The sequence below is a fragment of the Pleurodeles waltl genome, chromosome 4_2 (genome assembly GCF_031143425.1).
Source record: "Pleurodeles waltl isolate 20211129_DDA chromosome 4_2, aPleWal1.hap1.20221129, whole genome shotgun sequence".
Taxonomy (NCBI): domain Eukaryota; kingdom Metazoa; phylum Chordata; class Amphibia; order Caudata; family Salamandridae; genus Pleurodeles; species Pleurodeles waltl.
Window position 1 is genome coordinate 610,600,858 of NC_090443.1, and position 102,715 is coordinate 610,703,572.

General features: G+C 42.3%; 1 protein-coding gene across 4 annotated transcripts; it reads right to left on the bottom strand.

Moving 5' to 3' along the window:
* Positions 1-17,677: 17,677 nt before the first annotated feature.
* On the bottom strand, positions 17,678-80,197 carry EXTL2 (exostosin like glycosyltransferase 2). Of its 4 annotated transcripts, none has more exons than XM_069232177.1 (5): positions 80,085-80,197; positions 40,833-40,933; positions 38,480-38,910; positions 36,353-36,423; positions 17,678-18,270 (listed from the first exon to the last, which is right to left on the bottom strand). In XM_069232177.1, exons 2-5 carry the CDS (start codon positions 40,835-40,837, stop codon positions 17,779-17,781), a joined length of 999 nt encoding a protein of 332 aa, XP_069088278.1. In that variant the 5' UTR covers positions 40,838-40,933; positions 80,085-80,197; the 3' UTR covers positions 17,678-17,778. The 4 variants fall into 4 exon arrangements, with proteins under 4 accessions (XP_069088278.1, XP_069088281.1, XP_069088279.1 ...); XM_069232180.1 differs by having other exon boundaries at positions 40,820-40,933; XM_069232178.1 differs by having other exon boundaries at positions 80,101-80,195.
* Positions 80,198-102,715: the final 22,518 nt, after the last annotated feature.

Below are 102,715 nucleotides of genomic sequence, written 5' to 3' on the forward strand. Positions count from 1 at the left end.
GCGGCACCAGCATAATCGGGTTGTGACATCTTGGCCAGAATGGAATTGTATTTGTGTCATAGAACCTGATTTTTTTACAAGACTGGAGTCTAGTATTATGCCTTCTTTTCTTGCATTTATTTAAAGAGTAACCTAGGTAAACAACTACAATGTCCATGAAACCTAGAGAGGAGACCTGCTATATGAAGTCACAATGGCAATAACAAATCAGCTACCAGGGACCCTATAAACCTCTTGACTGGGAGCAACAATTTATATTTTCTTGCTGTGGCAGTCAAGGGAAGTTTTTCATAATGTTATCCATCTCAAATATAGTTTGTTATCTTATTTGAGTTTATTGGGTACTTTTGTTACGGTGTGGATCGTTCTTTTAGTAGCGCTTGCCTTCCCCGTTCTTTCCCTCTGAATGCCGGTCCTGCTGTTTCTAAGGCCAGGCATTTTAGCAATCTCACTTTTGGCAGTTCAAGAATTCTATCTGCAACTCATTGTTTCTACCAGAAATTACACTACATTAACAATATTGTGCAAATATTACCTTATAAATTTCAAAGTAATAATTTCAATAAATGTATTTAATTAATTTATATTTCATAAGTCTGCCCTCAAGTCTACCTCTCATTAACAGAGCTCTATTTTCATAATGGAGAGAGAAAATGTCTACCACACAGTAAAGAGGAAGAAGCTCATACTGTCAGAGAAAATGTAAGTTCTTTTACTAAGGATTCTGTTTAGCAGGCTGCCTCTGACTCAATGACTAACATTTCTAAGACAATTGAAGCCCTTTTTTCCAAGTTTGGACTTTCTGCCATGGATCGCTTTGCTTCCTGATTAAATACTCATCTTCCCTCGTATTAAAGTTGGAGACTGGATCCATAGGCTCTGGCAACACATGCTTTTCTTCAGGATTTTTTTTCAGCTAAATTATGCCTTTTCTCCGTGCCATGATAGCATTGGTCTTGGCTCAGTGTCGTTGCTAGAAGGTTTCCTTACTGTTGATAGCTCCACTATGCCAGGGTCCTAGTTCCCTATTCTCCTGGAGTTGTCAATAGATTTCCTCATCCAGATTCCTTCCTTTTCCCAGTTTGCTGCTCAATACTAAACATCAACATCATTAAATGATTCTCAACCACTCCTTCACATTAATAGCATGGATGATTTTTGGTCAGCCTGGGAACCAGTCTTGCCCCGGAACAACTAAACTGTACAAATCCACCTGAATGGTTTGTAATAACTGGTGCCTGGACAAGGGTGCAGATTCCTTTTCAACAGCTACCCCTCTAGTTGTTAATTTTTTGGCATCATTAGTATCACTAAGTAAAGTGCACTGCACTATAAATAAGTAAAGGTCAGCAGTTTCAGCAGAACCTGGAGTGGATGGTAGACCAACAGGAGACTATCCCCTGATTTGTCGAGTGACAAAGGGAGTAAGATTTACTAAACCTTCACTACCCAAATATACCAAATGTGGGGTGTAAATATAATTTTGAACCTGTTCCTGTATTGGTCTAAAATGCCTCTTCGTCTCTTAAATTTCTATCTGCGAAGTTAACTGTGCTACTCTGCTTGGTATCTTTGAAACGACTTTCAGATGTTAACGCTTTGGATATCACTTCAGTCCAATACTATCCTTCTGGTGTTTGTTTCTATGCTTGAAGAACAAAAATAAACGTAATGTTAATCTTGTGTTCTCTTTCTCTTCTTCAGCCTAAACTCTGTGTGGGAAATTGTTAAAAAGAATATATTCTGAAAATGAAAGACTTGAAAAAGTTCTGCTTAACCCAATTATAAGTTTAATTTAGCACTCCTCACAAACCACTCTCTTCTCCTACTTTGGCTCACTGGGTTAAATGGGTCATGAATTATTCAGGCTTTGACACTTCTGCCTTTGGTGCTCACTCCACAAGGGGTGCTATGTCCTGAAAAGCTTTTTGGGCTGGAGCATGATTGGAGGACATTCTCATATCAGCTGGCTGGTCGAACGTTTCTACTTTTGGGACCTTTTATTGCAAACTCATTCCTAATGTTGCTACTTCTGCTGTTGCTACACTTTAAACTAATGTAATATGAGCCTCTGGTATTGTAATAAAATGAGGTTTTCTTACTTTAGTGAAATAAAGTCTTGATTTTATTAAAGACAAAGAGGTGAGTATCAACCCACCACATTTGCTGATTGAACTTTCCATTCTCTTTTTATAGTACCTACTGTAGCCACAAACCAGACCTCGAAAAATGGATTATCTGGGGAAAATGTCCTCAAGACCAATGATCATTTGGTGCTGAATCGTTCTCCTCTGCAACACAGACATTTTATTATGGTTCTTGCTAAAGACCTTTTTACGTTTCTAATGGTATTTCTAATTATTATAATTTGTGTTCCTATGTTGCAAAACTCTTGATGTGCTCCCAAAACAAAAGAGGACTTGTTGCTCCCACTGAAGGAGTTGATAGGGTACCTGGTAGCAGATTGGTCGTTGCCATTGCAAATGACACATAGTATTTATTTTCTCTAGGTTTCATGGGTTCATCTTGGCTGCTATTTAAATTAATGCAAAAAAGAAGGCATAATACTCGCCTACATTTCTTTAATGCAATCAAGATTTTCTTTCACTATATCTTAGAAAATCTTCATTATGTCATATAAGGAAGAAGAGGGAAAGGGCAGTTAAGGGTGAAGCTAGATGATGTGGCTGAGACACTTTAATTAATACATCTTACCTTCACTGAATAGTGACTGACTCAGAGGAGTCATTTCCAAACGTACTATGAGTGGATGGTGCTAGGGTCTCAATCTTTAGAAAGATGACCGTGACTGAACTTGTTATTGTGTTCTGTTCTATGAAGATAAGAAGAAAATCTCAGTCGGCTCTGAGCAATGTTAAAAAGTCACAAAATTGCCACAATTCAAAATGTGAATAATAACAGGTTTAAAAGGTGGGTGGAAGGGCATATATCTGTAGAGAAGATACAAGACATTTGCTTGAACCTCCACCGAAATGGTTCCCAGTAGCAATGGGAAATGCTGCTAAGTGGATGAATAAGGACAGTGTATGGCAAAAAGGACTAATTCAACAACATCCGGAGAATAAAACATCAAGACTATGCAAACACAACTATGTATATTGAATCCATCTCACTTAGATGGTAACATTTTGAGACAACTATAAAGAAACATACTGAACAGAGCAGTAACAAACAGGTTTTATTTTGTAGGTAACACATAAAGGTAATTAAATAGGTGTCATCTTGAGCATCAGGGATCTGGATCAGGTACTGGAATATTGGTTTCAGGTTGGGAATTATCTTTCCATTTATAAGTATAGCTTTAGTTTTTTATCTACAGAATAACTCGTTTTCATTATTAGAACAGCACTCTGCTTTGGAGAGATTCTGACTATCATCTAAGGTAGGTCAAAATGCAAAATGTCACTGCTCCCTTTTTCTGACATCTCCTGAGGGAACCACACATTAAATGGGTGCACTGTAAGAAGGTAAGTCCACTAGTCCCACAGAAAGGAAGAACCTCCTCATTAATGCATTATTAAGGGGCTGAGGCCTCAGTTTTTTTTTAAATGCACTGGATTTAACCACGGAGTAAGCAAGAGGTCTGAATGAAATTAGAACATTGGAATGCTGGAAGGTCCATCGAAAATAATGGAGTGCCCCAGGCTTCTACTGGCCGGTAGAAGCCAGGACCACCAACATTCCAATTCTGGTCACAGCTGCAGCTGTGAACAAAGGTGCCATTGGGCCCCTGGGCTATGTGAGGTCTTGTGTAGTCCAGCTTGCTGCTTATAAGGGCTTGGGTGACTGTTCTTTTGGTTTCGGTGGGTATCCATTTGTAGATCTTTCAGAGCATGCGCAGGGTGTTGAAGCAGGAGGATGAGATGGCATTGACTTGCTGGGTCATGGCTAGTGAGGGGTCCAGGATGAATCCTAGGTTGCGTGAGTGGTCGGTAGGAGTCGGAGTGGTTCTGAGAGTGGCAGGCCACCAGGAGTCATCCCATGAGGAGGGGCTGAAGCTGAAGATGAGGACTTCGTCTTGTCGGAATTGAGTTTGAGGCCGCTGCTCTTCATCCATTCGGTGATGGCCTTCATTTCTTCGTGGAGGTAGGTCTTGGCGGAGTCCTTGGTGAGGGAGAGGATCAGCTGGGTGTCGTCGGAGTATGAGATGATGTTGAGGTTGTGGGATCAGGCGATGTTACCGATGTAGCCATTGAAGAGGGTCGGGCTGAGGGACGAACCCTGTGGTACGCCGCAGATGATTTCAGTGGCCTCCCAGCGGAATGGGTGGAGGCGGACTCTCTGGGTTCTGCCGGTGAGAAGGGAGGTGACCCAGCCCAGGGCTCTGTTGCGGATTCCAGCATTGCTGAGGCATGAGCATAGGGTGTGGTGGCAGACGGTGTTGAACGCTGCCGAGACGTCCAGGAGGATGAGGGCCGCGGTTTTGCCACTGTCCAGTATGGTTCCGATGTTGTCAGTGGCGGAGATGAAGGCGGTTTTGGTGCTGTGTTTGCTGCGGAATCCGGATTGGGAAGGGCCCAGGGTGGGGTTCTCCTCTAGGAAGCGGGTTAGTTGTCTGTTGACTGTTGACAGCCTTTTCAATGACTTTTGCCGGGAAGGGGAGCAGAGAGATAGGCCAGAAGTTCTTGAGGTCCTTTGGGTCCGCCTTGGGTTTTTTGAGGAGGGTGTTGATCTCATTGTTTTTTCCAGCTCTCCAGGAAGGTGGCGGACTCAAAGGAGCTGATCTTCCGTAGTTGGGGTGCGATGACGGAGCTTGCTTTGTTGAGGATGTAGTGTGGGCAGGGGTCAGAAGGGGCATTTCACAATATGCTACAGGATCATGGGACATGACAGAGTAGTAAGAAAAGATTGTAGAGATTGGGAGCAAGAAAAATGCTCATCCTAAAGTTGGAGTAATTGTGGAAGGTAAAGGGAAAGAAATACTATTAGAGTCATGCTCTATTCTCACTATTATAAACTGGTAAACAGATGAATAAGGATTTTCCTTTTTTTTCCAATGAAGAGGAATTCTCAGATTTTATTAAAGGCAATGTAGCATGTTGTGAAAAACTGGGTTGTTGGTTCACTAGGGTGTGACCCCTGGTCAAGCAACAGCCACAATCCCAGCGAGGGCCAACCAAATAAAGTCACTGAATGAACCTGTGCTTAACCCTGGGAAGCGTGGCACAAAAAGCTTTCAGGCTTAACTTAGGGGCAATGCGTAAAGTATTCATGTAGCACACAAACTGTAATAAAGTGAAAACATAACACAAGGAAAATCCCAAACCAATTAAGTAAAACAGAGTACATTTTACTACATTATTTGACAGCAAAACAACAAAACTCCAATCAGTAGAACTAGAGCTATGAATCTGTAAAGTGTAAGGTTCAATAAAAGATAAAAGTGCCATCTTAGGACAACTGGTCACATTAGCACCACAACCAAGGTTGCAGGAGTGGATAAGGACCTCTTGGGGGTTCAGGATTCACTCAGACTAAGTCCAGGTGTGCGTTCAAGATGGTGGGAGCCTGTTATGTTCCTGTGGCTCTGAACAGGAAACAGCAAAATAGACCTTGGAGTCACTTCTGGTAGTCCTGGGTGCAGGAGCAGAAGCAGGGCCCAACAGTGGGGCTGGTCTATGAGGGTTCAAGGCAGGCTCCAGGCAGCAAAGCAGTCCTTCGAGGTGCAGAAGCAGTCTGGCAGAGTACACAGGAGGTAACAGAAGCAGGCAGTCCTCTGAGATTCCTTTGTGCAGGTCCAGTAGTGAATTGAAGTGTGGGTCTGAGAGTCCTATTTTTAAACCCTGCTGTCCTTCAACTAGAAGGTGGGAGAAGTTCCTGGAAAGGTTCTTTGCAGTTCTAGGAGTTTCATGCCTCCCCTGTCCTGGCCCCACGCTGGCTGCACTGACAACACAGGGTCGTTAAGACTATTGTGAGTAGACAGGGAACAGCCTATTCAGATGCAAATGGGTCTGTGAATCCCGAATGTTATCTATGGGAGGGGTAGGCATCACAGTAATGAAAAATGAGTTAGAAGTACATGACTAACCTTTTATTTACACTGTACCCAGCCCTAGGGGCTTTTCAGAGCCTATCTTAGGAGAGATGTATATGTAATAAAAGGGGAGTTTAAGTCTTGGCACAAGGGTTTAAATGCCAAGTCGACATGGCAGTGGAACACTGCATTAAGGCTGCGATGGGAGACCTGGGAAATGTTTGGAAGGACAATTTGAGTTTGTGGCACAATAAGTGCTGCAGCCCCACTTGTAGCATTTAATTCACGGGCCCTAGATATATGGTATACCACTCTCAACAGACTTACAAATAAATTAAATATGCCAAGTGGTATAAACCAATTTCCCAAAGGGAGTCTTCACTTTAAGTTTAATTAAAGGCAGTCCCCATGTTAACCTATGAGAGAGATAGGCCTTGCAACAGTGAAAAGTGAATTTGGCAGTACTTCACTGTTAGGACATGTAAAACACATCAGTACATGTCTCACCTTTAACATACACTGCACCATGCCCAAGGGGCTACCAAGGGCCAAACTTAGGGGTGCCTTACATGTACTAAAGGGGAAGGTTTGGGCCTAGCAAGTGGGGTACACTTGCCAGGTCGAATTGGCAGTTTAAAAACTTCACACACAGACACTGCAGTGGCAGGTCTGAGCCATGTTTATAGGGCTACTCATGTGGGCGTACAGTCAGTGTTGCAGGCCTACTAGTAGCATTTGATTTACAGGCCCTGAGCACCTCTAGAGCACTATACTAGGGACTTACTAGTAAAACAAAGATGCCAATCATGGATAAACCAATCACCAATACATTTTGAACAGAGAGCATATGCACTTTAGCACTGGTTAGCAGGGGTAAAGTGCCCACAGTCCTAAAGCCAACAAAAACAGGTCAGAAAAAATAGGAGGAAAGAGGCAAAAAGATTGGGGATGACCCTGCAAAAAGGGCCATGTCCAACAAGTACACTTCTAGACCTGTGGGTAGTATGCCAGGAAGAAGAACTGCTGTGCTGCTGAAAGGACTGCGACTGCTGGACTGCTGCTCTGAAGGTCTGCTGCCCTGCTACCTGTTGCACTCCTGCCTGGGTGAGAAGGACTGAACCTGCATCTGTTGAACCCAGGACCATCAGAGTGACTCCAAGGGCTAATTGGCTGTCCTCCTGACTTGATCCTCAACCACCTTAAAACCAGCACCTGGGCTCTGCCATCTGTGAGTCCACCCTGCCAAGTGATGGCACCCCAGTCCTGACTCTTGGAAGTGGGCCTAAGGTGCTCTGCCAGCCTCTATGGGTCCAGGAGAACTAATGCATCTCTCTGCTGTGCAGACCAACCCCAAGCAGAAGTGACCCATCGACACTGCTGCATTGATTTTTCCCATCACAAAGACCCACATCGCATCGCAGACATCTGCCTCATAGGAACTGCTGCTGTGCAATGAAACCTCAGCACAGACCCTTGCATACCTCAACGGCAGCCTTGATGATGTCACCGAACTCTGCATCACAGTCTCGCAGCTCCTTGGAACCAAAGCATCACCCTGGCTGTTATATGCATCCTCGATGCTGGACTTAGCATCGCAAACCACTGTCGACAGCATCCTAGATGATGATGCAGGCCCTCACTTTGCAGCCTCGCCACATCTCGGAACCAATGCATCACTTCAGCTGCATGATGAATCTTCAATGCAGACCCTCGCAACACTGTCAACCCTGCCTGCAGCATGTTAACAAAAGGAACCATTACCCCCCCCCCCTCCTGTACAGCCAGGAGAGCACTGTACTGACACATCGGCTCCCAACGTACCACACTGCAGCGGGCAAATCCCCATGCCCCTCACCAATAATTGAGATGCTGCGGACGAGTATTCCTCTCCCCCCTCCTCACCTTCTTACCCCTACCCCCTTCTCCCTTGCCGGACCACACACACCAGCACACCTCCATAGGACTATATCCGACCAAAGAAGAACTCCTGTCTAGACGACCCTCACAGTATATCGCATAGCTCTATCACCCCTTCACTCTATTTTCCCCCCACATTCCTTATATTTTTTCTCACTTTGGATTTGTATATTGCAAAAACTCATGTAACTAATGCTGCTCATGTTAAAGTATACATCTCAATGTTCTACCACACTAATAAAAAGATTTAAAAAAACGACAAAAAAATACCCACTGTGCAACCCAGAATTTAAGGTACTTTGTTCAGCAGGCCTAGCTGGGTCCTTGTAGCCGGTCTGTGCTCCATCGCAGACAGCCTGAACTTGTAACTTTGTCCTGGTCAACCAGAAATCTACAGTTGGCACTTTGTCCTTTTTGGTGCTAGATTTACTGACATTGTTAAACCGGTATATATCTGGTCCTACAGATTGGACTCTTGTCATTTTGGTCTGGTTTTATTTATTAAAAATAGCTCTAGTTTTCTGACCAGGTGTGGGATTGTTTTTTGTGTGGTGTTTTCACTTTATTACTGTTTGAAGTGTTGCACAAATGCTTTACACATTGCCTCTGAATTAAACCTGACTCCTCTGTGCCAAGCTACCAGAAGGTAGAGCACAGGTTAAGTTAGGGTTAGTGTGGGTGCCTCACAACCTGACAAGGATTGTAGAAGCTGCTTGACTAGGAACTTACGGTCATCTAGGCCAAATCCCTCCTGGTTCTTCCTAAAGGAGACAGAGATATGGTAGATGGTAATTAGTATGGCTGATCCACAGGCTCTGCATTCCAAATTCCTGGATATACACATAGCTGTGGAACTTTGCTTGACCTGGAGTTTGAACCCAAGACCCTTGATTCTTAAGACTACAGACTTTACCAGGTGGCTCAAACTTCCACTCAATGCCTTGGGCAGAGTAGCTCTTTTTAAAATGATGGTACAGCCATGACTGCTCTAGGTCCTCCAGAACTTTCTCCTGCTCATCCCCCAGACTTGGTTCAAAGAATTGTTGGTCAAAATCTGCCCCTTCCTTCAGCAGAACCAGCCTTCACTGCTGGCTTTTGGAAAATGTGCACAGTCTCCATATGATGAAGGCATGGCGGATGTCTCCCTACACTGCTGGGCTGTGCAGGTCTCAATGTTAAATGATTGGCTGAGCGGGCAGAGTTAGATCCTACCTTCCGTCTGGAGGTGCACTGCTGGATCAAGAGGTGATGGCACAGCTGCTCTATGGGAACCACAGTCCACATGCCCTTCCAGAGATCACCAAGGTGGTCCTGCTTACCTGGCAATCTGCTCTGAGGTAGACTGGGTGGGATAGGAAAGTAACACTCAGGACTCCCCTGTGGGTGTGGCAACTGGTTGAGATACGCAACAACCCTCAAGGGCCTTGAGAGCTGGGATATGATCGGCATATCACAATGGGGTGACCGCTGAGACAGAACACAGACAAAACCATACTCAGACCTTGTTGGACCAGACATCCTTGACGTGGTTTTCCCCCATCCTGTTTTTGCTGACTTCATTTTTGCAGGCCTGAGGACTCTGCACCCTTTATCACTGTTAACTAGTGTTAAAGCGCTTTTGCTTTCTCCCTAAAACATGGGAACACTGGCTTCCACCAAACTGGCACATTTAATGTACTTGTAAGTAAGTCCCTAGTAAAGTGGTACTACATGTACCCAGGGCCTGTAAATTAAATGACACAAGTGGGCCTCTAGCACCTATTGTATCACCCACTTAAGTATCCTTTTAAAAAGTTCTCATGCTGGCCACTGCAGCTTTTGTGTGGAGTTTGAAACTATCATTTTGGCCTGGCAAAATAAACCTTTTGTCAGTCAAAATCCCCCCTTTTAATGCAAATGTCACCCCCAGAGAAGGCCCAAACAGCCCATTGGGCAGGATGCAGTGCAATTAAAAAGTAGGACATGTACGTTTGAGTTTTACGTGCCCTAGTAGTGAAAAACTCTTAAATGTGTTTTTCACTACTGCAAGGCCTGCTTCTTCCATAAGATAATTTTCGATTACCTTACTACTTTTAGTCAGTGATACCGTTCAATTGGGAGCAGGTAGGAAAGTCACGTTTGGTCTCCAAAAAATTGAAATTTTGGACCCTCTTTAATGGTAAAGTTGGATTTTAAGTCACAATTTTGAAAATTCCACTTTTAGAAAGCTGGCATTTTCTGGTCCTAACCATTTGGTGCCTGTATCCTGAGTCACATGACTAGCTGCAGCTGGCTGGTGGTCTTTGTGTATTGCTACCAGGCAGTGAGACAAAGAGGGAAGAGGTGAAATAGGCGTTGGTAGGATGGGCCATCTCTGATTTGATAGAGGGGGCAGAACTGTGTCCCATCACACTTGCACATCATAAAGATCCTGCCTCAGCACAATCACATACAGTTTCAAACTAGCCTTTTGTGCCCCCATACAAGCCTGGGTTAGGGCAGGGATGTAGGAAATTCCTGACAACTGTATGGGGAAGGCTCTAGAAGCTTCTCCCACTTTAAAGCTGGTACCAACTATAAACATTGGACCCGCAGTCTCACATGTGTGGACTCACAGAAGACTCAGGAGAAAAATTCTGTGCTTCTCTGCTGCAAGAAGGATTTCTACTTTGCTGCCCTGCTACTCTACTGCCTGAGTGAGGACTGGACCTGCATCTTGAATCCAGGACCACCAGAGTGACTCCAAGGGATAGTTTGCTGGCCTCCTGACCAGAGTCTCATTGGCAGAAAAAGCTCAAACCACCATGACGTCTGTACCTGGACTCTGCCAGATGGGAGTCCTGCCCCCCAAGTGGCACCACTCCAGTCCTGGACCCTTGAAAGTGGGCCTGAAGGTGCTCTTCCAGCCCAGATGTGGCCTTAGCAGAACTGACACAGTGTGACACAACCACCAGTGCACAACACTTCCTCGATGCAGGACCTTGCTTTGTAGCCTGCAGCTCCTCTGAACTGCTGTTGCACCACGATCTCAATGCAGGACCGCACATCGCAGCTCCATGGAACCACTGCTGCTTGATGCATCCTCAACCCAGTTCAGTGGGCCTACCTTGGTCCCTGTATCCAGCCTGCACTACATTGTGGTCAACCTGAACTTCTGACTTGTCCCGGTCCAGCGCAACCAGACAACCAAAGTTGATACTTTATACTTTTTTAAACATTTAAAATAGCATATCTCATGTTCTACTAGTTGGATTTTTTGTTTTTTGGTCTCAATGTCTTACATTTTACTCTGTTTCTAAATTGGTGTGGAATTTTACATGTGTTGTGTTTTCACTTTATAACTGTTGGTGTGCTGTATAAATTCTTTATACATTGCCTCAAAGTTAAGCCTTACTGCTTTAGTGCAAAGTTACCAGAGGGTTAGCACAGGTTTATTTGGGGTTTGCTTGAGTTTCACCCTGAAAAGAAATGTGGTAGCTGCTTGAGTGGGGCTTCACCCCCCTCAACCAGTAGCAAATTTCCTACAGACCTTCAACACAACTTTGACCTACATGTCGCAATTATTTTGCTACCTACAAGTACATCATGCACTCTTGTCCCACCATGACTAGCATGAACATTACACAAATACAGTGCACTTGAGTCTAAAATTCTATTGGGCCCTCTGGGGTAAAGGAAGGTGTCACAAATTTATAAATATCTTGTGATTCATTTGTTGGAACTCTTCCAGTCCCTGGGAAGAAGATGGGAGGTTTGGTTGGGAATCACTGGATGCCTGACAGCAACCGGAGAGACGCTAGTTTGTTTCTGAGACAGTCATCTGCTCACAGCTTTGCCTTATCCAAACTGAAATATTTACATGTTATATATAATGCCCTTATGTCTATGGCATAGAAATAAACTTCCCACACCCACTTGTTTCTGTTGCCCAGAAGCACAAGGCAATTTTTTCACATTGGCAGAAGATTTTAGTTGTCTTTCCAAAGTCCTCTGTTGGGTCAGGAAACCCTCATTCCAGGTGGCGGTATCGGGCATTCTGGAGGACAAAGGGGACACGGAGCCGTACTTTGATGGGGATCAGAACCATGCCTGCAAAAACTGGACCTCGCCAGACATTAGACCTCACTGAGTTCCCCAAAGATGAGCCCATGGTGAGCAGCGATGGACTGGTGTGCCCAACTGGAGGAATCAATATACGCAGCCACAAGCTACCCACAAAAAAAAGAAAAAATAAATTGGTGTAAGTGGTGGGCTTACTACGAGTTGACCTAAAGGATATTTGGGCCTTGTCTTGAAATGCACACAATGACTAATGCTCTACACTGCAGCAGTGCATATACTATTATATTTATTTGTTGTTAATTAAACAACATATAAAATCTCGTTTTAAAAAAATATATATATCAACAATATTAAAAAAACAATAGCTTCTTTCAAAACATAAGGAAAGTGAATGTTAACCTTCGAGAGAGGCAGAAGCTACCCTCACCCTCTTCCCCCTCCCCCCCAAGAAGGCTGAAATGATATTATACATGCCTCATTGTCTTTAAGTCTTTAATAAAGTCTTAGCTTTCCTCTTCACTTGCACTAAGAAAATCTCCATGTTATCAGAAGAGAATGAGGGGGTACAACATGAAAGTCAAAGCATGAAGCAGAATCGTTCGGACACTGGTTCAACTGGCTTAAGTAGGTTCTAAAGATCACTGCCCAATCAAACGTTACATGGTAGCAAAATATACTGCTCTGTGAGGACCCCTAGAAGAGCAGAAGGAGGTTAAATGAGCGAAGAGTTGATGTTTTTGAGTGCACTCCAGAAGATAGGAGACAACACAAAGAGAAGGAAAGTATGACTACATTCAGAGTGTAGCAATCTGACTTTATTTGTAACATTCACTGGGGCATTCAGATTCTTATGAATCACTTTTGAACTCGTCTTTGGCTTTCGTGTTCCAAAATGCTCTGAGCAACATAGTGGATGCATGCCAGGAGTACAGTTTATCCAAGATGTGTTGATTTATGGTAACGCCTGAATGGAACAAGATAAAATGCAAAAAAGGGTTTAAATACATGATAAGAATATGTTCTACTGTTAAAAAAGAGGTACAATGCAACATTGCATACTGTAAAATTGAATATTTAGGCATTTAAAATTGGAGGAAGTTGTTTATATTTAACCAAACTTGATGAACGCCACATCAAGCATGACTGTTCTACAACATAAGGAAGAACTGATGATATTTTTAGGTAGATTTGTAATCTACATTTATAAAGAATTTTACAAGAAAAAAAGTAACAATGAGAAATGTCTGTGGAGTAAGGAACGTGAAGCAGACTTCATGTTCGATAAAAGATTTGAACCAACCAACCGGTCTACAAATATGTGCACCGCATTATCCAAGAAACATTACAACAGATGCTGGTTATACGGGATTAGAGGCAATGTTGATATAAAAGATAATGGGGCAATAAACTACTTTGGCCTTAGCTTCTATATCACTGAAATCTGCAGAAGAATTACTCCATAATTGAAAAAGAAGAATTAGCAGTAGTCTAGTTAATTAGTACATTTAAAAACTGTACAGGGGGCATTCCTCGACTGCTGGTGTACACTCCACCCACAATCACAGGAGTATATAAGTCATTCCTTAACACATGCCACATCAGCTAGACCAACTCAAAATGCTTTTTTATCATCTTTTCCATGACATTTGATAGGTAGGGTAGCAGGGAGATAGGATGGTAATTGCCAAGCGTCTTTGAGTCTGCTGATGGTTTCTTGAGGAGTGGGAGTACTGTGCCGTGTTTCCAGGTATCCGGGTAGACAATTGTGATGATTTAATTGTTCAGGATTGGGCTGAGGGCTGCACTGATGGGGTCCAGACATTTGATGACGACATGGAGATGGCAGGGTTCTGAAGGTGCACTGTAGTTTATGGACTGCATGGGTTTTGTGGTTTGAGTGGCGATTGTGGGCCAGGTGGTAACGGTTGTCCCCTAGCTATCAGCAAAAATGAGCAGAAGGGCAGCAAGGGTGGAAGGTTCTGGTTAGGGCCTAAAGATTTCTTAGATGCTGCAACCTTGTTGCTGAAGAATTGGGATAGCAGGGTGCAGAGGTCCTGAGGGGGGAGCATTTGCATGGTGGAGCTTGCTGACGGAGAGGTGAAGTCTTTTATTGTGGCAAATATTTCCTTGGCGCTGTTGTCCTGCTTCTGATGAAAGTCTGTGAGCACGGAGCGTTTGATGGCTATGATGGTAACATCAGAGGTTGGATTTGTGGATGATCTTGTCTTCATCTCAGTTCAATTTGTTCGCAGTGGTGGGTGGTGAGCCAGAGCGCTTCTGTGTACACGCTTGCGATCTGGTACTTGTGGTTTTGTGAGGAGCCAGGGTATCTACACAGGTGGTGATCAAGGAGTTGAAGTTGTTGATGGATTCAGGGATGCTGTTGTGTCTAGGCCTGTGGTGTAGGAGTTTGGAAGACCAAGATACTTCAGAAATCTTGTTCCAGTCCCGTCGCTAAAATCTGGTGATGGTGTTTCTATCAAGTGAAAACAGTTTTAGCAAGAAACCAGTGATGTCACTTCCTGTGCAGATGTATGATGGGAAATTGTTTCTTTCTCCTGTGTGCTTCTTCCCCATTCTTAAATCCCCACCTCCCTCTCTGCTACTTCCTGTTCACTGTCCCCTCTGTTGCTACCACAGGCCTTTGTGGTACAACAAAAGCTTTCATTTTCATTTTGTTTTTGGAGGGGCTGACGACTGCCATGTAATACTGTGGTGCTCCACAGTCCAAAAAGAGCTTATCTGTGCCTGTGTTGCTCCCTTGCACCATCCAACTTCCTGCTGCATTCATCCACCTGTCCTCTACCATTGCAGTTTCTCAAATAAATGTATTTATGTTAGGAAAGCCCAGCAACAGTAATTTACTGGCAGGCTGCTCTGTGTTCCAAAAAGCACCTTTGAGCTAAAAAGAAATCATTCTTTTGATTTACGAATCCAAGTGGCATCTGCCATCTTAGATCAGTAAATAAAACATACAATAATATGGTTGCCTGCATCATTCTGCATGTGTGCGCTTCCGTGTTGATGTGGCTGGCAGCAGTGGCCGGGTCGTTGTGCATATTTTTGCTGATTCTGCACAGAATGAGCAAAAAGTGCTTTGCTTTTTGATTGGCAAAGCCAACAGGGTAACATGGCAAAGCCAATAGGTCAACATGGTTGACGTTGTTTTTTACTTCTATCATTACAGTGACTGCCCTTCAAGCACATGGTAGAAGTCACTGTGATGAGTATTAAGGTGCTGGCATGCACCCTTCTCCTGCAAATACACGAGTTGGCTGGTTGTAGAATGACTCACACCCCTAGCACAATTCCTCAACATGTGTTATTCCCCTTCGTGAAAAGGCTACTGCAACTTTATCAGCTTTGGACAGATACATGCTCGAAGGTCCATTTGTGAAATGGTCTCAATGTTTGTTCCAGGCCTAAGTGTCATTCCAATTAAGTATTTTGGTTGTACAAAAAATTGCAAAGAAGGCACTGACACTGATTTCGTTGACAGTAAATAGGTTTAGTGACCTGAGTTTCCAGTCAGGTAATATTAGCAAGTTAAGAGAGTACAGGATGAGCAGCTTCACAAGGAGTTACATGCTCCTTTATATGGAGCTGGGGGCGAGTTATGATGGATTTAGGGCTAACTCTGAAATAAGTGAGCTTGGAGTGAATGAAGTGGGACTTACAATTAAGCAACATGGGAGGGAGCAAGAACTAGGAGTTGAAAGAAAACTCTAAAATGGGCGAGTCTACCAATGGAAAGTCTGCCCAAAAGGGGACATTATTCACTTTCACGAAGCACAGAGCACTATGATGTCCTCTGTCTAGCCACAGACTTATTGCCATGCCTGCCTCCTCTCTGCCACAGTGCTGTGCCCGCCTTCTAACTTTACACATCCATCCATCAAAGGTATGTGTGGTAAACATCTACACAACGAGGACTATCAACAAGCATGCTCAAATTCAGATCAAAGCTATTTATGAACTCAGAACATGCATTACAGGATATACAGATATATAATTTCTTCTTGCAACATTGAACAGGAAGGAATTTCTATAAATAGTCAGTGAAGCATTTCAGCAGACAGGAGTTTCTCTTAAGCTATTATCCCTGGAGCTTTCACAAGGCAAACATTTCAATATGGTCATCTACATAGGCCAGTTAATATAAAAGGTTACTTGGGGCTGACTGTCTTAATTATCTGCCACCTTACTCTCATAGCGGCAACGGGCATTGCACATGTTCAACTGTAGCTACTGCTGCCTCGTATGTGTAAGTCCAAATTACTGGAGCTACTTGTCTGAGAACCACATTTATTGTGATCACTGTTGCCCTAACTGATACCCATCTTTGTCTAGAAACTTAGCTTGGGTGTTGTGGAAGCCTTGGTATACAACATTAAACCTTTATTATCTCTTCCACTCTTATTTGACCATGGCCTTTAGAAGGTATTTATAAAGAGCTGGATTGATTGCTTTGGTGAGTTTCACATTCATGAAGATAAGCTTAAACGTACATACTATGTAGGTCGCTAGCCAAGAAAGTAGTACGGATATGCTGGATAAAAGCCCTACTATTTCCCAGGAGACAAGCAATGGTTGTGGGAGTTAGTAAGAAATATAAAGAAAAGTCTACTGCATCAAAAGGTACAGGATCTATGTAAATAAGCTATTGGCTTTGTCAATATCTTTTAGCCATATTTTACAGCAGCATGGCTAAAAGTTAAAAAAAAAAGTGCTATGACACGGCCAGTGCTGGTCGTGTCACTGTGCTTTTTTTTTTGCTGGCTGGGTGAGAGAGGGAGTGGGTGGGGATACGTGGAGTGAGAAGGTGAGCAAGAGTGCAAATAACGTAGTGGGACTGGAGGGTAGGTGAGGGGCAAGCAACAACATGGAACCGATGGGAGGGTGGGTGGTGATCAAGCAACAACATGGGGTGGGGAGGCAAGGCGTTTGGTGGCTAGCAACAACGCGGAGTGCGATGTGGGTGCAAGCAACACGAAACACAATGCTGGGTAGGTAGGGCAAGCAATAATATGGAATGGGACTGAGCAAACAACAACACAGAGCGGGATGGGGGAGCAAGCAACAACATGGACCACAATGGAGGGTGGGTGGGGGTACAAGCAACAACACCGAGCACACCAGACAGGGAGGGTTCAAGCAGCAACACGGAGCATAAAAGAGGATGGGTAGGTGTAAGCAACTACACATCACAAAAGGAGGGCAGTGGAGGTAAGCAACATAAGAGGGCACAAAGGAGGGGAATAAGCAACAACATGGAGCACAATGGAGGGCGGGTGGGGCAAGCAACAACACAGACAGTGGGTGAGGGTAAGCAGCAACACAGAGAGAAGGAGGAGGCAAACTATTTCAAAGAGGGGGACAAAAGCACACAGGTAAGAAAGAGCAACAAAGAGCGTGGGTGGAGAATTACATGATTGAGATGGCATGCAAACAAATGCACTCAACAAAAAGAAAAAAGTAGCTCTAAAAGTGCAAGCGGTAAAATGATGTAAGTATTTGAGCCATGTTTCAGGGGAGACACAAACAAATGAAGAGGAAGTGAAGCCGGCACACACTGACCAAAGAGAAGCAAACAAATGAGCTACAATGAAGCCAACCAATGGTAAGCAAGGAGCAAGATCTAAGCCAACTGTAAACTTACACAATGAGTCGCTAGCCTAAAAAAGCCCCTTCTCACTGGCATGATTAAATATGATTAAGAGAAAGTTTATTATCTGATTTTTTATTTTACGTAAAAAGTTAGAAAAATAAAAATAATTCAATGATAAAACATTCAACATTTTTGGTTGTAAATTTTCACACATTAGCTACATTTTTGTCTTGTGATTGGCATAACTAGGAAAGCCAAATTGAGAAATCATAATATTGGAATACTTTAAAGGCATGCCTTTGAATATTTTAGCCAGTTTATTTAGGCAGTATGATCTTTGCAGCAAATGTTCAGGACGATGCCACATGCCAATATACCCACTGCTTGCATCTTTCTCTAAATTTCTCAAGTCCACTGGCTTGACAAAGACTCCTGATGGTTTGCCAGTGTGTTTTGCCACAATAAAATTCATAGCAATGTCATCACAGTTTTGTGTCTCATCTATTAGAGCATGTACTGCTGTGGGTTGTCTCTGGAAGCTCTCAAGGTAAGACCGATGGAAGAAAGCTGCTCCAATCAAGACCATGGAGTAAAGGTCTCCATTCCCAAGTTCAGGAGCCTGCAGTTCAAAACCTCCATAACTGTATATGCCTGAGGAAGTTAGGATATGCTTTCTGGGCACAAAGCCAACAATTTGGTCAGGAAATTGCTGTAAAGCAAACAAAACACAATTGTTTAAAACGCTAACATGCATTGAGCATTATAAGAAGTTGCAAATCACACTACACACAGTGATCTAACTTAAAAAACTCAATACAAAGAAATACGAGTCCACCACGCACAGTCTGTATCCAAACTATTGCTGCTTTTCTCCACACTAGCCACACAAGCTTAAATTTGTTTAGAACTGCATTTCTTTTGCTGAGGCTTCTTTTGGTTTAGAAGGGAAAAGGCAAACAGGGATTACTTACAATATAATCAAGGGCTGCACATGTTCGCTAGCTCCAACAAAGTTACAATCGTACAAAGAAGCTGCAAACCACCCAAAATCTGCCAGAGTGTGTACAATATGCTGTCTTTTCCTTTAGCAGTACAATCTCCTTATTTTGAGATACAGTAGTTGACTTGCCACTGATATGAGTTAGGAGGCCTTTTAGAATAGAAATTATCACCCCTTTTGTTGGATGTAGAATGCGGTTAGCTTCAGGGAAAGTTCCATAACTCCCACAATTTTGCTGGTATAGGGCAAATTAAAGATGTTGTCATAACTGTCATGGAATTATGATAATCTTGAGGTTCAGCAAGCAGATTTAATCACACATTTAAACTTATCAAGCATCATGACTGTGCTTAGAATTAAACATCTCCCTAAGAAATGGGACACCAAAGATCTGGAGAGTTTCCCACAGCTGCTGGTCATGGCAAAGGTAAATATTTATCTAATGCACTGGGGAAACAAATGTAGCCCAGGGAACGGTCAAAAAACTATATATAAAACATATATAAAGGAATATAGTCACAATATCCTGTTAGACTACAACACTACTGTACCCCATATTAAATTACATATATTCAAAGAGGGGGATCAGAGTGCTTTAGTCGACATTTCGATCCACATAAAATATAAGGATCATAATCAGGATGATTGGATGTATGCCTGGCACCATAAACCTAGACCAGAGAAAGTTAGCTATATGGCTACCCGTGTGAGAAAATAAAGAGAAAAAAAGAAAAGGGAAAAAAGAAGAAAGAAAAACATCAGAGAAGGAAGTGAGAAAAATACATATACAGAAAATATCTATACCACAGGAGGTCTGCTGTACACATGGTGCCATTCAACAAGGCCTTCATGCTGGGATCATGTGACATGATAATGTGGCACAAAACGTGGTCGATGTGAAGGTAGGGAAGGTGGCTAAGAAGGAAGTGTCAACCAACGTGAAGGATCTCAAATATCAATGGAGGGTAATATGCAGCACACAATTAATTGATAGAACCAAAAGAATAAATACCAACCAATGGGATTGCAATGGAAAACAGCATTCAGGTGAACAAGACCACTACTAGGGCCATAATCCACAGCAAAGTATCAACTCACTAAGTAACTAACTAAAAGGAAGCCAAAACAAATTAACTGCCCTGTCAACTGTGCCCATTAAATTATGCCTCAGAATTGCTCACGCGTTTAACCTACCTATGGAGCAAGAGATAATCCAAGACCGCGTCCAGGAAAGGTACCACTAGCCCGGAAGGGCACATGGTCTGTCTTCAATCTCTAAAAACAACTGGGAACCAGAGTGAAATTAACAGAATGTTTTGTGTTGTAAGCCAAAGGAGCTGTGTGAGCCAAATCTTACCCCTAATAAGAAACGTCACAGTATCTGATGCAGTAACACTCCTCTGGATAGTCACATGGTCTGTCCACATACTCTGAAAACAACCATGAACAAGAGTGAGACTAATAGACTATTTCTGTGTTGTTCCACCAAAAACACGACATGAGACAATGCTTTCCGTGAATACTGTTAAATAATCAGGACATGGCGAATACCAATATGCTGTAAAAGAAATAAAGGGGGGCTAAATACAGCACACACATACTCTGACAGAGTCTCTAAAGGGAAGCATGCAAGGTGATCTTACCGCAAAGCATGTGAAAATAGTCAACAGGCACCACCCGCAGCTCGGGTACGATAGGCTCCATGAGCACTACACCCAAATAACACCATAAAAAATCCAGGAAGGCCAAAACCACAAATGCCAGGATGCACTGGCAGCCATTTCTAAGTGGTGCATGTAGCACAAGGTCAAATGCTCAATGTGAGGCTAATACAGTGTGAAATTCCAGTAGAATACAAAGAAATGAAATAATGGAAGAAGGAGAGCCAAAGTGGGACAGGGACAATTATTCTGGGGGTAATAAATACCCATTGTCATATTGTAATTATTGCATAAACCTTAAACTGCAAATAAAATTGAATTGCGACATCTTAGTAGAATCAATAAACCAACATCCATATTAAAAAACTATGCAATATACACGATCTCAGAGGGTATGGTATCTTAATTGAATTGATAAACCCAGGGCCATATTAACAAACTGCACAATATATCGCACAATATACATGATCTCAGAGGTTCAGTTGTCAACCATAGGCTGCAGTGTAACAAACAATATAAATAGAAATAAGGACGGACGTCCAGACTTCCACCTGATTGTCAACAATTGACAATGATCCATACTAAAATTCAACAACTCATTGGCATGTCCAAGCAGACAGGAGTTTTAAGGAAAAGAAAAACAAATATAAACGCAGAAGCTTCTATGTTAGCATATTCGTATCCTAATCTTCCGTGTAGTCTGACCAATATACACAAGGCCACACAAGCACATTACAGAATAAATAACATTTGCTGTATTACAGTTAGTAAAGTTACTCAATGAAGGCTTAACATTTCTGTATCCAAAATCTTTTGTCTCAATTGTATATTCACATACACTACAAATTCCACATTTCTCATGTCCAGCCACAGTGGTCAAACCACAAAGATCATTCAGTGTACAATTGCCTCTGCAGGCTGGGAGACAAGCTCTTACTAAATGATCTGTTTTGTTCTTGCGAAATGCAAACATTGGGGTGATCTAGTGAAGGCTCTCCCGCATTTAAGACCTGTCCGCGGCATAAAATTATTTTTTTGACTTAGTCAGAAACTGGTGAGAATGTGGTGCTGCATACCTCTTTTTCAGTATCATCCCATCCTTTAGGGGCAAGGCGGACCTCTCATGGGCAATCCCATTGCATTTTTATTGGTCTTGTGACCAGCTTGCAGGGGTAACCCATTGCAAGAAGCTTGACTTTTAATGTTTCTGCTTCTTTAAAGTAATCTTTTTTTCCTGAAGCAGTTACGTTTGATCCTTAGGAATTAATAGGGAAGAGAATTGCGTAGTGCTCAGGGAGGATGGCTTGGATATGGTGGCAGTATGTTTATTTCAGTTGGTTTGCGATATGAGGATGTATAAAGTTTGCTCTCTTGGGATTTTGTCATGAGGTGAAAAAAAGTGAATTTAGGTTTGTTACAGTTGGCGTTTAACCATGTGACAAATGCAGTTTGGGGGACCTCTATACACCAAAAAAAAGTCATCAATGTATCTTTTTTATACTGTGATGTAGTTAGGAAGGGATTTTAGTCAGACAAAATAGTATATTTCTCCAGGTTATCCATGAAAATAATGGCATAATTCAGGCACAGATTGCTCCCATGGATGTCCCCAAATCTGTTGAAATAAATATTTCTCAAACAGGGAAAAGTTCCTTGGGCATGTCAAGTGCAATAATTCTTGAATGAAATCCGTAGGGACTGGATGTAGGCGTACCCTACTCTCCAAGGTCTGTCTAATCACCTCAATGCTCCCTGCTTGCAGAATACTTGTGTACAAATATCAAGAGTATACAAAAGGCTTTCATTGTGGTCAAATGGCATATGTTCAATTTGGTTTATAAGGTCCATACTATCTCTTACATAGCATTTAGTGTGGGGCACAAAGACTTCAATGAAGAAATCAATCTAACATCCGAGTGGATTCAAATACTGAGCCGCATCCTGATATTATTGGTCTGCCTGAAGGGGATCCTTGGTCTTTATCAATTTTAGGTAACGTGTAGATTACCAGAGTTCTAGGATTTTTTGTGTTAAAAAATGTGAATTCATTCTTACTGATGAAGCCTGCGTCCAAACCCTTTCTAGTAAAAGCAGCAATAATGGCCAGGAATTCCTTTGTAGGATCATTGCTAAGTCTCACAAAACATGCCTCATTGGAAATTTTCCTTGTGATTTCATCCTTGTACTGACCAATGTCTTGTAAAACATTCCATCCACCTTTATCTGCTGGCTTGATAACTAGAGAGTTGTAAAATTTGAGTTCATTTAAGGCCTGTTTGTCTGTTAGAGATAAGTTGTAAGGGGAAAAATGTATTCTGATGTTCAAGATTACAAATATCCCACAGAACTAGTTTCTCAAAGGTCTGAATCTCTGGGAGAATGGAGGATTTGGGTGGCAAGAAGGTGGATGGTAGTAGAAAATTGGAATGTGACCCAGTGCCCGGACATGAATTTTCTAAGAAAAAGGTTTTAAGTCTGATTTTCCGGAAAAAGAAATGAAAAATGTCAGTTTGTACAAAAGAAAGGCCCCTGTTCAACTACGATGTCTCTGTGTCTCAAAGAATATTTCTTGAAAGATTAAAGATGGGGATTGTCTGCATCAAATGAGTAGTGTCAAGAGAGGTGCAGGAGTGAACGTTAGTGGGGTTATTCAGAATCACTGGTTCCCCCACTGGTAATACTTCTGTTGTGTTTGCCTCTTCCCTGTTGTGATGACCCATCCTGTTCCTCAGCCTCTCAGTTGAAGTCTTGACTGACCTCTCCCTAAAAAGTCCAGTGTGTGCTAGATGTAGAGGAACTCGTACCTTCGCCTGAGTCATAATTATGAGACGAGTATTCCAAGGAATCACTAAATGTCACAAGATGTTTTTGTTTATTAAATCGCCCCAGGGTTTCTCAAAATTGGGGTTCCCAAAGTTCCGATTTATATAGAAGTTTTCATTAAGGTATGGGTATGTACTCTCTATTGTATAGTACTTATAGTCTTTTTAACTTTGTTCAACTTCTCCTATTCTATTCTTGTAAATTCAGCAATACTTTTATATTGACTTTCTCCAGTAAGGTTTTAGCATCAGACATCAAGCCTGATTCATTCATTTTTTTTCTCTAATTCGGAGAGTTCATCTAATAGATTTGAATGTTCAATGGACATACCTATGCCAAGCACCATCCAGTGCTGTGAACAGGTACTACCAATGTGGCTAAAGCCCTGATAATAATTCTTATCCTCTGTAAATACACCAGGAATAATCCTTCACTTGTAAGTCACATGGAATTGTGTTTGCTTTCAAATATTCTAAAAAGCATACAAATCATAAGCTGTAACATTGCATTCTAGTTGTTCTGTTAGGCTGGAACTGGGAGAATGCACCATCTCAATAGTATTGGAGATAAGCGAGGGGCCCTACAGTATCTTTTTAGTATATTTGTCAGTATACCGAGGCGTGTGATCAGACATGCTGTTAACTAGAGGCTTGCTGCTAGAAGGTTTGTCAGAAGGGAAGTGGGAGGGAGAAGGGGAGCAGAAAAAAAGGAAAACAAGAAAAAGAAAGAGAAAGAGAAGGACAAGGATAAGGAACAGGAGAGGGAGAGAAGGCCAGTAATCTTAATAGCAGGGAGAACCGAAAGAAATTCCTTGCAATTGTTTGACTGCGCAAACATTGTTTTGAAAGAACAAGGGAAACCCAAGGATAGTCAGAGACTATTGTCTTTGGCTTCCTTTCAGTGCCTGGGCTTACTCTTATGTCAATTGATACTTTGCGGGGGATTATGGCCCTAGAAGTGATTTTGTTTCCCTGAATGTTGTATTCTATTGCAATCCCATTGGTTAGTATTTATTCTTTTGCTTCCATTAATTAATTGTGTGTTCCATGCGACTCTACAATGATATTTGAGGTCCTTCATGCTGATTGACATCTCCTTAGCCACCATTACTACCTTCACATTGACCGCGTTTTGTGCCAAATTATCACCTCACAATAACCAAAGCATGGACGTCTTGTTGCATGATACCATGTACACAGCAGACTCTCTGTGGTATATATATATTTTCTCTCTCTTCCTTCTCTGATGTCTTTTTCTTCTTTTTGCCCTTTTCTTTTTTACTCTTTATTTTCTCACACAGGTACTCATATAGCTAATTGTCTCTGGTCTAGGTTTACGGTGCCAGGCATACATCATATCGTCCTGATTATCCTCACATTTTATGGAGATCGAAACGTCGACTAAAGCACTCTGACCCCCCTCTTTGAATATATATAATTTAATATGGGGTGCAGTAGTGTGGTACTCTAACAGGATATTCTGACTATATTGCTTTATGGTTTTGTCACATGTTTTTTGCCTGTATATGTGTTGCATCTGTGCTAATGTGCCCCTGTAAGGGTATTACCCTTACGTTTAAACTCCTGTATTAATAAACTGATCTTTTATTTACAGCTGATTGAGCGTTCCCTGGGGAATATTTGTTTCCCTAGTGCATTAGATAATTATTTACCTATGCTTAGTGACCCTTGTTCCTCATAGCATAGTATTACCTTTGGTCCCTGACTATACTTGGGTTTCCCTTGTTCTTCCAAAACAAGGTCATGGACCACGGGGCACATGAGATGGTCAGCTTTTCTTACATGTTCCACAGATGACTTACATTACCTTTCTTGTCCGTGGAATAGTGGATGATACCAGCACACAATGGTTGATATCAGTAACTGTCACTTGCATTGCAGGGGTTGGGGGAGGTTGAAATTAATTCAGAATTTTAGCAATTGTTTAGGGGGCTACAGCATTTTTCAGTACATTATTAGTAAAATATGTATTCACCTTGTAACTTCATTTTTTATGATGTTTTTACAAAGTACAAGACAAGCAATTTGGCATTGATGTCATGCTGGCATACCCAAAGGCATTTACCTTATGGTGTATTTTTTCTATTGATGGCTTGTGTGTGGTGATAAGCAGCTCACCCTCAACATTCAGTTCTAATAAGTTCAGGCCTCAGACAGAGTTATCTATAGCGTTATTCAAACTACCATGATGTCAATATGTACTCTGCCTATGTAAAGCACATGTTGTCATGCTAGTTTTCACATTAGCACCAACATGTAAAATGCCACTGTCACACTATCAATCCAGAGTACTCCATCTACAAAACTTGCACACCATCATTACCTTGCCAGTATTCCATATTGTTCCAGGCCTCGCATTAACATATCAGTGCCTGCAATAGGCAAACAGCATGTAAAGCACCATAGCTATGCCAGTATCTACAGTGCATGTATCAGACAGATCAGCTGACTCTGGAATTGAGGAACCAGGCTCAGGCCAAGCCCTGGATCAACATCCTGTGATCCTGGGCAAATCACAATCTTACTGAGCTTACAAATGTGAAACTTAATCTGGTTCTTATTTAGCATGCTTATGGTTGTGAACTATGTTTGCACCATATAAAACTGCAAATTAACTTGTGGGTTAAAAAAAAGACTCATTGTGTTCTGCACATGGTTACAGGTAATCTACCCATAATCATACTTTAATACTATGACATATCTATGTATTGCTATACAAAGGAGCATAAACACATACATCCACGCATATACATACATATTATCTACAAACTATGACATACATATATGTAATACATACGGACAAATTACTTACCTTCGGAAATGTTCCTTCTGGTAGAGACTATCTAGCCACCGATTCCTCGCCTTTTGACTATTCCCCAGGCATCAGATTGGATCTGAAAACTTTTTAGTAGCACCTCTGCGCATAGGTAAGTGGCACAGTGTCGCTGTGTACAGATGCAGTTCTATTCTGGAAATGATATGAAGAGCCAATATAGATGCCACTCCTGTGTGCTGACACCCGTTACTTTAGAGTGTGTCAGCACCCCCGGAAGTACAGCCCCCCAAAAGCCAATTGGTGTGGCCAGTGTACAGATTCCTAGACCTGGTATCCTATTAATCGATGGAGGCCAGTCACAAAAATGGGAAAGAGAAGGGTCAGTGAGGATTCTGTGGCTAGAGCCTCTACCAATAAAAAAGTTACTGAAGGTAAAGAACTATTTCTTTTGACAAAGGGAGAGGGAGGAAACACATGTTGTAACCCTTTTAAGAAATATATAACAACTGGAGTCTTAAACAGTAAAAGGATGATCCGCCCAAAGCCAAAACAGCAAAAAAGTACCCCTTTGACTGTGCCCAGAGGACAGCGTTGCCGGGCGAGATGAATAATAGAACAGCAGATAACTTGGCCTGGAGTGGTCAATCTGGCATGTGCTGCACCAAACCACAACTTTGTCCAAACAACAGGCGTATACAGTTGTAGAGAGATACCTGGCTGCCAAGATGACATCAACCATCTACAGAGGAAGGTCGAAAGTAGACAGCTGTCACCTCTCAATTTCCATGCATAAAGGTAGAGATTGCAAAGTCCCGGGTGCAGAACCCTACCCTGCCACTGTGACAGCAGATCCTCCAGGAGGGGCGGCCTGATTGGGAGACAGAAGCACAAGCCCGGTCGTTCTGGATACCATTCTCTCTGTGCCCAACCCCGAGCGATTAGGTTAACTGGGCTCCGTCGGTCCTTATCTTTTGTGAGAACCCTGGGCAGGAATGGTATCAGCATAGAGTAGTCTCACCTTGCAGATTCTTTGAATGCCAAAAGGTATTGTCAAACAGCATGATGGAAACAGACCCATGTACCGGCATGAAATGAATTGAATGCCAGCGAACGATTAGGTTTCCATCATGCAACCCAACAACCTCAATTGGGAGCTCCTGAAGTGTTTCAGTGGCATTCCATGTGGCCCATTGACTTTGATTAGTGGAGGTGTACTCGTTATATCTCCTTGATTCATAGATAACAGGATATACTAGATGTCTGATCAGCATTGAGATTAGGGTTTTAGCCTCTAGTCCTGATGAACTGCCATTGACTCCTTGGTGGGAAAATTTGAACAAGAAACATGTCAACCTATTTGTGAATCTAGGATTCACTAACAGCACTCTAGATTCCAGCTATGTTTGTAATCTTGGCATGAGTTCTCAGCACAAATAATATAAGTATTTACACTGATGATCCACAGCGGATTTTAACCTCACTTTTTCCCAATTTACTACTTTTCCTTTCATGCCTCCTCCTAACAAAGCTTGGGGCATTACCCAATTGCCATATGAAGACAATCTCAGGGTAAAGGAAAGATCTGCAGCAAACAGCCCCCTTGTTAGGGTCAGCAGGGCATTGCAGCACCCGCCCAGCGAGGAGCACAGCTGAATGATGAAGCATTGCACTTTGGTGGGAGAGCACTTGTGTATCCAATAAGAAATGCTTTCCTGATTTCAACCCATAATCAGTCAGAACACAAGACTAGGATTAACCTTTCTCTGGAGTGGCACACCCTTTTTGTATGTTCATTTAAAGATTGGGGGACATGTGCTGGACCGTATAATCCCCTCAAGCCCCTCTTTTTGGTTTTCAGTACCCTCACTAAAGCCTCTTTGGCTAAAAGGGTTTAAACTTTGTGCCACAAAATAGAGAGATGGTCTTCCATCAGACACTGTGGGGAAGGTGTGGGGGACACAAGAGGAAAGGTAAAGCATATCCCCTACAAACGATCTGCTGGACCCACCTGTCTGAATTTACAGCTTGCCAACTCTGGAAGAATCACTGGATCCTGCCTACCACCGGGTGGCTATGCTTTCCGAAGCGCATGATAAAGGAGTTTTGCAGGTGAGGCTGCAGCGGGGCAGTTGAGTGGCAGCCCAATGACCCTGACCGCAGGGATGGTGGGCTCCATGGCCTTGACTGCAAAACTGCTGGGTTTCTTGCTGAGGCTAAAGAGACTAGCGGTATGGGACAGCTGTACCAAAGTCACAAAAGAAACATTGAGGGTGGTGCAGCTGGCGTGGTGGAGCAGAGAGGCCCAGAGACCATGCAGTGGCCCTGCTCTCTTTGAATCGCTCTAAAGAGGAAGCAGCCTTGTTCCCAAACAGGAGAGTCCAGTTAAAAGGCATGTCCCTAAGGGAGGAATGGATATTACTTGAGACCTAGCTGATCTTAGTGAGGAATGGCAACACTGGTGCCAGTGGTTCACCTGGTGGAACTGGTGGTGTCCAAGCCACAATGAACTGTGAACTGTCACCTGACATCACTGGTTTCAGCACTAGCATTGATGTTCCAGGATCGGGCATGCACTTACGTGCCTGAGACAGGGTGGGAACTGGTGCAGCAGGCACTGTGACTGTCTTGGAGGATCCAACAGGCACCAAGGGCAAACCTGATGGCAATATCCCAGACTAGAGGCCTCTCAGCTCCTGGGGGCCGAAGGTGCACCAGAGGTTCTTAGCAAGGTTCCCAAGAGCCGGAGCATGGTCTTGTGGAACTCTTCCATCTGTTTTGTAGTAGTGGACAGTCCTGAAAACTCAGATTGTGCCACAACAAGTTACAGGATCGGCTCTGAAGTGGACCAACTGCGGAAGTGAGATCAAGAGCTATGGTGCTGCTTCCGCCCCTTCTTTGGTGAATCTGAGTGGCAAGAGGGGACCGAGTTGTGATTTGTTATGTTTTTTCTTCAATTTACCTGAAGTTTAGAACTTGAAGAAGACCGAGTTCTAGAATGGTGCTTTCGACTGCTGGGTCAGGAACGGGAATTAACTTTTGACTTGGGCCAGTCTAGTCGCAGAGTCTTCTTGTGTTTGACGAAGTAGAGTTTCGCCTTATGGCTGCGGAAGGCCTGAGGGATTTACATCTTCATAGGCAATGCATGTCATTTGCAGACAGGCGTCAGTGCGGATCTGCACGGTGCTACCAACCCGCGAGCAGAGGTACTACTGAGAAGTTTCCAGATCCAGTCTAACAGTTTGGGAATATTCAAAAGGTGACAAATATACATGTGGTGTCATAATAAACATATATATATATATATATAAATATATATATGATCCTTATACAATGCATAAACTCGTGGAAACAGACACAGAACCATATTTACATACCTAGACATGCATTTCTATATAATGCAGAAACATGTATGCAAAGTCCTATACATTAGGTGTTTTTTAAAATAAATATATATATATATATATATATATATATATATATATATATGTATGTATTTACACAAACATATGTATAGACACATATGCATATTCAGATGTACATATATGTACAAAATATACAGGTACAGTCCTATACAGAGCCTAAAACCACTATTGATGCACACCACAGTTACATATCAAGGTGCACATGTTCATGTAGTTGATAAATATACACACATTTCCATATGCAATAGATTATTTTATTAAAAATAGACATAGGTACATAAACACACACACATATATGGGCAATCGTAAATATATGCTCACATATACACATATAACAGTGCATTCCTACGCAAAGTAAACCTATATATATATATATATATATATATATATATACACACACACACACACACCCTGCCCCCCCTTTATATATAGGTCTCCGTCCGCATCAGTCCTCCTGACTGATATCCACAGTTCCAATAGACTCTTTAGACACGCCTGGAGCCAGAACGACTGGACAGAATTACACCAAATTTGGCAAAGGTGGAGCTTTTGATCCACAGATCACCTTTTGTTAATTTGGTGTAAATCAGTTCAGTAGTATTTAAGACATTAAAGGTAAAATAAATTTGTATATCTAGGGCTGCAGATCAAGGGAGAACCCCTGCTGAGGTCTAACTGTCTGCAAACACTTCACACAAGCAATGCTGGCAACCATTTTGGAACTTGACTTCAGCGGAGTCCCAAAAAAAAGGAAAAAAAAAGCCTGTGCACAACGGTGGTTCGATTAACGTAATTTACGTTAAAAAAAAAAAAAAAAGAAATACACTGAAAAAAAAAAATTCTGATTTTACAGGGACATAATTAGGAAATAGAATTTAAAAAAATAGAAATTCACTTAAAAAAAAAAAAAAAAAATGATTACAGGCACATTATACTTAGGTTTTGAATTTACTCGCACAAAACCATAGAAATTCAGCAATTATAGCTATTTTTATCTCACAGAACTATAACTTGCGGCCTAGTCATGCACTGCTAATTACCCCGCATATTACAGCACTCATGACTTCTTTAATAACATCACTGATAAGATCAATGTAATGATTGCAGTAAAATTATTGAGAAGAAAACTGTGCATGGCGGGGGCGTGAGTTATAGTTACCTTAGGGCACGAGTTATAGTTACTTGAGCTAACCATAACTATAACTGCTGAATTTCTATGGTTCTGTGCGAGTAAATTCAAAACCTAACTATAACATCCCTGTAACCTTTCGGTTTTAAGTGAATTTCGACGGGTTTTTTAAAATTCTATTTCCTACCTATAACGTCCCTGTAGCCTCTGTTTTTTTCAGTGAATATATATATTTTCATATATATATATACACACACCTGTATATACACATTATAATGTGAATATAAATAGACATATATAAAAGTGTAAGGTATAAATATACACAAATTATTATCTACACAGCAGAGGTCAATTGTTTTCATACTATTGCTGTAGATTGTTGTGCTGTCAGTATTCTGATCATGTAGGAAAGAGCCCACCTTTGACTAGTCTTCCGAAGTGGAGATGGGACTTGGTAGACCTCATTTTTGCCACTAATGAATTTCATAGTTTAGCCACTTGCTCATAGAAAGATGTGTCTTCTGTGTTTCTTAAATCTTTTTTGCATGCTAGGATTTAGAGATGGGGTGCCAGTATGGAGCATAGGCTGTGTTGGATGTATTTGTGCATTGCCAATTATTGCCTAGTAGGTGATACAAAGCATGTTGAAATAGGGGCTTCTGGCAATGAGTAACCAGTAGAGGGCCTTCAAAGCAGGGGAGATATGAGATTGTGGCTTTACGTATAGGAGTAGTCTGGCAGCAAAGTTCTGAACTATTTGTATTCTTCTCATAGTTGATAAAGCTACTGTGATATAGACCACTGGAGTAATCTAGTTTTGATAGGACAAGCGAGGTTATTGCTGGGCCTTGTGAGTGAATCTTATATGTAGAAATACCAATTGCATCGTTTATATGGTATGAAATGGTAATCTGGATAGTTTATCCACTTGGGACAGCTTAGAGTCCGTGGTAATTCCAAGGTTTCTTACCTCCTTGGATACTTTTGGTGGTGTTCGTAGAAAGTCAGGTGAGGCACAGATACGGTCATAAGATTTCCAGTCATCAAAGAGGAGTATTTCAGTTTTGGTGGTGTTTAAACATTCACTCTAAGGTGCCTCAATATCATCCACTGGTCAGTGGCTGGAGGCAACTGAAGATTTGTAAGTTTCCAATATCCTTGGGTCTTTCCAATTTAAGAAGTATCTGTGTATTGTCTGTGTACTTATAGCAGGTGAACTCAAATACATTGATTAGCACTAGTAAGGATTTTACATAGATGTTGAAAAGGAGGGGTGAGATGACAGACCCGTTAGGGAAGCCTACTTTTATGCTGTATGTTTTTGATGAGAGAGAAGGAGTATGGATCACATTTGTCCCATTGAGGAGGTAAAATGTGATCCAAGTGAGAGGGGTGAACTCTATACCGCCTTCCACGAGTCTTTGGATTAATGTGTCAGGGTCAACTGTGTCGAAGTCATCACAAAAGGTCCAACTAAATTAGTGCAGCAACCCTATTCTGGTCTACTGGTGATTTTAAAGGCCATCTTAGACCAGGATTAGAGTTGCTACAGTGTCTCTTGCTGGACAAATTTGGAATTTGGAAAATAAGGATTTATCCTCAATAACTTTTGCCATCTGCGTGAAGGTTGTTGTTTCCAAACGTTTGCCTATGAATGGTCATTTTGCTATTGGTCTATAATTGTTGGGGTCTTGAGGGTGCAGGACTGTTTTCTTTATTAATAGGCATATGTATGCCTTTACACCTCCTGGAAAAACCCCTGTTGTTAATCAGTTGTTGATCTGAGTTCTGACTGAGATGGTCACTAAAGTTGTTAAGAGAACATTTTTGAAGATTTGCGGGTGACAAGAGTCAGAATGGCACCCAGCTGGCTTGCACGTTTTGACAAGATCCTGAAATTCAATTGGTGATAGTTCTTTGAAAGAGAGCAGAGGCTGTTAAGCTTCCCCTATAAGGGTCTGTCGGAAGTGTGCCTGAGCCATTTGTTTTTTTGTGTGTTAAGCATGAAACCAACATTTCAGCACTGTTTGAACCATATGTATACACTGTGTTCGCTTTTGCTGTTTAATTCGATCTATTAGTGTGGTTAGGCCTTCTAATCAAAATCAAACTAAATGAATTAGTCTGAACCTAGATTTTACTAGTGTTATTTACATGCGTCTTATACAGAACCAAAGTCATTGTCTACAGAAGCACAACCCATGGCATCATAATTCTCCAATACTGAGCTGACTCTTCTGGTTGCTTGTCCTCTTATGTGTAGGATAAACATTGCTGATCCCTTCTCACAAGTGTAGCTAAGAAAAGAGTAAACTTCCCCTTCAACTGAACTATTTGTAGCTGTAATTCTCTATTCCTTCTATCAAAATTGTTGATAGATGCCTCAAATTAACTTACAAAAGTCAAATCTCCTTCATGCCAGTTGCAATAGCAAGCCACAGACATGTACACTCTCCAACAGACACAATAAAATTGCATGTGAATGTAAAATAAGGCCCACATTGGTAGTGGTGACATGATCAAATATAGAAGTGTCCAAAATCATGACCAGTGGAGTGATGGAGTGATAGATTGCTTAAGAGATTCAGAAAAGGAGGAGGGAAACGATAAGCATTGCATTACTATTGTCCAGCTTTTAGGAAAACAAACCTTGAATGGCAAATCTAAAGTTTGACAATCACAAATAAATGAAACATGCAAGCTTTAATCAATGTTTTGATATGAGATCACAAATGTGAAGCAATAGTCATTAGCAAGTCCATGCACATCTAAGAAGCAAAATATTAAGAGGAAAATCTGAGCTACACTGGGAGCAACCATTTTTCACATTTTATGTTCTACACAATTTTGAGAAGCCACAGTGAACAGTTATATGTGAAAAAGTACCGCCTGCCCATACATTATAGGGATATTATATGACATCAAGGAGTTCTGCCATCTTACAGATGAACAAGGCTAAAAGCAGAGTTATTATATAAGATCTTGGAGCTCTGCCTTGCAATATTCTTTCAACCTACACAAAAGGTATTTTATTCCCTATAATACATGTTCACAACATCATCCTTCCCACAAACTGCTTAAATCTTTGGTATTTTTGTTTTATCACAAGAAGGAGATAGTATGATTGCAGACATGAAGAATTAGAGCTGGGTGAGGCCACTGTGGCTCAGCTCAGGGTCCTCGTGGCCCTCAAGCTCAACATGATTAGAACCCGACCTCTCCCTCTTAAATGCGACCTGTGGCTGTGAAAACCATCATTGATTTGCTGTTTTATGTAGCACAAACTCGACCTGAAGGTCATGAAGTGTTTTAAATGAGCACAGATTACATTATACAGGGTCACATTTATTTTTTATTTTAGGCCCAGGTTGATTCAATTATTTCCCCAGAACCACAGGATGTTGAGCCAACACTGAGACTCTAATCTGGTTCACCACTTCCAAAGTCGGCAGCTCTGGCCGTAACCCCTACAACCTTTCCCAAACATTATGAAACATATCATTAAGAAACACAGAAGAATTGTTTATTGGTGTCTTTGGACCAACAGGTAATGTGTCTAAAAACTAATGTGACCTTGTGTAATGTAACTGGTGCACATGTAAAGTGCTCCTATACCTTTGGGTTAAGGTTGTGCTATATAAAATTGCAAAAAAACAAAACAAAAAAAAAGAGGGCGAATAAAGGATGGAGCAGAATAGCACGCAGGATATAATTGATTTATGGCAGATATGAATTATAACCTGCCAACCACTATCCTGTCAGAATGATTTATGACACTACAACAAATGATTTATGTTTGTGTCATCGTGATTTATGACTTGCCACTCTGATTTATGATTGCAATGACATAAAATATGAATCTTACATGTTAATAAAACTGTAGCAAACATTTCCTACAAAAGAAAAAACACAACCACACGCCTATTGTCAAATATTAATGCATGAGGTTATAAGCGGAATGTGTACTAGTTGGAGTGAACCAAGTGCTGGGGGTTAAGACTTTATATGAAGTTCTCTTTAAGTATACCACCAGGCATTTGCAGGCTCTTAATAAATGGGCAGATGGGCTGTTTTTTGGGTTTTTTTTTAAATGTAGAAACCTGGGAAACTAGTGTCAATGCGAAGGCCCTTTGAATTTTCAATTAACCACCCTATCCCCAGCTTCTCATGTCTGGGCAGTGTAAAACCTTTCACTAATGGGCCTCATCAGGGCTAATAGTTTTTTCCTAAAAGAACTTGCGTACAAAAGAAATGCTGGCTTTTGCAGAGAAGGAATGTAAAATGCCAGCCCCTTCCTGGTTCCCCTACCATCACCAGTACATTCACAGCTTCTGGAATTATGCATTTGACAACCCTCCGAATGGCGTACCTGAAATGGGAGGAAGGAGATGGTGGTTGGGGTGTGGGGGTTAGAAGGACTAGGTTAAAGGTGCACTGCACTCTGCAGCACTGTCCATTCATCAATAGAAGGTAGGGGAGCAGTGCAGTGTCACAGACCAGGCAGATAAGTGGACCCTGCCGTCCTCCATCTTTCTCCTAATTGCTCTCCATTTTGTGTGATGCTGTGGCTGATTCTGCTATATTTTTGAACGCTCATCTCATACTTTGGCTCCTAGAGGCAAGCCGGAACACTGGCTCACTTCTGGCTCGTCTCATGAATTGTCTGGCTTGTCTATCTCTATGAAGGTAAACATGGAATCCATATTGTGAAATTAAACAAACCTAAAAGCAGTTAGTAATGGTTTTCAAAAATATACCAGAATCAGCTTAATATAAGTTAGAAAAAAAAATGCTGTAGGACACACTGTTTAGAAACATGCAGAGTGACTCTGACTTTCTTGTAAAGACCTACATCATGCAAAAAATAAACACTGTCATAATATCTCCTTTCTGTTGGTGACTGTTTACTGTGGAAAAGCAGATCAGAGGAATGAAAAGCCAGTTCTCATTTTCACTGTTTAAACTGCAGGTGTAATGGTGTTTTCTGACCTGACATACACTGTAACTGCTTACTCTTGAAGCACCCATTATGAGCTCACAATTCAATTGTTATAACTTATTACAAGTGACTAGATATGTCACAATTCGACTGCCATAAGAAGTTACAAATGAGCTTTCATATAAGGATTGCAGGCTCCCATGTGCCATATATAGAATTATAGATGGGTAACAGTGAATTATCGGGATGCTTTTCATCAAGAAGTTCGGAATTACATCAAACAGACAACGAGAGCACAGCTCGGGTTGTCTAAGATGTCACTCAGAACCCCGAGGTGAAAAACATCCTCATAATTTTTTTACCCATCTATAATTTTTTGTTATGTATGTCCCCCAAAATCATCTGCCCCTGTTTTCAACTGCTACGCGGGGGCTGAGGTGTAATGGGGGAACCATACGTAACTGTCCCAAAGGTAAAGAAATACAAAAATCTTATCTGCCATGTTTGACCAACCGGCCTTCCTTCCCCACCTGCAGCTGTTCAGACAAGCAGCGATGCCCTGACAGGCTCTCAGAGAGCCCTGACAGCCTGGTCTGGAAACCCTTTATGGCATAGCAACAGCGGGTAACAAGTTTTTGTTGCTGACAAGTTTTTGTTGCTAAGCCATAGCAGTGAGTTAGTAGTTTCAGAAACTAAAATAAACGATTTAAGCTTTCTACGAGAGCCACGCATATTGTTGTCTCTGATTTATTTACATTGGAAATAAAACATAAATCCAGTTTAATAGCATTCCCTATTTTTCACACTAAGAATATAAACGTTTTACAAACAAATCAATGTAATGTAGCAACTGTTGATCAAACAAAAAAATTGGATGTGTGGCTCTCTTTTCAATTTTCCACCCATGCTCTAGCTGCAAAACAAGACCCAACAAGTGTACACAAAACAAGACAATCCTAAGGCATTTTTATAAGAACGATGTAATATGGTCAACAAAATTAGCTGCAGTGAAAAAAATTACCTTCCAAACGGAAAAAGCAAATGTGACATCATGTGCACTAACCAATGTGTCATCGTCCATCATTAAAATAGCTGGAATAATAAAAAAGGTATTAAGTATCACATTTCAGACACATGGAACAACTAATACGGTTCTGATCTTACAGGCATATCCTCCATATACAGAATGTATAAATCCTGTTTGAGAAGCAGGTTGTTAAAAGTTTCAGCATCAGCTGTACAGAATTGGAATTCCAGATCAAACTTTAAAACAAAATTTAGTTACGCTGTGACCTGGAAGATGTTTTCAAAATTACTCCATCTGTAACAAAAGGATCGGAAGTTCTCCAATAATTTCACAAAAAACGTACAGGATTTGATGTGGTGTCTAAAATACGCCCCCGTGGTCAGATTCATGCCAGATTTTATGACTAACCACTGACTATGTAATGAATTTCATGGAGATTAACTTATGTAATGGTATTTTATGCTGTTAAAGACTATCTACATTTTTCTATATAAATTCATCGTATGTAATTGTTTTCTTTGCACATATTCTGCAAACATGCCCTGGATCTGGTCCTCCTGTATACGAGGTGGGAACCTCTTTTATAAGCACACTAAGTGCTACGAACCCTTTTCCACTTATGGCCTTGGATGCCTATCTGCCCCCAGGCCAAACTAAGATGAAAAACAAAACCTGCATTATTTGTTTGAAACTGCATTACAATGTACAGAACATAATTTGGACTAAAAGTAAACAAACCCTGCGATTAAAATGATTTACTCCATCTCATTAATTCAATGTGCCAAATGTTTTGAACAGTGCTGCACAAGGCTGATCTTGGCAATCCAGATGCCTCCTCCTCTCTTCTTGACAAAGTTTTTTTTTTTTTTAACTCTTTAGTGAACAGATATATTTGGACAGGGAAGTCGAGTCTCCGGTCCACCTTCTGCCAACTGGGAACATGGAGGACAGACACAACTCTATTTCAAACACTATATCCTGGTGGCGGTTATACAACATTATATGGTATACGAGATTGCTTACATTTTCAGATAGCTATCCTGATTTGCTCGGCTATCTGTGAGATCTGACAGTTGATATGGAAAAATATGCAGTTTTGCTCTCCCACCATCTGCAATAACCTAAAATAGATTATGGCTTAACAAGAAATATTGTAATAAAAGATGGGACCAGCTGTATGATTCTAATTTTTCTTTTTGGGTTTTTAGAAAAAAATATCTGTAAATCATCTTGATAAGTATTTTTAAATTGAAAACACAATTGGAACTTATTAATTGATGGAAATACCTGACCTTGCCTCAATAAAAAATAAAAAAAAAACAATGTTGCCTGGCAATACAGGCTTAAGATAAAGGGCTAGTATTATATGATGGCGATGACATAGCAAGGATAATGTTGAAAGTTCACCCTTGATTAAGAGCATTTCTCTTTTTTCTTCTGTTACCTTCTTACATGGAAAAAGTATTTGAAATGTTAACAAAACAAGTGGTAATCAATTTCCTTTGAAGAAAGAGAGATTCCTAATACACTGCTATAACTATAATTGCATCTGTTCACATGAATACCTAATAAAATGAACAAAAACATTTTCTGAATTTTACATTCAACATAAAAGACAGGCTTCATTATACTGCAAACCAGAAGCTCCCTGTAGAATGACCGCTCCCAGCCTCTAAATGCTAAGGTTTCAAACATCTCCATCCATAAGATATGATAAAATCATATATCCTCACTCATCATCATCATCAACATCATCAGTATACATAGAGGTATTTTACAGATGCTGGCTCATGCACACTGATTTGAGACATATATCAATCAGAGGGTTCTAAAGCTCCTGCGACCGATTGGAATGCTTTTTAAGGTTTAGAACTTGTACAAGGCAAGGACGGTGCCCAGATTTCCGTTCTTGACCGTCTTCAATTGTCAGTTCAGTGATGTTGACTGGAGACTAACTATATATCATTGATGGATTCAGAAGACTATTTATCATTTATGGGTACTGAAAAGATGAATATCTATGCTAAAGGAGGCAGAACTCATTTTTACATTAAAAATTTCAGATGCACTCCTACTGTTGTTCATATAGCGACAGGTTATAATTTTCAGAAGATGACTTACCATCAGTTTCCAGTGCAGAAAAAGGCTGCAGTCTATTTCTCATTCGATTCACAGTCTGCTCCTCAAAGACAACAGGTACTGGGTGAGGTCCGAGCGAGACCCACAGCTCCTCTGGGGTCTTCTCCCCAATGTTATTCCACACTACAATCACTTTATGTATATTTGGAACTGCCTGGTAGTGATTCAAAAGTTTCAATAACACATCCGTTCGGTTAAATGTCTGCATGATCAGAGTGAACGAATCGCGAGTTACAAGGGTCCTGGAGTTCTCCTTCCTTTTGAGAGCTTTTATCCCATCATCTTTGTTATTCGGAAGAAAAGCAGCCAAACTTCCTATGACAAGTAGCAAAAGGACGCAGACAAGAAAGGACACATGGAGCATCCTTGCTCTGATCACTCTTCCAGGTAACTTACAAATATGGTGAATGCACCTTTGAAATAATTGGGAAATCAAAGACTGGTTGTTAGTCTATTAAACACTGATGAAACTGTAATGAAAGCCCATCTTGGACATTGTTCCCATGCAATTCAGGTAATAAATATAACAACACATTAAACTTTAAGCCTATCAGGAAATGCCTATGAGACAAAAATTATAATTTCGTATCTACCAAAGGCCCATTTCATCTCTGAGATAACAGTATATCAATTTTCAAGCAAGGCCGTTACTAGGTCACAGCCCACACTGTGAACTATGACTGTATATGGGTTTATGTGTGCTTCTGCATCTAAGGTGGCACAGTTATCTCTTTATGACCCAGGACTCTCAGACCTTTTACATTGTGAAAACTGCCAAGGTCCTCAGAGTGGATCCGCCGGGACATGGCATCCTAACCTCCGACAGCCTATGAGGTGTGCCCAGTTCATAAGAAACTGCGATGAGTCTTGCTCAAGCTACAGTAATAAAAAGCACTATAGAAAGGATAACCTCTTTAACAAATGATGTGCTCTCTAAGCCCAGTTTAAGCACTTAACGCTTTCACCTCACACCTGCTCATGTTACAGTTAATTTAGTGTGACTGAGAGGAGACACTAGAAGCCATGAGAGGGAGACCACCATTTTAAGCTGGTTTACAGGCCTATCATTAGGTAAACAATTAATATATTTTGCCCCCCAGTACTGGAATGGGATTGAGTATTACATCTCTAGTACAAATTCAGGTTCATTTACACTCTCAGCAATATCCATGCTTATGCGCAGCAACACTTAGCTCACTGTGCAACGAACCATACCATCAAACCTCACATATCAACAATGTGTCCCATATAGACCAAACTACCACCACCACCACCCTTTCAACAATGCACACCAAATGAAGAGAAGGAAACTGATGCCAATTAGAGTGCTTCACGACCTTGCCAGGTGTATGAAGTGCTACATGATGTAACAAGACTACCAAGGAGAGCATTTCAGGCTTTGCAAAAGATATGGAAAGACTATATATTTATATACTAATACGATGCACGCAATGTTTTAATCTCTGGTGAAGCAGATTACTCATCGGAGGATCTAGGCCTCCATATGTGAACTGCTCTTCAGAATAGATCAATTTTAGTAGGAACATTTAAGCATATTTCTTCAGGAATGCATGACTATAGAGGGTGGGTAGATGCAGTAACCATTCAAGACGTTTTTAAAAGCAGCTTTTGCTAACAGTGTATTTCAAGGAAATAAAAACAGATATTATATGGTACAGATTAAATCATAAATGATAGTGAATGTCAACTTAACCACAAACGTAAAACTGATATTCAGAAACAAGCGATACTTAAGGCTACAGGGAACCATTTTGGATGAGAGAGACGGTGAACAGGTGTAGTGTCTCCGTCCATCTCCCGCGCCCCACTCCTTAAACATGCCTCTCACGTACAGAAGAAAACTGTGACTAGGAAGACCATGACTTCGAAATACAAGAGAGAAGAACTTAAGTATGTATGAGGCACTTCACAGAAGATATTAATCATTACATGTGTAGAGAAGACAGTGATAATAGCAATAGTGCACGGCCACACAAGTGTACAATCAGAATGAGCTAGTACGTATGGTTATGCAGTCTTAAATGAGAATCGTGCTGTAAGAAATAATCCCTGCATATAAAGGCGGTAAAGCAAATTATTAATAATTTCTAATAAATAAGACACAAGAACAGTAAAAAAGTGAACTGCAAGTTAAAGTATATGGCAGGGCAATAACAGAATTTCCGTGCAGACTTAGGTCACAGAAAGAAGGGGGAGTATCTGCCCTTTCAAGCTCTTTTCATGCATGACACTTATTTAGATACACAGCAGGAAAGAAAGGGAATGGGTATTCGTATTAATTTTAGACAGCTTTCTGTTCACCTGGTTACTATACCTCATGTCACAAAAGGGCGGTAGGGATTTTCTTCCAGAAATATTGATTATGTGAGATCTGTACGAGAAGTTTGAATCAGGCTGTGATCATGACTGTGAAATCTGAAAAGACAAGGCACACGTTTTACTCACGCAATCTTATCGACTCCTTACCACTTTAGGCACCTATAGAAGAGAGAATGTAGTTTGTTGCCATCTGTTACGCTCCCTTCCCTTCACGTTTTATGTACCTTATATCAAGGATGCATACCCTTTTTTCGTGCAGGAACACATATTGACTTTTGTACTGCTTGACTCACGAACACATCCCCTCCCCCTTTCCCCCCACCTCACACACACACACACACACAATATCTCTCTCTCTTTCAATCTCTCACTATCTCGAAAGGATTTTGCGGGCGGATGGAGACGTGTCAGCAGGTGTATTCCCTGATGCCCAATGTGCTCTTAGGTCTATCACATTCGTGATGTCGCTCTTCCTACCTCTGAAATCTTGGTCTGATCGCTCAATGGAACGTTGCTCCCTGCTCTCCCTTTATTCCCCTTTTGTTTCTGGTCTCTCTGGATCTGAGAGCTCCATCTCTGTTCTTTCTCACCCACCTGCCTTTGTTTCAAACGTCTCTCTCACCTCTGACTATCCGGAACTACCGCTCTGCTGCAGAAGGGAGGGGAGAGGAAGTTGGGAAGACGAGTTCTATGTTTGTGCAGCTTTGTGCCTATCTCTCTCTAACACATCTGTTTCTAGGGTATCCGCTGCTCACCAGTATGAATGTACTATGCTCAACCTTTTTTATGTCTAAGAACCCTTAGTGACAACTTCCCCTACAGGCTCTCTCGCTCGCCTGCAAGTTATTTCTTTCATATTTGTGTCTGTCGGTTCTTTCTATTACCTTACTCTCTCTCGCCGGTTTCTGAGTGTCTCTCTCTTACCTCTGCTGCTTTAGGACCTCTCTCTCACACCTGTTCTTGGTCGGTGGGTGTCCTTGCTCTCTCTTTCCAAGGAGGCCTGGATAGAGTTCAAAGGCGAAGGCCATCCTCCATACTCTCACGAGAGGGCTCACAGTTCTCTTTTAGCCTGTCTCCCACACATCCTGCAAAGATGTGCCTTCAAACTTCAACATCTCCAACAAAACACCGAAGCAGCAAACACCTGAGCAGCTATACATTTACTTAAGATTATGGGCAGTTTTAGACTGGCCTGTCGGTCACTCCAGCATGGCCGGGATAGGCTAGCTTGAAACGGAGTTTGTGGGACTGTATTTTTTTTTTTTGGTCCCGTGGGTCGCGAAAGGGCCAAAAACAAAAAAAACACCAATACAATGTCCCTTTCAATTTGGGCCAATTGGCAGTACAAGGGTGCCCGACAGCTACGCCAAACACTGATTTAGGTATATGGAAGGGTGTCAGATCTGGCAGGAAAAAAAAATCAACACCTTTTAACTGCATGCCTCTTGACAACGGAGATGTACGTACAGTTCTCTTCTGGGCAAATTCAGAAAAAAATGGAACCAGGCATCTCTGTCCTCACTAAATATTACAAATGCACAAATATGACATATTAGTATTTATTTGGTGATATTCCTAGAAGCATCTTAAGGGCAGAAAAGGCTTGCACTTAGTTGCTAATTGTGCCATCCCTGGCAATACACCAGTAGTTCAACCCTTCAGCCAACATACCTCAGGGACTCACTTAAATGATAAAACCCAATGTTATGTGTGTGCCACTATCTCAGACTATGTACATACAGTAGGGGCTACCTAGGACATAAATGGCTGGCATGTCTCTGAAGTCTGAATCAAAGTCCTTTATATCATTTAATTTAAAAATTCAGACACATACTTGGCCAACACGTTTCACGATTAGAAATCGCTTCTTCGGGCCCACAAATCTTTAATGTACAAAGCTTCTCTGTGTCATTTAAAAAGCATGGTGCTGTTCTTCCTTTCTAAGGGTCAACCAAATACTTCAGAATATATTCTTGCTACTTAAATAGGCATAGTGGCACTACTTCCTTGCCCAAAACTATATATGCAAAATCCTCTTCAGTGACAAAGAAAAGCTTTGTACATACAGATTTGTGGCCATGAAGAAGATATTGCTAAATGTGAAAAACACGTGTTAGCCAAGTATGTATGAATTTTGTAAGTAGAATGCTATAAAGGACCTTGAGGCATACTTCTGAGACCTGCCCCTCACTTATATGCTTGCAGCCCTGAGTAAAGTGAGAAGGGGTTCCCAGTATAAGTTACGATGGTCTGTGTGATGGTATGTGAGTTCTGCTAGTCCTTTATTGGTTTGATATTGACTAGGGGCTAACTAAGGTTTTGCTCAGTAGCCTGAACATGATTTTAAGGCTCATTTGCAGTTGCTGGAATGGAACAGTTCAGTAAAGTGAGCTGATTTTGGGTGGATGGAACAACTGAATCGGTGTGTGAGGCCAAGGAGGTAAATCTAACATTTTGAATACTGTCTTTTCTAAACCAGCTGACTAATAAAGCAATCTATGATACCAGATACAGCTTTTATTAAACCTTACTCTAGAATTGCAAAGAAGTTAACTGAGGGGCAGGCTAAGTACGTAGTTCACGTGATTCCCATCACCCACAAGAGTTCATATTCTCCCCCAACCAACTATGATTTTCCTCCGATAGAGACAACTGGCAGGGTATAGGATGGCAATGTGGGGAAGTCAAACATTGATATCTAATTATGCTACATTAGCTCCCCAAAAGAGCACAGAATGTTTCCAGACTTTTACAGAAGTTAGTTCTGACTTTCCAGTATTATAGGACATGTGACACTTACTGGGATTATTTATAATGAACAGACGAAGCTCAGGGGGGGATGGGCGGTGTAGGAGTGGCTATAGTGTGCAGGAAGGCAGGGGGCTAGAGTCAGATACTAAATGTTACAGAGTGGACAGCTGTACTATTAAATAGCATCTGGTTGCATTAATATTGATATGTTCTGGGGTGGTGATCTGCCACTAGACTCCAACTTCCACTTACGTTTACTGATGACAGCCTCTCTGAAAAGAAGCTCATTTGCCTTCTGGACACTTCCTAAAGGGGGGCTATGATCTAGCAAGCGCTGTCCCTAGTCCAGGTAGGTCAGCGATCCCTACGCTTGCTGGGATGGGATGAGGAACAACTATTGATTACGTCTTCGCCTCACGGAACCTGCAACCATTGATTTTGGGAATGGAGTGATTCCTTCAATCTACAGTGATCATAATCCTCTAGCTTGACAATTTGTAGTTCCCCCGCAGAGTCAGTTGATTGTGGCTGGACCTTGTCTGGTATTAAACACTAAGGACAATCAGCAGAGGGTGGTCTGGCATTCTGGGGACTTTACCCTAATTATGACTAAGGTACATCACAATTGCATGGATCTGGTAACATCAAGCCTTTCGGACCGAAATTATCCTATCAACTCATTACACAGCTTTACGGAACTCATGTCTTGTATTAAAATTATGTTGAGTAGACCCATTAGAAAAATCCCTGTAGCCAATAAATCATGGTTCTATAAATATTGTAGAAAAGTGAACATTACTTTAAAGAAACTTTAAAGAAAACTCTCAGGGATAGGGCTGCAATTTCAGCCTGTAGGAAGGCATATGCCTCAACTTTGAAAAAGAGAAAGTCGGATATAAAAGACAAGCAATGTGAGGCTATTGTGGTTGCATGCCGAAGTAAGGACTCACAGGCATTTTAGCGGACGGTCCAGGCTGGTCTATCCAAGGGTCGATCTCCTGACACATTCACTGTACATATTACTCCTGATGCCTGGATTGACTATTTTTCTGCTACTTATAGCCCCAATACTGTAATTCTTGAAGATGCACAGGTTGATTGGCCGCTAAACGTGAGCCTCTTTTTCTCAGAAGAAGTAGTACTTAAAGCTATTCATAACAGTCTTCCAAATAAAGCGGCAGGTCTTCTTGATTTATTTATAGAAGACCCTTGGTTTCAGTCACCAATTCTTACCAATGTTTTTAATTCTGTTTGCCGGGTCAGGCCACTGTCCTTTTGGCACATCTCAATAGTGGTGCAAATCTTTAACAAGCATTTGCAATGCAATAGGTCCCCCATTTGCTTGAGTTAGAGCTATCTGCGCTGTAAAAGCATAACTGAACTTTTCTTGCCACAAAAATTGGTCAACTCCATCACATAATTTAGTCCTCTCTGCACATAATTCCAGTGGCTCTGCATACAACTAAAGCACTTCCATTTGCTGAAGAGAGTCTTGCCCTGATGACCTTGAACATTTCTTAGATTGTTTTTAGTACTGTTTTCTTGTAACATATTTTTAATGTGGGTGATGTGTGAGGGACTGTTTCTGACATTTTCAGAGAAATGTGTTTGTCTGATGAAGCATCCATTAAAAAAACTTTCTTTACGACCAAAACAGGACCTCACATATGAGAAATTGGATGGTGTCACAGAGATTATTTGAAGTAATATTAGCAAGTTGCTGCTGTGTCAAAGGTACTGCAAACACACATTACTATCCCTGAATATTAGAAATAAAGACATTAAAAATTTAGACCGGTGTGCCTGTGCATTGTCAGTGACCTGGCCACAGAGGGCAAGGAAGAGCTGGAACTGGATCATAAATTCAAATTTGTTACGAACAGGGGACCCCAAAATACATTTGGTCCAGGGCCCCAAAAATCCTGAAGATGCCCCAGGGGAGTACCAGGGCAAACGTAAGATAAATGTGGTTGCACAAGTAGGGAAGTGGATTAGGCTGCAGTTGTCAGTAGCTGGGAGAGTATATCTTATGAAGATGGCTCTTCTCCTGAAAAGCATTCACTAAAGAGTTCACAGCAGATGTGGAGCTTTACATGGGGCAAAATTGAGTCATGATAGCTGACATCTCCTCGCTGCTGTTACTAAGAAGAAGTTGGAACTGGAGGGGCGGCTTTTAATTAATGTGACAAGCGCTAATCTGTGTAAACACACTTTTTTCATCCCACGATTTCAGTGGCTGAAACATACTATTATATGGTGAGTAGGGCACAGGAGAGGGGCTTAAGGGGCAGCAGAAAGAGAGATGAATATGGATTTGTAGGTGTAGTAAGCGGGATAAAGCACATTACTTTGTGAAATGCCCAACATTTTTTACGTCTTTCCAAACAGAGAGAGGGAGAGAGTGTGGATGTGTTTTTGCCTATGTGTAAAAATTCCGGGGGAAAGCTGACAGAGACTGCAGCATACCCAACTGAAAGCACCTTTCCATGCCACAAAGGACGACAGGGTATGCATTTTAAAGAGACTTCAAGCTCGGCATCTATGTGAATTCTTGGTGCTGGACAACTTATGGCTTAAAATCTTCTTCAAAATCACTGCGGTTATTATGCAGTTTTATATAGTGGCAGTTTTAAATAGTGCGAACTCAACCAGCAGGCATTGAAGAGCTTTACAGGGGCACCAATTACGTTACACTAGTGCAGATTAATTTTCTTTTGGGGGGGGCACAGGGAGATTAAGTGAACTGCCCAGAATCAGGGGATGGTGAACCGACACTGATACTCGAACCTTGTTCCCCAGTTACAAAGAGAGCAGCTTAGGCACTACGCCATATATGAAGACACCTGTTGATGGAGAGCATTCATTACAGATAGCATGGACCAAAAAAAATAAATTAAATAAGCATGTAAAATGAACTCAGGAAGAATATGGTTACGTCTAAGCTTTTACACTTATAATGTGCTGGCTGAAAAAAACCTGCAACATTTATCGTTTTAATGTGCACGAAGCTAGGAAATGGTGCAGTAGCATAGGCTGTCTCTAGGTGTGCCTTGGGAGCTCTTTTGGCCACATAAGGAACTGTACCCTGCAATCTTGAATTTCATACATGCCCAATGACTTACAGGCGCAGTGCGGGAAAATGAAGCGTGGCGCCTGTTTTGAGAAAAGCTTTACTCTGTGCATTCAGGTTATAAGAGGTGGGAAACCAGAATAATATGGTTGCTGGAAAAAAAATAAGTAGCAACATCCTCGAAAAAGCAAACACTCGTAGAGAATGCTAGATTGAGTAAAGCATGTGAAATGTAAGCAGGAACAACATGGTTACGTTAGCTGAGAGTAAGAATGCTCTGCAAATGAAAAGGGAAGCTTCGGTGAACACGAGCAGGAAACCAATAAAAAAAAAGGCCCTCAAATAACATATAAACACGACAAAGCTTAATTAAACAGTAGTTAGTCCCTGCTCCCCAAGAGAAAAAGTAGGGACAAAGAGGCATGAGTGACCACTAACAAGCAAGTATTTTTAAATCACCCTGAAACAAACAAATGAATTGGCTTTAAGCCCACAGAAGTATAATAAAAGTATACAAGAGGACGTAAAATTACGCTCGACCTAAACAGGGAAATGCTCTGGAACCCATGTGCTACCGCTCGATTTCATTGTTTGACTCCACCTTCAAAATAATTGGAATAGTTTTGGAGCGGGTATCCCCTGGATGCATAGTAACAATGTTTTTCCCCAGGTTCAATATGGTTTCAGGAAGGGTTTAGGTACAATCAAACAGTGCGTTAATGAACATTTACTTATAGCTAAATCTAAATATGTGAAGGGCACTTCTATCCATCTAGCAATTGTGGACTTAAGTGCGTTCGATGGTGTCAATAGATCAAAGCTGTGGGAAATTCTCTTGACTATGGGTCTTGATGTGGGCCTGGTTACATATTTATGATTTCTCCATCAAGATCTCACAACCACAATTAGATATGGGCCTATTAGTGAGCACACTTCCCCATTTAGAGTTAACCGTGGTGTGCAAAAAGGGTGCGTCCTTGCCCCAATTTTATTTCTGCTTAACAAATTGAAAAGTACTCTGGCTTCCGCGGGAGCTGATGTAGTTAAAACAGTTGGTTACCTGTTTCGTCTATTTTATGAAGGGACTGGAGTTAGAGACAAACTACACAGACATTTACAATGGTATGTGGCCCCAAACCTAATAAAACCTGGATGGGAGAGCAGGCACAGGGTAGAGTACGCTCTTTTCAGTACTTTGGTTTGGATTTCGATGGCATCTGCTCTAGGCTCCTCAGTCCTAAAAGCAGAGTGTCTCGCTTTTTGCGTGCTGTGGGAACCACTTTGTCCCTTGCCTCCAGCATTGGGAAAAAACCTGTTGCACCCATTCTTGAAATTTATAAAAGGAAATGTTTACCACTGTGACTTATGGAATGGGGACATGGGGGTAAAGAGATGTTAGTTCCATTCAGGTGGAACAGAATCGTTTTTGTCACTGGTTGCTGGGCATTCCGCCATCAACACCTCATTTTTCCTCACATATGGAAATAGGCTTAGACTATGTACAAGGTACTATTAACGTAGGCCTGTTGGCAGCACCAGCTGCTGAAAATCTCAAGGGGAGAGGTGGGCGGGGGCACGGGAAATAATTTTTTTTTTTTTTTAAACGTACTTGTGCTGCTGCCGCCACCGGCCGCCTCGCTCCTCTTTTCTCCTGTTGGTGTCCCACCAGTCCCTGGTACACCAGCACAGGCTCCCCATGCAATCCTGGCGCTGCTCTTACGCTATACCTAGCATGAGAACAGCGCCAGGATTGACCTGAGCAGCTTAGTCTGCTGCTCAGACAGTGCACTGGAGTCTGTGCTGTTTCTCCAACCTGGCTGTGCAGCACAGCTGGGTTGAAGAAACCTAAGTGCGCATCTCAGTTTGGCAGGCCCAAGACGGATGGCCAAACTGACATGCTCCACTCACTACACACCTCCTCCTCCCATGGCCCAGCCCCGCCCCTGCCTTGCACATGCTGGCTGAGCCAGCTTCTGAAAAATAAAAGAATAGTAAAATATATATTTTTTCCAGTTGCTGGCTCTTAGCCAGTGTGGCGACGCTCCTTCGCCATTGTGGATAAGCCATCCCTGCCTGTTGGTGCTCTGGTGCTCAATATGGATCAACAAAGGTGCGGAACTCAATCAAGCAATTATTAAGGATTGTCTTTCTAGTGATTTTGGGCAAACTATCCCATAGCTGAAATACATTAGGGATACTATGATACCATTGGGCTGCCATCAGTTGTTTGATAGTCCCTACTTAATCTAAAAAAAGGACATAGCCTGGGTTCAGGATTGTTTTGTTAAACACAGACAGGCTGCTCAGGCGGCTGATGAGTTAATGAAGCCAACTGTAAGAGAGAACTATAACGATACAGATGTCAATGGGTACCACGTCATATCTGCTGTATGTACAGAATGCACATGAGCAAATGTTATTGACCCGGTTTAGGTTGGGGTCTATGTGCTGGCTGCTGTGTTTCCCTCAAGGGCAGTTCTCAGCTGTTGATATTTGCCTCTGCCCGTGCGATGACCAATCCGCTCAGTAATTATGGCACTTGGTTTTTTTCTGTTAATTTTATAAGTCGCATACAAGGCGTGCCTTGCTACCCTTAATGCGAAAGAACAAGTTCACCAAATGTATGGTTGCATTGCTTTTCCTTCAAAAGTTGAATGACTATGAAATTTGTTTTGCTGTTGTTTTTTTTTAAAAGGCATCTTAGCTCTGAGAAGGAGGATGTTGTTTTAGCTATTTTTCATGGAGAGTTGATGAAATGTCATGATAAATCCTGATTTGGTCTGAGATTTTTAAGGATTGTATCTGTATATATGCTTTATTTATCTTATATATTAATGAATGTCATCATTTATGATTTATTTTTATAAGATCGAGTAAAAGTTCTCAATCAATATCTTCTATATTTCCACATATTTGTTATAACACACCATACACCCTTCTCATGTAAACACATACCTAGCCTTAATTAATTAAATTTTTTACAAAGTGCTCCTATACTAATATGGGCCTGGTTCACACTACAGAAAACTGTAAATTAATATGAAAATAGGACAGGGTGGGAATAATTATTGTTTATTTTATTTCAAAATGTAACCATAAACTGAATTAAAAAATATCAAAACGCATTCAATGATATAAAATATTTCAGTTAATTCAACACAACCAAATATTTCTTAAATAGTAAATAAAAATGTCAGTGAGCGCGGAATTTTAAAAATATATATCATAAATGATTTATATATTCAATTAATATATTTAAAATACTTATTACAAATTTAATTTGATTAGTTAACCTCTTGTGACATTAAATGTAATTAGTTTTATGCTAATAAATACTTTAAATTCATTTATGTTATACATTAGAATATGTTTAATAATTTGTTTGATGAATAATAAACTTTTATAATTTCCTCCACACTTTTGAATAGGGAGATGTCCACCTCAGTGGCAGAGATCTCTACCTACATGAACAAAGTTATTAGTAGTAAAGCATGGTGTAGGAGACTATAGCCTCCGATTTGAGGGGAATGGAGAAAGGCAAGTCTGAACCTAGGTGTAAATCTACACTCAGAAATTGTAAATATTAAAAAAGTGTAGTAGTGAATATACTTGCAACTAAATACACATGTATGTATATTTCCTTTTGTAAATAGGCTCCCTACTAGTGATGTAGCAATCTCATCCTTCGCAGGAATCAATGCTTGTCGAGGTTGATGAATCTTTGAACCCAGTAAATAGTGTGGAAGGACTATTAACACATTTTCAATATCAATCCAATTAATGTAAACACCACGACCAATGAGGCCACAGAAGGAAAAGCTCCAGTCGGAAATAAAGTTAAGGAATCTATTACAAGCAGAAGCTCCATATCATGTAGACTATTCGCAATACCCAAATTAAAAAGATAAATAATCACCAAGATTCACCCAAGGCGACAAAATAAGTTTAGGCGAACTAACATTACAAAAATAAACATTAAAAAAAAATAATGAATAACAATAAAAGAAATATCTGAGATACCTAAATCCAATGTTGCTCAGGGTTCGTAACCATCAGAAAATTCAATTTAGCAGCATAGTCACCATTTTAGGTTGGGCACTGAAAGCCATACAACTAACAACATCAGGGAAATACATGTGTGGGGCTAAACACATGTAGGCAAAATACAAAAAACACAAGATGGGCAAAAACAATTTAGAAAAAGATAATCTTGGACTGTAAACTATTAAGGTAGGTAAAAGATAGATAAAAAAGGGAAAGCGTTAGCATCTCAGAAGCTCGATCAATAGTCTTCTGAAGGGGATTGAAAACAATTTCAAAATCTCAAAGAGACATCTCAAAGGGAAAAAGCAGAGAGAAAGAAACCTCTCCAAGGGGCTCAGCATTCCGGGACTTTTCATCAGCAAAGCTTGTGGGGTCAGAAAGGCATCTGCAAGCATCAGGGAACTGGCCAAAGTCCAAGTGGACACTGACATATCGAAAGCCATAAAGCATTCTGATTCGCCAAAGATATCAGTCCATGTCATGATGAAGGGGTATCATCCAATAATAATCGATCACACGACTCCAAGCTGAAACATACTCTTTCTCTCCCAAGCTTTCCATGAGAACATCTTCCATCCATGGGGACTCCACACACGTTTGACACAATTGTATCTGATGACAGTCCATGTTTCACAATGTACTGCCTTCAAAGGTACTAAGCTACATTCTCTCTATGCCTAAACAATAAGGTCTATTACCAACTTCTAGTCTTTTCATGGGAAAACAGTCTGAAAGAAAGCTCATGTTATGAAATGAAATCAGCATTTCCTGCAAAGTCATGAAATACAAGCTTCAACAGACTTCACTCACACTAACACAAGAAAATTACAATAATACATTTAATATGTTTACATAAAACACATGTAATATGCAAACTCATGAGTTCGATATTAGTAATACTTTTTTTTTTACATGTTTGCACTCAATCATATATATAAATATATATATATATATATTTATATATATATACTGTTAGTCTGTTAGTCTAAATCACAATACGACATTCATTTTGTCCCTCTAACGTGTAGTTGAATACAAATGCCCCCTAAATCGAACTCTGCAATACTAACAAATGCACATTTCAATTGCGTGTCAGTACATCGTCTACGTTTAACTGTTAATACTTTGATTAGCACAAAACACAAACCGTCACATTCTGATGACTTTTGTAACATGAGGAACTCTACAAAAATTTAAACTACATCACTAGCTATAATAATAGTCATATAAGTAACTACACAGTCCAAAATTATTAAAACATGAGTTGAAGAGAATTATTTGAAGAAAAAAAATGTGATCTTTGATACGTCTAAATTGTCAATGTGGTTAAATGCTAGTTATGTGGAGACAAAAAGCACACTGCAACATATTACTGGCATCATCTAGTGGTGAGTACAAATAATAAAGCATGCTTAAGTAGAGTCTTTATACAGAAGTCAGGGCAGGCAGGATGTTTATGCCAAAAATAATCAAAACCCTCTGCACTGGATGCTAAGACATGCCGATGAATAATGCAGTCTATTTACCAATTAAAATCCAGAAGCATGCCGACATCTTTGAAATATTTCACCAAAACCACAAAAACAAACCACGGATCAGCTACACAACAAACACACAAATTCCCATTTACACCTGATGAGGTTATGAGGCCATCTGGATTCTAAATTCAGCAACAACACAAATGTTTGTGGGCAGTGTATGCGGCATAATGCACAGTGTTGCTGGTGGCTTGTCTAAAGTCTGCTTCATCTCTATCCCATTGCATGACATTTCAAGTATCCAGGTCGTTACACTGTCTTTCATACCTCTGCATCATTGACACATAGGTTTTGAGGAGCAACCTTTTTGCCTCTTTTTGCCTCTCTTTAATGTTACAAATCCATTGATCTTTCTCTGCATTCCTTAGTAGAGTTTTCTTTTTGCAGTATTGTGATTGTTCGACCCAGCCCGCTCTGCAGGGTCACCACCAAACATTTTGTGTTCATTCCTCCTGCTTTCTGGTTCTTGTTGGCCTTAGGGCTCTGAGCCTTTATCACTGCTAAGCAGTGCTAATGTTCTTGTTCTCACTCCTTAAAACGTGGTCATAATGCCTTACACCTGACTGGTGCATTTAATTTACTCATAAGTCTCTAGTAAAGTAACACTACATGTACCCATAACCTGTAAAATAAATGCTGCTAGTGGGCCTGCAAGCACTTATCGTGCCACCCACTTAAGTAGCCTTTTTAAGCATGTCCGAGGTCTGCCATTCCTGTTGGCAGTTGTAAACTGTCAATTCGGCATGGGAAAATAAAAACCTTGCCAGGCCTAAAACTCCCTTTTTAATGCATACAAGTCACTCCTAAGGTGGGCTCACAATAGCCCCCAGGCAGGGAGCACTGCAGTTAAAATGTTGTACATGTACTTTTAAGTTTTAAATGTCCTGGTAGAGAAAAACACTCAAATTTGTTTTTCAGTATTGCAAGGCCTACCCCTCCATAGGATAACATTGGGTTATCTTATTATCTTTAATAAGTGATCACTTTTGATTGGGAGCAGGCGGAAAAGTCATATTTGGTGTCTGAGGAGTTGCAATTTAAAATCCTCTTTAATGATAAGGTCAAATTGTTTCACAATCTTGGAAATGCCACTTTTAGAAAGTTGGCATTTTCTTCTCCTAACCATTTGGTGCCTGCACCCTATTCCTGGGTCACAGGACTAGGTGTAGCCGGCAGCTGGTCTTAGTCAGACAGCATCACAATAGAGGGTCTGGACGATGGCAGGATAAGCCATTCGGGCTTACTGTGTGTGTGTGTTGGGGGGGGGTGGGAGGTGGAGGGGTAGAGCAGTCACCTATCACAGTCACACGTCAATGGCACTGGTCCAGAAGGCTTCTCCCACTTCAAAGTGGGCACGAGGTATAAAAAGGGGCTCTCGGATCCACTCTTCAGTACACTCCTGAACCTGTGGATACTAAAGAAGGAGGACACCCTGCTGCTTGAAGCCTACTTGCTAAGAAGGAAGACTGGACCTGCTCCCTTCGTCCCAGGCTAAGTGACTGCAAGGGTCAGCTGACTGACATACTGTTTTGAGCTACAGGAACACAATAAGCCCCTGCAACTGTACAGCTGACCTGCTGCACTCAAACTGCCTTAACCTGACCTGCCTGAGCCCTGATAGCATATGCTGGAGCGCATTCCTAATCCACAAGTGGTGCCTCCTAAGGTCCTGGGCCCTTGGCTGGCATCACAGAGAGCTCCTCCTGGCCCAGACTGCAGGTTCTACCAAATATGGCGTGAAGCAACGCAAAGCTGTGCCAAACATATGCAAGTTTCATCGGAACTGACGCAAAGCGATGCAAAGCCTCATAGCTGCAAGCTTCATTGGAACTCATGGGAAGCAACGCCAAGCTCTGCAAAGCCTGGCCACACAGCTGCCAGCATCATCAGAATCGATGCCCAGCGAAGCACAGCTCTGCAAAACCTCACCACACAGCTGCCAGCATCATCCCAACTGAGGCCGAATGATGCGAAGTCCACAAAGCTTTGCCGCACAGCTCATCAGAACTGATGCAGGGCAACATGAAGCCTCGCACAGCAACGCCGCACAAGCCACACACCCAGGACCTAAGGTACAATCCTCAGTGGGCTAAACTTTGTCCTGTGCCTGGTCTCTGCTCCACTTCAGTTGGCCTCAATTTGTCCAAGTCCACCATGACCAAATACCCTCAGTTGGAGCTTTTTTCTTTTTGACGCTAATTTTATTTAAAATCCTTAAAATGGAAAATCTCCAGTTCTATTGATTGGATTTTTTTCATTTTGATGTCATTCTATTTATTTAGTTTTGCTTTATTTTTATAAATTGGTGTGGGATTTGTCTGGCGTTGTGTTTTCACGTAGTTACTGTTTGTGTGCTGCATAAATACCTTACACATTGCCTCTAAGTTAAGCCTGACTGCTTTTGTACCACGCTACCAGAAGTTTAAGCACAGGTTAATTTAGTGGCTTGTGTGGTTCACCCTGACAAGGATTGTGGCTGGTGCTTGCGAAGGCCTTAGACCCCACTCAACCAACAACCAAATTTCTCACAGTGATGATGTACACCATTCATTTGTGGGGGCTGCTATTTTCCTTGTCAGTGTTGTACACATTGTTGACATCCGTTACACTCACAAGGCAAAGGTAGCACAGTTATTTGTCTCCCATTCATTTGAAACTATCCACTGTACCCTGTAAAACTAATGAAAAATAGTTTGAAAAAAACATAAAATGTGTTTAATGATGCTTTAAGTTAAAAATGATGGAATATCTAAAAGTGAAAATACAAGAAAAAAATCGTCACAGATGTATGCTTTCTTTTTCAGTAGCTGAATTCTTTTTTTTCTATAATGAAGAAAACAGCACAGAAGGAGGGGACACAAATGTGAAAGAGCATACAATCAAAGGAGACGCAAGAAGAATTGGTTGGAGACAAACAGGGTGTATTTTGAGAAACTCACCAGGATCTCCATCAAATGTGGGAAGCAAAAGGATATTTCAATTTCCATTAGGGATATATTGGTTGAACCAGGCCACTGGTAGCTTCAGTTTCAGAAAAGAAATGGTTCTGCTAAGGTTAATGTTTAGCATGACCTATCTGGCCATATAATCAGGAGAATCAGACAAATCCCACACATAAAATAGCCAAAAATGTGCATCTTTAAAAAAGCCAAACTGAGCAAGCCGATGATTCAATAGAACCCCCATCAAAGATTGGAAAGCAAGGCTCCCATCAAAGAAGTGAGCAAAATCCTCAGCTCTCGTAAGGTCAAATCCATGAGATAACTGAAAGTTGACTCCGAACCAATCAACAGACTCTATGATCTCATTGCAACCAGTTTTTGGAATGTATATATGGTTACTTTATTTCTATTCCGCTAAACTAGCCAAAAGGCAGTGCAGCGCTGTACATGGTCAAAGACAAGACAATTATGAAAATACAATCAGGATGCACCCAAATAAGTATCAATCAACAGAAAGATACCATCAAATTGTAAGTATAGGGTTGGCCACCATAGTGAATGTGATTAAATATTCTTTATTGAATTCCCAATTTTTTAAAGTGACACCACCAAAGTCAATTTGTTTACCGGTAATTCTGTCAAACGTCCGCACGGTATTAATAGTATGCCAAAAACTTATATCACAAATAGTCACAAAGGGCAAGCACTTGCCTAACATCTTCCTCTCCATCAAAATTCTCAGGATTAATATGTGTAAGCACTGTAAGTGACGTAGGTTTGGGTTATGGCGTTTTCATCTGCTTTGTATACGATGCAAAGGAGATTGGGAGTTACCTGAAGTATGGAAGAAACCAGTATAGACACCCGAATGTGAATTGTGGTCAATGCTCTAAATTTAGGATTCTGGGATTGTCTGGATGCAGAAATGTGCAAATGTGTTATCCTAAACAAAATGTCTTCTGAGCTTACTAGTCATGAAACTCAGCAAGCATAACTGAGGTTAAACGACTCTTCAAGATCAATACAAATACGTATTTGATTATAAAATAAATTGGTACACACAGTGTGTACAGATGTATTGAATCTGCTAACCTCAAATGTCTGTTTTCAAGCAGCGTTTTTAAATATAGCATTAGCACAGTGCCAGCCATGCCAAACTGAAAAGTGACAAAGCCTTGTCATTTTTACAGCTAAGCCCTTAAGCATAGGATTAGCAAATATCCACTTGGAGCTCAAAAATGACAAAACCCTTTTACACTACAGGCACCGAATTACAGTTTTAGATTGGAGACTTGCATGGTATTTATCAATCCAAAGCAAACTCAAATAACTTTGAAGTACATAAGAATATATGATTATGTTTTCACACTATGCAGTTCTTCTTAATCACCTGGAGACTAAAAATGAATTTCTGGGTCAGCCATTTAAATCAAATTACTGCCATCTATGTAACAGTTCTAAGGTTATTATCTACTTGAGTAATGTCATTGTACTCCAGCAGTTGCAAATGTGGAACGTACTGAATAGAGTATAAAAGATCAGTTTTGATATCAGAAATTCAATTCACGACATATTAAGTGCAGTGCACAAAATGTCTGGGCTAGAGGTTTACCTGAGAGCAAATAGAGTTTAACAAACTAGGCCTTACAATTAAAATAATAATGTATAATCTGCACTTGTCAGTTAACTTCTACATTTGGGTGCACACTTGCACATAAAAAAAAATCTCAAGGGTTTCCAAGTCTATTCTAGGAACAATTAACAATTACGAGGAACACTTCTGGAAGTGTTTTGTAAATTCTAAGTTACATCATTGTACACTACACCCACTGTCATAGCAATGATGCTGTGTACCCTAATGCAAGCAAGGAAACACACCTTAAGCCTCCTAGTTGGGTAGCACAAAACATCAATATAGATTTCAGAAGGCCCCTCCCTGACAGCCCTGGGGCCAGGTGCTTCTGCACACTGATAGCGGTGCCCCTGCATATAGCTCCACCAGTTTTGGGGTGCTTCCTTCTCATTCATTCACTGGAAAAGGGATTTACTTCTGCCTATTATGACAACAGTAAATCTCAGACTATGCCCAGGGTTGGAACAGGTTGTGAAGACATTTGCGAATACATGCAAACTTGTGTATTTATGGGTATAGACCATAAATGAATGCCCATGGCCCACCCCTTTGCTCAATACATAATATAACCCCCATTCTGGAGTAATATTAGAGTATATACCTTTCTTTGAAAAACAAATTCACGTTTGTATGACTTTCAAAAGTGAACTGCATGCCATTGCAGGTGTAAATTGAAATAACAGCCATAGATGAGTTTGTGAACCAGGCTTTGTCTATTTTGAAAGTGCGCAACTGATGCAGTCTTTCAGTGTCTTTCTAATTTGGCAGAGTGTCCTGCAATTGTACATGCCACTCACTGTGGGGATTGGTGAAAAAAACTAGGTATTAGGTAAAATCTCACCAGCATGAGGTTTGGTGTGTTACAATAGACTGAAAGTTTTTTAATTGTTTTATTTATTCCAGAAATTAACTGAATGTCAAATGGGATATGTTCCAATGCGCCTAGCAGAACATTATGATCTTATTTATTTTAGTTTTACCCGCATTATTTATTGCTATGCACTCATTACTTTTATTTAAATGTTTCACTATAGGGAGGGTCTATTATTTGTCTTCAGGATGTTCCTTAAGGTGTCTTGAGGTTTTCATACAGAGGTATGTGGCGTTCACACTGAACTAACTAAAATGAAATGGACAAGCATTGTCAAAGCCAATAGGTCTCACCCATGAGAGCTACTGGCTTTGCCAATTTTTTGTTGCCATGCTGTTCAGCAGAACGGACACTTTCCAGTGCGGCTTACAGTAATTTTAAAAAGTGCTGTAAACTGCCAGGGCAAATGTGTGTTTTGTTTTTAGTTTTTTTTAAAAGAGGCGCATTAGTGTTGGATGCGTCAAAGTCCTTTTTATTATTATTTTTTGGCATGATGCACAGCAGCCAGTCTGATACAGCATGGCTACAAATCATTGTCAAAGTCTGCTATGCCCATGATGTATAGCATAAACAAAAGACAACAGAAGAGCTAACTATCTCAAACAAGAGATCTATTGGTTTTACCAATGTTTGTTAGGCCTCAGCGCAACACTGATTATTAGCAAATCAGTTGATCTCCCCATGCCCGTAAAATTTAAAAATAATGACATTTGAGAGAAAATCCCGTCACATAAAGAATGGAATTGCACCCATTTTAATGACTTAGTGAAAATACATTTGGAAGCAGATAAAAAATTAGAATAAAAATAGTACCTCGATCAAAGTGCCATCAGTGGAAGGACTGCAATCAAGCTGAAGCCACGAGTACATGGTCCATGCTCCAGCCGAAAAAAGACACAGTGAAGGCAGTATATAAGAGTGACTATGAAGTTAACGAATGTTAAGCAATGGCTGGGCGGCAATATCTCTTGCAAGCGGGAGCACATGCAGCGCCTGTGCTCTCGTATCCAAGACTTAAAAAGTACTATAAAAATATAAACTGCTGCTAATGTCTTACACTCTGTCTAATTGTTTCTTCACCACACTGACACTCTAAATGTCATGCATTACCCCTGATATTCATCACCTATGTTTACAAAAATGAAAAAAGACCAAATCAATAATCTTTTAATGTTGCAGAGAAGGTTATCTACGAAGTCCACTGCTCTGTGTCCTGGCTTGTGCTGACAGTCTGCTACAAATGTACGTTTTTAGAACTATTAACATGTATTTATATCGCTGTCTGTAGCTATAAAACTATTCGAACCCTAGGATGTGATAACCCAGGAAATACTTCTGTTTTTTTTTTACTGTAGTCAGGTGGGAGAGTTCACCTTATACCTCTACTATTTATGTTTCATGTATCTTAAGATGTACTTTAGCAATAGCCTTTTATTGTGGCAGTGTGGTTTATACACACACACCCACTGTCACGTGCACACTCACACACATTTATGCCACTCCAGTAAAAATAAATGTGGCCCAATAACACAATATTTATAATAAGTTCTCCACTTAACACAGATACACATTTCTATTACTGCAGTCCATTGGTCAAATTCCATGTTGGTACCACAGTACAACTTAATTGATACTGTTTAAAGCATCACAGATTGCACTCTAGAATCACTTTACACAAGAAAACTGAGATAATTCTCGCAAAGACACTTTATTGTGATTTTAGCACACTGTGTGTATTAAATAATTCTGTTTATTTTGACTGCACAAGCAGAGACAGCATGACATTAAGCATACATTCATATTTGTTGAGTGTCATATGCTATGTATTACCATTGTTGGGGATCAGAGGGGCATGATGAACCATAACAACATTCATAATACATATCATACTACACTCTACCCTACTGCATAGATACTATTTATGCAATGCCAGGTTTAATACAGGTGTTATTTGGAGCAACAGACAAAGAACCTGACACTCATTACTTCAGCACAAAGGTATAATCCCATGTTCTTGCCGCCATTAAAAACACTTACTGCGTCACAGATTCCATTCCAGAACTGCTTCACAGCAGAAATCAACCAGGACCGTACTCAAGGTCTAATTATTTAAGTATTACTGTCCTCGCCTGTGGGCAATAATGGCGGCTAATTTCTCTCCCTGGACTAATGGAACCAAGGGCGCAAAGACGGTTTGAACAATGTTTCCATTCTCCGGTGCTCTCTCTGCCCCTTCATAAGCACAGCTGTTTCGTCTCCTCCCGTTTGGTTATGTTTTCCAGTTTCCATTTTTTTGGGACTGACTGGGCTTGACTATTAGCAAAACCAAAGAGAAGAGCCAGACAGCCATGGGTGAACAGACTGCTTCTTAGGACCCGGAGAGGGAGCTGCAGAAGAATAGAACCATGTTCTCCCAGTCTCTGCGGTTAAAGGAACTCTCCGACCCCCATGGCCAATGGCACATTAAGGGACATCAGGAGATTGCAGAAGGCTCCCATTGCTGGCCTGTAATAACAGTTATAGCCCACAACGAAGCATTCTGATTGGATGGCTGGGGCCCAGCATTCCACCTATGGTGCTAATGTGATTTTAACTCTCGGCACAGATTTAACCACTTATGCTCTGGGTATGGTTTAAAACACTTGATTACAAGTACTGCACATAAAATGACAGCATGGCATAAACCATATACAGCGTCAAGGAGCGTAATTTGATATTACCAATGCCGAGGGATATTTATCATAACAATGGTTATATGTCACTCAATAGTTCTGCATTATGGGTCAGATGTACTAAATGACAACTCACAAAAAGGGGTCATATATTGTGCCAGTTTTTAATGTTATGATGTGGCGTATGCATTATAGGTTGCATCTCAAAAAACAGTGTCATAAAGAGTCATAGCACAACCTGCCAAATATTTAAGCAGGTCGCTTTTGTGACACCCCTTCCCCACCAAACTGTGATTAGCTACAAACCCAGAGATTATGGCCTTCAAGGGGCAACATCCCTGAATTTGCATCCCAAACTGAAAACCTTTTATTTTTTTTATTTTTGTTTTGTTTTACACAGCCTGCTTTCTTAAAAGAAATTGCGCTACTTTTTAAAAAATAAATGTTTTCCTGGTTGTTATACCATTTGGGAAAGCGGGCAGGAGACCCTTGGACCAGTGTCTATTTCTTGGGGCGGTGCAGCGCATGGTTTGGGAGAAAGATGACAAAAAATATATATATAATAATAATTTTTTTTTTATACCTTTTCACCGCTCAATCCTCAGTCCCCCACCTCAGACACAGGCTCCCAGCTTGCCCTGTGTCCAATCCTCACGCTGCTTTCATGCTGCTGGCAGCATGAAGTAGCGTGAGGATCGGACAGAGTGCCCAGCCAGGGTACTCTGAGGCAGAGTGAGAGTCTCTGCCTGCTGTGTTGCCGGGTTGGAGAGAGCCTAGTTCGCATGTGTTTTTGGCTGGCCCGAGATGGCCGGCCAAACACACATGTGCACTGAGGTTCAGTTCTCTGCACGCCCACTCCGTCCCCGTCATCACCCGTGGCCCGCCCCTTTTACAAGAAAATGATAATTATTATCATTTTCATGTAAAGGTTTTGCAGCTGCAGTTGCTGGTGGTGGTGGGGGTGGTGGTGGTGGTGGTGGTGGGGGGGGAGAAGGGGGGGTAGCAACACTCCTCCACCATAGCAGAGGAGCTGCCCTGCTGTCGACATCATTCACAAAGGGGAAGGTGCCATAAGGAAATACTTTAATCTTTGCGAATGAGTTATCACCTCCTTTGAAGTGTCCATAACGAATCAACTGATAGCGGCCACAATCCCAGTAGTGCAGCAATAATACATACCAGACCAAATAGCAATTAGGACTGAATTCCCCTCTCAAACCTCTTCCTAACTGAGACTCAGTGTGGCTCGGTATACTCATTTTCCACATCCAAAATGCTTTTCTGACTTCCAACACTTGGTGGGGCACTGTCAGTGTGCTCCATGCAGATTCTTTACCTCTGTGCTTGCATCAGTGATATGGCGCTAGAGAAACAGCAACGTGTTGCTTAATTTGCATGGGACCATGCAGTGTCTGTAGACCATTCTGACACCTGAAAGTGCAATGAGAGGTTAGGGTGGGGGAGGGTGCGGGGGCGAGTAAACAGAAAGCAGAAGCACAAGCCTGTTACACCCCGGGGCACTTTTAATAATATTCGTCAGGTATCCTATGGGCTCTACATAGGAAGACTGCTTAGCCTATCTATTGCTATTTGCAATAGTTTTTCTGCCAGCTAAAATCACATGAGTTGATATGTCAGAACTGAGGTGTGGTGGCAGAATTCTAGTTTGTAAAACGTACACTAGAAACGCAGGGGGGGGGGGGCAGGATTACATCACAAAAAGCTTTAAACTGTCTCCAACACAAGCAACCTGAAAACTTTGAGATGCTGAAACATGGAATTTGTGTTAGGGGACCAGAAGTCCAGAAAGGGGACCAGGTCTGCAAGTATGAGCTAAAGGAGGCAAGGTGAGCATATGAAGGAAATATAAGAAAACTCAACGTGCAGTGCAAGTGTGAGCTGCTTACTAAAGAGAAAATGTGCAAGTAGCAAAGGCGAGCCCAGCTGCAATTCATCTGGATATAACCCAGTGCTCATCACCAGTCTTTGCTTAAAGGGCAACCAAGTTCAATGTTAAAGTAATCCTTGAACTACTGGGGGGTAAATAAAGGGAAGGGTGCCAATGCAAGCAGCATGTTTTCAGTGTCTGGAAAAAAGAGGAAGAGTGGTCATTTTTAAGCTGGTGCACAGCCTCGGTAGAGGCCGCACAGCACAAGGGGCTAGAAGACCATTATTAAAAGGCAGTAAGGGTTTCAATGTGAAAGTGCTAGGCTGAAGAACTTCTGACATTTAATCTTTACATCTGTAAACGGCACATGTATTTCAAGGACCTCAGTTGCCTTGCACAGGCCCATCGTAAAAGAAAGACATCTAAGGGGACTGGTGCAGTACAATGATGGTCAAACTTAGCAGAAAACTTTACTTTTATGAACCCAAGTATTGAACTCCTTCAGAGACCGGATAAAAGAGAAGAATGGCAACATTACTACGATCCTTCTAAGATGAAAGGCTTCATTTGAAGTCTGTACACATTCAGCAGAAATGTCAAGGCTAGTCTCCCCATGAGTGCCACCTTGGCCAAACATCCCTACTCCTAGATAACTCCAAAAGTGTATGCGAAACAAGAACCACAGAAAAAAATCAGTATCAGCATCAATGACCAAACAATTGGTAGTAGAAAAATAAGGAATAATGAGGTTGACATGCCATCAGAAGCACCAACAGGGTCAACTAATGCTGGGGTAGAGGAAGCCTATAGAGGCTGAAACATGGCCAGCAAAGCCTATGTGAAAGCTGCCACTTAAGAAGGGATATCAACCAAGAGCTGGAAAAGCCGGGAGTTGGTCTGGCAACAGAGCCAGAATGGAGCTAGGCACCAGCACATGTCCTCCAGGTCAGTAAGCAGATGCGAATATTATAGCGAGATCATGGACAGGGAAAGGGTCTGTCAACCAGCTGACCTATCCTGTGACCAGAAGTGGTAACGTTGACAAAAAGAGCTCACTCCTTTGTAGTTTCTTAACTTGTTGAGGGTGGTCTTCTCTGTGGACAAAGCCTTTCTTCTGTCCTTGTCTCAAGAACGGGAAGTGGAGATGTCTTAGTTGCTCCCCGCAATCCAATGCATGGAGCCATGACCCATAGCAGAGCTGCGTGCAAGCTAATGCTCCAAAGGCAGACAGCAAGGGATCTAAAATGGATCCCAGAATGAAAAGGAATGATCCTGGCCTTTTCCGAGGATACATTTTCCTAATTGTACTACAGACTGATTTTTAGAAGTGAAATTCTAGCTGAGAGCAGCAACAGATCTGTGCCAAAGGGTGCAGAAAAAAACACGAATGTTAGCTTGCAAGGGAGGCACCATATACAGCTCCATGATGTCACATCTACAAAAGCCTCTGAGTAGAACTGTTGCCATGGCACCACCTGCCAGCGCAAGAGGGATATATCAATTTTCCAAATTCAGTCTGGCACTTAGAGAGATTCTTGCAGTGAAGAATCTGCAGGTAGAAGTACACATCATAATGTCACAGTTACAATGCCATCAGGATAAATAATTACTTTCTATTGTTGCCTGAGTGACTAAACAGTGTAACTGGAAGTGAAGCCTTAATCTGAGCCAGAAGCGCTTCTATGTAGAAGGCAAAAAGCATTGGTGACAGTAAGCATGCTTGTCGAGTGCAATGAGGAACTGAAAAAGACATAGATTTGACCCCATTAATACATAATGCTGAAACTTGGCCAGATTATCGGTGTGACAAAGCATTAAGGGAGACTATAGAAATTATGCAATTTCAGAAGAGATCACAAAAAGTCCGTCAATCGTACTGAATGTTTTCTCTGTGTCTAGAAAAATAGGATCCAGATGGGCCTCATCAGTATGGGTGATGTCAATGAAAGTAGTGATCTAGTTGGTATGATCAGTAGTAAAGTAACAGGCTATAATCCATGCTGCTCCATTGCGACTATCTCGGCTAAGAGAGTTCACCCAGTGGGAGAATATCTTGTCAAATATTTTCCGATTTGAATTTTGCAGTAATATTGGCTATCGAGGTGAATTCTGAGAGGCTGAAGGGTTGCATTAACTTCCCCTGGACCTCAGATGGTAGAGTGGGAACATTGCAAAAGAGAACAACAGCTTCATGTACTATGTCTTTTCAGTTGTGGTCCGCTGCTCTTCTTCATGATGAAATGCTGAGAAAAAGCATGAGGATATAGTATGGATGACTCTACCTCTATAAATGGCTTAATTTCCTACAATACATATACACTCACTGTTCAAACTATGCACAACCTTGATGATTTCCACAAAGAACGCTATAAGTCCTACATGCTTTATAAAAAGTTGATTTTACATAGCTTCACTAATATAGGACTCAGATGAATATTGATGTACAAAGATTTAACATCTAAAATGGCAATTATATTGATCATTACCATGATGTAAAAAACGAAACGTTCAAGTCAGGAGAATATAAAAGGAGAAAAAGGAAGACATAAATCTAAAGGAATACTCCCACTCAGAGTTTTGTCATTCTTACAGGGGGCACTCCAACCTTATGGCCCCACCTTATATGTAACCATGCGTTCACAAGAACTCAAAATACATACTCAATGAGACTAGAAAATTGTGATCTACTACATTAATTTTCTAGGGAGACAAATAAACCAATACTTCCTGCAAGGTTCTGGTAAAATGGCTATATCTCATCACTACAATAAGATGTCACCAGCTGTTAATAGCATTGTACCTTGGGCTGAGGGCCAATAGTTACCCATGCAAAAAACAAAACAAAAAGAAAACAAAAAAAGAGTACCACTTTGGGTGTTCTTCAAAGCCCAACAGAGTGTAGCACATTAAACTATATTGAGAAGAAGAGTTTCCTCCTTTATAATTCCCTAAATTAGAAGGGGTGGACTTCTTTATGGACAAAGCTTAGGCGGTGGACTTCTCTGTGGACAAAGCCTTCCTTTTGTACTTGTCACTGGTTATTGGGATTAGTCTTGTGTACTCAGCAAATCATTCAATGCTTTCATTCCAGTTTCTTTGTGATAGGTTACCTTAATAGTAGTTTGGTGCGATCAATAGTGGGGGCTTAGCTGAGTTTGCAGGGATTTACTACTGTTATGTTGCATGGATAGAACTTCAAAAGGAAAGTTTGTGATATTTGATACGAGTTGTGGGTAGTTTAAAAATACAATAATAAAGATTAAGTCAAACATGCATGTGACTTGAGAAGGTTGTTCTCGGAGAGGGAGGGAGGATGCATGCAGATTTTAAAAGGGAAGGATAGGATAATTTGAAAGAAAAACAAAAGAGGCAACAATCAGAAGTTAGGTCACTTTTCATGCCAGGTCTAGAAATACAGAGGTTGCTTTTTGGGATAGCATGCAATTTGAGGATGTAAGACTGTAGAACGGAACAGTATAATTTGTATGTTATGACAGTGATATGTTAGGTGGTTTGCTAGGCACTGGAATCAGGTGAACAATCTGTCTACTACAAGGCTAACTCTAGACCACCACTGGAGCAATGTTAGCTGATCAGCGCAGGGTTCAGAAGCATAAAGTAATGGCTGGGCATATATACTGGGAAATAGCAAGAGCTTTAGGCTTTGCTCTAAGGTAACAGTAACCTCATGATCATAGGAATGTAAGAGAATGTATGGGTAATTGATTCTAACACTGATAAAGAGATTCTGCGAATGGTGGAGTGGATGAAATGAAAAGCTTATTAGAAAGGGGAAGATAATTACACTTACTCAAGTACTGCCCTTTGGAGAATGGTGGGGGCAGGTTGGGACTGCAGACTCTGTTGTACAATGTAAAAGGTGTCCATTTAGTTGAGGCCCAGCCTTCTATCTTTCTTGATCACAGGCAAATGCAGAGACCTCACACTCCTTTGTGCACGCTCTAGGCAGGAGACTACACTGCTGTGAGGGGCACCATTACACAAAGGCTATGTCTGGAGAACAGCCAGGAAAATTCATTTACATTCTGGTACTAACAACTAAAATTTTCTGGGAGGTATTCCGTCCTCTCAAACTATCATTAAGCTTTTCTGTAACAATATCTAAAATGCTAATTACTCCAGTGCATGAGTAATGCAGGTTTCTGAATGTAATTTACCATGTTGTCCTGTCACAGATTGTACTTGTGATGTTTTCATTAACTGTTTACATTATAACAGTTTTCAAACAGCCCCTGCTGTTAACATCTCATTGGCCCTTGGTGCTGTATAGAACAGGATCAATCATTACTCAGTTCTGTGGCAGTTTGTATAGCTTTATGGACAGAAGAGGGAGAAAATAACAGTATTGCCCAGATAAAGTCTTCAATCAAAGCTGTGTACTCCATTCCAGATGGAGGCAGCACATAAGGAGCAATCTGCATTTTATGCCTTTCTAGAATGGGTGTAAAACTTCAAATAACTCTTAGACACCTTCTACTTCAATCTGAAGCTTATTTCTGCGCATCTGGGGCTATGTGTTCAGGGTGCTAAATTGTACTCTTTAAAGTTATTAGCCATTCCCACGTACTTTTTCTGCATAGCTTTGAGGTGGTGAGTAACAATTGAAGGGGCAGTGGATACTTAAGCAAGGGTTGATTATATGTATTTTATCATCAATTTAATTCCTAGAATTACCTTTCAACGTTAGTTAAGATTGGTACCACTCTTAGAGGAAGGAATCTTTCTTCTTAAAGAATTGCCCCTCAATTCTAAAATGTAAATGAGTTAACTTAATGTAATTAAATATTTACCATTTGTTCGGGTAAGGTGATGCATATGCACTAAAGGTAGTGTTATCTAGTCTAGAAAAGATCGTGTCTTTCCAGACGCACATCACTGCCCTAATGCAACTTTGCTCGTTTCAAGTAGGGCACTCAAGAATCCCTTCAGATACCTCACCATCCCCCACCGAGTCATTGGAAGGATGGCAGTGGCAGGTGCACAACACCCATCGGGCTGAGAGGGCTTTAGTCCCTCCCCCTCAGCACCCTTACCCCACTCCCACCCCATGCTCTGTGGACCTGGCTGAGCCTGCCAGTCAGGACGCCAAAAGCCATCTCACCTAAGGGGGTGCCCTGGCCTATATTCTAGGGGCTGTTTACAGCTCCTCCACCCTTTGTCTCCTGTTCCCCCTGCGCCCCTGAACTTTCTGCCTAATCAAGATATCTGCATAAAACTACACCAAACCAAGCGAAATGCTGTGTGTGAAATCAGCAGGTCACACCACAACAAAGAATGCAAGTTTAAAGCAGTAAATAGGTGTCTTGCCTTCTCAATTAAATTTAACAAACTGTCTATGACATTTTAATGTAATTCTATAGTTCTTAGACATTTTTTTTTTTTATCAGTATTGTGAGACCATCCATATCATGGAACTCTTTTAAAAAAAAAAAAAAAAAAAATGTTGCGTTCTGCCTCAGTTATTTAAGATTGTTCTATCAGCCTTTCTATTGATGCATGTGTGAATGCAGACTAGAGCTGGGGGAGCCAACAAATTAACAAGGACAGCAAAGTCAGATCCGAGCCAAGAGCCTGGCACAGATCTTAGCGCCCGTAGATGAGCAGAGCCCTGAACATACGTGTTATGTACTTTGTACAACAAATCCCATAAGATATGAGGAAGTCTCTTCAAAGTTCAAAAATGTGTATTTCTTTAAAATGAGAAAGCTTTGAAATTATTAAGGCATATTATAGCACTGCAGTGAGAAATATATATTAAAAGTAATAGTTTTGTACAACTGGTAGTATGAAATCACATATTTGAAAGTGCTTTCCTAAGCGATGATGAAGAAAAAAAAAGAGATTTTGTGTGAAATAAAATATTTGCCTAATATAACACTGTTTAAGCACTGAAGCGTGATTTATTCAAGTTTTCTGGCTTCATCCAGTCCTAATCAGCCAGTAAATGGGTATCTATTTGCTATTCCTCATGTTAAGGCTTTGTTTTTACCTCTTTGTGCATTCTGCCTCAGTTTTTAGAATATAGCGTAAACTTGACCCAAGGATATTGGTTACAGTTACATTACACAAGGTCACATGCATTGTTTGTAGGCATGGGGAGATTAAGTGGTTTTCCGAGAATCACATGATGATGATGAGCCAACACCGAGCGTCGAACCTGGTTCTTCAGTTCCACAGTAAGCAGCTCTGCCTGTAACACCATATCTTTGACAGAAGGAGGGAAGAAGAAGCCACATGAAAGCTTGGCTCATTATGGGCTCGAGGTTCAAATAGGACCTGTAACTGCGCCAGAGCCAGACTTCTGACTCAAACTTTCAGAAGCTTGTCCACCTATAACGCATATGTGCATGTTTGTGTGTATGGTATGGGTATAATGACCAGTAATGTGCCTTACAAATCCCTTAAGGGACATCCCAGTCTTTCATCCTTCTAAGATTAATAAAATAGGTTGCACTAATTTGATGGCAGTCGAAATGAAAATTACAGTGCTGTAAAATAACAAAATCTACTGTAGGATGTGCTAGAATCTCTGCTAACGGGTTATACCCCATTCCAATTCCATAGATCACAAAACCACCTCTCTCTAAAACCCAATAATACCTAGTTCCTTCTAGCTACTCTGTTCATCTCTTCGATCACTTGAATGATGCCACAAAGCCCTTACAAACATTATTACTATTCCATTTGCTTTATAACAAAAAATCACAAATAAATGCATGGAACTGTTTCTCTGAATGCAGAAGCTTAAACCTAATAACTTATATTTCACTTGCCTAGCTGTAAACCTTGGTTTCCAGGAGTATGTGCTATTCACTGTAAAGCAATTTAACATATCATCGGGGTGGTAAGCACTATAAAAATGCAAATAGAATACAAACCCATTGGTCATATGTACAAACATTTTTTGAGGTCGCAAATGGCCCAATTCTGAGAATCAGGCCATTTGAGATTGTAACGAAAGCATTTTGCAATGTATAAATGCCTAATTGCAATTTGGTAACTTGTTTCCGAATCACAGTTTGGTTGTGCAATTCAGTATTTGGAAGGGGTGTGTTTAGGGCATCCGTTTCCAAATACTGAATTGCAGGGGTATGTATTGTTTTTTTATGAACATATTCCAATAGAAAAACAATGATAGTTTACACCTCCTTGAAGGTGGTAACCAATTCACCAACAAAAAGGGTTACCCAAGACACCCCTTCTCCTTTGAAAATGTAAACAAAAATATTTTATTAGAGCGGGCAGTGGACCATTGCCTGCTCTTAAAAAATAAACGTTTTTTTTTTTAAACATCCAATGTTCTCTTAAAGAAAATGGGCTACATTTAGAAGAAAAACATTGCTTTCTTAAAAAGCAATCACAGACATTGTGGTCTGCTGATCTCAGCAGGCCACCATCCCTATGATGGTTATCATTCCTCCTGGGTCGCAAACTGCGACTGACCTCATTAATATCCATGAGTTAGGTCGATTTATGACCCACTAGGAATCGCTATTTAAAAGTTCAAAGTTTTCATGCATGAAGAATTGTGATTTCCTAATTGTAATTTGGTAGGAATTATAATTTGGAAAATGCAATTCTTAATCTTTGTACATCTGGCCCCTAATACTTCTTTCATTTAATTATTTCATCAAAAGCAATGTGTTCATGAAAGTTAGTGTTATAGTGGGCACAGCCTACGATATGAAAAAAAGAAAACTTTAAAAATATTGAAGCAAACCAGCTGAAGTGATTTTCCAATACAAAGAACAGTTATGCAAGCTATACCTTTCCCTAAATAATGCATGAAATCATGTCATACGTTTTTAGTACTAATGAATAGTTTTCTATGGACCTCTAATGAGTTTATTCATAAGCTTCATCAGTGATGTACTACTGCCTTATTGCACCACCAGGAGCAGACAAAGAGTGCCATTTCACTGTGGTGAGCTGCAAGTAAGGTTTTTAAGGAGTGCACAGCCAAAACAAGGTTGCTGTTGGAGCAAATTATCATTGCACCATTCCTGTCTCTTATCAGAATGTTTTGCTGAAATTAGGGGGGGTGAAGAAGTTCAATGGTTACCCTCAGGCAAGACTTAATTGACCATGCTATGTTAATATGTGGCACGGCTAAAAGAACCAGCAATGTAAGAACCATAGAGAATGAACTTGATGATGCCATACCACATCACGCTAAGATTTGAGAATAGATTTTTAGTTTTTAATGTTTTTGTTGGAAATGCGCACTAGTTGTGAATGATTTCAGTTTACCAAGGTTCAAGCTAGGATGCCAATCACAGTAGAGAAATAAAAGTGAGAATGGTGTTGCTCTATTCAATATTCTACAGCTACCAGTGTACATGAGTATGTTAAAAGTTTTGGTATTGTTTCTGTATAGAGCTGGCACTTTAGGTAATCCCACTTCATGCTCAGTTTCTGTCTTTCATGAGTGTCTGTATAATCAACATTTTCCAAACTTCCAAACGTGGTGTTCATTTTTCAACATTCTGTTTGTTACTGAGGTCGGATATGAGGCATTACCCCTACTTAATGCAACACAGTTGATTCATGTATTAACTCTGTTCTGCCAATTTTATGTCAAGAACGGAGGCTCCTATTATGCTTCTCTAACTTGCTTTATTTTAAATAGCAGCAGTCAAGAAAACTACAATTCCCATGGGGCTTAACAACAGAAAAAGCCAATGGGAGAACAACAGAAGGAACAGCTGCACCAATCACCATACACGGTCCTACGTAACCACTAAGCTTGACTGCGACCAGCCCTCTTTCTTGCTGCTCGCAGTCAAGATAAGTGGTGTTTTTATTCCTCTCTCATGTTGTTTCATTGTTTATTATTATACGTGTATTTATTTGTACATACATTATCGTTTACTTGTTTTTTTGCTTAACGCATAATTATTTTCATGTTCTTTGTCTTTGCGCTCGTCGCAGCGTTCCTTCCAGCCCTTAGGCTTTGGAAGCTGCGCTCGCGCGCGTCCTGAGGCATTCTGCCTCCGTTTCTGAACGTTCTAAACGAACGCTCCTTACCGCTGTGTGCTGTTTTTTCTCTCCACACGCTTTTCCGGAGTTGTGGCGCCTCTCCTGCTCTTCCCTTCAGTCGCTTTGCCCACGCAAGTACTGCTTCAACCTTTCCCGGTCTGGACACGCCTTAGGGGCGTGTATTTATTTTTTCTTTCCAATACTTCCTGGTTGACTTAACCCTTTCTGCAAGGGCTTTTTTCTCCATGATACAATTGTATCTGTTTCTTCCTGTACCATACCTTTTATTATTATTATGGATCCTCAGGAGTCTTCATCAACCAATATGAATGATTTTGGAACCCTCATTAATGAGGCTGTGGCTAAAGCTGTTTCAGCTTCCATGTCAAAAATGTCAAAAAAAATTGAGACCACTGTTCAAAACATGGTCCACAAATCCTTCCTGGCCCATTCTGCGGGGGATAGCAGAAAAAGAAAATCAAAGGATTTGTACATTCAAAAACCATCCGCTGGCGCTGTTTTGACTGGTGAAGCTTCTTCACCCATGGATGAGGACGAGTTTCCTCCCAGGCCTCCTTCTCAGGAGGGGAATAGTAATGTTTTCAGTAAATGCAAATCTAAGTCTAAGCATTGTGTTATAGCGCCAAAACAAATTGTTATCTCGCACATTTCAGATACCGATGACGATGTCGGTGATGCGGATGAGGCAGATGACGCCTCAGATATATGGGGTTCACAGTCTCAGGCTTCCCCTGCTAAAAAGCCTAAACTAAATGTTTCGGACCCGTTCTTTGCCAAAACCGTTTTAGACGCGGATGGTAACCCCATGTTCGATCCATCACTCCTTCACCACCCTAACTCCACAGAGTGGTCTCCGTCATCTCACGTGGGTAAATACATTGCTTCCAGGTTGAGAGTTCCCCTTGATAAGCAGACAAGGTCTAAATTGAGATCTGAGTGACCCAGACCATCACTTTTTTCCCATATTACAGAGACCCCTTCAATTGACGAATCTATCCTTACCTTTTTCTCCAAATTCGGAAAGGACCCCCGTAAGGGGGTAGACAAAGCCTGGTCAAATTGTCAGGCCAAACTGCTGGATGTAGTGGGTCCCCTAGCTCGTATTTTAGACCTCGCTGAATCAGCAAAAATGGACGAAGCGGACATTGATCCGGCTGAGCTATCCTTATGGACCCATAGACCCTTTTGTCTTCTTGGCAACGCTAACGCCTCCATGAGTCACGAGAGAAGGAAAGGTTTACTCCTCAAACTGGACCCCAAGTTGTCAAACCTGGCCAACATGGATCTCGGCATTAAAGCTGATGGTCATCTTTTTGGCGAAACCTTCATTAAAGACTTGGGAAAATTCGTTTCCACTTTTTCCTCAATTGACAAGGCTCAACAAAACATCAAGGTGTTCAATCAATGTGTTTTTGCCAGGGCCGGTACAGGCAGGAGCCGCTCTACCGGCCGGTCCTTCCAGGGATACAGAGGCTCCTCTTACGCCTCTCATTCCACCTACGCATCTCAAGCCTACAAGCCCCAGTTCTACCCACAACGTGGCAGAGGCTACAGGGGTCGTGGGCAACGTCGATTCCGATCCAACAATAACCAAGGTAAGCCCTGCTTCTGGCCTTCCTCCAATAGGGGGCCGACTTCATTATTTCACCCAAAAATGGCGCACACGGACTTCAGACCCTTGGGTTCTCAATACCATTCTAGGTTACCAAATAGAGTTCTACGCCACTCCCTTCCAAAGGTACTTTCCCCCTCCCCCTCATTTTTCCACAGAGATGTCCACCCTTATTTCAGAAGAAATAGTTTTGTTACTATCAAAGCGAGCCATCCAAGAAGCTCCTCTAGATCCCTCCAGTTTCCTCAGTTCTCTCTTTCTGGTGCAAAAGAAGAACAAGTTCAGGCCCGTGATAAATCTCAGAGATTTCAATCAGTTTGTCGTTTATCGACATTTCAAAATGGAGACCATTAGACATCTCAGGGACATTCTCCTTCCCTTCGATTTCATGGTACGTCTAGACCTTCAGGATGCCTATCTTTCAGTTCCCATTCATCCAAGTCACAGGAAATATCTTCTGTTTCAATTGCTAGGTCAGTCGTATCACTTTTCCTCCCTTCCATTCGGCCTTTCTTCCGCACCTTGGTGCTTCACCAAGCTAATGAAGCCGGTCACGGCTCACCTCAGATCGTTAGGCATCAGACTTCTAATTTATCTCGACGATATCCTCCTACTACATCAAGATCGTTCTACTCTCTTATCTCAGTTGCAAATAACTTGCTCCCTTCTCTCCCAACTCGGTTTTCTTCTCAACGAAGCAAAGTCCAATACTCTCCCATCTCAAAGAATAGACTTCTTAGGGTTCGAGATAGACTCCTCTTCCTCGACTCTCCATCTCCCGTCACAAAAAGTACATACCATAAAGACGGAAATTCGGAAAACACTCAGTGGATCGCAAATTTCTCTCAGAACTCTGGCCAGGATTGTGGGTCTTCTGTCTGCTTCCATTCAGGCCATTTTTCCGGGCCCTTACATTACCGTGCTCTTCAGAGGCTCAAAATCCGTCACCTCAGAAGAGGTCTTGCCTATTCAGAGATGATAGCTCTCGATCACGAGTGTAGTTTAGAACTCCAATGGTGGACAGACCATTTAGACGCCTGGAATGGCAGGGCTATATTTCCATCAGCCCCCGATCTTGTGTTAGAATCCGACGCAAGCCTGACTGGTTGGGGCGCCCGCTGTGGCTCATTCTCGACTGGAGGTACATGGTCACTCGAGGAGTCCAGATTGCACATCAATTATTTAGAGATGCTTGCGGGCTCCTTTGCAATCAAAAGCCTAGCAAAGGACAGAGTGCAGTGTACCATCCTCCTCCGCATAGACAATGTTTCGGCTGTCCGTTACATAAACCATCTCGGAGGAACCAGATCGAAGCCCCTAGAAGACCTCGCAAAAAGTCTTTGGGAGTATTGCCTCCTCAACGAGATTTCCCTCTCAGCAGAATATCTCCGAGGCTCCCTCAACCAAACGGCGTACTGGCACTCACGCTTCCTCAAAGACTACAGTGATTGGAAACTTCATCCCTCAGTTTTCCGTTCTATACTTCACAAATGGGGCCCTTTTGCCATAGACCTTTTCGCTTCCCGTCTCAACTCTCAGTTACCCCTCTTTTTCAGTTGGCGCCCAGACCCTGCCGCTTTGGCCTCCAACGTTTTTCTACAAGACTGGTCCCAATCGATCAATTATGCGTTTCCTCCTTTCTTAATGATCACCAGGGTATTGGACCAGATCAGGCGCCAGAAGGCCACATCAGTGCTTGTAGTCCCTTTCTGGCAGTCGCAAATGTGGTTTCCCCCTCTCTTGGAATTGGCAATCGACTCCCCCCTTCTTCTCCCTTCGTTCCCTTCTCTTCTTCTGGACCCACGAGGAATTCCTCATCCCCTTGTCGTCAACAACACTCTTCAACTCTCAGCATGGAAGGTGTCGGGACTTCCCGACCTTCCATCCCAATTTCGGATGAAGCCACGGACCTCATCAGCAAAGCCTGGGCCCCAGGTAACTGGAAGGCATATAGCTCTGCCTGGTCGCTTTGGCCTAGCTGGTGTGTGGGAAGGGACCTCGATCCAGTTTCAGCAGATATAAAGTATGTAATTAATTTTTTGGCTGCGCAAGCTGGCTTAGGTAAATCGTACAGGACGATTAATCTATACCGATCAGCGATTTCCATGCACCATGATCAAATCAATGGAAAACCTGCAGGGGAACATCCCCTTCTTTGTCGCTTGTTAAAGGGAGTAACATTTTCTTTTCCTCCGCAACCTAAATACTCAAAGTTGTGGGATATGAATGTAGTACTGAATTTGTTTTTATCTTGGCAAGATAATTATGAGTTGTCTTTAAAAATGCTTTCTGCCAAACTCACCATGTTACTCTGTCTAGTTTCCATCAAACGTTTATCTGATGTTTGAGCTCTAGATGTTTCTTCTCGGCAATTTGCCCCTTCAGGTGTATTATTTTCTGTTCACAAACGCACAAAATCTAATTTGCATACAGTTTTTTACCCATATTTTCCCAATCAACCTAAGTTATGCGATGGACAATGTCTTAAATGTTACGAAGAACGCACGGCTGATCTCAGAACGTCTTCCTCTTCCCAGTTGCTCATTTCCTTTCGCAAACCCCACAAACCTGTTTCTTCGGCTACGCTTGCCAGATGGGTTCGCTGGGTTATGTCTCTGGCAGGTATAGATACCTCTGTTTTTCGGGCTCATTCCACTAGAGGTGCGATGGCCTCCAAGGCCTTTTGGGTTGGTTCTAGCTTGGAAGACATTCTGAGATCAGCCGATTGGTCTAATGATAATGTTTTCAGAACATTTTATTGTAAACCTGTACATACTGCAACTTCTGTAGTGATTAATATGCTTTAAAAAAGCATAATAGGAGCCTCCGTTCTTGACATAAAATGTAGATTTTCCTAGTAATTTATGACGGAAAGTCTTAATTTTATTAAAGACACGGAGGCGAGTATTATCCCGCCTCAAGTAGGACAATTTTTTCCTAATTTTGTCTTCTTTTCCCTCTCTCACAGCAACATCCTCAACATCTCAACCAGCTACCTGATCGGACCCTGGTTATACCGAGCTCGTACGCTCCTTCTGAAGCCCAGACTTCGTTCCAGCGGAATCTCCTGAACGTCTCCCGACTTTCTCCTTGTCTCTTCTTTTGCCTGAACTTTCTTCAGGAACTTTGTTCTTTGATCCTGGCAGTTGCAATCATTTTGACTATTTTTCCGTTGTTTTCACACATGGACTAACCTCTCGCATCAAGAAAGAGGGCTGGTCGCAGTCAAGCTTAGTGGTTACGTAGGACCGTGTATGGTGATTGGTGCAGCTGTTCCTTCTGTTGTTCTCCCATTGGCTTTTTCTGTTGTTAAGCCCCATGGGAATTGTAGTTTTCTTGACTGCTGCTATTTAAAATAAAGCAAGTTAGAGAAGCATAATACTCGCCTCTGTGTCTTTAATAAAATTAAGACTTTCCTTCATAAATTACTAGGAAAATCTACATTATGCATCGGTATTGTATGCTAGTAAATACAGTATAAACAGAACAATAACTACAAAATTGTGCATAACCAGTGCCATTTTTGCAAAGCTTAATTTGGTATTGGGCACCCAAATATTTTCTAAGCACTGCTTTTAAGCCTGATTAGGTTGAGACTAATGGAAATGGAAGAGTGCGTTACAGAATGCACCATAAGATGCTGTTTGTCCCAGAAACTAGAACCTGAAATTCTGCATCCTACCAAGTCTAATGGCTTGATACGTACTAAAGGAAAGAAACATTTGTTATTAATCCTTCTAGATTTTCTTGAGGGAGAACCCTAAACCCATAGTAAGAGTTGTTACGCTAAGTCCAAAGTTGCTGCCCAGTGCGCTGAAATCGCCTTACTAGCCATGTATCATTGAGACCTGCCACCCTATATCATGTATTATACCAGAAGAGTGAATGGGGTCCCAACACGTGATTTTGATTCAGTTCTGAAGATGGCTTCGCTGCCAAAGGTCTAAGTGTTAGTCATCCCCCTTCACCCAAAAGTTTGGGTCAAGTTGCGCCCCTGGTCAGTGGTGACATTTTCCTTGGACTGTGTCACAGATCGATATTTTGAAAGAGCAATATTGTACACTCGCACATCATGGCTTAAAAGCTGAAATAAGAGGTCAAAAATTCGGTTGCAGCTACTTGGCCAAGCATGGATCTCATACAACCAGTGCACTGGTGATCCCATCATAGACTGGCCTGGATACTGTCCACTAGGTTGTTTATAGCCTTGATACCTCTCTTCAAGCGCACAGGAATACTATCTTGAGACCTTCTGGGAATGCTTCTCTCAAAAAATAAGACACATACTCTTGTCTGTTTTAGGCAGCAGTAACTGTTTCAACAATAAATAAAATATAAGTGTTCATGTTTAGTAAACAGATGACCTGTCCCTCAGCGGGATTAGCATTTCAAGCACATGGTGCCTAGAGACAATTACTGGTGAATGTAGCTATCTTTAAACATTCTAGTCTATAAGATAGTGTATAATAACCTCTAAAAGTACAAAATATATATAATTTATTCTATATGTTACATTGATTTAATAGTGACACCGGCTTTGGCTATACCTACACTCTGAAACTCATCCGAGACATTCCGCCTCCACCTTCCCACCCCAGTCCCCAAATGCAATTATTTCTCTGCATTAATTTTTTTAAGAAAAGTGAAACTGAAAGGAACCACCCGACATTAGATTGGGAAAAACAACACAAAACAAACATTTGCCTCACCTACGTGAGCGATATTGGCTTTGCCAGTGTCTTTTAGCCAAGCTGTAAAGCAGTGTGGTGGCTGTTCAGCATGGCCAAACATTAGTAGCATGGTGAGGAGGAGAGTGGTGTAGAGGAGACTGGAGTAGAGTGGCATGAGTGGTTTGGAATGGCATAGCATAGATTGGAGCGACGTAGAGTGGACCAGCATAGGGTGGAGTGGCATAGAGTGGGGTGGCACAGAGTAGACTGGAGTGGCGTACAGTGCCTCAAAGTGGCAATGTGAGGAGTGGAGTGGCAAAAAGTGGAGTGGTTGTATAGACTAGAGTGTAGTGATGTGGTGTAGAGTGGCATACAGTGGAGTGAAGAAGTGGGGTGGAGTGGCGTGGAGTGGCATAGAGTGCTGTGGCATAGAGTGGTGGAGAGTAGAGTGGCATACAGTAGAGTAGCATAGAAAATGGAATGGAGAGGCGTAGAGTAGTGCAGTGGCTGTAAATAACTAGAGCTCCATAGAGAGGGCAGATTGAATGAAAGTGACATAAATAATATGCAGTATGGTTGTGTTAAAAGTAGGAAAACACATTGCACTTCCAGGAATAATACTGAAATGCTTCAGAAAGAGAAGGAAGGACAAAGATAAGTAAGAACACATGTTCTTGGTCCATTCTCCATGGAGGAGCTATCTAACGCAAGTAAGGAAGGGAAGCCTAAAGAAGCTAAGCAATGGAAAGTCTCCAAATGAGAGTGACCATGAAAACAACTAATGATATGCTGTAGGAGGGCTGTACGCCCACTGAATCGTAAACAATATGTCTCACAGCATAGCGCATGCGCTGTGTAGGAGAGATCTAACAAGGCTGTAGCGGGTGGAAAGTGCAGTTGTTACGTCAGAGAGAAATTGCATTTACCAGTATAAACATTGTTACAATGACTACAATGATTAACTGTTCCAGGCCCCTCCTACTATCCCTCCCACTGAACATCAGAGTGTTAGACTCCCTATTGTTCTGTCTTCTAAAAACTGGAGCGGTGAAGTTTTAATCAAAATCACTTCTATGCGCTATAGCTGGAGAACAACCGACCAGCGAGTAGAGGTGGACAAACCACTGAAAACTCAAGTCAGGCTCTGACTCCGCTCGAGGTCCTATAGGAGGCTTGAGCTCATAACGAGCCGACCTTTCATGCGACCCGTGCCTGCTTCCTTCCCTTCCTCTATCAAGGAGGTTGCCTCAAGGCCACAGCTGCAAACTTGGGACCTGGAAAACCATTCCCCAAGTCTCAGTCAGTCACATCATGCTGTGATTCTGGGCAAATCGCTTTAATCGCCCCATGCCTATAAACAATAAATTAACCCTTATGTAAAGTAACTGGTGCTCATGAAAAGCGCTTTGCGCTTGCATTATACAAAAACAGCGGGAAAAATGCACAGAAGTGAAAACAAAGAATTAACATAAGGAAAAACAAATAGATACCCAGTTACTGGTTGATTTGCTCAAAGTGAAAACCTGGGTATAATGCTGCTTTCCCAAATAAATTGCGTGACATAAGGCAAATATTTTATTTCACAAAAATGTTTTTCTTCACTATCGCATTTGAAAGCACTCTCCAATATGTGAGTAAAGAACATCAGTTGTACCAAAGCCTACTGTGTTTGATTTAATAGACTTTAATGTTGCTCTATAGAAATCTGAGCCATGATAATTGTCTTGCCTCTCAGTTCACTAATGGTTCATATTTAAAAACTATTACTTTTAACCAGTACTTCTCAGCGCAGTATTATAATGTGACGTGTTAATGTCAAAACTTCTACATGCTAAAGAAATATCATTTTTTTAATGTTGAAGAGACTATATTTTACGTTTTTGTTTTTTTTAATTTACCCAGCAAACATTGTGAGCGCTCGGCCTGTGCACAGACTCGAAGATCTGAGGCAGACCCTGGGCTCACCGTCAGTTTGTCAGGCCGCCCACCTCTACCGGCTAGCATAAACGGGCAGCTGCGTTGTAAACACAGCTTACAACCCAGAGCTTGGCCAGGACAGAACGCGCGTCGCTTCAAACTGTGTACTCGTGTGGTCACGTCTGACCGAAAAAGCCATGTAGCACCGCGTTGAAATCACGAGGGGTTGAAAGGTGGCGGGGGCAGTTAACAAATAACGGAGCATTTTACTTTGTGAATCTATTTAGTCACATTTCCGTTTCAAGTTTCTAATATAAGTAGAGAGAACAAAACACTAGCAGAACACATCCAGCATTTGGAATCAATTTAAATAAGAACAGAGTCAAAGTCATTTAAATAGCATCCACAGATATTACGGCACGTGCATGAGCCTCTTTACGATACGAACATTCATTAAAAGGAATATTCTCGTGTATCGTGCTTATAAAGTTCTTACCGTCAGATGCAAAAATTGGAATGCCCGATTTTTAACATTAAGAAGAATTTGAGAGTTTCACAGTTTCGAAAATGAAGACACAATATGTAGTTACTCTGCGTTCAAAGACTAAACGATCTTACTTTTTTCAGCACATACATTTGCCATTAGTCTGTTGCAATAAAAACAATCAAGGAACAGGAACCGCAGCTACTCCAGCAAACTTTTCATGCCTTGTCGAATCACTGTACTTCCTGTCAGACACTCTATTCCCAGAATGCTCCGTTTTGTAGTTTTTGAATACTGTTTCGATGAGGCACAGAGATCTGCGAAACATTTCTTCCACTGATTCTCAACATTTAGTACGTCTCGCTGTTACCTGAACTCTTGCAACATGTAACTTTGAACCTCTCCATGAACGGATTATTCATTTGCTTTGTCACTCGCTAAATTGCATACGAGAAAGTAATGTGATATATAGGGTGACCACCTGACATTGAGGCAAATTCTGGACAGGACTGTAAAAAATTCAGGACAAAGGGTCAAAATTCAGGACAAAAATTCAGGACAAAGGGTCAAAATTCAGGACAAAAATTCAAGAACTAAACATCAGTTTTACAGACACGCGCAAGAGAGGCCATGTCTCACTATGTTGTCAGTGCATTTATTTACTCTTTTTTAACATAGCACTATTTATTAACTGTGGACCTTTTGTGATTGCCTCCTGGGGTGCTACATTCAGGTGTCACATTACGTCCTTGTTCAGTAGTAAATTAATGCCCTTCACGGCAAGGCCATCACCCTACCCAAATCTTCCCGATCTTTACTGAAGAGAAAGTAACAGCAAAATTTGGATTATGTTTCTGAACATTTCAAAACCCCTGGCAAACAGTTTGGGAAACATTAAGGTAATTAACCTTATGCTAGTTTAAACAAATTGAACAAAAACATCTGGCTTACCCCAACCGCCCATGGACTTTCAACCTATTTTTTTTTAAAGAGGCAGGGCAGATGGTGTGGGTGAAAGTCTCACACCTAATGACAGGATGTGATGTACCCATAACTTGTCTGTAGTCGCACTGCACTAGAGTGTATGTTTGGGACTCTACATTTATCTCAGAAATGGGAGCCCGGACTACCAATCAAAGATAATAAAAGAGTAGGATGAAATTGAGATCACATGGGAGATCCACAGCAAGTAATTCAAAGGGTTGTTGCTAACAACTGGATAAATAAAGAAGAGAAGAACAAGGTGGGACAATCCCTAAAATCAGACAAGATGGGTCCACCAAGACTATTTGAAGGTATTGGGTACCTGGGGAGTTGTCTGCACACAGGAGCGAAACAGAAGGGGCACTGTCAAGTGGCTGAACAATCAACACCCATCCACCTTGGCAAACTCTTCTGGTGCAATGGTTCTCTGTTAGTGCTGGTGAAGGGTGAGCAGGGGCCAGACCCCTTGCAAGGTTGTGCAAGGAAATTGCCCACTTTGTCCATGTCTTTATATGGTTTTGAAATTGAGCAAAAGCCAAACTAGAGATCTGGGTTATCCCTAAGTGTCAAGTACACATACAATCATCAAAATATTTGGGATGTAAATTGCACAAACAAAATATTCATATTTGAAAATGTAATTAGTGTTTCTTTAACATTTGGCACTGTTTTCGCCTTCATACACAGTTAGATCTCAGATTGAACTGGGAACCAGTTACCTTTTGATACCTAGTGATTAATATCTACCATTCTTATACTGATTTCCAGGATGAAAATCTCAGCAGAGCAAACGGTCCCTCCAAGCCCAGTTTGCTTTTTGGTCTTCTCTTCTGCTTTCTGTAGAGGCCATGTGGCACTAGCGAAGATGGTGTGCTACCCCAATGATAGTATTATTTTGCAAACCTTCCCCTGCAATGGTTCTCTGTTAGTGCTTGTGAAGGGTGAGCAGGGGCCAGACCCCTTGCAAGGTTGTGCAAAGAAATTGCCCGCTTTGTCCATGTCTTTATATGTTTTGAAATTGAGCAAAAGCCAAACTAGAGATCTGGGTTATCCCTAAGTGTCAAGTACACATAGAATCTTCAAAATATTTGGGATGTAAATTGCACAAACAAAATTTTAAATTTTTAAAATTTAATTAGTGTTTCTTTAACATATGGCACTGTTTTCGCCTTCATACACAGTTAGATCTCAGATTGAACTGGGAACCAGTTACCTTTTGATACCTAGTGATTAATATCTACCATTCTTATACTGATTTCCAGGATGAAAATCTCGGCAGAGCGAATGGTCCCTCCAAGCCCAGTTTGCTTTTTGGTCTTCTCTTCTGCTTTCTGTAGAGGCCATGTGGCACTAGCTAAGATGGTGTGCTACCCCAATGATAGTATTATTTTGCAAACCTTCCCCTGCTCGTCCTTCATTCCTTCTTCAGATAGGCCACACATCTGATATGGTCGCTGCGACGCCATCAGGAGCTCTTTCCACTCTAAAGCTAACTGGGACTGCGGGTGGATTAGATCTTCTGGACTTAGAATGCTTTTATTCAGCTGCAGATGTCCAATGAGTGGCTCACTGGCTTTCTGCCCACCTCCCTGCATGAGATGGGGTTTACCAGTAAAGACTTTTAAGGAAGGCTTAATGCAATGCTCATCGTTTCCTACGGACCATTCTATGGATCACCATCCGGGGTTATCATGCATGGCTTTCTCTTGCCTTGCCAGAACCTGTAAACTCACTGACACGAATAAACCCTATGCTCCTGCACTACCTTTGCTAAGCCTTCCCACCCCCACAGGATGGCTGTGCTTAGAGCAACTCCATCAGTGTCATGTTGCAGGTGTCTTAAAATTGGGGACTTTGTTTCTGAACAGTGAGCTACTAAATTTCCAAACCCTTGTGGCAGACTACCATCTTCACCCCAGTCAACTCCTTACTTACAACCACCTTATATAATCATTAAATGCCCTATTTCATGTCTGTTACCTAGCACTAACCCTACAAGAGGTGTGCCAGAAGCTCTGTACAATAGGAAATGGTGGCAAACTGATGGAATGGGTGTACAGACCTATCCTGCAACATGGAAACCACTCCAGGTCTTCTTGTCATACTACCTGGGTGATTGATCTGGCCAAACCTCTGCAAGATATGGACTGGACTAAAATACTGGACTTTCCCCACAAAGTATCCCACAGCTGTCACTTTAAGTAAATTCATAGTGCTTCCTTGTGAATGCATTCTGCCCGTTGCTTGCCTTTGGCCTTGTGGTTTGTAACTCACAATTTGTTGCTTTCATTTTGCTGGCTTTATTTGTTTTAGGCTATGCAGCTTGAATTCATCCCTTCCCTTGCCAAAACCTTATTTACAGTATCCTGCCGAGTGCTCCCTTTCTGTAAACAGGCCTGTAAATCTTGTCCTTATCTTATCATATTTGCTGTGCATTCAAAGAACAAAGTCAAATGTCAGGCTCTGTCTTTGGTGGGAACTTAGGGCCAGATGTAGCAAAAATAAAAATTGCGACTCGCATTTTGCGAGTTGATGCGACTCGCAAAATGCGAGTCGCAAATTGGAATGCCAGAAAAAAAAGCAATCCGATTTTGCGACTCGCAGCCTGTGTGCGAGTCCGCAGTTTGCGAGGTCGCTGTTTGCGAGTGTGCAAAAAACGAACTCGCAATTAGCGAGTGGGTATCGCAAATTGCGAATACCTTCAAAATTGCTTGCAGATGCAGCAGAACACTCCAGAAAGCATACCAGAACACTCTGGAAACACTTCCTGGCACATGATGATGACATCACAGCCAGGAAGTTAACAAATACACCTGGGAGGAGGGCTCAACAGTGAGCAGTGTCTCTGCCACTCACAGTAGGGTGCTGAGGAGTGGTAGGCAGAGCACCATGGACGCAGAAGGGACCAGCCAGGCTGGCAGGAGGGGCAGGAGATCATAGATAACAGCCAGGACAGATTAATGTGGCACATGGCGTTAATGTGCCACATGACTGGTTGGCATTTTCCTGCCCATGGACAATTTCAACTTGTATATAGTTTCTTCATGACATTAATAAAACTGTTATTTTTGTTCCACTTAACAAATGGTTAATAGGTGAGTATGGTGGGAGTTGACACGTACCGTCCAAAATATTGCGTTGCAATGTGGTCCCGTCTCAGTCTGCCTTGATTAGCTAGACTCCTATCCCCATGATGGCGATGTGGTTGTTCTTGCTCTTCATCATCAGGATCTGGGTCTGCAGGGGTGAGAGGTAGCCCACGTCGGGTGGCTATGTTGTGGAGGATGGCGCATGCGACCACAATTTTGAAAGCGGTAATGGGGGTGTATTGGAGGGCGCCTCCACTGCGGTGGAGGCATCTGAATCTTGCCTTCAGCAGTCCGAAGGTGCGCTCGATCAGGTTCCTGGTCCTCTTATGCGCACTGTTGTATTGCCTCTCTGATTCAGTTCTGGGTGTTAAAAACGGAGTCATGATCCAAGGCCTGAGAGCATATGCACTGTCACCTGTTGGGCACAAAAGTACACGGTTAGGAAGTCCAGATTGTCGTGCACAGTGACCTGTGTGTATGTCTGCAAGTGTCTGTGGCTCTACCTAGGAGGTAACCGTCTCCAAATTCCCCACGTTCCAGGCGTTGATGTATCCCACTATGCCTAAAAATGTATGAGTCATGGGTACTGCCAGGAAACTTAGCTACGATGTCCGTGATGACATAATGGGCATCACAAACAACCTGTATGTTGAGTGAGTGGGTACACTTCCTGTTGCGGAAAATGTGTTCCAGATTAGCAGGGGGGCATATTTGAATGTGTGTCCCTACATACCCTATGACATGAGGAAAGTGGGCAATGCGTTAAAAGTCCAGCTTGGTGCTGTTAATTTCTGCCTCATTCCTTGGTAAGTATATGAAGTGAGACATGTGCGTGACTAAGGCATCTAGGAATGCCCTGAGGAACCTTGACACTGCACTTTGGGATACCCCATCTGCCACGGCAATGACCCCCTGATAGCTCCCTGAGGCCAAGAGGTGCAGTGCGCATAGTACTTGCACATGCGTAGGGATGGCGCAGCCACGCAGAATCTTGTGTTCTAGCTGTGGTTTCAGTAAATCTATTAATTCTAGAATGGCTGCGCTGCTAAGGCGGTATTTGTCATAGATCTCCTCTTCAGTTTGCTGAAAAAGAGTCTGCCTGGTTCTATATATCTTCTCCTGTCTGTGGCCCCTCCTCCTCCTCTGCTGGGCTGCGTAGACTCTCCTCCTCACTGCTATCAGGTATATCTCCGCCATCTTGAGTAACCCAGATGGCTTCTGGGTCCCCTTTTATACTTTGGTAATGGTTACCACCTGCTCTGAGTTAGTGGTAAATGCGACTTGCAAACTGGGCTTTTTGCGACTAGTCGCAATTTGCGAGTTGCAATTGCATAAGGTTTGCGACTCGCAAATTGCGACTTGCAATTTGCGGGTTGCAAAATGGGGTCGCACCGGATGCGACTCGCAAACGGGTCCCATCGCTTTTTGCGAGTCGGAAATGGGCTTTTTGCATCCCATTTCCGATTTTGCACTGTCGCAAATTGCGAATCGGCCCGTTTGCGAGTCGCAATCGTTTGCTACATCTGGCCCCTAGTGTTTACTTTCCTTTCTCTGACTTCAAAGTGAGAGGATTTATGCAACAATCTTGCTGGATACTGGGGTTAGGAAAGAGTTTTTTTTAATCACATGACAACATTTAAATAGACTTCAGAATATATTAGAATTATAAGTACAAATCAAGCACATTTTTGTTAATTCTGAACTGTGCTGGAAACAAATACCTTTACATGATTAAAACAAATCATTGCATTAGGTGATGCAATTTCCACACAACATCGTCTGTGCACAATATAGTTTGATTTGAAAAACTGTATATCTGTGCAAATGTAATGGTCATTTCAATCAAAAATGTGTTGTCTGTAATGGCAATGTGTTACCACACCATGCATGCTCCACTCCACTCTGCTCTGCACCACTCCACACTACTCTGTATCACTCCACTTTACGCCACTCCATGCCACTGTTCTCTTCTCTATTCAGAACCACTCCACATTATGCCACAGCACTCTATGCTACTTCACACTATGCCTCTCTACTCTACTCTGTACTACTCTACTCTAAGCCACTGCACTTTGCGCCTCTCTACACCACTGCGCTCTGCTCGTCTGCACACCATACCACTCCAGTCTAGGCAACACCAATCTAATCCGCACAACTCCACTCTCTGCCACTCTGCAACGCTGCACTGTACGCCACTGCACTATAAGCTAATACACTCTATGCTAATGCACTTTACTCTGAAACACTCAACTCTATGCCCCTGCACTCTACATCAATACACTGTACATCATTCTAATCTACTCTGCACCTCTGCACTCTATGCCACGGCACTCTACACTACTTTACTCTATGCCATCACACTCTATGCCACTTTATGCAACTCCACTCTAACCTGCACTTCTCCACTCTAAGCCACCTCACTCTACTGTGAAATAATCTACTTTATGCCACTGCACTCTGTGCCACTGCATTCTATGCCACTGCACTCTACCCTGCACCTCTCCACTCTATGCAACTGCACTCTACTCTGAAACAATCTATTCTACGCCACTGTACTCTATACCACTCTGATCACTGCACTCTAGTTCAATGCACTCTACACCACTGCAAGCTGACACTATGCAACACTGCTCTGGCCGCCACTATACTCTACACCACTCTGCTCTGTACTACTGCATTTTGCACCAATATACTCTATTCCACTGCATTCTATGCCACTCTACTCTGCCCAATGCCACTCTATGCAACTGCACTCTACACCAGTGCACTCTAAACAACTGCACTGCCCTTCACTCTGCACCACTGTACTCTATGCCACTGTTCTCTGTACCACCCAACACCACTGAACTGACACTCTACTCTGCAACTCTGCACTCTACACCACTCTACTCTATGCCACTGCACTCTAGGCACTATACTCTACACCACTCTACAATACTCCACTCTACACCACTCTACACCACTACACTCTATGCCACATGAGTCTACTCTGCACTCTATGACACTGCACCACTCTGCATTACTGCACTCTCTGCTACTCTATTGTATGCCACTCTACTCCACTGCACTCTATGTAACTCTACCCCATGCCACACTATGCCACTGCACTCTGCGCCAATGCACTCTAAACAACTGCACTGTACGCCACTGCCCTCTACTCTGTACCACTGTACTCTATGCCACTGCTCTGTGCCACTCTACTCCACTCTACATCACTGCACTGACACTCTACTCTGCAGTGTTGCACTCTCCACCACCGTACTATACACCAATGTACTATGTACTACTGCATTCTATGCCACTGCACTCTATGCCACTCTACTCTGCATCACTCAACTCTACAGCACTTTGCCCTACTCTGCACCACTCTACACTACACCACTGCACTCCCTGTAACGTGAGTCTACTCTGCAATCTATGCCACTGCACCACTCTACACTACTGCTGCTCTCTCTGCTATTCTATTGTATGCCACTCTACTCCACTGCACTCTATGCCACTCTACTCTGTCCCATGCCACTCCATGCCACTGCACTCTAAACCACTGCACTCTACGCTAACGCACTCTAAACAACTGCCCTGTACCCCACTGCACTGTACTTTGCACTACTGGGCTCTACGCCACTGCTCCTATGCTACTCTACTCCACTCCACACCACTATGCCACTAGCTTTGAGCCATGCTGAACAGCAGCTTCTCTGGTGTATAACATGGCTAATGGCTAAAACACATTAGCAAAGCCAATAACTCTTTTGTAGATGAGACCTATTGGCTTTGCCAATGTTTGTTAGTACTATGAGGTACGGGGTACCTGAAAGAACTGTGAAAAATATAATTACATCATAATAAAGGCTGCTACAAAATGCACAAATACATTTCGGTTAAATAAAAAAAAAGTGCTTCTCAAATACAGATTTGAATAATATACATTGTATACCTAGTGATAAAAAAATTATAACACTCCATTAAAACCACACACTCCACAGCTCACCTTGGAACACCATTACAATACCTCTCTGAAAGAAATATCTTTGCCACCAGAAAACTTCAAGTGACTCCTTTTAGTAAAGTCAATGCAGGTTTTCAAGCCCCTTTGTATTTGCAGATTTACTAGTTGCCCACATTTGCATGTCTTTAGGGAAGGAGACCCCCTGGCAAGAAGGCCTTTTCTTATCTGTCTGACCCTCCCTCCCTCAGAGCACAGGAGACCCCCTGCCTTCCAGCCCAGCTGGGGAAACTCCTCTGCTGGTAATTTCGCCCTGCCTCGTTGCCCTTTAGGTGAAAGGCTAAAATTACGGACAAATGCCGTCCGTTAAAGCTTTCATCACGGACAACGGACAGCAGGGCGAATATTACGGACAGTCCGTGAAATTTACGGACGGGTGGTCACCCTAGTAATATATGAAATAAGGCATCATTCCCTCAGCACCCCCTATTTAGCTGGGCATCTTTTGCTCTTTTTCAAAGCTAAAATTATGTTATTTTATATTTCTCCCTCTTAAAACTACCTTCACATCAGTGCAGGGTGATGTCCTCCCTCTTAGCTGGTCCCATGTGCTGGCATAAGGGAAGACCCACACTGCAGACGAGAACAACCCTAAGGCCTGTGGCAATTCCTATTAGGTTGAAATTGCGTACGAAGACTATACTTAAATAATATGTGTGTTTTTATTTACTGAGCTTATTGATGAAGCCTGCAATGTAATACTGGGCATGTAGGTGACACATTTATCAAGTGGATTTAATAATGTGCAGCTAAGCAACTTAATGCAGCACGTTTCATTTTGGTAATGTATATTCTGAGGTGCCTTTGCAGTTACACACAGAAAGACACTATATGGAAAAGAATATGTGCCAGAGTACATTTTTTTATTTAAAGCTATGGGAAATGCAACACTGATCATGCTTTGTTTTCATTGCATTTTGTATGAATTTAGAAGGCTTTGTTTCAACTGATATGTTAATGTTAACAATGGAAAATTTACAGAGAGGAATTCAAATAGTTACAACTTTGAATAACTTGCGAGAAAGGGTCCCTGAAAGTGTCACATTTAGCAGCAGATTGTCACTCGTAGGCACACAAGCTACAGAAATGTCACACATAAACAATCTAAAAACTTGGCAACTACGTGCTGCGAATGCGCACCGTGCACTGGCTGAAGGTCTGATGACCATACAGAGAAATATACTGCATGCACGGAATGAAGGCCTCAGGGGACTGTTGGGAATGGGGCACCATGCACTTTCTGAGAGTCTCATTGGGCTTTTTGAGAAAGGGCACTATGCACTGCCTGAGGGTCTCAGAAACTGTTGGGGAAAAAATGTCATCCAGGGGTGTGTTGAGAAAAAGACTTGCAGCTCAGAAGAGCTCGGCAGGGGCGATCAGTACAGCAGTACACGGGGTTGTGTATGCCCTGAACTGACTGAGGGACACTGGGCCTCAGCAAGCATTGTTCATAGTCTAAGGCACGGGTACTCACAAACATTTGTCCAAGGGCCAAAACGTTCTATCACTTGTATGACCGACGGCCACATAGATGTTAGGAGTGTGGCGGTCGGGGCATGGGAGGTGTAAGCTGGGTGTAAGGGAAGCAACACATGTACATCTAATGGTTGAATTGCACCAGGGATCAAGCTTGGCTTCCCCACTTGACCAAATTGTGTGATCGTATGCAACTGTTTTATTTCAGTTTGCCTACCAGCAGTGTTGTCAGGGTGGGGGGAAGGCGTGAATGTTTCTACATTCATGTTTGTAAAGTGTCACACACAAAAAAACGCAATGCACTTTCATAATCTGATGTACTAAGGTGAAACACTTCTGCATGTTAATGAAATACGCTTTTTTGAATTTTGAAAGGAGTTTATTATATTTTCACACGCTTGTTGTAAGATGCCTATAAATGAAGATGTTCTTCAAGTTAGGTGGTGGAAGTTAAGAGGTGCAGGACAACATCTGTGCATCCTTTTTTTACTTCAGTTCAACTGTAAATAAATGATTGCTATTTATTTAATATCTTTATGAGTTTTGGTGCTTTGTAAATTAATTAAGCTTAGTGCTGCTGTTCAATTAGGGGCTGTATGTAAAGTGAACAAGTCTGAAACTCTTCTGTGGGATTGGTTGGAGAACTCGAGCTCCAAAAGCAGCTCCTAGGCTGCAGCCCACCGGGATATCAAACTGTGATGCAGATGAAGATTCTTTGCCTTTTCTTGGAGAGAACCAGCTATTGTCGATCAATAATATAATGTATGTTTGCTCATTTGACGATTTCCACCACTTCAGACCCAAAAAAGTAATCTACTAGATATTACCTGTCACGTTTTTAATTTAAACCAGTTTCACATGACCCACCTCAGCGAAGGTGCAACCTCTCCCTTCTCTTCTTTCCAACCAAAACTTGTTGACTATACTTTCAACAGGGACTGGTGTAACCCACAAATTTCAGTGAAGGACAGGGAATGTGTAAATTATAAAAAAATATTTTTTATTTGACCCAAGTTGCCAGTGCATCCACTGTCCTATTCTGCAGAAGCGGTTGGAGGTGGTTCTCCTTACAAATACCCTTCCCAGGCTGTTCTCCAGACAAGGGCAGTGTTCAGTGATACTCCTCAAAGCAGGGCAACCTCTGGCCTGTAACACCCCAAACAGGGGCACGAAGAGGAGTGAGGTTTCTGTACCTGGTTTTAACACACAAGGGGAGAACCAAGAGGCTATAAGAGGAGCCATGCTTGCCTCAATAATATCTATAACACATGCGGTGCATGGACCTCTGGGTCACCACAGCACCTAGGTCTCTTCTTTTAAGAGCCTATTGATTACTAGTTTTCCTTCCTATTCACGGGTTACTAGAAATCCCATAGATTTTGACGAGGTGGGCTCACTCACGTATGGGGGAAGTTGAATAACAAATTGGGTGGACCTACCTTGGTGAGAATTTCTTCAGTAAGACCCCCTATAAAATGCATAGGAAGAATATCACTGTGGTTAATAAAGAACACGCTAAGTTGCAATGATTTTGCCCCCCTGTAATTCGAGGGTTACTAATCACCGATGGCCTCTAGGAGACAAACATATCTGCACCTTTTAATGGGGGGATGACACTCATGATAAAAACACACTAACTTGCAAAACACATGGGACATACAACACACATGAAAAACCAAATACATTTGAGGTCTGCACTCCGTATGTGTTATGTACCAGGTTGTCATCAGCTCAACTGAAAGTTTAATCAATGAAAAGAAAACACTGCCTAAAGTGTTCTCTTCACCTTGCAAATAGAATCTACATTGGCAACCTTCCCCCCCTACTATCTACCAGAGGGCAGTGTTCCAGGAAATGTAATCAGCAGGCATTTGTAATAAAGTCTTTAGTGAATTTCTAAAGGGAGCCCTGTCATCATATTTCCCCTGTCATCTCCCTCTTCAACTCAGATCATCTTCATCTTCCAGCCCTGGAAATGCAAATAGTACACTTCCGGTGTCTGGTTAAGCTGTCCTCTCACTCCATCTTGTTCCATGCTAAACTGGGGGCATCAAAAACACATCCCACTTTGCTTTGTAATTAATACTGAGACAAACGTGAGGATGAACATAGGACGATATCCACTCCAGCATTCCTTTTCAATGTTTGCCTTATTCCCCATATTTTCCTCACATTGCCATGTTGTTGACATTTTCTCCTTTAGGTATAGCCTGAAACGCTTGATATTTCCCCAATATGCATTCAGCCATTACTTTACACTACCAACCCCTGAGCTGGTCAACTGACACTGCATGACCCGTGATAGCCTAGCAATGGACAGACTGCCTGTCTGACTCTAGTGCCTATCAAAAGTACCTAATATAGCACTATCCTCATATGCAAATTTTTCTGTTTCTTTCTACAGCCTTGCAACGTCAAATTGCATGCTATCTCAAAAGGCATCTTCTATATTCCTAAAATCCAGCATGAAAAATTGTTCTTTATTTAAAAGTTCTGATAGGCTCCTGTCATTTTTTCTTTGAAATGGCCCTCTCCTTCCTTTGATCCTCTGCATGCCTTCTCTAAGTCACATGCATGGTATCCTTGTTTTATTTAGTGTATCTTTGGAGACTGCCTTTGACTGATTTCAAAGATCGCAACCTCTGCTTTGAAATTCATATACCTACAAACTAACAGAACCTAATCTCCTCAAGCTTATCTATTATTCCACTAGTACATCTGCATGTATAGCCCATACCTACCACCGCCTTCCCTTGCGCTAATGTTCACATTTGAATATTCCTAATTTAATCTACCACAAAGCAACTGAGGTAAATACATGGAATGTTTTTTGTGTGCACACAACTCAACTCATTAAGTATCAATGCTAATAACATTGGACTAATGACTAACCTTGGATTCCTGCGCAGCATGCTCCCCAATGTAAAGCACTTAAAAGTCTCATCGGGGGTAGTCAGCACGACATAAATACAATTACATTTATGCTATTTGAAGCACAGTAGGCTATTAAAGGACACCACTGTTCTTGTCAGATGGAAAGGTGCCTTATGTCCAGTCACCATAACACAGAATGTTAAAGCTACACACTGTAACACTGAATTACAATTCCCATCATGGATGCATGGTTTTGACATGCTTGGTCAGTTACACGGCCTGAAATGCACCCCATGCGTGGAATGTTTTTAGCACGAATCACCCATAAAGCTAAGAATCTGAGCACAAAGTTTGATTATCCATGGTGCCCCACAATAAAAATGGACCTTAATTAGAGGTAACCAGGAAAATCTTCTCCTACCACTGTCCTGACATTAGGTACCCCAGGGGCTGCGCATGCTATTTCTGTTCTTAGGGTTCATCAAGTCAATGGAAGATCGGAAATTAAACCTAACTTTAAAAATCATGTTTTCTTTCTTTTGTGCACACTTCGACCCTAAGGAATAAATCTGGGTCAGGGGTCAACAGTGTGTTGACACTGACTGTCTCATCAACGAGAGCTGCCAGCCCTGGCAAACTCTGTTTAGACTAAGACGGTTGAAAGAGTGGGGCCATTTTGGGCACAGTGAGTGTCACAGTGAAAAATTAGACAACAGAATGAGGGAGCACTGCAAACTTGAGCAGTTTCAAGAGGCTGTACAACACCCCTGCACCCGTGCAGAGAAAACACCTGCGAGGAGCATAAGGCTGCAACCCTAAAATTAGCTATGCAAAAAAACGTTCAACTCAGTCCAAAATTCAATGGTGTCAGTAAGTAGAGTGAACAAGTCTGACCCTCTCCTGTGGGTTTGGGTGGAGAACTCGAGCTCCAAAAGCAGCTCCTAGGCTGAAGCCACCAGGGTATCAAACTGTGATGCAGATTAATATTCTTTGGCTTTTCTTGAAGAAAACCTGCTATTGTCAAAACTTAGAATGAGGGCCAACCACGGGTGCTGGTGAAAGGGTTCATGGAGGCTACTAGAGAAAATAATGGCTCATGTTTGTGCACTTTGCGAAGCAAATATTTGATGGTCCATCTGCTTCTCAGTTGCTGCCTGCTTTTAATGCACAGGCAGGCTATCTTTAGCCTGTATTTCTGAAAGCTGGTGATAGGACTCAATAGGACACCATTGTTACTTGTAGCAGTCATAAACTCTTGATGATTATTTTATTTATTTACTTGGCATATTTATCTTCGTATTGATGAAGGCAGTGAATAAATAATTAGCCACAAAACGATGGATAGCAAGTACAGATGAAGGAAAAAGGGCAGGCGAAAAGGTGCGAAAAGCCACACAGAAACATAAAATTACCATAACGAGCAAGGTCACAATAAATTAGAATTCATCAGTTGCAAATAATGAATTCACAAGGAGTCATGCATCACAAAAAGGCAGATTGGGGGTGGGGGGGACTAATCATGACATGAAAATTAAGCAATACTGTTGAAATGGTACACGCTCAAGGTGCTGACCACAATAAAGGCCTAAAGGCAGCAGGACTCAGAAGAAGCAACGAAACAGGAGCACAAATACCCAAACGATAGGAGATGGTAAATGATCTACAAGTAGTAAAAGTTTCTCACTGTGCAGGGTTTGGTACTAAATGCTAGAAAATGTAAATGGACAGAAAAACACTGTAATCCCAATTCACCAGGCAGCCCAGGACGCAGACTACAGCAAAATCAATGAAACTAGCAGCAAGTAGACACAAAGGGCCATTCCGTCCCAGCAAACTCCACAAAAAACTAGCAATGTCCCAGACACAAGTCTGGAAACATCTTGGGAGTTCAGCAGGTACACACCAAAATTTAGATGACGGAAACATTGCTAGCAAATAGAGGGACACTGAGGCTTAGCAAAAGATGATACAAGAATCCACTATAAAGCTGTCCTCGAATCTTTGAGTAGATGATGTGGAAATAGTTGTCATGGTCGTAAGTAGGAAAACATTTGCTGAAGGTGTAGCTACTGCACGTACATGATACCACAATACAGCTTACATTACTCGGGTGAAGGCAGGGGTGCCAACTGTTGAGAAAAATATATTTTCCCATGTATGTACCTATAGATATGATACCTCAGTTCCAATTTTCTCCTCCACTATCTGAATCCCAGTACGCTATTTATCCTTTCCTCTTACCAAGACACTTGCTCTTCTCATTCACTGGTTGACTCAGCTTTACTATTCTAGAACTGCTCCAAGACTTCCCTACTGACCTTCCTGACACCCATGCCAGTTGTGCAAACAAACCTCTCCAAACCATGATGTTAAGTTTAGCTCTGTCTCACACTTTAAGTTTAGCCAGTCGGCAACCCAGTCCACCTGTTGTCTCTTCACTTGTTCATGCTCACACCGCATTATGTATTTTTTTACTGTATGGACTTTAAGTTTTGTATATGCAGCATTTCCTTTGTATATGCGTGCCCATGTTTGGACTATGTCCCCTTTTGGGCTTTTGCTGTGACAGCACTTATTAACATATATAATTGCCTGACTTATATGCTTCAGGGCAGAAGATGCCAGCTTGTAAGACGTAACACTGGGATGTGCGTGTGCCTTCTGCCTTGGCCTGCCAATAAACCTTGGTACCTCAAGAAACATTTCATCTGTTCCGGAGCCTTGCCTGGTGTTTGTGTTTTCTTTGCGTCACTCTGAGGAGGGTTAAAAAGTAGTTTCTCTAACACCAACTACTAATGACATGACACAATCAGCAAACCCTCGTTGCCCACAGGGATGCCACAACCAGGCACAACAGTCTGGCGGCAAGTACTGCAAGCAAAACCATTCTTCCTCATGCCCCAGAAGAGATACAACTGACAGCACAACACTGACATTCACTGAGGAAATAGAGTGCAAGAGCAGCAAGGGCAACCACTGCTCCAAACAGTCCACCATGTGTCACAATGGCAGCCAAAACTCTACTCTTCCATACATATGGTCCCATAATCTACTTAGCCCAAGTGTACATTAACAAATGGCAATAAAAACTACCTTAACTAATTGAGAAACATATATTAAATGTATTCAAAAACTATCTACAGTGTGGATCTGTGCCGAAAACAAAGTCCTGTTTATTCTGTATCTCAGAAATATGAAATCTGTGGTAATCCAGAAAGCTATTACTAAGGCAACATCTATAATTTTGGTTACTATCTAGTCAAAATGGAAAGCGCATTACATTTAGGAGCTGATACGAAGTTCACGTCATTAATTAGCAATCAACATGGAACTAAGCCAGAGATCTTCAGACTGTGCACTCCCTCCCCCACCCAGGGTGCATGGCTGCATTCCCAAGGGCATGCAAATGTCTCCGAAAAGGAAGATGGCCTGGAAGCATGGTCTTTTTTATATGGCACATTTGAAGGCTGTCTTCCTGCATATGCAGTCCTTAAATTGCATAAAAAGCATGGGAACTGTGGTCCTAAGTGCCATTGGGAGGAGATCAGTGAGGGTGGTAGGCAAGGTCAAAGACTTGTATAAAAATAAAAAAATATTCTGTAGGTGTTTGGGGTTTTATATTCCCTCTGGTTAACTGCATATAAAATAACGCACTCACTTTAGATTTTTTTTAAAAGCAAAATAATCTGTAGGAAAAGCACTCTTACATTATGAAACCTCAGCTGGTTCATGCTATCACTGCAGATGGCTAGGTATGTGACCAGAGAATCACAGAACTGATATTAAATCTGGTGTGGTGCATTGCAGCGTAGAATAGTAACTTTTCTGTCTATAGTGCTATGAGGTCCCAGGCCGTCACAGAAAGCTTCTTGAATGTGTAATTATTTTAATACACACAGCATAAGATGGGTTGCAGAAAAGTGATTGGGGCCCAGATTTACAAATACTTTGCATTGGGGTTGCTTTACTTTTTTCATGCAAATCTGACTCAAAGTGTTGTGTTAATATTCACAAAGCATCGCAAATCGCGGTTTGCATTGGATTGTAACCAAAAGTAATGCAAAGCTGTGCAATATGGTACCTTGCTTTATTATGTGTCGTGGGGTGTTTATGGGTGGTGCATGGGCGCTCTCATGCAACCACCCATGGATTTTGACTCAAATTCCTATCTACAAAGAAGTGTAGACAGTGAGTTTTGGCAAAATCCTGAGCCTCCGTGAGGCAAGCACAATGAGGACAAATGTTTTCCTTTCTCTTCATTTTTCCCTCCTCCCATGTATGCTGCATTCAACAGCACATACAACAAGCATTTGCAATGCAACGGGTCTTGCATTACGTCAAGTTAGAGCTACCTTTGACCCCGCTCCTCCTTTCGCGCTACCGCCTTTACCGTTTCCTTGCTGCTTCTGCTTCCCCGCCGCTGCGTCCCCTGCAGCCCCTCCCACCTCCCACCTCCTTCTCTCACCGTTTATTCCTTTTTCCCTGCCGCTGCGTCCCCTGCTGCCCCTCCCACCTCCCCCCTCGTTCTCACACCGTTTTCCTCTTCCCTTTTCCCGCCACAGCGTCCCCTGCGGCCCCACCCCCAAGCCCTCCCATAGGACTAGCCCTCCCGCCTCCCAGCTGCCACACCCACCCTCCCCTCCTCTTATGGCAGCCGCGGCGCACTAGCAGGGAGCAACCTTTGACCCTGCTTGCAGGTAGGTCGCTCCCCGCTCCTCCTTCCGGAATACCGCCTTTACCGTTTCCTTGCTGCTTCTGCTTTCCCGCCGCTGCGTCCCCTGCGGCCCCTCCCGCCTCCTTCTCTCACCGTTCATTCCTTTTTTCCCTGCCGCTGCGTCCCCTGCGGCCCCTCCCACCTCCTTCTCTCACCGTTCATTCCTTTTTTCCCTGCCGCTGCATCCCCTGCGGACCCTCCTGCCTCCCCCCTCGTTCTCACACCGTTTTCTTCTTCCCTTTTCCTGCCGCTGCGTCCCCTGCGGCCCCACCCACCCCCCAGCCCTCTCATAGGACTAGCCCTCCCGCCTCCCAGCTGCCACACCCACCCTCCCCTCCTCTTATGGCAGCCGCGGCGCGCTAGCAGGGAGCAACCTTTGACCCTGCTTGCAGCTAGGTCGCTCCCCGCTCCTCCTTCCGTGCTACCGCCTTTACCATTTCCTTGCTGCTTCTGCTTCCCCGCCGCTGCGTCCCCTGCAGCCCCTCCCGCCTCCCACCTCCTTCTCTCACCATTCATTCCTTTTTTCCCTGCCGCTGCGTCCCCTGCGGCCCCTCGCGCCTCCCACCTCCTTCTCACACCATTTTCCTCTTCCCTTTTCCCGCCGCTGCGTCCCCCGTGGCCCCACCCCCCAGCCCTATCATAGGACTAGTCCTCCCACCTCCCAGCTGCCACACCCACCCTCCCCTCCTATTATGGCAGCCGCGGCGTGCCAGCAGGGAGCAACCTTTGACCCTGCTTGCAGGTAGGTCGCTCCCCGCTCCTCCTTCTGCGCTACCGCCTTTACCGTTTCCTTGCTGCTTCTGCTTCCCCGCCGCTGCCTCCCCTGCGGCCCCTCCCGCATCCCACCTCCTTCTCTCACCGTTCATTCCTTTTTTCCCTGCCGCTGCGTCCCCTGCGTCCCCTCCCGCCTCCCACCTCCTTCTCTCACCGTTCATTCCTTTTTTCCCTGTCGCTGTGTCCCCTGCGGCCCCTCCTGCCTCCCCCCTCGTTCTCACATCATTTTCCTCTTCCCTTTTCCCGCTGCTGCGTCCCCTGCAGCCCCACCCCCCAGCCCTCTCATAGGACTAGCCCTCCCGCCTCCCAGCTGCCACACCCACCCTCCCCTCCTCTTATGGCAGCCGCGGCGCGCTAGCAGGGAGCAACCTTTGACCCTGCTTGCAGCTAGGTCGCTCCCCGCTCCTCCTTCCGTGCTACCGCCTTTACCGTTTCCTTGCTGCTTCTGCTTCCCCGCCACTGTGTCCCCTGCGGCCCCTCCCGCCTCCCACCTCCTTCTCTTACCGTTCATTCCTTTTTTCCCTGCCGCTACGTCCCCTGCGGCCCCTCACGCCTCCCACCTCCTTCTCACACTGTTTTCCTCTTCCCTTTTCCCGCCGCTGTGTCCCCTGCGGCCCCAGCCCTCTCATAGGACTAGCCCTCCCGCCTCCCAGCTGCCACACCCACCCTCCCCTCCTCTTATGGCAGCCGCGGCGCGGCCGCACCACTGGCGTGCCAAAAGCAAGCCCGTCTGCGCCCGTCCGCGCCTGGACCGTGCCCAGCACCCCCCCCCCGGTCCACGAGACCCCTGCACCTCCAGACGCCGCTACACGGCCGACCAACTCAACGCCCTCAACCCGGCCGCACCACAGCATGCTTCCAGTCCTCACCAAGGAACACCCACAGACCCTTCGCATGCCGCACCTGCAGATTCACCTGCGTCAGAACAACGAAACCGACAAGGACCGAAACTAACCACCTCCACTGCATACTCCTCAACACTCGCTCCGCACGCAAGCACGCCATCGAGCTCTGGGACCTGCTCGACTCCACCGCCCCAGACGTAGCCTTCCTGACCGAAACCTGGTGGAACGACTCCTCGGCGCCCGACATCGCAATAGCCATCCCGGACGGCTACAAGATCATCCGTAGGGACCGCAAAAACGGAATCGGAGGAGGCATAGCCATCGCCCACAAATCCTCCCTCAAAGTCGACACCCACACCGACGACTCCCTCAAGACCGCCGAACACCTACACTTCTGCATCCACACCGACCCCAACACCACTCTCAGAGGAACGCTCATCTACAGACTCCCCGGACCACGAGCACCATTCAGCGAATGCCTCGCCTACCTCACCAACACCCACGCACTCACCTCAATGGATTACATCCTCCTTGGGGACATAAATTTCCACATGGAGAACAACAACAACACCAACTCCACTACTCTGATCGACAACCTTGCCAAGCAAGACAAGCAATGGACACGTCTCTTTTTCATCTACTTGTTTTAGTGTGTGAATATTGCCCCTGTTGGGTCAGGTGTCTTTCCCAGTAAGTATCATATCAAATATTGTGAAACAACCTTAGTTTCATAGGGCATACTTACCACCTTCAGAAGGGTGATAGGACAGGCTTTGCAAAGGGCAGTTGGTGATGTTGTCAGTATGCAGCATGTTTCCCAGGGCAAGTCATTGTAATCGCAACCTGCAGAATGAAACTGACCCTGCCCATGTTGCTAAGCCACACTCGCAACTGATTGGGTGTGGGCAGTGGGAGTGCATAGTCCCTGAGACTGCAATCTATATGCCAAGTACCAAAGATTCTCCTGCATCGCTGCCTGGCACCATTACAGGAGGGGTAGTGAGGCTGTGCCTAGCAGGTACCATGATTAACTGCAATCCCATCTGTGTTGCTGCCTTTCTGAAAAGGGAAGTGCCCTGGAGGCTTAAGTTCTTGGCTCAGCCTACACCTCCTGCTCTTCAGTAAATATTGGCGACTGTCACTTTATTTAAAGCAGAGGTGCTAAGTTTTACATAAAAAGGGTATTTTGAATTGTTTCACTTTAGCAACATAGCGTATATCACTGCCCTGAGTGGCTTTTATTAAAGTTAGGGAACCACACCCTTTTTGCTGTGACAATTTTATTACTAACCCAATGGCAAATTAGTTGCCGTGTTTCCTACTATATAAGCCTTTTATTTTTATAAATGGAACAACATGGTCTATTAACATTCACAAGAGAGGTTTTACAGTGTGCATTTCAAGGTGCTCTTAAATGTGGTGCTTGTTACATTGAGCGCGGACCTATCCACGTTATGGACATTGACGGGGGTCATGTCTGTTTGCCCCACTTGTACAGGCTTGGTGGAATTGCCACTGTCCGGTTGGTAACAGGTCTAAAAATTAAAGGAAACGGCCTACCTTACCAAGGGAATACCCTGAGGTGGCCCTATCCCTAGAGGCTTGAAGCGGTCCAAGGAGAGGATGGCATAGGAGCACAGCGAGCGCCCCCTTTGATGCATGTCTGACAATAAGGGGACACTCCCCCTCCTGGACACCAGAGGCCAATAGCCTCTAGAGATAGGGCCACCTCAAGGTATTCTCTTGGTAAGGTAGGCCGTTTCCTTTACTTTTTAGATCTGTTACCAACCGGACAGTGTTTTCTTATACTCCTACCTTGAGTTTTAGGGATCCGTTGCCCTGATGAATGCCCTGAGACCTTCCTAGGCTCACCAATGTCGGCTATTACTCTTTAGATAGGTGACCCTGTGAGTCCTTGCTGTCACAGAGGTGTCCCAATCCACACTTTTAATCACACCAAACAGACCCTATCATTAAATTCCACACAGGTATCTGTTTAGGTGTTTTTAATCCCTAGATTAGCTGGATCACGATCTTTCCAGACCTAGAATTGATTTACGCACTCCCTCCTGTTCTTTTAACAATGAGGTCGAGTCCGCCCAGGTGGTACTGTCCTACCTGGGTGGGGCTAGGTGGTCAAATGATGAAGCATGACACTATATAGTGTGTGAGACCACCTAGTCCGAAAAGGAAATTCCCCCCTTTTTTCTTTTTCCACTACTCCCCCATCTCACACGGCCAGAGGACCACGAGGAACCAAAGGCAAAATTGGTACCCTTTTTGTCTATCTCTCGAAGCATAAAGAAGAACCCTGTACTCCATTTGTGTGTTTTAAGTTTCCCGCCTAGCCAGTAATTGCACTGAGGTGGTCCAAAGTTATGTGTGTGCAGCGCCTGCAGCATCTCCAAGTCACAATGCGTCCCCCCATAGTGCTCCTGGAAAAGAAAGTACAATGGAGAAAAGTAATTGCCTAGGGTCACACTGTTTGGTCAAACTTGGAAGCTGCTTTCCTGATTAGACATTGTGCAACTCAGATCCTGGATGGATACTGCATTCTTCCACTTTGTTTTTTGTTTTAGACGAAACAGCAGTGTTATAGAACCACACATAGGGCAGAAACACTGCTAGCATCCCTCCTTCAGAGGAATGGTACAGCTAGGGTAGCATCAACATAATCAGGTACAACTCGGTCAACAGCAGTGCAAGCTGTAGTTCTTTACACAACAGAGACAGCATGGCAATAGTAAGGCACGCCTCTCTCTCACAAAAGGCAATACTGCACATATTTAATTTGAAATGTAGTTTTTAATTTGAGCCAGTGGAGGCCACTGGCACGCATTTTTGGGGACCTCTATATTTTCTGCATCACACATTAATTGGGAACAAAAGAGGGCAAACAGTCAAAAGTGAGAGACGGTGTAAGAGAGACAGAAAACCCACCACAAAGGAAGAAAGCAGTAACACGTAACAGCGAGATAAAGGGAATAGTAGTGTCTGGGAGTGAGTTAAAGAAGCATGAGGTGGATTTAAGGGTATGCAGCCTCGTAGACAGCACGCCGGCATTTAATTGCACCAGCCGAAGCAGAGCTTTGGGCATCGGGCATACACTGTTTTGTCAAATAAACACTGGGTGCAATGTATTTGAATATAATTAAAGTTCTACTACAACGAGAGTTTAGTAATCAGAAGGTAGGAATGTCTAGCTTCATTGTAACTCTAAAAAGTTCAACAGCGGATTTAAGGCACTCGTGCCGCTCAGAATGATTAACTGACTAAGGAAAACAGTTGTTGTTCACCCTCCAGGCTACGGGGCTAACCAACCCTGCTAACAGCTGAGCAGCTCCAGGGCAGGCAGCAATTTTCATTGGTTTATGCGTTTGATGTGGTAACAGACGAAGGGCAAGAATGGCCACGTAACGGGATGTGAATCTACTCTTGCACACGAGGCGACCATGTTGTAAGGGGCAACAATGATGTTCAAATCATTAATGGGTTAATATTTGGAAAGACGCCAGGGTAAAATGTCTGATAATACACAATAACGTATTTGCGCATTCACTTCTGAAGGTTTGTCATGCATTCATATTCAGTACATGAACTTTAAAACAGTTCAATGTTAATAATAGTTGGCGAATATAATAATATCAGAACATAACAAATAAACGTGCACCTGTTTTTCAGTCCTTTAAAATACCCAGCCTTTATGACGAGACATGGTAATAGTGTGGCGAGTCATTGCCATTTCCTGGCCCTGGTATTTTCGCTAGCGATACACAAGACATGCGATTGTTTTCGTCACGTGACACTAGGGTGAGCTGGCGGCCACAGAACGAATCAAGTACACTCGGTCGCCCACGTTTGAGTCCCAGTACGATAGGACGACCATCTTACAGCGGCAGCTTCGCTAAGAAGTCGCACTCCCCAAACATAGCCAGGCACTCCGACAATGTCTAAAAACGTGAACCATTATAGTACCAACAGCAAAATCTGAAACCAAATAGGA

Excerpts from the sequence above, each read along its gene's own strand:
- EXTL2 (XM_069232177.1), bottom strand. Across the intron at positions 36,424-38,479 it reads TTCTGCACTGGAAACTGATG|CTATTTTAATGATGGACGAT; the intron begins GTAAGTCATCTT and ends TTATTATTCCAG. Across the intron at positions 18,271-36,352 it reads TTGCTTTTTCCGTTTGGAAG|CAATTTCCTGACCAAATTGT; the intron begins GTAATTTTTTTC and ends TTTGCTTTACAG.